The following is a 121896-nucleotide window of genomic DNA, read 5'->3' on the forward strand; positions in this document are numbered from 1 at the left end:
CCCGTATAGCCTTAACAGATTGTTGTTGGTGGCAAGTGCCCCCAACAATCCTGGCCTTCGTTAGCACCGAATGAAGGCCGGGACGGCACACGGGGTGGCCAGCACCACGGCCGGCCGCCTTTGTCTCCCCGGTGGCGATATTTACACACCGCACGAGGTTCTTTTATTTGAGGCCGAGTCGACTTAGGGGAGGCTCAGAGCCGGTTCAGATAATCGTTCACTGGTGTTGGCCGTGAGCGGAAATCGAACTCGGCTCGCCAACATCACTACCGCTCCCCACGCTTTGGTTAGGACACTGAACACAACATCCAGAGGTCACCTGTTCGATTCGATCTCCTGGCGCGGCAGTTAAAACATTTCTACACGTTCCTTGAAATGCCCCTCCGCTCTGGGTGCAGCACAGTGAATTGATGATTGTTTAATAAACTATTCAACATTTTTTTACAATTTTACCAGCTCGGGCCCACTGAGCTACATAGCTCTTTTTTTTTCAGATGTGACCTGGCCGCAAATGACAGCTCAACGAAGTGGCTTATCACGTGGAAATGTATAGCGGCCAAATCCTCTAAACGCGTGTTGTCGATTCTAAACGCGGAGTGAAAACCCCGAAGAGCCGGAGAAAATTGCACGCGACCACAGAGAGAGCGAGAGAGAGAACGCGCCACGCTCCAAATATACAGCAGCAGGCATCAGAGGGGTCGGGTTCGAGCCCACGATCTCCTTGCACAGCGGGCGAGGGAGCTAACATTTCGCAGCCGCGGGACCCTGCACCAACGTTGGGGCGCGTGTTGTACGGATGATCGCCCTTCGAGCTCGTTCATCATCATCATCTCGCCCGCCGGCGCTCGACGGCCCGAGAAGGTCGGAAACTGAAGGAGGGGAGGAGATGGGGTGGGGTGGGGGGGGAAGCGGAGATTGAGTCCCCGGACTCAACCCCAGACTTTCTCAGCGTCCCTGAACCTTCGAGCCCCACTTCCTACCCCTCTCACATCTTCACAGCCCACAGTTCTCACCGCCGCTGCCGTCGATGGTGTTGCTACGATGGGGGGGGGGGGGGGAGAGGGGGGGGGGGAAGAGCAGGCTGGGAGGGGGGGGAGAACGCAAAAGCCTCCTCCGTGTCAGCGATCCATTTGTGTTTGAGGGTAAACAGCCAGGAGGGACACACAACCCCTGGGATCAAGTGTAGGGGAGCGCGCGCGGGTTCCATCGCTCTGGGCGAGTCGTGCCGTGTCCCGGTGCTTGCGTGTCGCCGCTGCCATTCTTAGAAGAAGTCGTTGTAAATAAACACCGGGAGCCCCACGCGGGGACCCCGGCTATAGGGGAGGCGGTGAGGGTGGGGTGGGGGTCCCTGTCGCTCTCGCCGCGTGTCTGGCTCGTACAGGGAAACAATCGCAGCGCCAACGCTCGATCGATGCCACAAAGTTGAGAAGTTATTGCAAGGAATGAGAAGCGGAGATTTGGCCGCGTCGATAAACATCGTCGATTATTCCACAATCACGGGGGGGGGGGGGGGGGGGGTTGGGGGAGGTAATCTTCGTCATGAAGATTTCTGCGTAGGTGCCAGTTCGTAATCAGGCTCCCTTCCTAGCACGTGGAGCAACACGGCACGGTAAGATCAGAGGCAATCATCGCAGAACAATCACTAGGACCGTTCGCATTCACACAGCATCTGAATACGCACTGCAACTCAGGTTGGTGCACGAGGCGACCGTGTCGAATGACACGTCCTGTGTTTATTCAAGGGCAGAAACGCCTTGCGTACGTGGCCCATGCCACGACGTGACGGAGAGATTTCGTGCTGAGAATGATCACACCGAGAGAGAGAGAGAGACGTGGATCGTGAAATCGTCCTCGAGCTAAAGGCCAACACGAGTTCGCGTGCTTGGAGTGCACTCCGATCCCGGCGACCTGAATTCGATTCCTAGCCACGGCTCAAAATCAATTCCTGCATCCCGCCCAGCACTCGTCATAAGAAAGCACACAGGGCTTTCTCGTTTATAGACCCACACTTCTAGAAGCAGTCCAAATACTCGCCTCCATCACCACCACCACATCCAATGGCGGAGCCAGGATTTTGAGATAGGGGGGGGGGCAACCCCTCCAGCAATGAGAAATTATAGAAGAGTTGTTAGTGAGTAAGGAGTTGTTAGTGAGTAAGGAGTTGTTAGTGAGTAAGGAGTTGTTAGTGAGTAAGGAGTTGTTAGTTAGTAAGGAGTTGTTAGTAAGTAAGGAGTTGTCCCTCGCTTGTTATTCGACGCGTGTGCGGCGATGGCGCAGCCATCGATCGAGGGTCGAATTCGAACCGCGTCGTGTGATCGGCATCGCGCTCGCTGAAGGTGAATGCCTTCAGGGAAGTCGTGTCCTGTATACGCAACTGCGCACAATTCTGTGAGTCACTTATAACTGCTTTGCCGCTACTTATTGCCAATTATGGACTCAGACTATTGTCCTTTCATCTCATCGAGTCCCTGGCACGTCATAATATACTACACAGTGGCGGTGGGGGTCGGACAAAATGCCGATTTATTACGAAAAAAACCCAATGATCCGATCGAAATTAGGGATTTCGATCGGATCATTGGGGGGGGGGGCACGTGCCACCCCCCCCCCCACACTTCAGCCAGTGACCACAACTCTTCCTCCCGACATTAGGAAGCCAGTGGAGCCGTGCACCTTTTTTTCTTGCAAATCTAGATTTAAATCTCATTTCTTCAGAACGACTCTCTCTCTGTGTGTGTGTGTGTTTCTCGGTTCTCCGTTGTCACCCCCCTCCCGCCCCGCCCGCACCTCCCACGAGCACGGCTGGTGGCTCCGCACGGCGACGCGAAGAGAGTTCATCGTGCGCACCGCTCACACGCAGCAACGCGATGAGAACAGCGCCGCCTCCTCCGTGTGGCCACCAAATCGTCTCCGCCCGGTCGGTGAGTTACGAGGTGGGGGGGGGGCTCACCTCCCTCTGGTTTGTCTCAATCGCCTAGGGGGGGGGGGCTCCCTCCTGTTTGTCTCAACCGCCGCGAAAGCCTCGGGGCTCAAGCCCCCCCCCCTCCCCCTTGGCCCGGACTCTCCGCCGTTCGCCTGCCTCGGTCTGTCGCCCCAGGCGAGTGGCTTCAGCCGCTCCACTCCGCACGTGCCCCCACCCACCCAACCACCCCCCCACCCGCCCAACTCCGCCTCCCGTCGCTACTCCTCTAGGTCAGTGGTGTTCTCAACCCGGGGGTGTTACGCGGAATCCCTGGGAGTCGAGGGGGGGAGGTAACGTGGCAATGTTTTTTGGGGGGGGGGGGGGGGTAATGTGGCAATGTCCTGGGGGGGGGGGTACGTGGAGGTGACGATTATCCGGTCCTGGGCCTCCCTAGGTCGACTCAGCCTCATGCTATGTGTAAACATCGACACTAGGGAGACAAAGGCGGCCGGGCATGGTTGTTGGCCACCCACGCCCTCGTGTGCCGTTCCGGCCTTCATAGATGCGCGCGCTCACAGCACTTGCCCCCCCCCCCGTAACCCCCCCCCCCTTACTCGAGTGAATTCCCCCCCCCCTCTCCATCCCACACCCCACACACCCATTACCAGCTCGCTATAATTAAAGGATTACAAGGTCCTGATTATTGGATTATGGGATTCGCCTGGTCTCGGGCTTCAGTGACGACAAGGCACGCACACACACGGGTATGCGTGTACGTGACAAGGTAGTTAGTGCCAAGCTAGGTGCACTTTGAGGCCACGTGAAGTGCCGATGATTCACCGGAAGAAGGTCGCGGGACAGACCGAGGTGTTATGGGGGTTGAGAGTAGCCGAGATGACTGCGAGGTGCATCGACCTCTGCTCCGCTACATCAGCCGCACGTTGGTTCGCCCTGCGTCGCTCCCCGGGCAACAAAAACCACCGCGCTAACCGCTGCGCCACAGCTCCCCACCACCGCCGACACCACAAATCAGCTAGGCCAAACATTTCCCGGACTTGTTTTGTTTGCGTGTTTTTTTTTTAAATTAAACTAACGACCGCGTGAGTCGGCCGTAATGAAAATCCCATTACAGTCACTGGCACTGCGTGGCAGAGGAAGAAGGGGGGAACGGAATGCCAACACTAGGGGCGCCGCGGTGACGAGATGTACCTCGCCTGGTATGCAGGAAGCACGTGGGTTCGATCCCGAACCCTGACGCCTGGAGACTTGGGCCAAACATTTAAATGCCGTGCATAGACTGGCCACGGCATCTCAAAGAAACTACATTTTTTTAGGTATCCCGAGCCAACATAAGCCGACGTAAGTGGAAACAAATTGTATAAATCTATTTTTATTATATTCTTGGGTCTTTCGGTAAAGTCACGTAGATAAGTTGACACAAAAAAAACTACGACGTTTCGATCGCAACACAAGCGGTCATCTTCAGGAAAAGAGGGGGTTAGCTTCCGAGGCAAACTGTTTAATTTTCTACCTTTTATTATTTCTACCTACGTGACTTTACCGAAAGAACCAAAGAGTATGGGATTCCTGCAGTCACGAAAGCTTCAAATCAAGATTGTCTATCAGGGTTTCAAATGGACGTAGCCCAAATGTCAACAGCCAATGACAATGTCAGTGGTGGGCAGCCAACCCGACGGTGGTTGGCTTTCCACCAATCAGAGGGCTGCCAGGTGAAAATTAGCATATTGAAGAGAGATTAGCATGTTAATGAGAGGTTGGCGCGCGAAGTGACTGTGAAAGTGCAAGTTAGAAATGGGCGTAAAGCACAACTAACATCGGAAGGTGGTAGGATGGGAACATCACAGCCAGTTATGACTTAAGCTGGTTGATAACGTCCTTACAATGATTGCTCAGTTTGTACCCATCTTCTCGGTTGAAATTGTGTCTGTGTCTATATACATGGATGGCTTTATGAACGAATCTTTGTTGATAGCCAGTGTGCTTGCAAAGTACCTTCGTCCTAAAGAAATAAATTTCGTGTGAGCCCACCGCATTAAGACAATGATCAGCCACGGCTGAGGTATTGGTCCTACCGTGTCTCAGATCTGCCTTATGTTCACGAACACGGTCCGAGACATGCCGCTTAGTTTCCCCAATGTAACTGCTGCCGCAGACACAGCTTAGTTTGTAGACGCCGTGGTATTGCATGTCAGGGATTATATCCTTCACAGATAGGATCAGATCACGAATTTTATGTACTGTGTTAAATCGAACCTGGATCTTGTGGTTGCTCATGATTTGGGAAATATTTTAATTGACCTCTGCTATGTATGGCAAGGTGATGGTTTTGATTGGGTCATCAGATGGTTCTTTCCCAACGGTTGGGGTGATAGCTTTACGGATTGTGTCGTCTGAATATCCATTCATCTTGAGAGCTTGGTGTACGTGCTCCAGTTCACTGGCTATCTTTATTGTGTTTTTGTTTGTTTGTTTGTGTGTGTGGTGCCATTGGTGACCAAGCCGAGAACAATAACAACTCGAGAACACCTCGAGAACGCAGTTCGATCTTCGATTACCGTGTTCTACGAAGCACTACGGAGTGGACGAAGAGATGGCCCAGGGCAGGAATGAGTGCAGGGAGAAGACACAGAAATGCAGACACACACCCCCCACCCCCCCACCGCCGCCTCCATCCCCACACGAGTTAGAAACAACGCCGGGAAGACGACGATTCACTGGGCATGGAGTGGGGGGGGCAGCGTCTGTGCTGAAAGAACACGAAGGGAAGTGTGCACTGCACCCCCATCTGTTGTTGGCCCCCTTTATTGCTTATTGACCTTGTAAAGTAAAAAAAAACTAAAAAGCCAACCCTCCGAAAATCACATGGCAGACCCACCCTTAAGGTCGGCGCATCCCAGAGGTTAATGAGGTCCCTAACAGCGGCCACAGTAACGGCCCCGGCGGACGATGATCCAAACGACAAATCGTTAAGAACGGCTCGCTGGCGAGTGGGAAATAAACACCTCCAATAAAAACCTCGCGCAAAAGAAAAAAAAATTAGACTTTAATGTTTTAGTTTTGTTTTACCAGGTAAGGGCTCACTGGGCTATGTAGCTCTTCGTTTTTTTTAAAGAAGCGACCTGGTCAGAAATGATAGCTCAAACGAAGTGGCTTATCATCATGTACAAAATATATAGCAGCCAAAGACTTTACACGCATGTTGATTATATTATGATGATGATGACTGGTACAGCATTGCCGAAGGACTAACGACAAGAGTTCGAAGAGATGGGTTCAGGAATTAAGAAATAACGGGGAGGGTGGTCGTTTAAAGAATTCAAAGATAGGTGGGGGGGGGGGGGCAGATCGCATCGTAAGGACGACCCGCCGAGAGACGGAATGTAACTCGGGAGGGAAGAAGGCAACCCACCAGTGGCAGAAGAAGAGAGCGGTGGGAGAGAATCGGGCAGCCTCGGGAAGGTAGCTTCCCAGAGTTCGGAGTTCACCGCTGGACGGGAGCAGCTGGGAGAAGGGAGGGAATTGGTGGCAGACATCGCGGGAGGCCGTTTTTGCCAAGCGGTGGATGGTGGGTGGGTGGGTTAACAGGCGCAGGGCAACTGGGTTTATACCACCACCACTCGTGGCCTGATTGACAAATACCTGATGGTTATTTACGCTCGGTTATTCCACTTGTTCTCGATTTTCAAAATGTGAAAAACACGATTTGTTTCTCGAGAAAGGCAAAATCAACGATGAGATGAACGGCAATTGGTCATGTCGGCACTAAAAATGGCTTAACCGGCCCACGGGAGCGAATCCTGGTCGGCGGTCCACTCAGCCCACGTTCCCTCCAAGGTCGATAAAATCAGTACCAACTTAGCGGGGAAGTAACCAGTGGTTCCGTCCTATGGATAAACCCACCCCTGGCATAACATCGTGGACTTTCCGACAATTGACTGCGGGGCTGTAAACAGAGATGAGTGCGGGGTCCTTGTTTGAGCGTGACCTTTTGACCTAACCGGTAGTGATACGCGCAGCATTTACGCGGCTTGAATCACCCACTTAGCTGTAGAGCAGTGGTGGTTCTTCTTAACCTGGGGTGCACGCTGCACCCCCTGGGGGTGGCGAGACGTGGTCAGATTTTCTTTGAAGGTAAATAATCGAAGCGCACATTAAGCACAACTAATTAAGTAGAACTAATTAGTTTCATCAAACCCTCCGTATGTATTAACATTGCACATGTTTTTGACGATTGAGAACCAAAGGAGTGCAAAGGCTGCAGTGAAGATTGAGAACCGCTGCCGTCGAGGATTGACCACAGAGCTTCAGCACCTGCTGTTCTCTGCGTGTTAATTTGTTGACCTTCCCCCCCCCGCACTTACAATTAGCGCGGTTGCCTACGTACGGTGCGAAAGAAGTCCAACGCACGCGTACATACATGCAGCGCTGCATTACAACCAGCGTCGTGCAGACACTCTCCACTTAATTATTTGGAGGTCCTCCAAAATCCACGAGGCCCTGGGCTACAGTAGCAGCAGCAGCAGCCACCGACGCGCTTTGAATCCGGCTCGAGGCGGTCGCGAGCGTCGTTAACGATCGAGCGAGGGCGGCTCACAGCAAGCGAATCTCCCCAGCGCAAGGGGAAGGGGGACGGTCGACGTCTGGGACCTCCGTGGGAGACGGAGCAGACAAAACAACGGCATCAGGGAGACCACAGCCGCCACCCCCCCCACCCCCACCCCCGGGTTAATATTCCACGAGAGTCAACACCTGCCGGCGTTGTTTTGGATGCGGCCCGCGCGGTATTGCACTTGGTTCATGAATGTGGTGAATGGGGTTGGCACAGCGGGGTCTAAGGTAGGAAGGGGAGGGAGAAATGGCGATGGTCGAGTTGGGGGGGGGGGGTTGGTGATTCTGGGGCGGGAAGGTGGAGTGGGTGGGTGGCTTCTTCTTAATGGCTGTGTTTGTTGTGACCCTAAGGAAGTTGCCAGAGAATCATTATTCTCTTTGTCACCGTCATCGTCATTTATTACGTAGCGTCACGGTGGCGAGGAGATGTTAACTACCTCGCCTCGTATACCGGAGGTCGTCGGTTCGATCCCGACCCTGACGCCTGCTGCTGTATATTTGGAGTTTGCGTGTCTCTCTCGCTGTGGTCGAGTGCATTTTTCTCCGGGTCTTCCGCTTTTCCCCACCATATTTACAGTCAACATCGCGCGTTGATTGCATTTGGCTGATATAAAGCCACTTCGTTGAGCTATTATCTGTGGCCAGTTCGCTTCTGAAAAAAGAGCTGTATAGTTCGGTGGGCCCTTTACCTGCTGAAATAAAATTAGATATGGAGAGTGTCTGCACTCCGACTTCCACGAAGTGCATCTTGCAACGCCTGAACAAAGAGGCATTTCCGACAATTCCTCGTCATGAAAGAGATCGCAGAACAAATACAATGTTTAAAAAAACAATGCGGTACAGACACTATAAAAGACAAAGATCCCCCCGTATTGCCTTAACAGATTGTTGGGGCAAGTGCTGTTAGTGAGCACCCATGAAGGCCGGAAGGGCACACGAGGGGGGTGGGTGACCAGCACCCACGCCCGGTCGCCTTTGTCTCACCGGTGGCGATATTTACACTTTCTAATACAATTTACTTCATCGATACATTGTCCTAATCATATTATTCATCTTTCCTGGCTAGCAAGCAAGTAACCCCAAACTCCACGCTCTAATGCTAAAATGTGCACCTGGTGGAAACAAAGATTAATTTCACTTCACCGTACAGATCCTCCAAATATTTTTCATCACAATCAATCAATATTTTCACCGGCACCACTGTCTCGTATTGAAGTGGAATATGGGGGTTTTCAGATTCCGCGAGTGGACCGAGCCCGCGATTGAACCGGGTCCTCAAGTGCAATCAGGTAATGGTCTCCTCCCGGTCACCAATGGCTGCACACAAAAACTTGGGTTTAAACAAATACAAATGTAGCTACACTTGGAGAAATGTCAGCCCTGGAGAATTTGATCATTGGCGCTGCCACGAGCAGAACGTTTTTCTCCGTGGCCAAGTGAATGTGGGGGGGGGGGGGCAGTGCCCCCTAATGCACGGTGAAAGGAGGTCACTTGAAGGGAGCTCAGAAGAAGCCCTTTGAAATGAAGTCGTCCGCTAATGTTCCTGACAATGAACGAACTAATTAATCAAGAGACAAGGGGACAAAAATGCAACAACAATCATTTGTAGTGCGGGCTGCACTTGATTGAGATTATACACTGGTCAACACACTTTTTCTGGCATAAGGTATTCCAACGGTTTTAAGGTAATTTTGGGGTGCTGATTCCAAATCTGGCATCAGTTTTTGAGATATCAAATATTGCATTTTCAATAAAAACTGCAGAAGAAAAATATTAAATAAATGTGGATATCTACATAAAATGATATTATAAACACACTATCCTAAAAATACAGCACCATATTTTAACACTAAAGCAGTCACTGACTCGCAACAACTTGCAATCATAAGTGACAGAGTTAATTTCGGGTAAAATCAATGAAAATGGGGTATGCCGATAGCATAAAATGAGATGTGATAGAGCAAATCTGAGATCAGATTTGGAATCAGCACCTTGAAATTAGTCTAAAACAGCTGCAAAAGTCCAGGCCAGAATTTTTTTTTTTGTTGACCAGTGTTATGATTGTTCTTGATCAAAAGGCTTCTGCTCATGCTTTGTTACCCAGGAATCGCCATACTTTTACAACTTCACGCAATTCTGGATTTTGATGTTCACAGCGCGTGACCTCCATCGCGTTCCGCTAGAATTGACCGACAATACATTTTTTGTGACTTAAAAAAAAACGCAGTTTAGCAACGCAAACTTTACGCATCAACACCAGTGCTGGAACTGTCCCCGGCTCACCCCGAGATTTCCGAAGGGATTCTTCGTTGCGATCAGCACGGTTGGCTACGTACGGTGCGAAAGAAGTTCAACATACATGCATGCAACGGCTGTGCCGATGGCTCCGGTTGATGCCAAAAATCGCGGTTTTGCAAAATAAAATAACAAAAAATAAAACGAAACTATTTCAACATTCAGATATAAAACAAATTAACGATTACGTTTTTCGTGCCGAGCGAGCAATTAGCATCACACAGGGGCCACCTGCGGCAAACAGCTTCGGCTGAATCCCAGACGACATGAGCCCCCAGCATTGTGCTGGTCCCGGGGCCGTAATCTCGTTACGCTGATGATCCCCCCCCCCCGCCCCCCCGCCCCCCCGCCCCCCCCCGCCCCCCCGCCCCCCCCCGCCCCCCCCGCCCCCCCCCCCCGCCCGACCACCTTCGCCGTTTAAGCGATCGGCAAACACGGGGGGGAGGGAGGGGACAAATAACAAAAAGTCTCCACCCCTCCTCCCGCTAAATTAAATCGGCGCATTTACAAGACTCCGGCCCGTTTCCACAGCGTTACCGTGCCGGGATGACGCGAACCCCCACGGCTCGTTGGGTGGGACAGCGAGACGGGGGGGGGGGGAGAAGAGAGAATGAGAGAGGAAGAGAGGAAGAGAGTGAGAATCACTGAGCGGCCGCTGTGTGTTCGGTCCCTGCTGCTCGTCGTCTTCATTGGTGGCCAGTCGGCGTCACGAGCACTGGGGGGGGGGGGGCAGGGGGGGGAAGGGGGTGCCTCGCCCCCCCCTCCTCCTCCCCCCACTCCCCCCCCGCTCCTCCTCCTCCCCCCCACTCCCCCCCCCTCCCACTCCCCCCCTTCTCCCCCCACTCTCCCCCTCCTCCCCCCCACTCCCCCCACCACTCCTCCTCCTTCCCGCTGGTGGCCAAAGCTACGAGTCGGGACCCCCCCTTGACAACCACCGTGATGTTTTCAAAAACAGTGTAAAGCAACAACACACTTATTAAAAGCGCAGTTTTATTGTTTTTAATGAGAAATGCTTTCATTCACGTTTGCACGCTTCGTTTGACTTTCATTAAAGCAGTAACGTAATGTTGCAAAGATGTGCTAAGGAGCTGTGTAGTGGGGATGCATTTCGCGACGACGGGAGCGTGCCCCTGCAGCGTTAAATGTTCGAGACCGTGAGCGTAACGACGACGACACGATTAGGGCAACAGGAGGCGCGATGTACAAACAGCCTCGAGTTGCGACCGTGCGAGACAAAGCAAACATCGGGGGCCCACACCTGACCGATTATCCGCTCAGGAAGATGCGGCAATGTCGTACACACATACACACACACACACAATGTTGTCCCACGTCCGACCGCATATCCGCATACGAGTGAATTCGAACCGCATGTAGCGAATTTTTGGGGGGAGAAATATGTTCGCATGATATACAGCGCGAAATCGCACATAGCGAACCCGCACGAAGCGAGGGAAACCTGTATCACCGTCGTCGTTGTGCAGTGGCTTGGTGGTTAACTTGGCCGGTACCCTGCTGAAACAAGAGAGTTGAGGACTCGGTGAGAGGATTTTTCTGAGTAAACCAACACAATACAACAACAACAACAGGAGTATTTATTTCGATTTAAAGCTTTCGTGACTGCAGGGATTCATCTTCTTGGTTCTTTCGGTAAAGTCACGTAAAAGGGAAATAATAAAATAATAATAAAAAATCTCTCACGACGTTTCGGCCACAACGCAAGCAGCCGTCCTCAGGTGAAGAACAGGTCTGTCGGAAAGACAGCGTCTGAGGACGGCTGCTTGCGTTGTGGCCGAAACGTCGTGAGAAATATTTTATTATTTTGATTTGTATTATTTTATTACTTCCCTTCTACGTGACTTTACCGAAAGAACCAAGAAGAACAGGAGTATTATTTCTCATTGTTTCACGCAACGCCTCTTGTGCCGTGGCCACTTCTCCAGCCACCTTCCCTCCCTGTCCCTGCATGTGTCTTGGCCCCGACCTTGCGAAACGGCTCTCTGTGCGTTCACCGCAGGTATCGAAATGTTTCTCGCCATCAAAAGGGGGCGATTGCGAATCCGATTGCGCTTGAACGCAGGTGTGATAACAACGGCGGTCATTGTTCAATTGATTGTTTAACTGATTGTTCAATCGATTTGGTCGATCGGTCAATGGATTGATGACTCACGCCTGTGATGCAAGTGCTCTGGAAGGAAAGTTCGCTTGGACGATGCCGGGATTTTTATTTTAAGTGCCAAACAGGCTGCGCTGTGGCGTTGTACATCGGCAAGTGCCGCAAGTTGGTTCAGGAACCTGTCTGTGTGCTCCCTTTTGTCAAGGCGCTCTTCCCCCCCCCAACCCAGCTTAAATATACGCTCCAAGCCTGGGGTGTTTCATTCAGACGCTGTCTTCCCGACAGACCTGTTCTTCACCTGAGGACGGCTGCTTGCGTTGTGGCCGAAACGTCGTGAGAATTATTGTATTATGTTTTTTTTTATTTCATTATTTCCCTTCTACGTGACTTTACCGAAAGAACCAAGAAGATGTGTGCTCCTTGTTTAATGTAATCCCCAATGTCGTGAATGGCAGCATATTTCTGTGCGTACTCTACTCCGATGTTCCCTCCCGCATGCTGAAAACATCTCAACGCAGGACTTCTCTTGGAGAAAATCCCCAAAACCCCCCAACACGTCTTGAGACTCCGTGAGGCTTTCCTCGGACAATTTAAAAGGCATCGCTATTTTTTCTGCTCTTGAAAGCTATTCAGATGCGACACCGGGCACATTTTTTCACACTCAACCACCACCATCACCGCAACCACCTCCAAAAGACATCAGAACAAAGAGGCATTTCCGACAATTCCTCGTCATGGAAGAGATCGCAGAACAAATACAATGTTAAAAAAACAATGCGGTACAGACACTATAAAAGACAAAGACTCCCCGTATAGCCTGTAACAGACTGTTGGGGCAAGTGCTGTAAGCGAGCACCTATAAAGGCCGGCACAGCACACGAGGGGGTGTGGGTGACCAACACCGCGCCCGGCCGCCTTCGTCTCCCTCGTGGCGATGTTTACACACCGCACCGGTGATTAATTTGAGGCTGAGCCGACCCAGTGGAGTCCCAGGACCGGTTCAGATAACCGCACTCGGGTCGCCGGGCTCGTAGCGCGGTGCGCTTACTGCTACGCTACGTATGCACGTTGAACTTATTTTGCACCGTGCGTAGCCGACCGCGCTAATCGGAGGTGCCGGGGAAGAACGACAAACTGGACACAAAAAACAGCTCGAAAATAAATGAGTTTTCAATCTGGATTTGAAAATGTGCGCAACTCCAGTGGCTTCCTACCTGCAACACACACAAAAGACAAAGATCCCCCGTATAGCCTGACCAGACTGTGGGGGCAAGTGCTGTTAGTGAGCACCTATAAAGGTCGGCACGGCACACGAGGGGGTGGGTGAGCAACACCACGCCCGGCCGCCGTTGTCTCCCCAGTGGTGATGTTTACACACAACACCGGGTACTCACTAACGGCTGAGTCGACCTAGGGGAGGCCCATGACCGGTTCAGACAATCGTCACCGGTGTTGGCCGTGAGCGGGAATCGAACTCGGGTCGCCGGGTTTGTAGCGTAGCGCACTAACCACTACACTACCGTCACCCACACACACCACCACCACCACCGTCACCCACACACACCACCACCACCACCGTCACCCACACACACCACCACCACCACCGTCACCCACACACACCACCACCACCACCGTCACCCACACACACCACCACCACCACCGTCACCCACACACACCACCACCACCGTCACTCACACACACCACCACCGTCACCCACATACACCACCACCACCGTCACTCACACACACCACCACCGTCACCCACACACACCACCACCACCGTCACTCACACACACCACCACCGTCACCCACATACACCACCACCACCGTCACCCACACACACCACCACCACCGTCACCCACACACACCACCACCACCACCGTCACCCACACACACCACCACCACCGTCACTCACACACACCACCACCGTCACCCACATACACCACCACCGTCACCCACACACACCACCACCACCACCGTCACTCACACACACCACCACCGTCACCCACGTACACCACCACCACCGTCACCCACACACACCACCACCACCACCGTCACTCACACACACCACCACCGTCACCCACATACACCACCACCACCGTCACCCACACACACCACCACCGTCACTCACACACACCACCACCGTCACCCACATACACCACCACCACCGTCACCCACACACACCACCACCACCGTCACTCACACACACCACCACCGTCACCCACATACACCACCACCACCGTCACCCACACACACCACCACCACCACCGTCACTCACACACACCACCACCATCACCCACACCCCCACCACACCCCCCCACCCCCACCACCCCCCCCCACACACACACCCCCCCCCCCACACACACCACCTCCCCCCCCAGTGTGTCCGCCCCGTGCAGGATTACGGTTTTAGCCATCGTCTCATTATCTGTTCGCGGCCCGGGCGGTTCTTTAAAAACGCGCCGCCTCTCTCCCTCTCTTTCTCTCTCTCGCTCCCCCCGTTGCGATTGCGTCCGTGGGACTTAAGCGTCTTCCCTCTGGGACATGCGATCTGGGGAGAACTCCCTTTCTCTTCCCACCAACCCCCCCCCCGCCCCCCCTCCTCCCCCCCCCCCAAATGCTCCCTCACCCCCCCCCCCCAACATGCTCCCCCCCACATCCCCTCCCATCTACCCCGACTCGATCCTTATCACTCCCGGCAGTGGCTGCAAAGTTTGGTCGTACATGTTATATATATATGTATGTCGTTTATTGTTACATTTAAATCACAGTTCCTATGATTACTGTTGTTACATTGTTTTTATAGCGTTATTTTGGTGATTTCGTGACTGCAGGGATTCATATTCTTGGTTCTTTCGGTAAAGTCACGTAGAAGGGAAATAATAAAATAATATAAATATAAAACAATACAAATTCTCACGACGTTTCGACTGCAACACAAGCAATCATCATCATCGAATCAGCCTCAAATGAGTACCTGGTGCGGTGTGTAAACATGGCCACTGGGGAGACAAAGGCGGTCGGGCGTGGTGCTGGACACCCACCCCCTCGTGTGCCGTTCCGGCCTTCATTAGGTGCTCGTTAACAGCACTTGCCCCAACAGTCTGTTAAGGCTATACGGGGGATCTTTGTCTTTGTGTGAAAAAAGAGCTTCATGGTTCATCGGATTCCTCACAGTATAAATAAATATTCCTATTGCAATTCTGAAGGCGGGCCGACGTGGATCGCCTCTGTTTTATTAAAAACCCCGCAGCATTGGCCGGCCACGTGACTCAGCAGGCAAAGCGAGCCGCTCACAATCGGAAAGTTGACTCGGCCCATCATCCTTCCGGGGGGTGGGTCGATAAAACGAGTACTTTCTTGGAGAAGTCAACAGTTGGTTTGTTCTATTGTCACGATATTCTCGACCGCTCATCCGAGCAGTAAATCACGTTGACATTTTCTTGACTATTAACCAGGGCGGGCCGCTGGACTCGGACTGCGAACCTCTGCAACGAGGGGTTAACGCTCGGTCCTGTCACCGTGTGGAGGTGGGGGGGCGATGGGGTGGACAGAGTGCACCGGGATTCAAGCGGCGCTCGGTATCGGCATGAGAGCCCTCGCACCCGCCCAGGTTAATTGAGGCGGAGGCAGCCTCGCCCTTCCCGGGGTGGGGGAGCACTCGTCTTCTTTATCGCACAAAACGGGGCCCCTCATCCCCCCCCCCTCTCCGCCCTCCCTCGCTCTGTCGGTCCGTGCGTCCGCGGCGAGCATCCTTCCCGTCACCGCGCAGACACTCGCCACTCCATCTTCTTCTCGGCGAGCTCGCGAGTGGCTCTCTCCCCTCCCTCCCTCTTTCTCTCTGGGTGGTGGTGGTGATGGTGACGCGTGGCCTCCTTCCCACAGGAACAGCACAATAGCTGTTCCTCCGTCTTATCACGCGCCGTGCGACAGACGCGAAGACAAGACAAATTTCCACCCCCGGCCCCCCCCCCCCGTATCGCATGAACATACATGATGGGGCAAGTGCTGGTGAGCGAGCAATGCCTATGAATGCCGGCGCGGCACGCCAGAGGGTGGGTGGCCAGAACTCCATGCCCAGCCGCCTTTGTCTCCCCCAGTGTCGATGTTCACGCACCGCGCCGGCTACTCATTTGAGGCCGAGTAGACCTAGTGGAGGCCCACGACCGGTTCAGATAATCGTCACACTGGTGTTGGTGGTCGTGAGCGGCAATCGAACCCCTGGTCGCCACGACACTGCCACTCCCCATATGTGCACATCCACACACATTACACGCACAAAGCTCCCCCGTATATCCCAAACACACACACACACTATGGTTACTGTCGGCTATTCTACACAAGGTCGTGGATTTACTTTCACTTATCTCAAGCAAAGGCTCGACCATTTCCCCTGTCTCCAGCCATATCTAAACACACTTCCTGCAATTTGTTCACACGCACGGACGCGCAAACAAGCCCAAAGACAAAGGTCCCCCGTATAGCCTTCGCGTACTTTTGGGGCAAGTGCTGTTAAGCATACATACACATTAACTAATTCTAAACTATTTTTTATTTTATCGGTTAAGGCTCACCGAGCTACGTAGCCCTTTTTCAGAAGAGACCGGGCCACAAATTATGACTCAACAAAGTGGATTATCACGTGGAAATGTATTGCAGCGAAATACTCTGAACGCGTGACGTTGTTTCTACATGTGGAAGAAAAAACCGGAGGACCCGGAGAAAAAATAGCGCGATACGGGGAGAGAGAGAGAAAGACACGCGAACTCCAAATATACAGCAGCAGGCGTCAGGGTCGGGATCGAACCCACGACCTCCTGCATACCAGGCGAGGTAGTTAACATTTCCAAGCCACCGTGATGATGATGATGAGAGGGAGGGATTCGCAAACTCCAAATATACAGCAGGCGTCAGGGTCGGGATCTAACCCACGACCTCCTGCATACCAGGCGAGGTAGTTAACATGTCCAAGCCACCGTGGTGATGATGATGATGAAGAGGGAGGGATACGCAAACTCCAAATATACAGCAGCAGGCGTCAGGGTCGGGATCTAACCCACGACCTCCTGCATACCAGGCGAGGTAGTTAACATCTCCTAGCCGCCGCGGCGCCCCCACGCACAACGAGCGCATGAACACCCACCACGCACAAGGCCGTGTCCCAACAGGGCTACCTCGGGGAGGGTGGGGGGGTCATACATGACGTCCCTGTCAGAGACATGAAGCTGGCGATGCTGAGAGTCCGAGTTCGAATCCGAGGTCTCAACCGCCTGTGCCTCGACTGGGTGTTGCCAGTGTCGAGTTCAAGGTCACCAGTGACGGCACACAGACACACACACACAAATGTAATAAATTACAACTGATTTTTTTTTACGAAAATATACGAAACTTCAGTGTGGCACAGCACACAACACTCTCTGAAGAGCCTATCAAAAGGCCAGCCATCGTGTAGATAGACCAGTGAAGTGACTTCAGGAGTGGTTCTGTGATAATCAACTTTCAGGGCCAATCGATAACACAGGCGTGGTCTCACTACTCACTCAAATATTTCAGAATTAGAAACTTACTCGTCTCACGATATTACATTTCAACTAAAGAAAAGATTAAAATGAAACGGCATAAAAATCATAAAATTATATTATTAATCATAACTGTTAACTTGTAACACACAACAGTTTCCACTCGGAGGTAGAAGAAAGCTCAAGCCATCAGTGCCTTCCTACTAAATGAGCTTTTCGATGCGAGAGGAAACTGTAGCACCCGAAAAAAAAACCCCGCCACGCGTGCGAAGGAGCAGCACTCGATCCCCAGATGGAACAGGTGGTGGGGAGTGGCAGGGGGGGGGGTCCAGATTTGCTGTACAGCCTTCTCCTGGTGAGTCAGGGTATAGCACCACCTCGAAAATTCACGGGTAAGGAAGTTGCACAACATTTGTGCGGTGATCCACTCAACCATAACCCTCCATGGGAGTGTAGTGACATAGAATTGGTCACGTGGCAGCACAGCGCTGGCTGCTGGCAGGGAAGGGGATCTACAGCTCCAGCAGCCCTGACAGCAGCAGGCCACGTGATAAACCAGAGAGGGATCTAGGGGAAGGGTCACGGAAGGGACACGTCGAGAACCCGCTAGTAGGTTCCAGAAGGGGGGCGTGGCCGGGGGCGTGGCCAGGCCAGGCTGGCAGTATAAGAGGGGCCCCGGGAGGGGAGCTCGGGGCTGTCGTGTGGAGTGGGGCTCCCCTCGTGGTGCTGCTGGAGTCTTCGTCACCGTCTCCGTCTCCACCATCTCGGCGTCGTCAGTCGGGCAGTCTGCCGGCTGTCCTGACTGGGAAGCGTAGTTACTAAAGTGTGAACTTATAAAGCTCTTAATAAACAGAGTGCCTCCTACTCTTAGCGTCTCTGAGTCAGTCACTGCAGGAGTACAGCAGCCGGCAAGTATTCGTCACACACTCACGGAGCGACTCTGCGCGTTGAGTCTGCCGCTGGCTCTGAGGCCGCTGGCTCTGCCGCTGCTCGCGTTCGGCCACGGCGGGGCGCGGCTCTGTGAGCCCACGGCCTCGGCTCCACTGTTCCACGGCTCCACCCTGCCGCGTTTCACGCTCCCTCACCCCCCAGTCGCCGGCTCTAAGTTTGTTCCTCTCTCCCCGGCTCGAGATTTCGCGGCAAATCGCGAGCAGGTCCTTCAAGTGTGCTGGCATCACTTTAAACGCTTCTTGACTCGCAACAAAATAAATAATTAAACGCGTACGACGGGCCACACATCAATTTCAAAATATATATTTTTTTCAAAACTTAACTGTTTTGTTTTTAAGAAATTGGATCTGTAATAAAAAAATAAATTCAGGTTTGGCTCGCCGATGTGTTTTTTTATTGGGTTGTCACCCGCGCGTTGTTCCGGCACGATTTGTCTGACGGTTCGCGCCACGTGCTGGTCTAGCGTCTTCCACGAGAGGCTGCCGGCACGTGGAGCGAAACGTCGGACAACACACACCGAACAAGCAAACGCGCGGTAACATCCCAACACCAACAAAACAGCCACGACGCGCAACCGCAAAAAAAAAACCCAACTCAGAATTACTCATTGGGGGCTTTATTTTTTTTTGTAACCTCTAAGGTTTGGGGCGGTGGTGGCGGTGCAAAAACAAATACACGCGCGCTTGGGCGTTATGGAGCGTTATCAGCGCGAGTTTGTTTGGGAGATAAAAAAAAAGAATTTGGGTTTAAACGTTCGGTCGGGGAAGGGTTTGGCGAAGGGGGGGGGGGGGTACAGCAGCAGCGACAAGAAACGCCACTATCTCGCTCGCCCATTTGATGGCGGGCACTTGAATAGCGGGCGGGCAACAGAAATTGTTAGGCGACTTGTTGAGAAATATCTCGCGCTCACTCAAAGCCTCGCTGGGCACACACGGTCCAGAGCACCCCCCCCCCCCTGACCCTCTCCCTGACCCCTCCCTCCCTCACCCCCCCTCGCCCCCACCGCCCTGTCCCACACCCACCATTGCAGGCCCTTATCTGCACCTGGTTGCTGAAATCTCTTTGAATTCTTTAAAGCAGCCACGGTTAATAAAGCGACAGCGTCCTTTTATAAATACAGCCGAGATCTATGTATGTATGTTGAACTTCTTTCGCACCGTACGTAGCCACCAACCGTCTTAAATCGGAGGTGCGGGAGCAGGAAAACACATTAAACACAGACATGCGTTCTAAATAAATACGTCTTCAATCCAGATGATTTAAAAGTGCCATAGCTCAAAGTGGCTTCCCAATATCGGAAGGAAGAGAGCGTTCCAGACGGCCGCAGAAGCGCATCCGAAAGCGCCGCGCGATGCGGTGACCGCCGTTTTTGTTCGATGGCTCAGCCAAAAACGCCGCTGCGACACACGGGTTCATGTGCGTGGCATAACACCAACGGAGCGCTCAAGTGTGCCACGTTATACGATGGAATCGCAGGATACTGAGAGTGGTGGCCGGTGACTTTGGGGCAACCTTCATCCAGCAGCGGATCGTAACTGGCTGATCTGCCCCCACCCCCCTCCTGAACAACTGTGAAAATAAGCTCTTTCTTCCCCACGGATGTCCAGTGGAGAGTTGTATCGCTCATGAGATTCCTTCAGTCGAAATAAACAATCCGATTCTGGATTGACGCGTGGGGCTGATGGTGTTGAGTGTCCCATGTCACTCTAGTGGCGTGTTGGAGCCATCGGGAGCTATGCAGCACCTTTACATCCAGATCTAAAACTCATTGCTTTAGAGCCGCTTCTTGTGTTTAGTTTGTTATTCTTCCCCCGCGCACCTGAGATTATCACGGTTGGCTACGTACGGTGCTAAAGAAGTTCGTCATACACACGTAATAATATACAAACGTTATAAAAATGCCATTTGTGCGTGAAAGCATCCCACATCTGTGATGGTCCTGGGTGTTGTTTGAACATACTTCACCACACTGGTCATTGCGGGTTGGTGCGGGGCAGGAGGTGCAGGGCAAGACCGCTTCAGACGTCACTCGCCACGGATGTTCGACGTTGCAGGACTCGAACCCGAGTCGCCGGGTTCATAGTGCAGTGCGCTAACCGCCGAGCCACCACCACCACCACCATTGCGTGGAGACGCCTTCATCCAGCAGCGGACGTCACAAAGCACTGCACATTCTGCTTCTAAATATTATAAGCACGAGTGCATTTGAATACACGACGACTCAATTAATCATAACATGCCTCGTGTATCGTGCCATCATGCCTAGTGTATCATGCCACGCGTGGTGCGTGGTGCCTCGCCTGGTGTGTGGTGCCACGCGTGGTGTGTGGAGTGAATCGTGCCATTAGTTTGTCGCGGCAAGGCCCCGTGTTGTGCATTCCTCGCGTGCCTGCGTCTCGGTGGAAGTGCCCCAGGGCAACAGCAAACCGCACCGCGAGATCGCTTGACAACACCCCGCATTTGTCTGATATTATTTCATTGATTATTAGTGTCTGTAATTTTATATATGTATATTTTTCATTCATGCAATTTCTCGCCCACATCTCCCCCCCCCGCTCCCCTCGATTAGAGAACATTCGCCGGCTAACGACTACGTCATTTCACAGCGTTAACCTCATATCCTTGGTTCTTTCGGTAAAGTCACGTAGAAGGGAAACAATAAAATAATAAAAATATAAAACAATAAAATTATCACGACGTTTCGATTGCAACACAAGCAATCATAATCAGGTGTGAAAAGCACAGCAAATGTTTTTGCTGTGCGTTAAACCCGCCACCACCCGACACAGCCAACGAAACCTCACGGTCCTCGAATTGTAACGAGTGTGGGGGGTTCACTCTGCAACACAACCGGTGTGCTGAACTAGTAACGAATTGGCACGTCTTGTTTACGCGACAAACCTTTACTAATTGGCCGTGTCGGGTGGTGGTAGCGGCGGGTTTAACGACACACATTTATATTTACGCGATCTAACCCAACAAGAACAACAGCCAACTAGTCAGGGTTGTCACGTAAACAGAACGTGGCCAATTCGTCACTAGCACAGCAACACCGGTGCGTTGTAGAGTCAAGCCACAACATTTACATTCCGAGTACTGTACGACGTTTCGCCAGCAATTACAACCGGCCAGATTTGTGGAGAAGTCCACATTTGTCATGGACACATTTTCGTGAATCGTCGTCTCGCGCCTTGTTGGCTGGGGGCCCTCTCGTTCCAACATCTCCCGGGGCCCGTTGCCTGTGCTACCGACGAGCAGAGGCGTCACGGAGCGCAGCAGCAGCCGCAGCCGCCGCACATCTGAGCCCCAAAGCCTCGCAAAGCTGATAAACGCCGACCGCCCTTCTTTTAATGAATCGGCGCAAGCTCCCGAAGGTCCTTTCATCGCTAATCTCTCTCGCGCCCTTCCACCACCCTCCTCCCCCCCCCCTTCAGCCATGCAAACACACGCACGTACACAAAACACGTACACACTTACACACGCACGCACGCGCACGCACGCAACGTAATCTCGCGCACACAAACTTTGCACAGTTACACACGCGCGCGCGGATGCACGCACGTGGATACCAGCACTCACACACACACAAGACAAAGCTCTCCCATATAGCTTTTAACGAACTATTGGGGGGCGGGGGGCAAGTGCCGTCCGCGAGCACCTTCGATTGTCCAAACCACTGCCCATTAGGGGGGGGGGGGTGTGGGGGTTTGGCGGGATACACGGCCGCCTTTGTCTCCCCGGTGTTGATGTTCACATTTCACACGCGGCGCCGGGTGCAGTCCTCGCTCGAGGCGGAGTCGCCATCGAGGAGGTGAGAGAGGAACGTGGCCAGGCATCGGCAGGGTGACCAACTCGACGAAACTAAACCGACTACGAACTAAATCTTCTTGGTTCTTTCGGTAAAGTACCGTAGAAGAGAAATAATAAAATAATAACAAAAAACTTTATATATAAATATATTACATATTATTTTATTATATTGTTTTATTATATTATTTAATTGTGTAATATTTTTATTATTTTATTATTTCCCTTCTACGTGACTTTACCGAAAGAACCAAGAAGATTAATCACTGCAGTCACGAAAGCTTTAAATCGATATGAACTACATTTTGATTTAAAGCTTTCGTGACTGCAGGGATTCAAATTCTTGGTTCTTTCGGTAAAGTCACGTAGAAGGGAAATAATAAAATAATAAAAATAATACAATAATGCATTTATTTTATTGTTTTATATTTTTTATTTTATTATTTCCCTTCTACGTGACTTTACCGAAAGAACCAAAAATATAACTACTAACTAGTTTGTGTTGTGCCAGGTAAGGCCCACGCACCGAACTCGGTAGAGCTCTTTCTCAGAAGCGAGCTGGCCACAAGAGAGAGCTCACACGAAGCGGCTTCATCGCGTCGATTTCTAAAATGTGGAGGCAAACACTGGAGGACCACGGGAGGAGAGAGACACGCAAACTCCAAATATACAGCAGCAGGCGTCAGGGTCTGTATCGAACCCACGACCTCCTGCGCATCAGGCGAGGTAGTTAACATCTCCTAGCCACCGTGATCATGATGAGAGAGAGACACGCAAACTCGAATTATACCGCAGGCGTCAGGGTCTGTATCGAACTCACGACCTCCTGCATACCAGGCGAGGTAGTTAACATATCCTAGCCACCGTGATGATGATGAGCGAGAGAGACGCGGCAAACTCCAAATATACAGCAGCAGGCGTCAGGGTCTGTATCGAACCCACGACCCCCTGCATACCAGGCGAGGTAGTTAACATCTCCTAGCCATCGTGATGATGATGATGATGAGAGAGAGACACGCAAACTCCAAATATACAGCAGGCGTCAGGGTCAGTATCGAACCCACGAGCTCCTGCATACCAGGCGAGGTAGTTAACATCTCCTAGCCATCGTGATGATGATGATGATGAGAGAGAGACACACAAACTCCAAATATACAGCAGGCGTCAGGGTCAGTATCGAACCCACGACCTCCTGCATACCAGGCGAGGTAGTTAACATCTCTTAAATTTACCAACTGGCGAGGTATATATTCGATTGAACTTACAGCGTTATCGAATCTATAAACATTACACACACATCTTCTTGGTTCTTTCGGTAAAGTCACGTAGAAGTGAAGTAATAAAATAATAAAAATAAAACATAATAAAATAATTCTCACGACGTTTCGGCCACAACGCAAGCAGCCGTCCTCAGGTGGAGAACAGGTCCGTCAAGTAGACAGAGTCTGAATGGCACGCTCCAGGCTTGGAGCGACTATTTATGCTGCTGGGATGGAGGGGCGAAGAGCGTCTTGACAAAATAATTTGCATATCACGAGGAATTTAGCATATTTATGGGAAATGCAGATATGCGATTAGCACTACTTGTGAAATGCGTAGGAGGTTTGGCGAGGGGTTTAAAGTCATTATGCCCGTGCATTATGCAGGATTAGCAGCATCAAAGGGAGGGAGTAAGGTCAGAATTAATAAAGAGAAGGAATGTTAAAAATATGGCGCCGCAGCAACTAATATGCTTATTGACTATACCTCGTCATATTACACTATGTTTTATTCTACCCACTCAACTGTATAGCACACTGCTATATATTCACTATAAAATTACGATACTATATATTACCTTATACATTATATTAAACATTACACTTCAATACTATTTATTATTATATATAAAATTACACACACATACAACAAGGCTCTTAACGCCGAACGAGTGAGCGAGGGAGGCCGGGCAACACGACTCGGAGCTAGCGAGAGGCACCGCCTTCTCCCTCCCTGCCTGCCTTGGCCTTTGTTGAGTTTCGTTTCAACCGGAGTGCAAAGACCTGTGGACACCCACCCTGTACAGGGCCTGTGTATTTGTTTGTTATTGTGATGGTTGTTTATTTTTGGTTGCCAAGCTTAAGTATTTGAATATTGCGTTTTTTTGGGCTTTCGCGGAAACTTTCCGAGAAACGTAACCGCCCCCCACCCCCCGCCCCGTAATGAAAGCAGCCATATAAAATGACTGTGATTCTCACCCTTTCGCTGGCTACCCTGCCCCCTTGTTGAATTGTTTCAATCGAGCCGCTCTGCACACGTGACGTCGTTTATTCGCGCTCGTTGGGGGCCGTCCATAAATGACGTCACGCACCGAGGGGGGGGGGGGGGGTCAGACATTTGTGACGATGTGTGACGAGGGGGGGGGGTGTTGAGAAATGTGATGTCACGTAAAAATGCGCAACTTTAAATAAATATGTAATTGTTATAACAACACTCCTACAACATCAGAGTGCAGCGCCACATTAAATACGCACTACAATATGGTTTTGGGGGGGGGGGGGGCAGAGCTTTGTGACGTCATAGTTGAGGGGGGGGGGTCTGACTGTGACGCCGTGTGACGAGGGGGGGGGGGTAAAAATCGTTCAAAATCGCGTGACGTCATTTATGGACGACCCCTTGGTTACTCTTGGCAACCAACATTGTTAACGATCAGCGAGTTTATAAAAAGGTATTTTATATTGATCTAATGTACCATGTGGATTACAATGTTATCGTCGTTATTTTATATTGACAGATTCATACGTGATTATTCACCGAATGATTCTCGTGCATGATATAATTTCACACACACACATTTATAAATCACCTCACGTACCCACAGGGGGTCCGAGTGACCCCCCCCCCCCCGATTGAGAACCACGAAAGCTTAAAACGGCTCGCGTCGGAATGTTCCCTTGGAGGCTTTGATCGTCAGCCGTGTCTCTCTCGATGGCGAGATGTTAATTCCCTCGCCTGGTACACAGGAGGTCGTGGGTTCGATCCCGACCCTGACGCCTGCTGCTGTGTATTTGGAGTTTGCGTGTCTCTCACTCATCATCATCACGGTGGCTAGGAGATGTTAACTCCCTCGCCTGGTCTACAGGAGGTCGTGGGCTCGATCCAGACCCTGACGCCTGCTGCTGTATATTTGGAGTTTGCGTGTCTCTCTCATCATCATCATCACGGTGGCTAGGAGATGTTAACTCCCTCGCCTGGTCTACAGGAGGTCGTGGGCTCGATCCCGACGCCTGCTGTTGTATATTTGGAGCTTGCGGTGTCTCTCTCTCTCCCCGCTGCCGCGTGGATGTTTCTCCAAGTCCTCCTCGTTTGATCCCTCCACATTTAGAAACGCGCGCGAGACATTTCCAACACACCGATGAGCCCACTCCGTTGAGCCATCACGCGTGGCCTGGTTGCTTCCGTCGGCCTTACCTGGTTCAATAAACACAAGTTTAAGTTTCATATTCTTAGGTTTTTTCGGTAAAGTCACGTAGGTAAAACATTAAAATAAATAAAAGTAAAATAAAATAAAAATCACGACGTTTCGGAGGCAACACAAGCTTCCGTCTTCAGGTGGAACCGTCACAGCACGATAGCTGTATCAAGTAAATGAGAGATTGCAGGAGCTACCACTACTTGATACAGCTGTCGTGGCTGTGACGGTTCCACCTGAAGACGGAAGCTTGTGTTGCCTCCGAAACGTCGTGATTTTTATTTTATTTTACTTTTATTAATTTTAATGTTTTACCTACGTGACTTTACCGAAAAAACCTAAGAATATGAATCCTTGCAGTCACGAAAGCTTCAAATCTAGAAGTTTAAGTTTCGTTTCACGTGACCTGTCGGGGCTTTTGTTTCCTCTTCGTCTTTGCCGCCGGGAGCCTCTCTCTGCGATGCCTCCCCCGTCAAGATGCCAGCACCCAGCCGAGGTGTAGAGAAGACGGGGGGTACCTCGTGGGAATAAAAAAAAAAACACAGGGTCACCCCCCCCCCCTTCGATTTATGCGGGTTCGGTTCGTGCGATTTGGCGCTGTATATGCGGCTAACGTTATTCGCTATATGCGGTTTGAATTCACTCGGCTATGCGGTTGAACGTGGAACAACATTGTGTGTACTGTGTGTGTACTGTGTGCTCTGCCATTTCTCCTACAGATCTCACCATCCCCTACAGATCTCACCATTCCCCTACAGCTCTCGCCATCTCCTACAGATCTCACCATCCCCCTACAGATCTCACCATTCCCCTACAGATCTCGCCATCCCCCTACAGATCTCACCATTCACCCCGCTCCGCTTTGCCACCAGGCGCTTACCTCGGATTGGCACCGTCACCACATTCGCAAAGGGAAAAGCTGTCCCACGGTGAGACGCCGAGCGGATATCGAGGGATCCCCATTACCCGCGTGCACGCGCGCCTACACACAGACGCGCGAACACGCGCGCAGATGAACTTACGTCCGCGTGCACACACGTGTGAACGCGAGAAAGAACGCGTGAACACGCGTACACTCACTCCTCCGCCCGAACAAAAAGGTCCCCTCCCCAAAAATAGCCTCGAGCACACGGTTGGGGCAAGTGCTGTTAGCGAGCACCTCAGAATCAGAATTACGTATTTATATTGGAAGAATCCGATGAGCTATGAAGCTATTTTTTCACAGATGTCTATTAAATTTGACACGGCACATGACGGGCTAAGGGTGGACAGCGCCACGCCCGGTCGCCTTTGTCTCCCCAACGCTGGACCGAGTTAGATATTCGTGACTGGGAGCGGTAATCAAAACTCGGGTCACGGGGTTCGTTGCGCTGTGCGCTAACCACTGCGCCACCGCTCGCCTCGTGTTAGCGATACACACACAGGCGCGCGCACGCACGCACGCTGGCACGCGCAGCTATGCAGCCCTTGTGGCCTCCCTGCGATTTATGTGCCGCGACTGTCAGACGGCGCGCAGACTGCCCCCGGGGCTAGGGGACAGGGCGAGAGGGTGGGTGAGTGAGTGGGTGAATTGGTGAGCGAGTGGGTACGTGAGCGAGTGAATTGGTTAGCGAGTGGGTATTTGAGCGAGTTGGTTGGTGAGCGAGTGGGTTGGTGAGTGAGTGAATTGGTTAGCGAGTGGGTATGTGAGCAAGTGAATTGGTGAGCGAGAGAATTGGTGAGCGAGTGAATTGGTTAGCGAGTGGGTATGTGAGCGAGTGAATTGGTTAGCGAGTGGGTATGTAAGCAAGTGAATTGGTGAGCAAGTGAATTGGTGAGCGAGAGAATTGGTGAGCGAGTGGGTACGTGAGCGAGTGGGCAAGCGACCGAGCGGGCGACTGAATTCGTGAACGAGTGGGTGAGTGCGAGGGCGGGTGCGTGAGCGAATGAGTGGGTAAGTGGGTGAGCGATTGAGTGGGTGCGAGTGAACGAGTGGGTAAGTGGGTGAGTGAATGAGTGGGTAAGTGGGCGAGTAAGCGAGGGAGTGGTTAAGTGACCGAGCGAGTGGGTGACTGAATTAGAGAACGCGTGGGTGAGTGCGAGGGTTGAGTGAGCGAGTGGGTAAGTGGGTGAGTGAATGAGTGGGTGAGTAAACGAAACGTCCTCTCGGCAGTGGCGTTGGTTGTAAGGGTGGCACGATACAGGAAGATAAACACGAACAAAGATTCTCCCTTGTAGCCCCTTAACAGATTTTTTTGGTGCAAGTGCCGTGTGTGTGTGTACATGCACACAGTTTCAAATTGTGTTTTAAACCAGGCGAGAGCTCAAGAGATCAGGATGGGAGACGTCTCGCCGACACTTATATATACACAGTGCATTGAAGGCCGAGACGACCTGGGGGGGAGGAGGGAGGGGAGAGGGGGGGAAGCCCAAGAACGGTTCACGCATTCAACGCGCACGCGGACTGCCCAAGCCAAAACCGCACAGTGTGGAGCAGGAACCCCTCCCGGACAAAGAAGGAGGTCTTCTGCATTTGAAGCTTTCGTGAATGCAATGGTTCATGTTCTTAGGTTTTTTTCGGTAAAGTCACGTAGGTAAAAACATTAAAAAGTATTAAATAAAATAAAAATCACGACGTTTCGGAGGCAACACAAGCTTCCGTCTTCAGGTGGTACCGTCACAGCCACGACAGCTGTATCAAGTTAATGAGAGATTGCAAGAGCTACGTGACTTTACAGAAAAAACCTAAGAATATGAGGTCTTCTGCGTTTGTTTTTTGGTCCTTCCTTAAGTCAAAGGACGACACGACACGACTGTAGCGGATAAGGCATTATTGTTATTATTACTCCGCTGTCAAAAGATCCCCCCACACCAGAGGAGAGGGCCAAGTTGGATGAGAGCGAAGGTCCCACCTGGGACACCTCTGGCAAGCCGAGGGGGGGGGGGGAGTGGTTGGGGGCTTGATGGGCCTCGACTAGCGGAGTGAGTTTTACTTCGACATCCCCTCCACGCACCCCCCCCCCCACCGCCTCCTCCAACTCGCCCGAAGCGGTGAGGCGGGTGTGGGGTTTTTTTGTTGTTTGTAGAAAAAGCCACGTGGAGTTATGAGATTTTTTTTTTTGGAAAGTCAAAAAATTGCCCGCAGCTTTTACCGCAACGAACATATCGGTCATCGCGAAAGAATTGTCACAAAAGTGGCGCTATATATATACACAACATTCAGACGTGGAACTTGTGACCGTGTCACCCTGTAGCTCCATCTCTTCCCTTCGGTCTCGTGTGCTTCACGCGTGTTGAGCCGAACCGGGAACTGGCATTGAATTTAAGCGAAAGCTTTGGCGGTGCAGTTTGTTGCTGGCCGCATGGCGAGGTGGCTCTTTGCCAGTGGGCTCAGCAAACTGTAGGCATCTACTGTACAGGGTGGCCCCAAAAGTCAGAAGGCATCGAGTTATTTTATTATTTTAACATATCACATTAGGGTCGTTTAATTGAATGTAAATGTTTCAAACCGACTCCCATTACAACATTAATGCACGAATTCTCTTTTGAAATGAATATCCGACATTTAGTTAAGCTTGCAGGTGTAATCTTTGAACATCGTTAATTACGTTTTTGTCTCCATTCATTCTATTTAATTTGTAATTTGAAAAAAAAATCAAAATAATATATATTATTAAAGCTTTAAATCAAAATAATATATGTTAATACAAATGGTAAGAGGTGAAATATTAACTTTAAAAAAAAACTATTTAAAACATGTTTAAATTCCAGCGTTAAAATATTTCCCGTGTTGATGAAGGTCTCTGGGGACTCGCTTGAGGATGCCCTGGGGGACATTGGAGCGGCCTGGACAGCCCCAGCAGTGCCCCCAGGGCTCGCCTGCTGCTGCTGCTCCTGCCGTGGTATTGCTCTCTCCTCCGCTACCGTTCGCTGGCTGTGTGTACTGTGTGTATGTTGAACCTCTTTCGCACCGCACGTAGCAAACCGTGCCGTCCTCTGCTGCCCTAATATAGCGGGCGCTGCGGTGGCGAGATGTCAACTACCTCGCCTGGTATACAGGAGGTCGTGGGTTCGATCCTGATCCTGATGCCTGTTGTACATTTGGAGTTTGCGTGTCTCTCTCTCTCATCATCATCATCACGGTGGCTACGAGATGTTAACTACCTCGCCTGGTATGCAGGAGGTCGTGGGTTCGATCCCGACTCTGACACCTGCTGCTGTATATTTGGAGTGTGCAGGTCTCTCTCCCCGTGGTCGCGTGGATTTTTCTCTGGGTCCTCCGGTTTTCCCCTCCACATTTAGAATCAACAACAATCACGCGTTTAGAGTATTTGGCCGATACACATTTCCACGTGATAAGCCACTTTCGTACGAGCCATCTTTTGTGGCCAGGTCGCTTCTGAAAAAGGAGCTTTATTACTCAGTGAGCCTTAACTGGTAGAATATAAAAAAAATGTTTATAGCGTATAGACTAGCCGGGCGGCGGCGGTTGTGCATGCTATGCACGCCTGCAATCCTGCGGAGGGTTTGCGGATCGCGCAAATGTTGCGAGGTGCGCGCGCGCGTGGGGTGCGCGCGCCGGCGTGCTCCGAACGCGTCACTTAACCTGGAAGTGGGGAACGCAAATGAGGTCACGGGAGGTCAACGGAAGATCACCGTTGTCACTCTACGAGTGCCAAGACGTGGAAGGTGAAATTAGCCCAAAAAGGTTGCTTATTTATAATAATGTGCTCCCCTCCCCACGCCTCCCATCGCGATGAAAATTAGTATCGGCAGATTGCCGATACAACAAAACAAATAACAAATTTCAGTAATTTTTCGATTTAAAGCTTTCGTGACTGCAGGGATTCATCTTCTTGGTTCTTTCGGTAAAGTCACGTAGAAGGGAAATAATAAAATAATAAAAATAAAACATAATAGACGCTGTCTTTCCGACAGACCTGTTCTTCACCTGAGGACGGCTGCTTGCGTTGTGGCCGAAACGTCGTGAGAATTATTTTATTATGTTTTATTTTTATTATTTTATTATTTCCCTTCTACGTGACTTTACCGAAAGAACCAAGAAGATAAATTTCCGTAACTCTTGTTCCCACATCTCTGATGGCAAACAACGGGAAAGTGTTTACCAAAAGAAAATCAGAAACGACAGACTTGGCCAAGGGTGAATCTTCAGGCCCACAACGCTTGGCCGTTCGATTGACCGATTTGTCTCTACGCCGCCCCCCCCCCCCCCCCCAATGTTATCCCGAATGTGCCATCGGTGTCATGTCGCGAGCCGCAAAGTCCATTCGGATCCACCGCAGAGCAAGTTACCACAGTGCTGTACCATCCGCAACTTCCACGGTTGGCTACGTACGGTGCGAAAGAAGTTCAGCATGCCTAGACCCGCTGTGCCACCGAAAGTAATGTCCATCGTACGACGCTTAAACTGATTTTTTTTTCACTATGAGATCTCTTTTACCAGTGGCAAAATATAGTAGTAGGTTTTTACCCTTTTAAACTGGTACAAAACTGACACCTTTATTCAAGGCATCATGTTTGCAATAACCACAACACAAGTAGTCAAAAAAGCAAACAAAAAGAAGCAACTCTGATAATGATAATACTATGCACTGTCCTTGAAGTTGATTGGTCCACACCCGAGACGGCTTTCTTTAGAGCCTAGTCCCCATTGGTGTTGGACCAGATGACACCAGAAGGCGTACAACTCATACTACTACTTGATTTTTTTTTAATCTCAAAGCTGGGATCAGCCAAGTAAAATGCAAAACCTAATCTAACAAAGTTGATGTGCGTTGATTGGTAACTGGGATAAGACCATCAACTTAATTATCTCGAGAGCCCGGTTTAAAATTACGGGTGGCTATCAAGATTCATAATCGTATCGATGCAGGGTTAGCGTTGTGACCTATTGATCCACGTGGGGTTCACGTTGACCACCGTGATGAACATTTATAGAATGCGTTCACTCCATCTACCAGGTCAACGAGCGGAGCACACGTTTTGCGCAGTCCGTGGGCGTGTGTGAGACTGTCTGTGTGTGTCTGTGTGTGTGTGTGCGTGACTGTGTCTGTGTGTGTGTCTGTGTGTGTGCGTGACTGTGTCTGTGTGTGTGCGTGACTGTGTCTGTGTGTGTGCGTGACTGTGTCTGTGTGTGTGTCTGTGTGTGTGACTGTGTCTGTGTGTCTGTGTGTGTGCGTGACTGTGTCTGTGTGTCTGTGTGTGTGAGAGTCTGTGTCTGTGTGTGTGCGTGACTGTGTCTGTGTGTGTGCGTGACTGTGTCTGTGTGTGTGTCTGTGTGTGTGCGTGACTGTGTCTGTGTGTGTGCGTGACTGTGTCTGTGTGTGTGTCTGTGTGTATGACTGTGTCTGTGTGTCTGTGTGTGTGCGTGACTGTGTCTGTGTGTGTGCGTGACTGTGTCTGTGTGTGTGTGTCTGTGTGTGCGTGACTGTGTCTGTGTGTGCGTGACTGTGTATGTGTGTGTGTGTGTGTGAGACTGTGTGTAGTGTGTGTGTCTGTGTGTGTGTGTGTCTCTGTGTGTGTGTGTGTGTGTCTGTGTGTGTGTGTCTGTGTGTGTGTGTCTGTGTGTGTGTCTGTCTGTGTGTGTGCGTGACTGTGTCTGTGTGTGTCTGTGTGTGTGCGTGACTGTGTCTGTGTGTGCGTGACTGTGTGTGTGTGTCTGTGTGTGTGCGTGACTGTGTCTGTGTGTGTGTGTGTGTGCATGACTGTGTCTGTGTGTCTGTGTGTGTGAGACTGTGTCTGTGTGTGACTGTGTGTGTGTGTGAGGCTGTGTCTGTGTGTGTGTGTGACTGTGTGTGTGTGTGTCTGGGTGTGTGTGTGTGCGTGACTGTGTCTGTGTGTCTGTGTGTGTGAGACTGTGTCTGTGTGTGTGTGTGACTGTGTGTGTGTGAGACTGTGACTGTCTGTGTGTGTGTGTCTGTGTGTGTGCGTGACTGTGTCTGTGTGTGTCTGTGTGTGTGTGTGCGTGAGATTGTGTCTGTGTCTGTGTGTGTCTGTGTGTGTCTGTGTGTGTGTGTGCGTGAGATTGTGTCTGTGTGTGTGTGTGTCTGTGTGTGTGTTTGTGTGTGTGTGTGTGCGTGAGACTGTCTGTGTGTGTGTCTGTATGTGTGCGTGACTGTGTCTGTGTGTGTGCGTGTAGGGAGCGGCAGGGTAGCGGTTAGCGCGCTGCGCTACGAACTCGGCGACCCGAGTTCGATTCCCGCTCACGGCCAACACTGGTGACGATTATTTTAATCGGTCCTGGACCTCCCCTAGGTCGACTCAGCATGAAATGAGTACCTGGTGCGCTGTGTAAACATCGCCACTGGGGAGACAAAGGCGGCCGGGCGTGGTGCTGGCCACCCACCCCCTCGTGTGCCGTGCCGGCCTTTATTAGGTGCTCGCTAACAGCACTTGCCCCTACAGTCTGTTAAGGCTACACGGGGGATCTTTGTGGGTGTGTGTCTGTGTGCGAACGCGTGATTCATTCGTCTGCGATGAATGCCATCGCCCACCCACCTCTCTAAATGTTTTTTACAAAATCCGTGGGCAAACGATCCCTTTCGTTCACCACCAACTCCCCTCCCCCGAGCAGGGCTTTAGAGGCAGTTTCCTTTGCTCAATCCCACTTTTCGGACGCGTCAACAGTCCACTCTTGTCTCTACCCTCCCCGTTCGGTCTGCGCTCGGAGGGAGCGGAGCTGAGTGGGTGCCGTGGGTGTCGTGGGTGGGAGGTTGGCGGCGGGGGGGGGGGGGTCGTGGGATGGGGGGCGAAAGAGGTAAAAAAAACAATTTGCGTGCATCAGGAATACCGGCGGGATTACCAATGAAAATAAATACTGCAGGAATGCGCACCGCTCCGTGAGAGTCCACAAAACACACTCGTTGCACGGATAACCACGTGGTGATCTTATATGCGAGCACGTGTCAACGCGGTACGGGCCTTGGTAGATCCGCTGCTGGATGAAGGTGGTGGCTGGATGTTTGAATATATTTCACCGAACACGCTGGTGAGGGTGCGGGAAGGGAGAGGGGTGGGGAGGCCGAGGACTCGCAGCGAAATGTTGGCCGTGGCTGGGAATCAAACCCTGGTGGGTGAGTGGGTGAGTGGGTGGTGGGTGAGTGGGTGGTGGGTGAGTGGGTGGTGGGTGAGTGGGTGGTGGGTGAGTGGGAAGGGGCGGGGGAGCTCTGGGTTCAACGCGCGGTGCGCAAACCACTCGGCCCACCGCTCCATCTCGGTTCAATGTATAGACGGGAACGCCCGAGCGAGTCACCGAGATCGCTTCTCAGGAGGGTGCTGCATTGAGGAGGCGTTGCGTCGACAAAGCGAATCGCTCAGTGAGCTTTACCTGGTTAAAGTAAACATTGTTGTTGTTGTTGTTGTGTGATTTTCTTACCTTTCCTATTACTACTTTTCACTCCGATCGTGTTTTGTTTGTTGTTGTAACTTTCTGACCCTCCCCTACTGGACATCTGTAAAAAAAATCAAGAGCTTTATAGCTCTTCGGATTCCTCCAATCCAACAATAAAGATTCCGAGGATTCAGATTAGTTTGAGCAAAGCTCTCTCAAGGTCGGTAGTGGCGAGATGTTAACTACTTCGCCAGGTATACACGAAGTCGAGGGGTCCCATCCCAGACCCTGACACCTGTTGTATAGTTTGAGTTTGCATGTTCTCTCTTTCCCCGTCGTCGCGTGGATGTTTCTCAGGGTCCATCGGTTTTCTCCCCCTCCACAGTTCGAATCAACATCACGCGTTCAGAGCATTGGCTACTATAAATGTCCACGTGGTGATGAAAAGCCACTTCGTTGGGCTATTATTGGTGATGACCAGGTCGCTTCTGAAAAATAGCTCCATAGCTCAGTGGGCCTTACTTGGTAAAACAAAAAGCAATAGTTTTGTTTTAGTTTAGTTTAGCAGGTAGGGAGGTCCTGTCCTGACTCACCAACTACTGCCAGAGGCTGATCTCACCACAAAATCGTTCCGCACAACTAAAACAAAAAACATGAAATAGGATTTACCCTCTCTGCCCATCTTAGCACCGTCTGTTTTATTGCCAAACACCAAAGAGATACATTTTGTAAGGAATCAATCAGTTTCAAAGACAATGCATACATTATATTATCAGAGCGTGTTTGTGTCCATGGTTTTGCCACAAAGGAAGTGTCGGTGATCCCTTGCAAAAAAGGTTTCTATTTGGTGTTCGAACATCTTAACACCTCCGGTTTTATTGCCAGAAAGGGTAAAAAAAATAAACCCATTCTTACTGTTTGCAATGCTTAGACGCTCGCTAAAAAATGTCCCATTAGATACCAAAAAAAAACTCCCCACAAATCATGCGGAGCACCTTTGGACACCCCCCCACGCCCCCCGCCCGTGTCTCACGGGGGCAGTGACACTCGCGGCGCGTCGGACCCCCCCCCCCACACACCCCACACCCCCCCCCACACACACCCCCACACACACCCCCACACACACCCCCCCCACACACCCCCCCACACACACCACCCCCCACACACACCCCCCCACACACACACCCCCCCCACACACACCCCCCCCCACACACACCCCCCCAAACACACCACCCCCCCACACACCCCACCCCCCCTCACACACCCCCCCACACACACCCCCCCCACACACACCACCCCCCCCACACACCCCACCCCCCCCCACACACCCCACCCCCCCCCCCCACACACCCCACCCCCCCACACACCCCACCCCCCCCCCACACACCCCACCCCCCCACACACACCCCACCCCCCCACACACACCCCCCCACACACACCCCCCACACACCCACCCACACCACGCACACCCCCCCCCCCACACACCCCCCACCCCCACACACCCCCCACCCACACACACCCCCACCCCCCCACCCTCCCACACACCCACACCCCCCCCCCACCCCCACCCCCCCACACACACACACACTCCCCCACCCCTTCCCCGCGCGGCCACGGTCGATAAGGCGCTGCAGGGAGATATCGCACTGCAGCGCCTTTGTGCTGCTGCTGCTGCAGAGGCGATCAAACGGGAGAAGGGGGGAGCCGTGGAACGCGCGGGGGGGGGGTGACAAAGGGCACGGCCCGCGCGCACCTGGGGACACAAACCCCCCTCCTCTCCCCCCCCCCTTAACCCCCCTCACCCCCCCGCCCCCCCGTGAGGTCATTCTGTAAAAATAAAAAGTTGCCCAAATTTCGTGGCGTGCGTTTTTATTTTAATCGATTCGAACGGACATATTTTAATCCCCTACCTACCCACCCACCCACCCACCGATGTTTTATCGTTAACGAATCGTGGGGGGCTCTGTGGGGTTTGCGGAGGCGCCGTTTTCAAAAGAAGCGACGGGGAATGCGTCGACTGCTCTTCGTTCTGTCTCTGTGTGGCGCTGCGCTACGAACCTGGCCGCCCCCCCGAGTTCGATTCCCGCTCACGGCCAACACCGGTGACGATTATTCTGAACGGGTACTGGACCTCCCCTAGGAAGACTCGGCCTCAACCGAGTACCCAGTGAGTGTGTGTAGTAAACATCGCCACTGGGGAGACAAAGGCGGCCGGGCGTGGTTGCTGGCCAACCACCTGCTCGTGTACCGTGCCGGCTTTCATGAAGGTGCTCGCTAACAGCACTTGATCCAATCAGCCTGTTAAAGGCTATACGGGGGATCTTTGTATTTGCGTGCAATTCACCCGTTACTTAATGTAGTGTTAAACAAATTGGTTTGGTGATGCTGTTGCGTTGAAATTGGTGCACAAGGACAACAACAACAACACACATTCGTCAACAGCACTGTGGCCCCTAAAAAAGGGGGAAAAATGCGTAACAGCCAACGTTTTGGGCAATGACCCTTGGCTCATGACACAGCTACACATTACACCTGTAACGATAACTTCTTATATTTGCCTAGATTGATCAAATATTATGATAATGCATGCGCAGAGGTTGTTATTATCCAAGAGGGTAATTAGCAATCAGCGGGGTATATCTAGACATCGATCACCCTCCGAATAGCACGGTTGGCTACGTACGGTGCAAAAGAAGTTCAACATACATTCTACAAAAACGCATAAGACCGCTAGGTCATTCCTCTCCGAATTCCTGTTAAGCTGATCACTTAGTCACCGGTCATTTTCAAACATTTGTAACGAGCTTGAGGTGCTGTCTGTTGACATTATCGTCGCACTCATGTGGCAGGCAAATGAGCAGATTCGCCAAAGTCAAATGTTTGTGAAGAGAGGTCACCACGAGAGTGGACGCAATGTGTGTGCGTTTCGGCACAATCGTGCCCAATCAGGATACGCAGCTCTGCCTCCAAGCGCAAAATATTTAGCACACGGCACACCAAAATTAGAAAAAATAATGTTTTAATCGTCACAAATTAAAGGAATGTTCCCGATTCCATCTGCACGTTGAACTTCTTTCGCACCGCACGTAGCCAATCGCGCTAATCGGGAGGTGCGAGGGATGGACAAACAAACTAAACACACAAGGCAGTTGTAACGAAATGAGTTTTCAATTTAGGTTTTAAAAGTGCGTAGCTCCAGTGGCTTCCTAATATCGAAAGGAAGAACTTCCAGACGGCCGTCTTTGTTCGATGGCCAGCAGCCAAAAGCCACTGCTGCTGCTGCTACGAGGATGACCGGAGCTAACGTGATGATTTATGTTCTTAGATTCTAGATTTGAAGCTTTCGTGACTGCAAGGATTCATACTCTTAGGTTTTTTTTTCGGTAAAGTCACGTAGGTAAAAAATTTTTTTTTGAAAGTTAACAAAAGTAATAATGGAAATAAAATAACATAATAAATCACGACGTTTCGGAGGCAACACAAGTCTCCGTCATCAGGTGGAACCATCACAGCTAAAATTACTGCAGTAATTTTATTAACTTTAATTTTTTTTTACCTACGTGACTTTACCGAAAAAACCTAAGATTATGTTCTTAGACTCCATCCGTCCCAAATATCCAGGTCTCCGACCCTTCTAGAACACCATTAGTGTCATGGACACGAGTTACTCACACCGCCGCTATCATTTATGTGGCTTAGATAAGCCACCGTCAATGACCTAGACCTGTAGGGTGTGAGAGCGTGTTTACCTTTTATATCTCTCTCTTATTCTTAGGTTTTTTCCAGTCTGAGTCACAACATTGCAAAAGGTGTCTCCCGCGCACAAGTCGCACTCGTAACTTCCTCTCCCTCCCCTCTCTTCTTGTACAGGGTCATTGATTTAAAAATAACACACGTTACCTCATTCTATATTGTGCACTATAATTGTGAAATACGTAGAGTGTTTGTTAAATAAATGTTGATTTGGAATGAGTTTCGCACCGAACATTTTTTTCCGGGTCGCTCCTAGGCACAAAATACGCCACGGTGGCTAGGAGATGTTAACTACCTCGCCTGGTATGCAGGTGGTCGTGGGTTCAACTCCGACCCTGACGCCTGCTGCTGTATATTTGAAGTTTCCATGTCTCTCTTCCCATGGTGGTGTCGATTTTTCTCCGGGTCCTCCGGTTTTTCCCTCCACATTTAGAATCAACATCACGCGTTTATAGAATTTGGCTGCTATACATTTCCACGTGAAAAGCCACTTCGTTGAGCTATCATTTTTGATAGCCAGGTGGCTTCTGAAAAAGAGCTACATAGCTCAATGGGCCTTACCTGGTAAAAACAAAGTTTAGTTTAAGTAGGTGGCACGTGACTAGTGCTCGCCACAGCCATCGCGAGACGTGTACAGGACATGGGGTGCCGGGTACGTAAACATATTATAGGGTGGATGGGAAGCTGCCTGGGATTTCCAAGTATTGTAGGCTTAGCCTGCGAGACGGATGGAAAGACAGCCAATGGATTATTGAATCCAAGTATTGTCTCCTCCCTCCCCTTCTGCTGAAGCTTCCTTTTAGTTACTCAATAAACTCTGAAGCACGTGGAACGAAACGTCGGACTTGATGCCCAACAACGAGCACCACAAAAAAAAACCACATCGGACGACCACGTGAGGTTTGACAAAGAACAAAAAAATTCCCACAAGCCAATGAATCCACTATCTCAGAGTCAATTCTCCCAAATCCTTGTATAAACGGAAGAGCTTGCTCCCACCCATACCCACACCCATACTCGCTCTCTCTCTCACACACACACAGAGCTCTCACACCCAGCGAGTCACGGTCAGGCGGGACTTGCGACAAGGGCGGGTTGCTTGGGGTGTGTGTCGTGGGGGGGGGGGGGCAGCTTGAGATGATGGGGGGGGGGGTAAAATCCCACCTCCCTCCATAACCCCCAACCACGGCCTAATTGCCAGGGTCAGGATTACAGCACAAAAGCTCATAAGCCGCGGTTAAACAACGCGGAGCCCCCAGCACTAAGCCTGCTCCTCCTAAAGGCGCGGTGGGGGGGGGAGCCGGGACAATGAGACGCAGTTTGCACGCACAGCCCCGCTTTGCTGCCCTGCTACAGGTGCCGTAGCAGGAGCCATCCCCGTGGCTTGCTGCTGTTGCTGCTGCTGTTGCTGCTGTTGCTGCTGCTGCTGTTGCTGCTGCTGTTGCTGCTGCTGCTGCTGTTGCTGCTGCTGCTGTTGCTGCTGCTGCTGTTGCTGCTGCTGCTGTTGCTGCTGCTGCTGTTGCTGCTGCTGCTGTTGCTGCTGCTGTTGCCCCCCCCCCCCCGCGCTCAGCCCGTACGTCCGTCCGTCCACACGCAGGCACGCGCGCGCGCGTTCTCACGCGCCACGTTTGTTATTCGAAACGGTTCTAAATCAACTTTTTTTTTCTCTCCATCTCGCCCCGCTCTCCTAATCGTTTATGTGAGCGAGAGTGTGTGTGAGCGAGTGTGTGTGTGTGCGAGAGTGTGTGCGAGTGTGTGTGCGAGTTTGTGTGTGCGAGAGTGTGTTTGTGTGTACAAGTGCGTGTGCGTGCGAGTGTGAGCGCGTGTGGGTAGCAGTAGTGCAGCGGTTAGCGCGCTGCGCTATGAACCCGGCGACCCGGGTTCGATTCGCGCTCACGGCCAACACCAGTGACGATTATCTGAACCGGTCCTGGGCCTCCCCTAGGTCGACTCAGCCTCAAATGAGTACCTGGTGCGGTGTATAAACATCGCCACTGGGGAGACAAAGGCGGTCGGGCGTGGTGCTAGCCACCCATCCCCTCGTGTACCGTTCTGACCTTCATAGGTGCTCGCTAACAGAACTTGCCCCTACAGTCTGTTAAGGCCATACGGGGTTCTTTGTCTTTGAGGTGTAGGTATGCAACGGATTGCTATGCGTGTGGATGGATTTGGGCTGTCCATGTATACTGGCAGTACGAGTAAATTACGTAAATGGAGTAATGCAGGTAGCTCACGCGTGTATCAGGTGTGTTCATTGTGTGTGTGAAGTACATTGGAGGGTGGGTGTGTGTGCATTCAGTGTGTGTATGAAGTACATTGCGATTTGAGTGTGTGTATTGTGTGTGTATATTCAGTGTGTGTATGAAGTACATTGCAATTGGAGTGTGTATTCCGTGTGTGTGAAGTGCATTGGGGTGTTTGTGTGATGCCCAGGACAGGGGAGGAAGGAGTAGCGGGAGATGGATGCTGGTATTTTGACAACTCACAGCGCAGAGACGCATGCTGTTTCCGCACACACACACAGAGACTCTCAGTGAAACACAGACTCTCAGTGACACGTTACCTCCCCACAACAATCCCCCCCCCCAAACCGCCACAACCAACCACAGCCACCGCAACCACCATCCGCAACTCAACGAAGGGGGTTTCGCTCAAGAGTTTGTGGTCAATTGGGAGAATTGAGAGGGGTGGTTTATTTTGTCTATCCCACTGCTAGATGAAGGCCGGTCGTGGTTGGTTGTATGACCATACTTCACCACGCTGGTCGATGCGGGTCTGTGAAAGGGCAGCGGGGTAAGGACATCAAACTAAAAACAAAAATAAGTTATAAAGAAATTAGTTTTCAATCCAGCGTTAGTTTTCAATCTAGATACAGCAATAACGCGAATTACGTATCTCCATTTTACGTCGTTTTGCAAACCCCGGTTTACATCCGGGATGCAGTGTCTCATCAGCGGCGAGGCTTTGCTTGAATCAATGCTAGTGGACTGCCCGATTCTTAAGGCTAGTATTTTACCAGGTAAGGCCCACTTTGCTGAAAAGATATCTTTCAGAAGCGACCTAGCCACATGTGATAGCTCAACGAAATGGCTAATCATGTGGAAATTTATAGCAGTTAAAACCTCGAAATGTATGTTGATTCTAAATGTGGAGGTAAAAACCAGACGGAGAAAAATACACGCAACCACGGAGAGAGAGCGAGACACGCAAACTCCAAATATACAGTAGCAGGCGTCAGGGTCGGGATCGAGAACACGACCTCCTGCATACCAGGCGAGGTAGTTAACATCGCACCACTGTGGCGCCCTGATCATTATTTTGAGTTGTGTATTATTATCCAGGCAAGTACTCTCTATTCACTTTATGGGACCAAGTTCGATGCTAAATTATTCATAATAGACAACTCAAAATAACCATCAACGTCAAGACAATATTCTCCACAATGACGCGAACGACTTTACTGTCGTCCCGAGGCAATCTCCAATCCATATACTTACCAGGCTCTAACCTGCTTAGCCACATTCCCGATAGGTGGCTTGCCGTATAAAACATCTCAAGTGTATATTTGTCGTAAGTTAGGGCCACGTTATGTCCCCCCAGTATCTTTTGCAAGAAAGACCACCGTCTCAATACCTGGCTATATTTATACGGCCGCTGGCTGCCCTCTACTGGATTAAAAGGCAAGCAGCATTCTTAATAACACTGACCAGTTTATAAAAAAATATATAAAGCGGCATTCATGTAAACTACACCTCAGAACGTTGCGTAATCAGCAACAGTATATATAATATTCTTAGGTTTTTTTCGGTAAAGTCACGTAGGTAAAAAAATTAAATTAATAAAAGTAAAATAAAAATCACGACGTTTCGGAGGCAACACAAGCTTCCGTCTTCAGGTGGAACCGTCACAGCACGATAGCTGTATCTTACTTGATACAGCTGTCACTTGATACAGCTATCGTGCTGTGACGGTTCCACCTGAAGACGGAAGCTTGTGTTGCCTCCGAAACGTCGTGATTTTTATTTTATTTTTATTTTACTTTTATTAATTCATTTTTTTTACCTACGTGACTTTACCGAAAAAACCTAAGAATATGAATCCTTGCAGTCACGAAAGCTTCAAATCTAGAAGTATATATAATGTTCAGATGTTTTCAGTCAATTAATGTGCCTTGTTTTTTTACGTGCGGTAGGAAAACCGCAGCACCTGGCAAAAAAACCCCCACGCGCGTGAGGGAGCAACGCTCTATCCCAGTGGTTCTCAACCTTTATTGGGCTACTGTTGACCCGCTCGTTGAATTTTATTTCCACCGAGCACCCCCCCCCCCCTCCTTGCCTGACACAACCACGGTTCTGAGAATAATGATCGTCATTTCGTGAGGTACATCCCAACTTAGCCGGTAACAGCAAAAACAAATTTAAACTAATTCCACGTCACGCTCTGCACGCGTGGCGTCGTCTGTTCGCGCTCGTTGGTTACTCTTGGCAACCAACATTGTTAACGATCAGTGAGTTTATAAAGGTTTTTTATATCGTTCTAATGTACCATGTGGATTACAATGTTATCGTAGTTATTTTATATTAGCATATTCATACATGATGATTCACCAATCACTCTCGTGTATGACATAATTTCACACACACACACACATTTGTAAATCACCTCACATACCCCCAGGGGGTCCGAGCAACCCCCCCCCCCCCCCCATTGAGAACCATTGCCCTGTCCCATACAGATGTTGGAACAGATGACGTCTACATTTGCTGTACCGAATTCTCCTGGCACGTCAGGCTGTGATGCTACCTCTTCGACGCCGACTACAGGGAGTGTCACATTTGTCTGATCCACTAACCCCCGCTGCGTCCACAGTGCTGAATTGCAGGCGACGTGACGACGCGGTGGCTAGGATATGTTAACTACCTCGCCTGGTCTACAGGAGGTCGTAGATTCGATGCCGACCCCGACGCCTGCTGCTGTATATTTGGAGTTTGCGTGTCTCTCTCTCTCTCATCATGATCACGGTGGCTAGGATATGTTAACTACCTCGCCTAGTATGCAGGAGGTCGTAGATTCGATGCCGACCCTGACGCCTGCTGCTGTATATTTGGAGTTTGCTTGTCTCTCGCTCTCTCTCTCATCATGATCACGGTGGTTAGGAGATGTTAACTACCTCGCCTGGTATGCAGGAGGTCGTAGGTTCGATGCTGACCCTGACGCCTGCTGTATATTTGGACATTGCGTGTCTCTCTCTCTCATCATGATCACGGTGGCTATGAGATGTTAACTACCTCGCCTGGCATACAGGAGGTCGTAGGTTCGATGCCGACTCTGACGCCTGCTGTATATTTGGACATTGCGTGTCTCTCTCTCTCATCATGATCACGGTGGCTATGAGATGTTAACTACCTCGCCTGGCATACAGGAGGTCGTAGGTTCGATGCCGACTCTGACGCCTGCTGTATATTTGGACATTGCGTGTCTCTCTCTCTCATCATGATCACGGTGGCTATGAGATGTTAACTACCTCGCCTGGCATACAGGAGGTCGTAGGTTCGATGCCGACTCTGACGCCTGCTGTATATTTGGACATTGCGTGTCTCTCTCTCTCATCATGATCACGGTGGCTATGAGATGTTAACTACCTCGCCTGGCATACAGGAGGTCGTAGGTTCGATGCCGACTCTGACGCCTGCTGTATATTTGGACATTGCGTGTCTCTCTCTCTCATCATGATCACGGTGGCTATGAGATGTTAACTACCTCGCCTGGCATACAGGAGGTCGTAGGTTCGATGCCGACTCTGACGCCTGCTGTATATTTGGACATTGCGTGTCTCTCTCTCTCATCATGATCACGGTGGCTATGAGATGTTAACTACCTCGCCTGGCATACAGGAGGTCGTAGGTTCGATGCCGACTCTGACGCCTGCTGCCGTATATTTGGAGTTTGCGTGTCTCTCTGCCCGTGGTCGCGATGATTTTTCTCCGTGTCTGCTTTTTACTCCCACGTCTAGTTTCGTCGTGCATTAGGAGGCTCTGGCTGCTATACATTTCCAAACGATAAGCCGCTTCTCTGGATTACCATTTGTGACCAGGTCACTTCTGAAACAGCTATATATAGCCCAGTGGGCCTTACCCGGTAATATAAAATGTTAGTTATCCTTAAATGTGTTGAGGTTTTGGTTATTTGTCTAACGCACCGAGTCGTAAGAATCTTATTTGAGGAGAGTCCTGCAACGTCTTCGCTGTTGAAAGAGGTGGGGGGGGGGGGGGATGTGATGATTCTGCGTGCGTATTTTGCCCACCGAGAGAAGTTTGCCAAAGCAAAACATTTTCAAGCGTCAACATTTTTGAACCACGATGGCCGGCCACACAACGGCCTTCCGACTCCTTCGAACGACATCCACGTCGAAGCGAAGCTCACTGTGGATATATAATAAAGGGCAAAGGACATCTGCGACAACTCATCTGGCTTCCAATGATACGTTGCTCCATCAAGACTCAGATCGATTGATTCACTTCGTGTAAGTGTCGGAAAAGAATCCGGGGGATTGATAGATTGTGTGTGTTTGGAGCGAAATTTTTGACCAAAAATATAAAAGTAAAAATCATCAACGAATGCGTGCAGAGTTATGTTATAATTAACGAACTCCCACAGTATTGAACCTTTAAACCACGTCACATATTTCTTCGGATTATAAACAAACGTTAAGCGGGTGGCGTATTATGCTGTACAACGGGTTACTCTGCCACACTCGGAAACAAAGACAACGTCCCCCCATATATATAGCCTTTAACGGGCTGTTGGGGGAAATTGCTGTATGTATGGTGTGTGTGTGCCCCTGTCAAAACCCTTTAGTCATCCTCGCAGCAGCTTTTGGCGAACCCATCAAACAAAGGCAGTCACCGCATCGCGCACTTTCAGATGCGTTTCTGCGGCCGTCTGGAACGCTCTTCCTTCCGATATTAGGAAGCCACTGGAGCTGTCATCTAGACTGAAAACGACTTTCTTTATAACTGATTTTTGTTTAGTTTGTTGTCATTCTGCCGCACCTCCGATGAACACGATTTGCTACGTACGGTGTGAATGAAATCCAACAAACATACATAGCTAAATGCTTGGTTATGACTGTTCTTTGACCATACTTCACCACGCTTGCCAGTGCGGATTGGTCAAGGCGGGGAGCAGAGCCAACGAAAGGACTGCACATTGCAGCAATGCATTTTGCTGCGCTGCCCCTCTGCTGCCCACAATGTAGCCCCCCCCCGCAGCCGCCTGCAACACCTTTGATGCATGTGCAGAGGTGTTACGGGAGGGCGAACAAACACACCAGGGGTGGTTATGCCCGCACGCGGAAGGATGCTTACATCCACGTCCGCACCGTTTAGCCTGGGGGGCTGAAACGGCGCTGTGATCCCCCACGGCCCCACCCCTCGGGGGGGGAGTTGCTATACGAGGCGGTGAGGCGGTGGGCTCGGGGTTCAGTGTTTAGCTTAAACCAGTGAAGAAGGAAGACCGGCTAGATAGGCCCTGGGACTCCCCTGGATCGCTGTCCTTCTCAGGACCGACCAGGGCAAGCCAGTGGCGTGGCCCCGAGAGCCCAGAGCCGATGCTCTTGTAAGAGCCGGTCTGGTGACTCAGGGTGCCGTGATCCCAGCTTGGCCAGAGCTGGGTCAGCTAGCCTCCCCGAGCTCTCGAGTGGAGGACCTGGGAGCAGGCTAGCCGGGCTAGTGCTAGTGGGGTCTCCCTGTTAGACGGGTGAAGGGGCCGATACCCCTTCGAGTGTTGTATACCTTGGCCTGTATTGAGTGAAACGGTTAATAAATAAGTGTGCCTCCGACTACGTCGTCCAAGTCTCATTGAACCTACTACACATGGTCGGCCATCCATGCGTCATCCACGCTCAACCCCCTGTTCAACCCAGGTGTACACGAACGTGTGTAAGTTGGTCAATGCACGGTCCGATTTCCCACTTGGTAAAACGACGATTACTATACGTTTATTTGACGCCATTGTACAAATCACATTACATGGAATGGCTTCAATCGACTAAACACGGCAAATTGGAACAGGGTGTTGAGTATGAATACACTTACTAAGTAGCATCACACGTGCACATCACCAATCTATGCCGACACCTCAGGGGCACCGACTTAAGCAGGAAAAAAAGAGCCACATAATTACGGAGGGACCAATAGGACTAACTGGTGGGAGATAGATGGGGCGTAGGCAAAGACAAAGACCCCCCCCTCCCCCGTATAGCCTCAACAAACTGTTGGGGCAAGTGCTGTGAGCGATGCACCTATGCAGGCCGGCACAGCGCACGAGGGGGTGGGGTGGGTGGGCAGCACCACGCGTGGCCTCCTTTACCTCACGAGTGACGACGTTTCCACACCGCACCAGGTAACCCATTTGAGGCCGAGTCAACCTAGCGGAGGCCCAAGACCGGTTCAGATAATCGTCACTGGTGTTGGCCGCCGTGAGCGGGGGGGGGGGGGTCGCCAGGTTCGTAGCGTAGCGCGTTAACCTAATATACAAACCTATAGCCCATATTTTCAACCTGTCCATCAAAGAAGCATCAGTTCCTCTAGAATGGAAACATTCCTATGTTCGTCCACTTCACAAAGGGGGCCCTAAAGATGATCCAAATAACTACCGACCTATCTCAATTTTGTCCCCGTTGATGAAAATTTTTGAAAAATTATTGAACTACCAAATTATCAGTTTCCTGTCCGCCAACAATCTATTACATCTAAAACAATCTGGGTTCCGAAAAAAATACAGCACCACATCTGCTGCATTAGACTCTATGAATCACATTTACAGTAGCCTTGATAATAAGCAGTACTGCGCCTGTCTTATTCATGACTTGTCCAAAGCTTTTGATACAGTAGACCACAACATCCTGCTTAGTAAAATAAGTTGCCTCGGTTTTTCCGAAAACACAGTAAAATGGTTAAAAAATTGCCTCTTTTCTCGCACCCAAACTGTATTCACAGATGGTTGGAGGTCAAACAGTGTTAAGATAACAAAAGGGGTTCCACAGGGTTCCATTCTCGGCCCCCTCTTGTTCTCTCTTTATGTAAATGACTTGGGCACTGAACTGGATTATTCCAGGGTAAATCTTTTTGCAGATGACACGGTACTAATTACTGCTGGCCGCTCTCCGGATGACGTGATTGCTAAGCTCCAGAGTGATTTCAACAAACTACAACATCAGCTAGTTGCTCTTAAACTAGTCCTAAATCCTGCCAAAACCAAGGTGCTATGCTTCTCACCAGGACTAAAGCGGGAAGTTATTTTCCCCAAATTACATTCCTTAAATAATGATCAAATAGAGCAAGTTAAGATCTATAAGTATCTTGGGATCATCCTGGATTCAAAACTGAATTTTGAAGATCACATTGATTATATTGGGAAAAAGACAAAAATTAAAATTGGTTTTCTATATCGACACAAGCACTGCTTCCCCCCTATGTTCCGTTTGGAATTGATTAAAGCTACCATACTGCCTCTACTTGATTACTGTGACATTGTTTATAAATCAGCCCCAAGTACTGTACTGAAGAAGCTTGACTCAATGTATCACTCGGCCTTAAGATTTGCATTGAACTGCCCATATAGGACTCACCACTGTGACCTCTACATTGGGTCAAACTTAACATCTCTGAATGTTCGACGGCTTGTGCACCAGATCTTATTTATTCATGATGTACTTGCAAAATAATCTGCAGATTACCTGCTGGATCTCATCTCTGTTTCAAAGAACAAATTTGACCTAAGGTCTACACTCATTTACCAGCTTAATATTCCCTATTGCCGTACATATACTGGAGGAAGGGCCTTTGCTATTGATGCCCCCAGGGTCTGGAATGCTGTTGCCAATAAATTGAAACTTGAGTCACTACCTATGAGATCTTCACTCAAAACTGCTCTAGAGGAGTTGTACACCCCTAGCTGCCAGTGCTATTCAGTGACCTAAAATAAAATGTTTCGCTCCGGATGATCGCTACAAAGTATGACCTGTGTTTTGATTTAGTGTGCTGATCTTAAAGGTGGAGTGACTCATGCAGCCAGCTATGGCTGCAGGGTTTTGGTAGTACATGTTGTTTATGCCATTTATTGTGAAAATTCTGTCACAGTTCCTATGATTGCTTTTTCATTGCTTTCATGGCTTTATTTTGGTGATTTCGAAAAGTGTATTGGTTTAGCCATGTTTGTTTGTTGTAGTACAGAGTTAGACTGATGGCCTTAATCTAAGCTGTCGTGTGGTTGTTGTTGTTGTTGTTTGACTTGATTTTTGCACACAGCGTTGGTGTACGGTGTTTTTTCTGCAATATTTTGCTGTCTTTTCTTGGATTTTCTGTTTGCACTTAGTCACATATTCACTTTAAGATGTTTTTTGTTCATGTTTTTTGTTTGTTGCGGTTGCACCCGATTCAAGAGCTGAATGGCTCACAGGGCTATACCTAATAAATGAACTTGAACTTGAACCGCTACGCAACCACTCCAAAGATAAAGACCCCCCCCGTAATGCCTGGGAAACCGCTGACATTGCCGTTCACCAAGGTAAGAGGGAGGGGGGGGTCACATAACACCTCGATCACTTGCTATCGTTACCAACAGGCCCTCCTTACAGTGAGGGAAAGCAGCGACTCGGTGCGTTAAAATTATTTTATTTAAAGAGAGGTGTTGTTTCCAGCACCAAAATATCCCCCCCTCTAGTACAAAGTTGCTCGCAAGTCACGGACAGATGTCGTGGTGGGTTGGTGGGTGGGTGGATGGGTGGATGGATGGGTGGGCGTCGCGTGACCGTGCATAAACTGAAGTCGCGGGTCCGATCCGGGCCCGCGGGCTCAGCCAGGAGGTTGCCCACCGCCGCTGGGCGCACAGAATGTTGTCGTCGCTGTAACATTGAGTATTTGGCTACGCCGTACGCGTTTAAATAGATATTCCAATAAAATACCGTACGTATATACGGGGGGTGGCCCAAAGTACAGAACACGTACGGGTTATTATTATAATACTTATTTTAATATATCACACAGAGTTGTTTAATTTATTTCATTAAATGTTCAAGCCGTCTTCCCCTTGCCATTAATGCACGCACGAATTATCTGTTGAAATTAATGTAGCACTTTGAAAATGTGTTCATGTCAGTATTAAGATAAATTAAATAGCCCTATGTGTGTCCTGTCTTTTGGGCCACCCTGTAAAACACAAGCGCACCAATCAAGCAAGCAGCGGGACAGCATAAATGTACACACACCACAAGAGGCATCGGCTGAATACGTATGTCGATTAGCTGCACAAAGACAGGCAGCTTTAAAAGCACTACATTTAATTGCTGATGAAAGAACTGAATTAGCTTCCCGAAGAAACCTCCGGCACGTGGAGCGGAACGTCGGACATCATGGCGGGCAGACCCTGAAGACCCCATCGGAGCGCCGTACAGCGCAACCATGAACACACACACACTACCAAGTGGCTTTAAAAGCGATGCAACTTATGACCTGGGCACTAAATATTCAGTTAAGCAGGCTTACATTTATTTATACCACAGGACATACATACACACGCACGCGCAACGAAAAATATATAACTTTGGCATAAAATAATAAGTCGTAATTAAAGTACCGTAGTGGTGACGCACTGGTAATAATAGGCACGATACGAGTTTCTTCTATTGTAAGATATAAACAGAGTGTTGAGACTAAACAGTATTTCCTGCAGTTATACATCCTCTAAAGTCATAATGGAAAGTCCTGTCGTAATGCTAATTATTGCATTCGTATACTCTTGTTGTAAATAGATAATTTTAACTCAAGACTACTGTACTACTATAAAATAACCATACTTGCCATTTGTCTTATCCTCAATGTTCTACCCAGTTTGTAGTTTGTGCTGTCGGTGCGGTGCCATTTAACGAGGCGAACCGCCCATGCGGAGTTCCCACAGAGCAGTGGATCTCCCCCCCCTGCCCTGCCCCGTGAAGGAGACATCACAGAACTGCTTCTGAATTGCCTTCATCCACACTTTGTTCAAAACATGCCAGTCAAAGCAATACACACATATATTTTTAATCTCAGAGCTGCAACATTTCGGTAATTGAAGTTGGGGGGGGAACCCCATTAATTTGGTGTTTTTTTGTTGTGTATGCAGTCATTCGGGGTGTCACGGGGGCCAGATGTTAACTACCTCGCCTGGTATCCAGGAGGTCGTGGGTTTAATTAGCCAATGAGCCAAGGCCATCACCTCGCTTACACTTAAGAACCCAGTTTAACAAAGTGGCCGAAACCTGGATTTCAAACCGGGTTCTCAGGAGTACCGGGCTCAACGCTGTGCCCTATTGGGCCATCTCCAACTCAAAAAAGGGCCATCCATTGAGTAGGTACGCAAACATCTGTCGAAACTTGACCCCTCACCTCACCTGCGTACGTTCGCTTGACGCACCCCCCCCCCGAATCCTATAGAACGGCCGATATTTAATCCACGCAGAAACAATCAAGGATTAATAATATTAACGTGTTTAAGCAAACATAGTCCACTACCGGCTGCATTAAATAAAGTTTTGTACCTTGGCCACTTATTTTGCTGAGCTGCGTAATAGCTGCAGTCAGGGGTACGGTGGCATCCAAGTGACGCCTCTCCCAGTCCCACACCTCCCGGTAGTATTTGTCTGACAGCTAAAGAAACTCAACTGTAGCTCATTTGAAGGTCAATGTCCACACATTTTTTATCGAGGCTTCACCCCCCCCCCGTTTCCTATGCGTACGTACATTGTCAGTAGACCCCCCTATACGCAAGCGTACGCATTTGGGTTAACCCCCCTCCATGAGTACGTACTAAATGGATGGCCCCAAATGCCATGTAACATTTCTAATTTTGTGTAGGATGGAATAAAAAAAATCCACCAAAAACATTACGGGAAAAAAAGTTAACAGAGTTTCGGTTGTTTAAATACAACTTGTACCACCGCAGACATGGACGTTACTCGATATTTTTGCCAAAGAGTTAAAAGTTTTCCGCTGCTCCCCGATCTGTCAGTCTCGTGTACTCGGAACAGAAGCCCCTTTTTTTGAAGGCGTGGAAAGTAAAAATCCCGCGCGACGCCGCCGGTGGCCAAAGCCAAAATAAATTCTGACCCTTGGCTTGATGCTCCTTTTCAATCCCACGCCCCAGGCTGGCATTTCAATGTGGTCATCGCGCAATTGCCGAACGGCGTTGCATGAACCCTTACATGCCGGCCCTTGGCTAAAAGCAGGAACATCGCGGAGATAAAATAAGCAGTGGAGGGGGGGGGGGGGGGTACCTAATTAACAGCGTTTAAACTAAAAGTCTCATTAAAAATGTGCTATTGGCATTATAATGTATATGTACAGCCACACTCTCAGTGACGTTCCCCCCCCCCGCCCCCTCCATAGCAAACCACCCCATCCTAACCACCACAACCACCACCAACCACACCCCACAACTCAATGCAGGGATCTCGTTCACCTGTTCGTGGTCAACTGGCAGAGGGAAGGGGGATTTGTATATCCACTGCTGGATGAGGGCCTCCCCACAACAAGCAGGTAGTGTGAGTTATCTGACCATAATGCATCACGCTGGTCAGTAAGGGTTAGTGAAGCTGGGGAGGAGATATGTGGGAGCAGAGAAGTACAATACAGCAATTGGATTTTGCATCGTCCTGCATCGTGTCACACGACAAATCCATTTTCAGTTTGAAATTTTCCCATATAGTAGTGGTCTACCCTGTGTCAGAGAGTGGCCTCTGGAAAATGGCATCAGAGAACTACATCTGAGGTCCCTTCAATTGCCTCTTTTTCCACAATCGGTGGGCCTTCCCACAATGCCTTGCACAGCGATCGTCGCATGGCAGACAAGAGAGCGCAAATGTGGATCTCGTCAACTGTGGAACCCACTGTAGGTTTCGCTGACTTGGAGAGACCATGAAAAAAGACGTGTTATATTATCACAATCAAGATGCATAATTATCAATCACGTGAACTCCGGTCAACCTCGTACCGTACACGTAGCCAACCGTGCTTTCAGATGCCCTTCTGCGGCCGTCTGGAACGCTCTTCCTTCCGATATTAGGAAGCCACTGGAGCTATGCACATTGAAATCTTCTAGAATGAAAATTCATCTCTTTAGAACTGCGTTTAGTTTGTCGTACTTCCCCCGCACGTCCGATTAGCACAATTGGCTACGTACGGTGCGAAAGTTCAACATACAATCAGCCATGATCTATCCACTCGTTGATCTCGACATCCGGCCACCAACGCTCCCCTCCGAACGACGGCGTCTTGCCCATGATCCACTCCAATCTCCTAAACGGCCAAAAGGAGATTTGGCCCCTTGCGAGCTCGTTCCCCAAACGTGCGTTGTCCTCTTCCCGTGTCTCAGCGGAACTCGATCCATGCACGCTTCGTTGCGCACTTCTCAGCCTTTGTTTCAGCTTCTACGAGAAAAAACTTTTTTGTGCTTTTTTCGTTTTGGTGCCATTTCTTAATTTGTAAAAAAAAAAGCTTGGTAGGATGGGTTTTATTTGCGTGGTATGTGTGTTGGGCTTCTTTCACGCTGTACTTAGGCAACCACTTATATGGGATTTGGTCCTTATATATAATTAACGTACAGCGTTGTGGGCTGCTGTTAGCATGAATGCCGCTATATAAAATGAATGTATTATTAATGTCTGTTTGTCTGATCCACGTTCTCGCAGATGATGTATGCTGATTAAATACGTTTTTCTTCAGGACCCCAAACTCAAACCACCTGTTATGATATACAAAGATAAAATGTATACGATACCTTAATACACACACACACACAATGTATGATATGCCGCAGTGGTGTTTAAAAAAGTTCAGCGATCGTGCTACTATTTGCTAAATGTTTACCATTTCACAGAATTATTCCTTATCACGTTTGTTCTGAAACGGATCACCCCCACAAACTAATTCAGCACTTCTTTGTTGGAAGTTTGAAAAGCTTCGAAATCAGGGATTAATTTTAGCCGGGTCTGTCTGACGCAGAATATATTCTCCCGCGATTGGCACCACCACATCACCGACACCTCTCGCTTTGGCTGTGGCCATTCGCCACGTACCACCAACTCCAGTTCTACGGGCGACCCTAAAAATAAGTGATAAATTCATCCTTGTTTCGAACTGACATGGAAACTATATACTGTGTATATATGTAAAAAAAATTCCGCGCATTACACAGCGAGTGGCAACCGGGGGTGATTTGTGACTCCTGTTGGAGACAGCGGTGAACGTTTCCTAGCTGCCTCGAAAATACAAACCGCGATCCCAGCTGCAAAATTATGAATTGACCTTGCAAGGCCACGCGCGGCGCAGACATGAAGCGTGACCTTTGGAATCTCGCCATCACTCGCAGGACTTGACACCTGGTGAAGGGCAGTGGGGGTAACGAACGAAGGAGACTTCGATTCCTCAGCGCTCGCGTGTTCTTCCCCTCTTAACAACCACGGACAAACGAGTGGCACGGTAACACAGAAACAAACTTAAGTGTGTGCGCTGCCTGCTGCTGCGTGCATCTCCGCCAAGGGCACTAGTCCGCTTGGTGACGAGATGTTAACTCCCCGGCCTGGTATGCAGGAGGTCGCGGGTTCGATCCCGACCTTGACGCCTGTTGTATATTTAGAGTTTGCATGTTCTATCTCCCAGCAGTCGCGTGATTTTTTTCTCCGGGTCTTCCCTCCACATTTAGAAACATGCATTTAGAGTATTTGACTGCGATAAATTTACACGTGATAAGCCACTTCGTTGAGCTATCATTTGTGGCCAGATCGCTTCTGAAAAATAGCTACATAGCTCAGTGGGCCTTACCTGGTAAATTACAAAATAGTTTGTAGAGTGCCAGAGATAATTTGATGTCGTAGGCCTATGCTTGCAATGACGTATCTTAGGAGATGCTCATCATTATCATCAGCCAGGATCTATCCACTGCTGAACGAAGGCTTCCACGAGCCGTCACAATCTCTCCCCGGGCTGGAGATGCAACAACTCATTCAGCTGCTAGCACACGAGTCCATTTACAGGATGTCCAAAACAATTGCAGTGGTTATGCATTCTTACTTGAGGGGACCTGTTTCCTTTTAGACATCGTCAACGGGTATCGAATCAAAAGTTTCCAAACAACAAAGACGTCTATGATGTACTTTGAGATTCCCACAATAGCAAAAAGTTGGTGAACAGTGGTCATTCCCATCGCACTCGTCACACTTTTAGTCCCGTTTATCCGGCCAAACGTATCGGATGAAGGCTCGGTAATGGGAAAAAGAAAAAAAATGCGGCCTTAGATAATTTCTCCACGGTTTTCCGGGCAACAGACCAGACAAGCTAAAACCAAAACAGCACAATCTGAAACGCTTGCCGTGGTACCAACCATCCCTTCCTCCTCAACCACCATCACCGCCACCCGCCCACACAAGTCCCGCACGCACGCACATGTGCCCCCCCCCACCCCCGCTCTCTCAGAAGTCCTCAGAAGTGATGAAGGCGTAGATCTTGGCGAGGAACGTCGTGAACGTGCCCTGGCGGAAGAGCCGCATCTCCACGTTGAGCAGCAGGTCCCGGGGGCTGTCGGGCGCGCGCTGCATGTACACGACGCCCGTGTACGCGTTCATCTTGCGCGTGGCGAACAGCCCCTCGTGGTTGCCCGCCGTGAGGCCTAGCGTGATGGTGTCGCCCGCGTATGCGGGCGACGGGCCGATGCGGAAGATGTTGGCGGGCAGCGGCACGGTGCGTGGGAAGCTCAGCTGGTAGTAGGTGATGCGAACGGGCGAGCTGGCGCAGTCCTGCGGGTCGGCGCACGACATTCGTTCACAGCGACTGGCAGAGAGACACGGGAGAGACACGGGAGAGACAGACAGTCATAGACGGGGGCGAGGGAGTGATATCACCGAGAGCAGTGGATGGTGAAGTTTGGCTGAATAACCCCTCCCCCCTCCCTCCACCCATGACCAACGTAGTGTATGGAGGCCTTCATCCAGCAGTGGATTGACTCGGAGGAGAATTATGTCGGAGACAGCAGTGTTGGTGGCAGGAGGAGAGTGAAGTATGGTCATTCAACCAACATGAGGCCTTCATGCAGCAGTGGATTTACAAACAGCTGTAAATTATTACTTGTTCCATCATCTTTCTTATGATTATGAACAATTAAGCCTATGACTAAATAAACCCGGAATGTACCCCATTCTCTATAAATCTCGGACACTAAGGAGGGATGAACCTGGATAACGCTTGCATTGGGCAACCGCCATGCATAACAGGTGCTATAGACTTTGGGGCTACAGTGGGCAGCAGAGGGCAGGGCAACAAAATCCATTATTATCCTGTGCTTCCATGCCCCCACATCTTTGCTATCACAACTTCACCAACCCCGCGCTGACCGGCGTGGTGAAATGTGGTTCAAATAACCCTCCCTGCCTGCGCGGCACAGGGCAGGAAGTCCTCATCCGCCAATGGATTGACAAGATCCCGTATGCATGCGCACGCACGTGCAAGCGAAAGGTCAACAAACAAACAAAAAATTACTCCGCACACCCGCCTTAAACGGACACAAGCGGAATACGAGGTCTGTGCACGACAGGCGGTGGCAAATGTCACGCCGGTAACGTCGGGCGGACGTCGGATCGCCTACTTCTCTGCCGAGCGACGGTAGTTGGACGGACATTGGTAGGAGAGGCAGCGGAATCCGCCCTGCATGTTGAAGCAGTTCTCAGACGACGAGCAGTTGTGAGTGCCGGTGCCGCACTCGTCCAGGTCTGCACGCGCACAAAGAAAAGAGTGGCGGTGCAGCGGTTAGCGCGTTGTGCTACGAACCCGGCGACCCGAGTTCGATTCCCGCTTATGGCGGTCAACACCAGTGACGATTATCGGAGCCGGTCCTGGGCCTCCTCTCGGTCGACTCGGCCTCAAATGAGTACCTGCTGCGGTGTGCAAACATTGTCACTGGTAAGACAAAGACGGCTTGGCGTGGTGCTGGCCACCCACTCCCCTCGTGTGCCACAGTTTATAGGTGCTACTCGCAAAAAGTGTTTGTCCCAAAAGTCTGTTAAAGGCTATACGAGGGATATTTGTCTTGCGTGTGTGCGTGCGTGTGTGCATGTGTGTGCGTGTGTGTGCGTGCGTGTGTGTGCGTGCTCACCCAGGCAGGAGCGCCCGTTGGGCGACATGGTGTAGCCGTACGCGGGGCAGTAGCACTCGAAGCTGCCCGGCACATTGGCACAGCGGTACGCGCAGAGCCCACCATTACTCCCGGGCAGCGAGCACTCGTCAACGTCTGCGGGACACAGGCACGTGCACGCATGCACAGGACGGTACACGCACGCACAACGATTGTGTAATGACAGCGTGTACATACACGGTGTATGTTTGTGAGAGCATTAACATGCCCGCACGTGCTACTGCTACTCCCTGCTCCCGCCCCCCAGCTATGAACAGACTGACGCCAAACCACTATAACTACCCTTATCACTACCCATAACCCTACCCCAAACCCCTATCACTACCCTTACCGCAACCCCTCTTCAACTACACCCACCCGTCCTCCTAACCATCACCATAACTACACACAAACAATAATAACCCTCCTCTTGATTGCAACCGCTGTCATCTTACATACAATTTTGTCGTAAAGCGCGTCGGATTATGGCGCTATTTCAACTCAACTAAATTATTTTTTATTTTACCAGGTAAGGCCCACTGAGCTATATAACTCTTTTCAGAAACGACCTGGCCACAAATGATAGCCCAATGAAGAGGCTTATCATGTGGAAATGTACGGCAGCCAGATACTCTAAACACGTGTTCATTCTAAACGTGGAGGGAAAAACTGGAGGACCCGGAGAAAAATCTACGTGACCACGGAGATAACATGCAAATATACAGGCGTCGAAGTCAGGGTCAAACCCAGGACCTGGTACATACCAGACGAGGTAGTTAACATCTCGCCAGCGTGGCACCACAACTTTACCAAAATGTTGCATAACTGCCACCTAACAAGAAAAATCCATGTGACCATGGGTATACAGACACGCAAACTCGAAACATAAAGCAGACGTCAGGGTCTGGACCGAACCCACAACCTCCTGAATTCCAGGCGAGGTAGTTAACATCTCTCCATCCTGGCATCAATCAGGGCAGGCAGCAGCGCCGCGATTTCCCGTGACGAGCGGCTCATGCACGTCGTCGCACCGTACACGATGGGACCGCACGTCGCCCTCCCATGGGGGTGTCAGGGGGCCAGCGGGCCGGGTGGGCCAGCGCTGACCTTCGCAGGTGACCCCATCGACCTCGCTGGGCTGAAAGCCGCGGCGGCAGTAGCACTGGTAGGAGCCGATGACGTTGGCGCACTCCTGGCTGCAGGGACTCGACTCGCACTCGTTTGTGTCTGCGAGCGAGAGCGGCAGAATCGCGACGACGGCAGCGACATCGAGGACAGAGTTAAAGTTTCAAGGTTTTTTCTGTTCGTGGCCAAGTGAGAGAGGTCGAAAGGAACGGGGTGAAAGTCTCATTCACAAGAGTGACCCCACCCCCCCCCCCGGGGACGGTCGCAACGTTGACGAAAGGAAAACAAGGAAAGAGATATGAGGACGTAAAACACAAACTGCATCACACGAGGAATAGAAGGGCCAGTGATGCCCCAATTTACGTCTCCCCCTTTAAGGTCGTTCTGCGAATACGCGGTCACTTTATAATTAGCCGTGACCGAGAATCGAACATGGCTAGCTGGTTTCGCAGCAAATTGCGCTTACCTCAATACCATCGCTCCCCAAAATGAACACACACACAAATCCCTCATATAGACTTAACAGACTGTTTGGGTAAGTGCTGTTAGCGAGCACCTATGAAGGCCGGCATGGCACACGAGAGGGTGGTTGGCTAGCAACACGCCCAGCCGCAATTGTCTCCCTAGTGGCGATGTTTACACACCGCACCGGGTGGTCATTTGAGGCTGAATCAACCTAGGGGAGGGAGGCCCAGGACCGGTTCATATAATCGTTATCGGTGTTAGCTGTGAGCGGGAATCTAACTCAGGCCGCCAGGTTCGTAACACAGTGCACTAACCGCTACGCTACTGCTCCCCTCACACACAAACGCACACACACACACAGACCCACACACGCATGCACGCACACACACACGTGTATAGAGGCGTGTCACAGTATCATCTCCGCGTGTGGCCGTGTCTCCCGGCAGTGGGAATCTCTCTCTCTCTCTCACCTTCGCAGGTCTTGCCGTCGGTGCCCAGCTGGAACCCCCTGCTGCAGCTGCAGTGGTAGGAGCCCGGCACATTCTCGCACGTGTGGCTGCATAGCCGCCCTGGGTACTGCCTGCACTCGTTGATGTCTGCGCAGAGACGAGACGGGGCGGAGGAGGAGAGGCAGAGGAGAGACCTCGTCGATCACCACGACTCTACGGATGGACTGACCCTCACGTGTGAGAATAATCGTTGTCTCCCAGGAAAGGTCAAATTAATAAGCTATTCAACTATAAACGAATTTTTATTTTACCAGGTAAGGCCCACTGAGCAATGTCGCTATTTTTGAGAAACGACCTGGCCACAAATGTTAGCTCAACGAAGCGGCTTATCACGTGGAAATTTAAAGCAGCCAAATGCTTCAAACGCACGTTTATAAATGTGGAGGGAAAAGCCGGAGGAGAAAAATCCACGCGCCACAGGGAGAGAGACATGCAAACTCCAAATCTACAGCAGCAGACGTCAAGGTTGAGGTCGAACCCACGACCTCCTGCATACCATGCGAGATAGTTAACATCTCGCCAAAGCCGTATGTTAATAATGGGGAGTGCGGGGGAGGGGGGGAAGACAGGGGAGGGTGGAGGGGGACCTACCTCCCATATTAATAAGGGGGTCCCACCACATAGGCGGCTGCTGCAGCTGCGTGGACACGGGCGGCGCGACGTAAATAACCTGCTCCGTCGTCTCGACCTTCCCCGCGCCAGGTAAAGGTGCCCCACCCGATGTGGAATATCACAGCGATGGCGAGGAGCGCAACACGTACCCACGCAGGTGCGTCCCAGAGTGTCGTAGTAGTAGCCGCTGGCGCAGTTGCAGCGGTAGCTGCCCGGAGTGTTTTGGCACTGCTGGCCATCGCCACACTGGTGCGCACCCGTTTGGCACTCATCCACGTCTGTTACGCACGCGCACACAACGACAAACATCCCCTGTGACAAAGATCCCCCGTATAGTCTTAACAGACTGTTGGGGGCAAGTGTCGTTAGCGAGCAGCAATCAATGAAGGCCGCCACGGCACATGGCGGGGGGGGGGGGGTGACCAGCACCAAACTTGGCCGCCTTTGTCTCCCAAATGGCGATGTTTTAACACACCGCACCAGGTTCTTATTTGAGGCTAAGTCGACCGAGGGGAGCTCGAGTTTCAAATGTATTTTTTTTAACCAGGTGAGAACTCAGAGACCAGGAGAGAGTTTCATTTGCAAGAGTGAGTGCCCCGGGTCACCACAAATGTACAAAAGCAAGACAAACAATTAACATACACAGCACTGAAAGCAAATAGAAATCGGCGCAAAAGCAAATATAAATCAGCGCAAAAACAACTGCGCAATAGGAGAAATCGGAAATATTGCATGTAAAAATATGAAGCAATGTTGAATTATTAGTTGCGTGTAGCCGTCATGAGTAAACTCGGGCCAGATTACCACTCCACACAATGCGCGTTCAATCCCGATGAAGCGTGCAGAGCTGAATGGAGTTCAAAAGAACTCGCAAACAAACACTTTGTCAAAGACTCCACGCAGAAGACCCCTGGGTGTTGATCTTAAACGAAGCTCATGGTCCACCCTGAACCGCATCTGCACAAACCATGGCAGATACTGATACCCAATGCACAAATGTCAACATACAAACTCTGCAGTGTGCGACTGGTCAACCAGAACAGACCGTGCAACGTATAACGACGCAATGCCCGACCCACAAATACGAAGGAGACATCGCGGCGATGCACTCCGCTGCTCCTGACGCAGTTATTCTGGCTTGACCAGCTGAATGTGATATCGTAGTCATTGCTCTGCATCTACATCAGCAGCCGAACAAAAGAAGATCTTTCCGCACCGGATCACGCCGACCGGTGTACTCACCGACACAGCGGCCTCCGTCAGGGCTGGCGTGGTACCCTCGCCCGCAGTTGATGATGTGCCTCTGGCAGGTGAAGGACCCCACGGTGTTGATGCAATTATAGCCCAGCTGGCAGATGTCCAACTGCGTCGTGCACTCGTTGATGTCTGCCGGGAGTGAAAGGTCGTTAAAAAAAAACTTCAACTAAAAAATAATGTTTTTACCTAACAGAAAATTCAAGATAAAGATCCCCCGTGTAGCCTTTACTGGACTATTGAGCCAAGTGCTGTTAGCAACACAGTCTGGGATTGCTCTAATGGTCGTGGAAATGCAGAGCTTTCACTTGTTTGAGATGGCCGAGTTGCGCAGAGATCACCGCTGAAATCCTGGGTTTGAATCCAGGAAGCTGTCTGCGATTGAATCGGGTTCACAGGTGCAGTGGAGTTGATGGTGTCAGCTCAGTCGCCAATGAGTGTACGAAAAAAAGCCCTCGCGTGAAATTTGGTTCCGCACATGAATTGCATCGATTCCAGCTTTGAAGAATTAAACATCGGTTTGACTGTCAAACAAGGAACACATTACTCTCGGTGACACAGTGGGTGGGAAAGTTGTTCCCTCGACTTTGTCGACTAGAGGTCACTTAAATGGATCTCAGAGGTAGCTCTGCAGTATCCACTTCCGTGGGCCGTTCCTCCAACACACGAGACCTGCGCTGCTTTGCGCGCGATCCGAAACGGATCCTTCGTCGCGAGGCGCTTATACCGTAAGTCAATTGCAATTGACTTTATATGTATGCTGAACTTCTTTTGCACCGTACGTAGCCAACCGTGCTGATCAGATGTTCAGAGAGTGGGGTGGGGGGCGAGGAGGGCTAGTGGGGTGTGGGAAGGGGGGCGCCGCGTCTCACCGATGCAGCTGCCCAGCGCATCCTGCAGGAAGCCGGCGCCGCACTGCTCGCGCGGGCGGCAGCGGAACGAGCCCAGCGTGTTCTGGCACTTCAGCTCCTCGCCGCAGTTGTGCGTGCCCGTCTCGCACTCATCAATGTCTGCAGGCGCCCGCGCGTAACGACAACGAGGGCAATGACGACGATCGTGATGACGATCGTGACGACGGTCGTGACGACGGTCGTGACGACGATCGCGACGACGGTCGCGACGATGGTCGCGACGACGGTCGCGACGATGGTCGCGACGACGATCGCGACGACGGTCGTGGCGACGGTCGTGACGACGGTCGTGACGACGATCGTGACGACGATCGTGACGACGCGCGGCAATGGCACAGCCCTGCAATTGCTTTGCTCGCGCCACTGCTAGCGGAACGGGCCTCCACCAGAGGAAGCTGTAGAGAGCCCCTCCAGAGGGTAATTGGCTTGGAAGATCAGAATCAGAGTCTTTGTTTACACTGGAGGAATCCGATGAGCTTTGAAGCTCTTTTCACAGATGTCCACTAGGGGCGAGTTATATGTATGTATATTGAACTTTTGTAGCGCCATACGTAGCCAACCGTGTTAATCAGAGGTGCGATTAGCACGGTTAGCTACGTGTCAGCCTACACTTGACCCCACTGCAGGTGACCTGACGATAGACTAACTGTGGTGTATCCGTTTAAAATGCTGGGTGGGGAGAGACGGAGCTGGGATTTAAGAATCATGCAACATCGTTTCAACTGCCATGCCAGGAGAGGAAACGAACCGGCGACCTCTGGATTGCAAGTTCAGTGCGCTGCTGCTCACCGTTACACCACGAGGGCATCTAAGACTAATACTAATCATAACAACGATTTATAATTATAATCTACCAGAATTGTGTAAAGATTTTTTTTTTTTAATCTATGACATACGGATCAGAAACATGGACACTGACAAAGAAAACGCAATTTAAAGCGGATAGGTGTACAAAAAAGCACGGAGGGATGCACATTTGAAACTACACCGAGGCCGGAAGAGGAACACATGGATTTGAAAACATAAGCAAGTCGGAGACATCACGATGACTGTCAAGAAACATCAGCGGGTTTGGGCATGACGCGTCGCTGGAAGGGACGACAACGACGACCGGTGGTCGAGACTAACGACGGAGTGGGAACGCGGTTCGAGAGGTCGTCGTCCGCGGAGATGGATCGAAGCTCGTGCTTGAGCTGCCCCACTGGCATTCGAAGGCCCGTTCACACCAATCTCCAGGTAGACCGATGTGCAATCTGACAGTTGCGTCGAACCAATGACAATGGTGACAACAACGACGACGACAATGATGACAACGATGCCTGGAGAACACCCCCACACGCACAAGGGGACATCAGCGGACGTCGTCGGTGGCAGCTGCCTGTGTGGAGGGTGGGGGGGGTAGGGGAGGTAACTTGCCCTGGCAGTGGTTGAGCTCGGTGAGCTCGTAGCCCGTGCCGCAGCTGATCTCGCGCTGGCAGCGGAAAGAGCCGACCGTGTTGATGCAGCGCTGTCCCTCCTGGCAGTGGTGCTCGTCCGTCAGGCACTCGTTCACGTCTGGGCTCCGCCCGTCCGAGAGGGGGCGGGGATGGAACGGAAATTATTTCAACCTCGCAGCAAAATCCATTTGCATTCCGCGCTTCTGATAATCTATGAAGCTCTTTTTCACATCAGTCAAGGGTCAAACCCGTTGGAGGTGGCAAACCTAACAGGCGCCCATCCACCAATAGACTGGCCATCGTGTTATACGTTTAATATTTATATGTTTGTATTACATTCCCTGATAAACCTGGCGAGTGTTTGCATGGGTGACCACCAGCAAAAACAGCATGTGGGGCTATCTATGGTGCAGACAGCACAGGGCAGTGCGAAACAAAACCCTGTGCTGTACGGGGTCTGTGCGAGTTGCACGTATGTTGAACTTGTTTTGCACCGTACGTAGCCGACCGTGCTAATCGGAGGTGTGGGGAATCGGAGGTGCACCCAGCAACAGAGCCACACATCTGCCCAACGATTAAATGGGATAAATCTTGATTGCCATGAGTGCTGTATCGCTGTGATGATGCCTCCCTTCTTATATATATATATCTCGGTGAGAAGTTGCTGAAGGCGGGAAGCGTAGACGCGGGGGGCACAAAAGTACTGCAACGCTGTGATGCGCGCAAGCCGCCCACCTTCACAGGTCACTGCGTCGCTCCGGAGCCGGTAGCCGATGTGACACGCGCACTGCACCCCCGTGCCGGCTTCAACGCACTTGTGGGCACACGTTTTTCCCAACGCTGAAAGAAAGAGAGAGAGACATTCACCAGCATCATTGTCAGTAACGGTCTATGCACTGCTGGATGAAGGCCTCCCTGATTCGTCGTTATCTCTTACGGCAATGACAATCTTCGTGACGGATTCAATCCTGATATTAAAACACAAGTTAACTCGTTCCACGCTGCATGCGCCTGATGATTGTTGAAGACATCCCAACGTGACGCACTGAGCAATTAGCGCCGTCTGCGTTAATAGAGCTGATTCATGTGAAGATCTCAGTGTGCGTGTGTGCGAGTGTGCGCAGGGGTTAGCGCGCTGCACTATCAACCCGGCGACACGAGTTCGATTCCCGCTCACGGCTACCAACACCAGTGATGATTATCTGAACAGGTTCCTGGGTCTACCCTAGGTCGACTCGGCCTCAAATTAGAACCTCGAGTTGTGTGTAAACATCGCCACTAGGGAGACAAAGGCGGGCAGGCGTGGTGCTGGCCACCCACCTACTAGTGTGCCGTGCCAGGCTTCATAGGTGTTCACTAACAGCACTTGCCCCAACATTCTGTTAAGGCTATACAGAGGATCGTTGATCTTTGTCCTCGTATGCGCACGTGTTTAATGTGATGCAGAGAGCGTTAGCCGTTGTATTTTCGTGTCAACGTCTAAGTTTCGGATCCATATATCATCGCAGGGAATGTGCACTCATTAAACCCTTTCATCGTCGAGGCACGCCGGTATACGTTGCTTTTTCACTTGAGCGATGTTTTTTAAAGTCCGTCTTACTCACAATATTGACAATTCAATCTCACGTTGGACAGCCCCGAGGACACACAGCAGCCTGGGTACGCGGCGACGAGATTCGTGGTTTTAACTTTCGTGTTGTGGCTTCGAGTAATGATGATGGGAAAACATCTATGAAAGTCTGGGGTGGGGGGGGGTGCTCGCACGCACCGCGACACTTGTCCACTTGCTGTTGGCTGGCCGGCACGTCGGGGTCATCCCTCCATTCGTTCTGCTTCTGGAACTGATCTCCTCCTTAACAAAAAAAACACAAATGCTCTCATAATCAGGGCACCCCCAATTAGGTACAGTTGGCTACGTACGGTGCAAAAGAAGTTCAACATACGGACGTAAAACGACACCAGGACAGGGTGACACCACAGCAGCCAACAAAGGCAAAGATAACCACCCCCACCCCCCTGTATAGCCATCGCAGGCTGTTGGGGAAGGTGGTGTTAGTGAGCACCTATGGAGGCCGAAACAGCACACGAGGGATTGCGTAGCCAGCACCATGCCTGGCCGCCTTTGTCTCCCCAGTGGCAATGTTTTACACACCTGCAACAGGTACTCGTTTTGAAGCTGAGTCGACCTAAGGGAGGCCCAGGACCGGTTCAAATAACCGTCACTGGCATTGACCATGAGCAGGAATCGAACTCGTGTCGCCGGGTTCATAATGCAGCGCGCCAACCATTACACTACTGCTCCCTTAGCAGACAACAGGACCACACCACAGACAACCCCAACTTCACAATCAAAATAATAATAAATGCAAATTCTCATCTGTGATTGTTGCGAGTCGGAGTTGATTATGGTGTCAATTGGGAGGTGCGATTCCTGTGCGTTAGAATAGATGCCAAGTGCGACTGAGGATTTGTAAACCCATCATGAGTACGGATTTGCGTGCGGTCGTCAATTTCCTGACAGGGTCTTGCGAGACATGGACCTCAGCTCACACCAATCACGAGACTTTATAAAGAAGATAAATCAATAGATGTTGAACTTCTTTCGCGCTGGACGTAGTCACCCACGCTAATCGGAGGTTCGGGGAAAGAACAACAAGCTAAACACATAAAGCAGTTCTAAAGAAATGAGTTTTCAATCGAGAATGAGTTTTCAATCTATACACACACACATGCGACGCAAACTAAACAATGGTTGCACAATTCGGCAAGTCGCCACCAAATCGTGGAAAACAATCACACAACGGTCGGCACCCGACACTCAGATCTCTGAAGTTAACCGTTTCCAGTTCTGAGATTCGATGCGATTCAGTTCGGAATCGGAATAACTGATGACGTACAGTGTATGCCATCGGAACGGGTTCAGCAAGTTTGAGGCAATGGTCCTGTTTCATATAGCACATTGTGAATGAATCGGAATCAGAATATTTATCTATACTGGAGGAATCCGATGAGCTATGAAGCTCTTTGTCACAGATGTTCAGTAGGGGCGGCTAAGAACCACTACAAATAACTCAAACACATTCAAATAAAACTAAACCATTCCCATCCTACCAGGATGAAGCAGCGCCATTGCCCAAAACGTTGCCTATTATATATATATTTTCATTTAAAGCTACAGTGTTCATATTCTTGGTTCTTTTGGTAAAGTCACGTAGAAGGGAAATAATAAAATAATAAAAATAAAACATAATAAAATAAAATTCTCACGACGAAAGAACCAAGAATATGAATCCCTGCAGTCACGAAAGCTTTAAATCGAAAAAGCCACAGTGTTATTGCCGAATGTGTTGAGTTTATTTTCGTTGTAAGTGTGAATTGCGAGATTGCAATCGTAGAGCTGTTGGTCACGCACGTTCCGCCGTGCTGTTCTGTCCGCTGGCGCAGCAGGTGCGGTACACGAGGCTGCACAGCTGCCCCAGGCCCTGCAGATCTGTGCAGGCGAGGCCCTGGCTCTGGGTCTTCAAGCCCAGCAGGCAGCAGTCGCAGCACGGCTGTTTGTGTACAAAGAGGTGAGCACAAATACAACGATTCCCCCCGTATAGCCTTAACAAGCTGTTGAGGCAAGTGCTGTTATAGTGAACCTATGAAGACCGACATGGCACATGAGGGGGTGGGTGGCCAGCACCATGTCTGGCCGCCTTTATCTCCCCAGTGGCGATGTTTTTACACACCGCTCCAGCTACTCATTTGAGGCTGAGTCGACCCCAAGGAAGGCTCAAGACCGGTTCGGATAATCGTCACCGGTGTTGGCCGTCAGCGGGAATCGAGCCCGGGTCGCCAGGTCTGTAGTGCAGCACGCTAACCGCTACACTACCGCTCCCCACACAGAGAGTTGCACACACACACACACGCGCACCAAACAAAACCAACCGCAAATCAAGTTGTCAACTGCACAATCGTTATCGCCACTGTGCCAAAGAAATTGTCACGGCGGACTCAAGTAAAGGCTTTCATAGATACTGTCTGAGCAACAAAGCGTTGTTCAGTTTAACACGGAGTAGGCTTTCGCGACCAATATTATCCATGACAGAGGTTTTTTTTGGGTTAGATCGCGTAAATATAAATGTGTCGTTAAACCCACCACCACCCAACACAGCCAATTAGTAAGGTTTGTTACTAGTTCAGCACACCGGTGTGTTGGAGAGTAAACCCACAACAATTACAATTCTATTACCGCGACGTTTCCCCGGTAATTACAAAGCGTGCAATTGGGTAAAGTGTCCGTTACTCCAACCTCTTCCACGTCTGGCCGGCGTGGAAAAAGTAGGCCAGGTAATCCCTCCTCGACAAGATGGGGGCTCTCTACAGCTCCCTCGAGTGGAGGCCCCTTCAGCCAGCAGTGGCACGAGCGAAGACATTGCAGGGCTGCACCTTTACCTCGTCTTTTACACGGGTGCCTCGTATATAATGTAACACAAACACTTTGTGGAACTGCCCTTTGACAGTCCAAATGAGTCACCAAAGTACACGCAAATTCTGACCTATAATCGGACTCGCAAGAAAAGATTTAAAAAGACATATTTTAAAAAAATACATAAAACCTGTCCGCCAACATTTCGGCTGACTTTCTGGAATCGGCGCAGTTTATCTCGATTCCATCAGTTGGCACAACAACAAAAAAAACTAAATAAAAGTCCATCGGCCAGAAACGAACAAAGCCCACACGTAGATTCGGTCTGGTACACGTCCAGTCCAACTCGCACGCAGCGAACCCCCCCACCACTCGAGTGGCCGATAAGGGACAACTCCAGTTGTAGCTGCAGAACAAAGTCACAATCTTCGTGGAGCCATCTCCGCCCTCTCTGCGCTTTCCTCAAGTCTGGCGCGTCACCTCATTCCATCCTCACTCTTTATTTCTGACACCACCACCACCACACGCTAGGTCATGGAGGGTTTAGAAGTAATTTCCTTAGTGTGTGTGTACCTGGTACATGGGGTGCGTATGAGTGTGTGTACCTCGTACATGGGGTGTATATGATTCATAATTAACGTTTTTGGGGTTAGATCGTGTAAGTATGAATGTGTGCGAGTGTGTATACCTGGTACATGGGTTGTGTGTGTACCTTGTACATGGGGTGTGTGTGTGTACTTGGTATATGTTCGGCCGGATAGAGGGGGCTAAACGGGCGCTGCACGGGCTAGAGAAGAGATGGAGTGATGTGGTACAAGAGGACGTGGAGCTGAGTAGACTTGCCGATGACCGGTACCAGCGGTGTCAAGATCGGCCTCAGTGGAGGAGGCTCGTGAAAGATGCTACTGGGCAGTTGGAGGCAGTCGCTCTCCAACAATAACAGAGGGCAGAGGAGCGACGCTCACAACAACGAGCGGAGCGCCGGGTGGCTAAAGCACAGCAAGTTGGCACATTAGGGGGCACAGGTGGTGCGCATCAGCCAGTCATCTCAGTCAGTCGACCCGTGGCACCTGGGTCTGTCCCGTGACCTCTTGCCAGCGGGCGTTCGACACTTCACGTGGCCTCAAGGTGCACATGGCCTGGCACAAGCGTCGTGGTGACGTCACCGCCACTTAGTGGCGAATGGCGGTTGTTGTTGTTGGTATATGGGGTGCGAGTGTGTGTACCTGGTACATGCTTCCGGAGCAGCTGTCGATGTGAGATCCGCACCCCAACACCTGCCGTGCGGTCGTCATGCCGGCCTGGCACGAGGCATCCTCCAGCGAGGCTAGGCAGCATCGCTTCTGTGCCATCCTGAGCACACCAACCGCAGTGACAAAGATCCCACATAGAGCCTTGACAAGTAGAAAAAAATGGCTCTTCTTGTTAATTTGGTTGTCCAGTTCACCATCGAAGTCCAGTGTTTACCATGAAAGTCCAGTTTACCATTGGAGTCCAGTTTACCATGGCCCATGGGAATCCAGTTCACCATGAGCAGGATTTGGCAACCTGCGGCTCTTTAAGGGACCACCATCTCGTAATCACCACAGTGCCTTGCGGTTCGTAAAATAAAACATTTTTAACAGAATTCGTAATTTTTTTTATCTCCTTGATATTTTGCTTGACGACCCCTGACCCTGGATGAATAATTTGCATTATTAAAACTCGACACATTAGGATTCTACGCACGACAAAACCCCAGGGCTCAATTTCAGCCAGGTGTGTCTGGCTCAGCGACCCGAGACAATGTCTCCATACCTGGCACACACCACATCCACCTCCCCCCGCGAGGACAGCGCCTAACCCCCGGGTTTGCCAAGCGCGCCCGGAAAAACATTCAGAGACAAACGAAACACTCGGTAAAACCTACGAAGAGAAAATTCACACGGTAGTAACACATTCCTGCGGAGGGAGCTGGTAGGAACGTTGGGTTGCTCGGTCAATGGCCAGGGTCAACGGCGGCGTGGTGTATTCCGCAAATATGGCCGACTGTGAGGGTGGGCACAAGCCGGCGTGAGTAGGTTAAACGTTGAGTTTTATAAGGGCACCACGGGGTGACCAGCCCCTCCCCACCCAGCCCCACCCCTCCCACCCCCCACCCAGCCCCACCCCTCCGACCCCCCACCCAGCCCCACCCTCCCCACCCGGCCCCTCCCCACCCCACCCAGCCCCTCCCTCCCCACCCAGCCCCACCCAGCCCCTCCCCACCCCACCCAGCCCCTCCCTCCCCACCCAGCCCCTCCCTCCCCACCCAGCCCCTCCCTGCACGATGGACACAATAATCCCCTGTGGGCTGGTGTAACCAGGAGGTTCCTACCAGTATTAATGAAGAGGGGTGGGTAGGGGGGGGACCGGCCTCGCGGCCGTGATGGGGCAAAGCGCCGGTACCTGCACGCCTCCAAGTCGTTGGCGGGTCGCGGTAGGTCGGAGCACTGCTGGCGCTTGGCAGCCCAGCGCTGGCCGCTCGTGCAGCATTCCTGCAGCTGGTCCGCCCTAGGCAGCGCTGGGGACACCCGCCAACCGATATGCGCAGTGAGACACACAGACAGGACAGAGACCGGGGGGGGGGGGGGGGGGGGGCGCGCGCTGCGATTTTAGATTCGTAAATTGCGATTGTGTGTGCGTGTGTGTGCATGTTTGGCTTCTTTTGTGCCGTACGTAGCCTATCTAGCGAACCAGAGGTGCGGGGGAAGGACAAGAAACTAAACACAAAAAGCAGTTCTCATGAAATTAGATTTCAATGGAGATGATTTAAAAGAGCATTGATCCAGTGGCTTCGGAATATCGGAAGGAAGAGCGCTCCAGACAGCCTCAGAAGCGCATCTGAAACCGAGCGATACAGAATAAACCGCGTGAGGATGGTTTATGGCCCTTGACAAGACCAGCAAGGTATTGTGGTTAATTAGTGAAAAGGTGTGCGCACGCGCGCTCAGCGAACATTCCCGTTCAGGTGTGCGCCGGCTCAACTCCGGCATCGCGCTGCAGAAATATAAAAGCCGGGGTTATTGTTGAACTCGAGCTCTCGTTTGCCTCCCCACATCTACTGGAAATGTGTGAAAGAGAGCTTCATACCTCATCGGATTTCTCCAGGATGAAAAAAGATTCTGATTCTTTCAGCTCCCATCTCCAGCTGCGTGACGTTTCCCACATCCACTGTTTTCTCACCCCAGCAGCCGCTAAGACCCTACGCTCCCCCCCCCCAAACACATCCCTCGCCTTTAAAGCTCCAAATAACCCAGAACGCCACTATCATACTTCTCACCCGCGTCCATAAATGAGATCACATCAGCCCAGTACTCCGATCCCTCCACTGGCTCCCAATGTCCGGATCGCACTCAGTCTGCAAGCTCCTCCATGGAGTTGCCCTTTGCCTACCTCTCCCCTGCCATCTCTCTCCACTCCTCGCCACGTAACTCTCTGCTCAGTCTCTCTTCATTTGATGGGAGGTGACTCCTTCTCTGCCGCTGTTACCACTGATGATGTTTCTTGTAGTGATGATGTTGTTGATGGTGATGATGATGGTTGTAGTGGTACTGTAGCTGTTGTTGATAATGGTTATGATGGTGGTGATGTCGTTTAGCGGTGGTGCAGTGGTGAGCGAGCTGCGCTACAAACCCGGAGACTCGAGTACGATTTCCGCTCTCGGCTAACACCAGTGACAATTATCTGAACAGGTCCTGGACCTCCCCTAGGTTGACTCAGCCTCAAATGAGTGCCTAATGCAGTGTGTAAACATCGCCACTGGGGAGACAAAGGCAGCCGGGTGTGGGGTTGACCACCCACCCCCTCGTGCGCTCTGCCAGGTTTCATAGGTGTTCGCTAACAGCAATAGGGGGATCTTTGTCTTTGATTATGTTGTTGATTATGACAATGATGGCCAGCCTTTCTACAAGCATCACGAGGGAAGATTTTAAACAAAACTAAAAGTAACTTTAACATCTCGCTTGCTTGCTTTGTTCAGCTGTCAGTTTTGTTTTTTTAGAGAAACGCAGAAATGGTTCCACGAATGTCTGTGGGGAGCCAGGTATGTGCTCGTGGGCGAGTGTGTCTGTGATTTTAATTTGCAGTAATTGCGGTGCGTGCAGTTGCAACAATCCACCCATCGCTCCATTTAATTAAATTCACTGCTCGGGAGAGAAGCACGATTCAATCTTGAATCTCATTAGACTGCAGTGGGCCAAACATGTTTAAAGCACATTCTAAATTACAATAAATCCAAAGCTTTACATACAGGGTGGCCCAAATGTCAGGACATATTGGGTTATTATGTTTATATTAACAAATCACATAGGGCAATTTAATTTATTTTTACAAATGTGCAAACCGACTTGCATTAATGCATGCATGAATTATCTTCAGAAATTAATTTAGAACGTTTTAAACATTACAGCTGACTTATTTACCATACAATAAAAACAAATTTAACTTGTTTGTCTTTCTTCAATCATCTTTCCATTTTTAAACGTCATCTGCATGTATGTGTTGAACTGCTTTCACACCGTACGTAGCCAACCGTACTTATCGGAAGTGTGGGGGAAGGACAAGAAACTAAACAGAAAGTATAAAAATCTCTATCAATAATGCTAACAGATAAAATATTAACTTAAAGAATAAGCAATTATTTTTTTTAATGGAATTCAGCAAAGCAACCCCGATGACCTTAACGCCGTGGGGCTCCCCCCACGCCCTTTCAACCAAGCAGAGGATTTGACAAAGTGGTTTCGAATCGGCATTGAGTAACGTATTGAACAACGACAGCTTGGGCTTTGACATCGCTGCAGTTGTTTTGCCTCCGTCCCGTCCGTTTGGATTTACGCACAGAGTGTTGATATCTATCGTTCTTCCCAAGCATGACCACGGAACCGCCCCTCCCCGCCACGTCCCCCAGAATTCCCCAAGAGAAGCTGGCTTAACGTCCCCCTTACGGGGTGGCACGGGGCGGCGCTGTGATGTCTCCGATAAGCCGAGGCACGGACGGGGGTGACTTGCTCCTGACAAGTGCCTACGTTGTTCCGCCGGAGGCTTACAGGCCCACCTACTGCGCGCGCATCAACAATCATATTATGACGGCTCACTGTGAAGAACAACATGACAAAGATCCCCCCGCGTAGCGAAATGTACACTGTTATAGGGAGAGAACTATGAGCGAGCACCTATTAAGGTGTGCACAGTGCGAGGCAGGTGTGGTATGGTCAGCACAATGCACGGCCACCTTTATATTTACAGTGTCGAGGTTCACACACCGAATCAGAATCACAATATTTATTTGTACTGGAGGAATCCGATGAGCTATAAAGCTCTATTTAACAGATGTCCAGTAGGGGCGGCTAAGAACGGTACAAGAACAAACAATGCAAAAACACGAAAGGAGTGCAAAGTATAGGAAAGGTAAACATATCACTTTAAAAAAGTATACAGATAAAGCTTAACTATTTTATCTTACCAGGAAAAGCCCACTGAGCTATTAGCTTATTTTTAGAAGCGACCTGGCCACACACAATAACAAAAAACCATTAGTCATTACGTGGCAATTGATAGCAAAATCATCTAAATGCAAGGCACAGCTGAGTGGCATTTCTCATTGGAAGATGAGTCAACCTCTGAGCGGTGACCCAGGACCGGGTCCGGATGTCACTGACGTTAGCCATGGCTGGGCATCGAATTCAGGTGGCAAGGATTGCAGAGCAGTGCCCTAACCGTTACCAAGTATTCAGACACAATCTAGTATTCAAGACATTTTAAAATGGGGACCTTTAAGAAGCACAGATTATAAAACTTTGGCAAGCAAGCCATCAAGTAAATGTAAGTGTAGAATTTGAGTTTACGTGGAAGATGATCCCGTGTAGCCAATTGCCCGGCTATTTTACACGGGAGATATGTGGTGCTGTGTGAGCACAACAGCAAGAACAACAATGTCAACGTTGCAGAGGATCCTTGAGGGATATTGCTCAACAAACAAAGTATTTCATGGTCGTAAACTAAACAACACGCGAGTTGAACACAGTGCACGCATAATGAGACCCGTTATAGCAGCTGGGCGAGCGTAAGAAAATAAGACGAGAAATATTTTGCCAAAAACTCAACCATTTACCTGTTAGCGGAGAGATCAGAAGAGAAGTGCACACGATCAGCCAGGCGTTAACGAGACTCCACATTGTCGCCCACGCGAGCCCCCGACGCTGGCTTCGATTGCTCGGCGGAAGGAAATGAAGAGCCACAAAAAAGGGCCAGTACACACCAAAGCCAAGCCCGGTGTCACCCCGAGGCGCTGCGAGGTGCGGGTGGTACCGGTGGGGTGTCACCCTCCTTATGTAGGGGGCGAGCGGCGACGGCCAATAACGAGTGGGCGATCGTAATTGCACAAGGCACCCCCCCTTCGCTGCCAAGGAGCTTTCCAATCACACGCCAGAGTCGCACTGCGGCTTCTAAATCAAATACACACGGCGGCGTTCCTCCCCCACACGAAGCAAAACAAACAAAAATAAGACAAAATACAACGGGAAAAAAAAAATCTCAATCCCCCCAAGTGATATTTTCTGAAAAACTAAAATTTATCTATTGCGGTCACAATAGATTGGAGAGATTGGATTGGGAGGGGGGAGGTGGGAGGGGTTGTAATTATTCTCGGCTGGATAATTTCTGGTTGGGTCGCGGTTTGTTTAGTTTGTCTTGTTTTTGTTGACCTGTTCTTTTTTGAGTGCGGTTAAAACGGGAGGGGGCCCTCCGCCCCAATTTCGCTGCCGGATTGGAAACGCGTCGTCGCCGTCGCCAGCGACTGTGCCGAGCCAGCGCAAGCGCCACGAGAAACGCTGCTCTTGGGTTTCTGTTTATTGGCCGGAGGAGATTTTCTTTCCGAGCAGAGAACGAATTTGGGGAGGAGAAGAGAAGGGAGCAGGGGGGAGGAGGAGGCGGTAAGAAAAATGTTCTCGAAGCATCATCGTGCTTCGGCTCTCACAGAGCCACTTTGTTGACGCGACGGTAAACACGCCGGTCATGTCTCGGGCCAAGCCAGGCTAAATGTTATATAGATTTGTTTGCGAATGTATTTGAACGTATTGGCGGTACACTGGTGTGCGGCATAAAAATAAAAAAATCAAATTTTTCTACAATTCGCAACCCCGGTCAGAAAATCTTGTGGGGTGCGTCAAAATCAGTTCTCGTGATGTCGAAGCGGTCGAAAACGAATGCCAGTTAAAATTTAGATCTTAAGACTGTGTTGTGCTGCACCAGTGTTCCGCCAATACGTCCATTTGTCTTTTTTCACAATGTTATCCCGATTTTACTATCAGCGTTGCGTCATGAGAAAAGGAATACATTTGGAATCTCCCGGTATAGCAGAGATACCCTTCGTGTTAGAGAACGGCGCACGGTAGCTGAGGAAGAGCTACCTCTGAGACCTCTTCAAGTGACCTCTGATCGACAGAGCAGGGGACAGCATTTTCACCTGCCCTACTACAGAGTAATGTTTGTCTCATGGAAATCACTCAATTGCAGAGCCGACTTTAATGTTTTTTTGTGTGCGCTGTCATTGATTACTGGGCTGAGACCATCAAAACAACTAAATTAAATCACGACGTTAGTTGTTTTCACTTTTTTATTTTATTATTATTTTCACCTACGTGACTTTACCGAAAGAACCAAAGAGTATGGATCCTTGCAGTCACGAAAACTTCAAATCTAGATCTGAGACCATCAACTCAAGACCACTTGACAATTCAGTTTCTTCACAGGCAGCTGCCTAGATTCGAACCCAGGGTCTACGCCAGAGGTTGACAACCACAATAACAAAAGCTATCTTTTTCGAATTCGGTAAAAAAAACTCAATATTTCAAGAGCCGCAATGCACATGGATACAAGACGCGGGCCTTAATAAATAACGTCACGTGCTGTTCCAGAGCTGCAGGTTGGTGACTCCTGCCCATGGTGAACTGGACTCCCATGGTAAACTGAACTCCCATGGTAAACTGGACTCCCACGGTAAACTGGACTCCCATGGTAAACTGAACTCCCATGGTAAACTGGACCCTCATGGTAAACTGAACTCCCATGGTAAACTGGACTTCCATGGTAAACTGAACTCCTACGGTAAACTGAACTCCCATGGTAAACTGGACTTCCATGGTAAACTGGACTCCAATGGTAAACTGGACTTCTATGGTAAACTGGACTCCCATGGTAAACTGAACTCCCACGGTAAACTGGACTCCCATGGTAAACTGAACTCCCATGGTAAACTGGACCCTCATTTTAAACTGGACTCCAATGGTGAACTGGATAACCAAATTCACAAGAAGAACCTTTTTTTGCGAATTCGGTAAAAAAAAAACGTAAGAGCCGCATTGCAGTCCTTAAAGGGCCACGTGTGGCTCCACAGCTGCAGGTTGCCGGCCCCCTGATGTACGCGATGCCAGCTGAGCCAACTGGGGTACCACCACCTCGTGTGTTACTTTCTTTCAAGGAGTGTTTTATGAGTAAGGCAGGATTGTGGTCTCAGTGGGAGGGGCAAAGACACACGGGTTCATTATACGAGAGTCTGTAGCGTACGTGTTACACCGACTGTGACGGGGACGCGCTGACCAACCACACGGACGGCTCGAATGCCACACGAAAACACTGCCATGGTTATTCCTCGTCTCTTTCGTTCCCTTCGTTAGGCCGACACATTATAAACGTGCAACTTTTGTCGGGAGGAGACAAAAAACTGAGGAGAAAAGGCGCTTCACCTGAAAATCAATCTTGAGAAACAGTTTGGAGGCCATGCCAATGTGAATCTGTGGGACTACAACTCCTGTCTCCCTGCACTACAGCTCCTTTCACCAGAGGTGTGGACTCGAGTCATGTGACTTGGACTCGAGTCAGACTCGAGTCATGAATTTGATGACTTGCGACTCGACTTGGACTTGCATAACAATGACTTTGTCCCACCTATGAGATGTGGACTCGAGTCATGTGACTTGGACTCGAGTCAGACTCGAGTCATGAATTTGATGACTTGCGACTCGACTTGGACTTGCATAACAATGACTTTGTCCCACCTCTGCCTTTCACCCTTCACTACAACTGCTGTCGCCCTGCTCTACAGCTTACGGTGGAACTCTTAGCAGCAGCAGCGCAACTCACAACTTCCTCCTCCTCCTCTCTACAGCGACGAGCAGGACCATGGCCACCACTGGGCGTCGTTTCTCTGTGGCAACCTCTGCCGTCTGGAACGTGACCATCATCGTCATCACGGTGTACTTATGCAATTTGAACGTATATACTTGATCTATTTTACGGATTTATTTTAAGTGATTTGCTTCCATTTCATATTTATATACTTTGCACTGCTGTCGTTTTTTTATTGTTTGTTGTTGTAACTTTCTGACCCAACCTTACTGGAAATGTGTGAAAAAAGAGCTTCATAGCTTATCGGATTTCTCCAGGATAAATAAAGATTCTGATAATCCCTCTGCACATTCGCAGCATCAGTATCGTTCAATCTACGCCGGCAATTAAAGGCCCCAACTATTTTTCCCTGGCTTTCAAGCAACACTGAGCTCCACGCCTTATTAATGCCTGCGAACTATCACGCGCGTTATACATTGCATTACTGCAATCATTATAATGTGGAGAGTAGTGGAACAGCGGTTGGCGCATTGAGGTACGAACCCGGCCAGACGAGTTGAGTTACCTGCCACGGCGTACATCAGTGGGGAGCGGTATCTGAATCGGTTCTTGGGTCCCCTCTTCACCAACCCACACTGCACCTACAATTAGTATGGTTGGCTACGCATGGTGCGAAAGAAGTTCAACATACATGCATACTGTCCAGCGTAGGGCACGAGGTATGATCAAAACAACTTCGCGCTCAAGTCCTATTTACAGCCCTGAGCCAGTGATGGACATTCCACATTTCTCTGGCAGGTGTGAGTCTGTTCGGAGGACAACCACTGCAGGGTGCCGTGGTGGCTAGGAGATGTTATCTACCTCGTCTGGTATGCAGGAGGTCGTGGGTTCGATCCCAACTCTAACGATGCCTATATATAGAGTTTGCATATCTCTCTCCTGGTGATCACGTGGATTTTCATCCGGGTCCTCACGACCTATCACTGCGTCACCCCGGTCGGCCTGCAGAGCCAAGACATTTAATCAGGGCTCTCATCCAAACGCAAATATCCTTAAACAGGCAAGAGAAATTTAAGTAAACAATGAAAGAAAAAAGAATTAATCATTTCCTCGTCGGTCACGAGATTACGTTCTTTTGCATAATCCAGAATTAAGTGGAAATCCTGGAAAAATAAAGAAAAGGCACATATATAAACTGCGTTTACATTGCGATTAACACGGTCGGCTACGTACGGTGTGAAAGAAGTTCAACATACATACCTACTTAAAGATCTTCTACCCACCTGCCAATCTAAAATCAGCAATGCCATCAGTTTGACAAAAATATTTTCCTTGGCCTCACCTTCTAAATAATTATAACGATGATAATTATTGAAGCATATGTCTGCATACATTAGCTTTAATTGCGATTACTGACCTGTATTGTTACAGGAAAGCCTCACTGTTTATCAAGACACTCTTTCAAGAGGGTCCTGCACTGGGATGTTTGACCAATTCCTTTTGGAAGAGTATTTTTCACGTGGGAGGAGACCGGATCACCCAGGAGAAAATCCACGCGATCACGGGGAGAACATGCAAACTCAAAATATACAGGTGTCAGGGTCAGGATTGAACCCAAGACTTCCTGTATACAAGGAGAGGTCGTAAACATCTTGCCACCGCGGCGCTGTTTGCTGTACTGCCTTTTTCCAGTCAGCCATGGTATGGTACCACCTCGATGCCCATAGGAAGGAAATTTCAACAGGTTTGTGTGCGATTCACCTTCTCTCACCTCCACAGTGCTGGATTACAGGTCACTTGCATAGCCGCCACCGACGGCCCCAAGTTCAAGTCCTTTTATCCTTTACCCCCCTAGAATAAATTAACTATTGCCCACTGTTTCTGTGCAGCATCTGGAAACGCGGGTTGGCTTTCCACGAAATATAAATCCAAATTGGATGTGGTCTCGATGCCTGGGTATGGGTTTGTCTACGCGAGTCTTGCATCACCATCTAAAGCCTACACATGCCAAGAAGACTCAAGGGCTCTTCCCTTTTCCCCTCCGGATACGACTGATCGCCTTCATTATTTCTCAATCGTATATATAACGAGACGTGCCCGCTGTTTTCCGTGCAGTCGCGTTCCCCAGAAGCGGCACGAAATCCGCGCATATTGTACTGCTTTCACGACGACACATTTATACTGTTCTCGCTGCGAGATCGCAATCTGCAGGCTGCCCACGAACGCAAAGCCGTAAACAAAACTCCTTTGTGTCGATTCGCTGCTTTCTGGCCAGGATATTTCACTGGAAGGGGTCTTGATCGCTGCAGATTAAACTAATTTCCAAATGAGCCCAGCCCACGCGTTTTAATTTCCATGCGATCTCCTCTAAGTGCACGTATAAACAAGTTCGAGTTTGTTTATTAAGTCCATGAGTGTTTTTGTTGTAATAGCTTTACCACAAGACTTGCATCGGGCAATTGTGCCATGGCAAAAAATAAAGCCACGTAAAATCGTGGCAAAAAAATTAACATGATTTATGTGCTTCGAAGGGCCATCGTCCGAAACGTCACCTATTACATGTTTCTTTTATGGCCACGTGTTATTGACAAATGTGTCGAGTTTTGTGTTTGTTAATTGTACTTAACTGCCAACGCAGCATCAGCAGCAGCAATCAATTAATGTAAAACCATTCCGTCTGTTATTCCGTGAAGGCAATCTGTGGTAAAGGCGTAGCCCTGCAATTGCTCTTTCACGCCACTGCTGATGGGGGGGGGGACCTCTACTAAAATGAGCCGCTCAAGATGGTATTTTTTTGCCATACTGGTCACACATCTTAGAAGAGAGGTGGGAGAAGCCACACTTTACCCCACCAAACTCGATCGACCATGGTGTAACGATTTATACTGCTGTGTGGACAGAGGTGGGGGGTGGGGGATTTTAAAAAAATTGCACCGTTGTTTGAACTGCTGCGTCGGGAGAATGAGCCGGTGACCTCTGGATTGAACGTCCAGTGTGTTAACTACTTCACCACAGCCACATGCCTGTTATTCAGTACTATAATAATGGTTTACAGCCCTTTGTCACTCCACTGCTGGATGAGGGCCTTCCTATGCCGTGTCGGTCAGGGGCTAGTTGTTTGACCATGCTAAAACCAGAGGATTGGTAAAAGGGTCCAGTGCTTGACCGGATCAGACATCATTAGGCGCTGATATTAGCGGTCGCCAGGAATCAAACTAAGGCCACCAACTGTGACTCACAGCCCATAATCCTTAATGAGCGCCACTCTGTAGGGGGAGAGTCAACAGTGGTTGTCATGTGAAGAGAATCGTCCCCCGTCACAGGAATGTGGAATTTTCACCACTGACTCGTGGCTGTAAACGGGAAATGAGCGCCAAGGCCTCACCGTTCATTTGGTGCCACCGCAGTGGCGAGATGTTAACTACCTCGCCTAGTATACAGGAGGTCGTGGGTTCCATCTCGACCATGATGCCTGCTGTATATTTGGAGTTTGCGCGTCTCTCTCCCCCGTGGTTGCGTGGATTGTTCTCCAGGTCCTCCGGTTTTCCCCTCCACGTTAAGAAACATGCGTTTAAGAGTATTTGGCTGATAAACATTTACACGTGACGATAAGCCACTTCATTGGGCTATCACTTGTGATAGCCAGGTCGTGTCTGAAAAAGAGCTAGAGAGCTCAGTGGGCCTTCCGTGGCTAAATAAAAATAGTTGAGTTTCAGTTTATAGAACAGAAAATCACTTCAGCTTGTTTTCGTTACTTTGAAACATACAATGGGGGTAAATGCAGACGACTGGCTAACAACAAACGCCTCATCGGTTTACGCGTATTGATACATGACGAGTCCTCACCACTCCGTCTCCTTTGAGCTCGGGCAACGGGCATGGAAACCCGACGGGCAAACAAACGCGTTCGCCACTTAACACACATCACAGCAACATCTGCTCGCAAGGTGAGATTGTGGGGCGATAGCCACCGGCATTTCAAAGGCACTCTTAAAACCGAAGCAACGCAACACCTGTCCGAGTGCTCTTTCGTTTATTTTTATTTTTACCACCGCCCGTGGAACCCGGCGAACTCCCCCCCCCCCCGCCCCCCCCGTTTTTAATCCACAAAGCGCTCGTTCATGAAATCCCCCCGAAGGCAATCGGAGGGGCTTTTGAAGGAAGACACCGGCAAGACGGTCAGATGTCGCTGGAGCGCGTTGCGCAACAAAATAACCTCAAGGAAGAAGCATTCTCACGACCGTCGTTATTGAATAAGCCATCGGCGTCAATTCACGAGACGAAGAATCCATTCGCAACCCTCGGTATGTACGTACGTTGAGCTTCTTTCGCACCGTACATAGCCAACCGTGCTAATCGTAGGTGCGGGGGGAAGGTATAGCATTGTAACCCTTCGCGCTAGAGAATGACCCACAGAAGCGGATGCTAATGAGCTACCTCTGAGATTCCTACAAGTGACCTCTGGTCCGCAGAGTTTATTGCATGACAGCCAATCTCATCTTCTTGGTTTTTTCGGTAAAGTCACGTAGAAGGGAAATAATAAAATAAAAAAACATTTTACATAAGAAGATAAAATTCTCACGACGTTTCGGCCACAACGCAAGCAGCCGTCCTCAGGTGAAGAACAGGGCTGTCCCTTCTACGTGACTTTACCGAAAGAACCAAGAATATGAATCCATGCAGTCATGAAAGCTTTAAATCGAAAGCCAATCTGACATTAACATTTTTTTAGAGCTGGAAAATTATCCAAATTCAGTGCAGAAGCAGATCTGATCTCGAGGGTTTAAAGTGCAGTGTGCTAGTACAGAACTATGAATGTAGCCAAAGTAAATGCAGAACCAAATTTAAGACATGGAGGGGGGTTTGTTGTGCAACCAATTAATGGCCAGGCCGAGAGCATCAACTCCCTACACTTGAGATCCCAATTGAATTACAGGCGGCTGCCTGGATTTGAACCCAACGTTTTAGTGTTGTCAGCTCAGCACTCTGACCCACCTAGTAAAATGTTAGGGGTGGGAGACTAGGTGGGTGGCAATATCATTTTATGTGTTCTCAGGATAGAATCGACGTTTTATTTATTATAAACGTGTGCACATAATAAACAAGACTGAAACCACATGCCTTTACACCTTCATAAGATGTCTCCGTTATTTTCCCAAATCACAAATCTGTTACGATTGGCAGGTCATGCGACTCGTCAATTGATAATGGTTTGAATAAAACAGATGTCGCTCGAGAAAGGAAACCAGAATGCCCAAGAGAAACCCTACGCCAATGAGGCGAGCACTCAAACTTCACAAAGATAGTTCGTAAAAATGTACCACCGCGGCAGAGAGTGGTACAGCCATGAAGTGTGCAGGCGGTGCAACCGCACATGGGCCGCAGGCGAACAAGTTTTGGGCTACAAAGAGGTGATGTGGAAAATGAACAGGGCCTCCACCCCAGTTTCATTCCTTGAACCAGGACCCCATGCAAACCGAGATACACCACCCAGCAGACAAAAATCAACAAAGTGGCCTTTACCTGCGTAGGTCTGGCTGGTGAGAGGAACCGGTTCAGAGCCATTTCGTCCAACGCCACCGGCCTCTCCTCCCGCACCAGCCAGTGGCGGCTGCACGCGCCCCACCGCCTCCTCACCCGCCTGCTGCAGCCCGTCTCTCTCGACGGCCTTTCCCATGGCCGCCCCTGCCGGCTGCCCCTCTCCGTGCATCGCCATCGCCACCGCAGTCTCATTTTCGTTAGCCTCCACCACCTCGTCGGACTCGCCGGTTCTCTCTGCTGGTCCCGGCACCACCTCCGGCGCACCGTTCCACTGCGACGGTCGCACCTCGTACTGCAGCTGCCTGACGTCACCGCGCTTGCCGGCGTCATCGCCCCCATCCCCGTCTCCTTCTCCATTCCCGGTTGCTCTCCGCTGCTGCTGCTCTGACAAGCTGGCACCGGTGGCGCCGGCGGTGTCCCACAGCGCCGGCTCGCAGTCGGGCAGCGGGTAGCACAGCAGCTCCCCGCCCGACGCGGGACAGTGGCACAGGCGGCACCCGGGCGCTTGCACCGTGTGTCCGGCGGCGTAGGCACGCCCGTCACCCAGGCAGCCCAGGTGCAGGCACTGCGGGCAGCCGTCAGCGCCCTGCACCGTCTCCACGCAGTGGGGCGGCAGTTCGGGGCAGGGCGCCGACAGCGCCACGCAGCCCAGCGCGCCGCCGCCAAGCGGGCACAGGCACTCCTCGCCCGCCGGCGCGATGACGTCGGCGCCGCCGCCCGCGCCGCCCGGGACGCCGCCGATGAAGACCGAGACGCCCTCGGGGACGGAGCCGGCGCTGTAGCCGGCGTCGATGCACCGCCGGCGCCGGTGGCCCTCGCAGGGGCAGCCGCGGAGGAGGCACGTCGGGCAGCACTGGCCGTGCTCCAGCACGTCCTTCAGGCAGTTGGCGAGCTCGGGGCAGGCGACCCCCGAGCAGTCGGAGGTCGGCTGAGCGAGGGACGGGAGCGTGGGCAGCGACAGGCACAACAGCAGCGGCAGCAGCAGCAGCGCCAGCGCCGTTCTGCGCGCGAGGAGGTGGGACGAGCTTGCGCTGGAATTGGCAGCGGTCATGGTGTCGAGAGAAATTGTGGGGTTGTTGTTTGTGAAGTGTGGATCAGGCACCTGCTGGAAAACAGTGGGCGAGTCACAATGAAACGGTTACATTTGGTTAAAGTGCATATATGTTGAACTTCTTTTGCACCGTATGTAGTCAAACGTGCTAATTGGAGATGCTGATGATACACGAGTTGAGATGCGGGTGTGAGAATCGAATGCTTACAACTCATGTAAATTATAAACAAATGTCGCAACTTATTTCGCGGGGAGCTGACACATTTTTTGGCAAATGAGGTTAAAGGAATAAACAATTCTATTTGAACAAGACAGTCGGTGATCTCATGCTCGAAATGTTTCACAGCCCTGAGCCAGTGGTGGAAACTCCATATTCCTATGGCGGGGGTTAGTCTAATATTAGGACAACCACTCTAGACTTTCCAAAAAAAATCAGTGCTCGTTTTTTTATACCCCAGATGCAAGACAGGCCGAGTCAACCCACAACCAGGATTTCAATTCGCAAACCTTTCCGCTCACTCCTAGCGCGGAGCCATCTGGCCTGAAACAAGACAAAAAAATCTTCTTGGTTCTTTCGGTAAAGTCACGTAGAAGGGAAATAATAAAATTATAAAAATAAAACATAATACAATAATTCTCACGACGTTTCAGCCACAACGCGTCTGACGCAGTCTTTCCGACAGACCTGTTCTTCACCTGAGGACGGCTGCTTGAGTTGTGGCCGAAACGTCGTGAGAATTATTTTATTATGTTTTATTTTTATTATATTATTATTTCCCTTCTACGTGACTTTACCGAAAGAACCAAGAAGATGAATCCCTGCAGTCACGAAAGCTTTAAATCGAAAGACAAAAAAACTAATGTAAAAAAAAATACGAACGAGTCAATAAATTGAGGGGTAATTTTTCTATTTATTAGACTCGGTCAGGTCGGCCAAACCTCTTCCCGTAGAGTTCGTCGTTTTTTCTTTTCTTTTAAACTACCCCCTCACACGGTAATATCATACACACACACGTGCATCGATGTAAACGTTTGAAGCTCTTCGCAGTTTATATATCTATAAAAAAAAAGAACTGTGTCATCCGGGAGAGCAGTAAAACTACAAAGACCCCATGGCCGTGCTATTAGTTATACAGACGGATGTGAATCGACGCTAAGTGAAAACAGCCGTCACATGTGGGACAGCGTTCCTTGATCCTTTCGGAAGTTTTGCAGCTTATAGCAGTGGCATATATACATATACCGTACGTGTGTGTGTATAATTTAGGGGAGTGGTAGTGCAGCGGTTAGCGAGCGGTGCTTAGAACCTGGCGACCAGAATTCCATTCCCGCTCATGGCCAACACCAGTGACGATTATCTGAACCGGTCTTGGGCCACCCCTAGGTCGACTCGGCCTCAAATGAGTACCTGGTGCGGTGTGTAAACATCGCCACTGGGGAGACAAAGGCAGTCAGGCGTGGTTGTTGGCCACCCACCCCCTTGTGTGCCGTGCCGGCCTTCATAGGGGCTACTCGCTAACAGCACTTGCCCCAACAGTCTGTTAAAGGCTATACGGGGGATCTTTGACATTCGTCTTTGTACAATCGAGTGTGGTTTGTTCCATTGGGCAGTAGGACCGCAGGAAAAAAACGAATCGACGCTCAAGAAAACGTGTTCAATAAGTGCCGTTCAGCAACCATGGATTGAATGCATTCTTAAGAAAAGGCATTCGATTTATTTAGCGCATGCGCGCAAAGCACCGGTCCAATGCGTGACCCAGCGCCAAAGGCATTTGTCTGAGGGTCTTCAGGCTGTTAGGCAACGTAGCCTGCCCTGTTTACAAGTTCATACAGAATTGTGGCTACGCTGCAGTACTAAAGAAAAAGTCAACAGCACTCCATACTGCACAGATATCGATCGATATTCACGTCCACGACTTGGACACTGGGGTCACACGGCTGTCAGTGTGTCCTGCATCCACATCCAAAGCCATCTTTGCAAGTGCAACACACACAAGACACGCAGGGGGCCCAAGAGCCGGGCAACGAAGAGCAGGGGATATTGAACGGCAAGGCCCCAATTTAATTCCTTGCACACCAGGGGCCACACCAATCGCGCCACTCCACTGCTTAGACACCAAAAGTGTCAGTCTCTGGGGTGTATCTGTGTCTCTTGACATGTTCATCTCTCAGTGTCTCCGTCTTTATTTTGTCTCCCTCCATGATTATTTTCCATGCCTGTGACCATCTCTGTGGTGTCCCTATCTCTATTCGCCGATCGTCACATCTGTAGCTATCTCTGTGTCCCTATGTCCCTTAGTGTGACTCTCCATGACTCCGTGTAGTTTTTCTCCACGCCCGTGTCCGTCTTCATGCCCCTTTCTGCCCGTTGCTCTCGGCATCAACGTCTCCGTGTCCCGCCGTCTCTCCCCATTCTCTCTGTTCGTCTTTAGGATCGCTCTTCCCCCAGTTTGCACAGGGCCCCCATTTAGTGTAGAGGGCTCTCCCCACATCAACCAAGATTCAAACACAGCCACCCATCTGAATCCTTAAGAGACTCTCATGCAAATATACCTCGTGTCCTTGGGCAGACAACTCAAGTCGGCTAGTGCATTCGAGTTGTCCTGAGCTTCAGATATCATTGTTGGTAAACGACGATAACCAGTTAACTGCCATTAACCCTCTGCAGAAACATCGTAGCATAGGGATAGAAACCGTTGTGAATAGTGCCGACACAAACACTAAGTGTTCTGACAACTGCCGGTAAGAAGTACCGTCTTATACCAGCACTTATGTACCACCGATTGCTACTATGAAACTTTTTAGATTATGCTTTTTCAAAGAAGCATTTGTAAATGCCAAACAAAAACATCCGAAAAAACGTGCTCACGTGGGTTGCGGTTGACAAATTGCCGAGACCAAAGAGTCACTTGTAATGTATGTTGAACTTCTTTCGCACCGTAAGTAGCCAACCATGCAAATCGGAGGTGCGGGGAAACGATAAACACAAAAAGCAGTTCTAAATGAGTTTTCAATCTAATTCTAGATTGAAGTTTTCGTGACTGCAAGGATCCATACACTCTTTGGTTTTTTCGGTAAAGTCACGTAGGTAAAAAATAATACAAACTAAACTAAATTAAATCACAAATTAAATAAGTAAAATAAAAAATGAAAACTAAATTAAATCACGTTTCGGAAGCAACACAGCTGCGGTTAACAGCTCTCTTTATTGACTACAGTAATTTTGCTGTGGCGGTTCCACCTGAAGACGGAGGCTTGTGTTGCTTCCGAAACGTCGTGATTTAATTGTTGTTTTCAATTTTGATTTATTTAATTGGTGATTTAATTTAGTTGTTTTCATTTTTTGTATTTTTTACCTACGTGACTTTACCGAAAAAAACAAAAGAGTATAGTTTTCAATCTTATTTAAAAAAAGATATCAAAATGTGTTGACTGAACATGCGTGGCCTCAACTTGGGATGGAGGACAGATCGGGTTGGTAAACACAAAGTGGCGTTTCCATGATGTGTCAAGTCGTCATCACAACAGGCTTGGGTTGGTCTTTCCCAGAAACACTTCCGAGAAAAGCTTTCCCCGAAAAGCTTGCGAGTAAAAGGTAAAGGTTGCAATTGCGGACGAAATTATGCATTTAATGTCCAATGGCAAGTTCAATAATTCCCACCACCAACAGCAGCCTCGATCGTAACATGTTTGGTGACGTATTTATACTCGGCTCCAATTCGGACATTGGGAATTCAGGACAAACACGCGTGAAGCAAAATTGGACAAGAGAATTGGGGTTTCTGCCCGAATTGTCAACCAATTAGAGTTGGAAAAATCGAGCGACTCCAGTAAGTTCCCAAGCCGTGTAGCCGTGGCTCACAGGAACGCGGCAATAGACTGTCATTAAATAGTGCCCCACACGTGCCACCTTTAGGTCAGCTCAGCTAGAAGTGAATGCCCAGTGTTGCAAATGATCGCAAGCCAGTGTTGTCAGAATGTTTAGAATTTGGCACAGTCTTAAATTATTCAATGACAATCTGTGAAATGTTAAAGTCTGTGTGTGAATTTCATTGTCATTCTCTTTAGTCTAGTCAACCAAAGAAGTCAAAATGTTGTCCATGCTTAGTTGTTAAATGTATGAGGGATATATTTCAGTTCCCCTATATTATCAGGTCAGCCAATCAGTGAGCTCATAAAATCTTTGTATTCATATGAATAGGCCAATTCAAATTTTTGGTATTTTTTTATGTGTTGCTGCCTCTAATACCGTAACTAAACCTTGGTCTGCGTCTTCATTTTAATCTCGTCAGTTATGGTTTGGCCTTTGGCAGGTAGCCAGTCACCATCACGCTGGATGGATTTCGTCCAGTCATATGAATGGTTGACTTTAAAAAAAGCTTTGTTGATAATATATTTTGTTAACTAATTTCACGAGCGAAATTAACAGTGCTGTCCAAAGGGTGGAAAGCAGCGATGACCAGGAGACCAGTGGCCACTTACCCCTTTCCTCCAGATGAGCGAGAAGCCTGCTCACCCACTAAGACAGCTCGCTTCTCTAGGACCTGCAAGGAAATTAAGATATTTATATACAGATTTGTTGTACAGCAACACTCCAATTTACATCTCATTTTACAGCGTTTCGCAAATACGTCGTCGTTTTATTAACAGCACTACCTGATTTGCATCGCCTCAACCCACCCACACGTCGCCGACAGAATCGTCTGTCCTTTGTCGTATCCGTCGCTTCTCAGCATTCGCCTCCACCTACCCAGTAAATCGCTCCGATTTACGTCATCTCGATATTTGTCGTCGCACCTTTCATGAACACATCCCCGACGTAAACTGTGATATTACTGTACCGTATTTCTAAACTCCCATGTCAACGCTCACCGCCTTCACCAAACGGCACGACCAGCCTGAAGTATGGTCAAATAACCCTCAAGACTCACACAGCCTGGGGGAGGCCCCCATCCAGCAATGGATTGACAAGAAGGGGCTGTGCAGCTAATCTGGCTGTGACGGTCCCACCTGATGACGGAGACTTGTGTTGCCTCCGAAACGTCGTGATTTTTATTTTATTTTTTATTAATTTTGATGTTTTATCTACAACCGTGATGATGGGTACAAACTCAGTAATCACTGGAAAGATGTTATTAACCACGCAAAAAAGACTTAATTACACTTTTTGGACCATCTTATCTGACAGGCACTATTTTAATTTACTTCACCGAGTGTTAACATCCCCAGTTATTTTTTAACAGTACTCTCTTCATTTTTCAGCCTGCATTGGTATAAACATGGGCATTTTCGTTCCTTTGTTCTATCATGTGTATCAGACCTCCCCTCCCCCCTTTCTGCCCATTGTGTTGGCGTGCGCAGCAGCCGCGTCCAAGCCGTCGCCAAATGTTTTGTTGGCTCCCTCCCCCTCCCACCCCCCTCCCTCCCGATACGTTCCATTCATTGGCTACCACATTCTGATGAACTCCCCCCCCCTCTCCTCCCCCCCTTCAACTTGCTTATAAGGGATTACATTTTGAATCATTGCTTCACTTGATGCAGCTAATCTGGCTGTGACGGTCCCACCTGATGACGGAGACTTGTGTTGCCTCCGAAACGTCGTGAATTTTTTTTTTACTTTCATTACTTTTAATGTTTTACCTACGTGACTTTACCGAAAAAACCTGAGAATATGAATCATTGCAGTCACGAAAGCTTCAAATCTAGAATTATCTACGTGACTTTACCGAAAAAACCTAAGAATATGAATCCTTGCAGTCACGAAAGCTTCAAATCTAGAATTCATGTCAATGCGGTTCTATTACAGTCTTTGGGCCCATCACGTTGTCAGCCGAAACCCACGTCAGTTGTTTAGATGTTAACATTTCTTCGGCAATTAAAAATGCTGCTTCGTCAAAGTCTGCCAGACTTTAGTTAGCACCGCTTAACAAGATGGTCAATGCAATTAGGACTTAAATATGGTTGCGCTTAACATTTACATGGCCTGCAGATTTATATTGTACAAGATGGCTTTTAAAATTGCAATATAAATCCGTCCGGCCAGGTAGCTCATTGGGCAGGCGAGAGGCTTGCAAGCGGAAGGTTGCGAGTTCAAATCCAGGTTTGGGGTTGGACTCAGCCCATCATCACTCCGGATCGATAAAGTAACACTTTGTGGGGAAGTCAACAGCAGGTGGTCTAAAATAGACTTGCTCCTCCTGCCATAGGAATGCGGAATTTCCACCACCAGTTCAGGCCTGTATCAAATCACTGTAATATATATTTTCACGGTCTTGTAATTTGCTTGAAATGTGGGTCACCTTGCCAAAGTACAATTTCCTGGGTAATCATTATCACATGAAAGTAACTTTGACATGTGCCATTCAGCACTCTTCTATTTAGCTAATCTCATCGTGGGGGGCAGAGGTGGGGGCAATTTGAACGTTCGGTCGTTTGAAGCCAAACCACATGAACCAAGCAAATCCCTTTTGGCCGCTCGGCCAAAAGGTTAACTGCGTCAGATAAGTAGATAACACATGGGCCGCAAAGAAAATTACAGCGTTCAACATTCCATGCAGTACAGCTTGCAGCGGTGCAAATAGTCGCAACCCTGCATTGCATTTAAATAAATAAAAACACACAATGTAAAAAAATACTAAAAAAGCCCAAAGTATAAGATTCCAAACTATATTTACGGTACTTATTCAATAAAAAAGCACATTACCGTTTCGTAAAAAATTATTGCGAAAAGTTGGGGCAACGAGACATTTTGATTAAAAGTAGATTACAGTGCATAAATTCAGTAGTGTGATCAAGTAGATCTTACTTTGCCTTTTACTATATCTCTCCTCTTAAGGCCAGTGTGCACCATTGCCAATGCATCACCAATTTATCAACTTGCTCTTAGGTGAAACAGTTAATGTTAAATAGAAAGGCTGGTTTTGCCCAAACTTGTTGGCATGGAGTTCAGATTACCATCCACCTTATGCGCATTAATTCACACAAATTTACAGCACCAACATATTCCGTCCTGTTTCCGTACGCGCTCTTACCTGTGGAATCCCAACGGCAAAAACAACTCACGGCTTCCCTGATTTAAAGAAAAAAAATCATAAACAAGAAATGCTTGTGAAAAATATTAATCGCTTACAAATCCAGATGAGCAGCGTGCATGGCACACTACACGCAGTGCTTAACGGCAATGCTGCCAAGGCAAGCAGGCAGGCGGTCCCAGTCCAAACCGAGCAGAGGTTGCCTCCCTTTGTTTGCTCTGCCCGTGGCCACATGTGTGTGTGAATTGGGAGGGTCGGGGGCGGAAAACCGATTGGGAGAAAGTTGGGAAGAGGGGCGGGAAGGGGAGGAGAGAAGGGAGGAGGGGGGACCCCGTTTCCCCATTGCTCCAGGATCCGCATACAGTAACGTCTTTGTGCCAATGTGCAGCAGTCACACTTCCTACAGCTATAGAAAAAAAATTTCTCCGTGGATCACACTGCCAACTTTGCGGTTGGATTGCCAAAAGTGATGAAAGCTCTATGCGCTTTTTAGCATAAACGTAAAAATGTATTCCAGCTCGGTATGACATTTTAACAATGGTGCTTTGCAATACATGAGTGGTGAATTGACATATCTTGACCAGAATATACGTAACATGATGTTTAGATGAGCTTCAGGGGATAGTTATGAAAAATATTTTTCAGTGATTAGCATACAATGTGAACACATCATCACTGCAAGTTAAATCGCTGCGTATAATACATGAACAAAGTCGTGGAAATTTTTCAAAATGAGCAGCTAATGCAATGCACTCGTGGTTATTTTAGTTGCCAGCGATTGGCAGTGACACCAATGCTATCAACATAACTCCATTCACGAGCCCTCTCCCAACGTGGTTAGAAGACAAGAGTGTCAAGCTGGTACACCACAGTGAGATTCTGGTTTAAAATCCCGGCAGCCGCCTGTAATTAAGCTGGGTTCTCAAGTGGCGAGTTGATAATCTTAGCCTGGTCACTAATGACCGTGTAAACCCACCTCCCCTTAGCTTAAATTTGGTTCTGCACTTACTGCGGCTATACTTCAGCTCTGTAATAGTTAGCACATTTCACGATAAACACAGCGGCTCGGGTTCGATTTCCAGTCATGGTTAATATCAGCGGTGAATGATAACGGCCTTGAGCCCCCCCCGCCACATCGCCAACCACCACTGAAAGTGGTGACATTTGGCAAAACAAACCCCATGACACGGCAGTGGATTGACAAAGGGGCCAAGTTTGTAAATAGGACATTCCTGAAAAGCATTACAGTATAAGCTCATAAAAAACACACAGGGACCCACACAATTACAAATAAAAGCCAATTCTCCTGTCATTTCCTCAATGCTGCATTGGTACAATGTACAATGCGCCCCTTTTCATCCCAAACTCCTCTGTGGGCCCCATTAACAACGCCCTGCAGGGGTGAGCCATACGCAGCCAAGCCTAATTACAAGGTGGAGACGGAGGTAGGAATGTTAAGTTAGAACAGTCTAACAGCTATACCACTGTTGGCAAAAAAATTATCCAAATTACACCTCTGTTAGTCCATCCAGAGCAGTGGCATAGCCATGCAAGTGTGTGTGTCGGCGGTGCAACTACACCAGGGACAGTGGGTCGAAAGGGCCCAGGTGCCGAGGAGGGGGAAATCTGACAAGGCCCGCCCTCCCACATTTAATTCCGTGCACCAGGGCCCGTGTCAACCACACAATGTCACCAGAGGATGGAAAAGCTGAAGTGAAGATTGTTTATCTGATTCAGGTTGTGTCATAGCAAATCGAATTCACAAAGTTACCAATCTACAAAGGTATATTCATAGTGTGCTTTGGAGATGTAACCAGGGCTGAATTTAAGCAACCCAGAATTCCCACACCCGGCATACCAAATAAAGTATACATCTCACTCAGGACGTGGCTACGAGTCACCTGCCACCTATTTCAGTTTACCAGCGACCACATTTTTTTTTGTAATGAATTAAACCATGAGCGTCTCAATCCAAACGCCTCTCACAATGCCACAAGGGATAATTATTACAATTCAGGATCACGATTTGAGTCAATAACTTATTCTTTTTAAGTGTGGTGAATGGCAGTGGCTGTTTGAGTCATGTAAACTATTTTAAGATTACAAACCGACATTAATCAATGCATTGATGCATTGTTAGACTCACAGGGTAAACACATTGCATGTATAAAGCTCAATCTTTACATTTAGCAAACAATGATGGAAACAATTGTCAGTGCTCTCAAAACTTTTGATGGCACCTCACAAATGTAAACCATTAATTTTAAACTGTTGGTGTCCACTGGCATACAGCTGTGCACGTCATCTTGTGCTGCAGCATTTACTGCATAGAAAAGTTATAAGTGACAAGTTAATTTCCTTGTAAAATCAATGTAAGGAAACAGTAGATTGAAATCGCACAGCCATAGGCACAGTAAATGAAGCCATATAATTTAGCTGCAAACCCCTTCAATTATAAACTCTGATTAACAAAACTCACCCGAGGCTCAACATTTTCAACTGTCAACAGTTCATATATCGTGCAACAAGGGTTCTCTTAATGACGGTACCAATAATATCAAATTGGAAATGTAAAACAAATGTGATTTAGGAAGAGGTAAATATGCTTAAATTATACCCTAAAAAGTCCTGTTGCCATCTCCCAGTGTTAGCTACGTGTACCTGACTCGGGCAAGTCGTACACACCGGTTAATGATGTAAGATTCCGAAAGTTTTCACCGTCGCTTGTAATCCAAGCTAGGGATGAGCGTCGGGCATTTATTCTCAAAACGCTTTTGCCACGTCCTGCTGCGGGCATCCAACGGTCCTGAAGATGCTCACAGCAGCGCATGACGCAAAGCTTGAGGGGGAACGCTCAACACGTAGCCCGACCGGGAAAAAAAACACTTGCAGAGTAGGGGATGTAAAATACCATTTCACATCCACTTTAAACAGAAGAGAGGTGGTGCATAAAGTGCAACGCGCTATGAACGCCACAAGTTCAATTCATGGTTATGGTTAACATCATCAGCGAGTGAAATGATCGTGGTGGTTCACCTACCCCTTCACCAGTCTGCACTGATCAGCATGGTTAAACATCCCCTTGACTGAAAGGCATGGGAAGGACTTCACCATGCATTGGATTGATAAAGGGATGCACATTTTGTATCAATATTATAATTGTTAAACAAAGCATTTGTCAGTCCACAAATACAATACATGAGCTTCAAAACGTTTATTCTGCTTTATAAAACAATTAGCAGTAAACACTTTGAAACATTAAATCTGTAACAATAATTAGCAGTTAATACAACAGCTAACATTAAGAGTTTTCATTTAGTAAACTTTCCCACCCCCCCATTTAGCAAACATTTTTGTTTTCAAATAACATTCTCAACCACATGTTGGGTTGGTATTAACTGCAAATGGCAGAAGTTTCATCAAACAGCCCACTGATGGTAACACCAACAAGTTAAAAGTCTAAAGTGCAACATGAATGGAATATGCAATTAAATGCAAAGCCCTGTGGCGGCCTAAATGCTCCGCAACACGTCCTGCAGATGTAGCTTCGAGACGAGGCTCAGATTTACAGAAAGGTCAAACAGATGATTTCTGGGTTTCTCAGTGTGGAAATAATCAACGACAGGACCAATGCATTTGGAGCTGACTATTGGAACAAAAACTAAACGGAGTTTTTCCCCCTAAAAACGATGTTTAGTTGCAATTAGTATGATCTCAATGTCCTACCAAATTAACGAGTCAACTCTCGATTATTTGGGGTAATGGATGAACGGGTGGCCTGGATAAATTAAAATATGCCAAACGTATGTTAATTAGGATTTAAATGCAATAATTATCGCTTATTTACATGGTGAGAGGATGAAGAAATAGAATATCTTATGTTATTAACAACCCAGAGGCGAATACACATGAAATACGTATGAACATAAAATGCGTTGATTTGCTGCAAATCTGGCTGTGACGGTCCCACCTGATGACGGAGACTTGTGTTGCCTCCGAAACGTCGTGATTTAATTGTTTTATTTTTATTAATTTTGATTTCATTTTTTTACCTACGTGACTTTACCAAAAGAACTAAGAGTATGAATCCTTGCAGTCACGAAAGCTTCAAATCTAGAAATAATATAATTTAGTTGCGAGGAATATTGCATTCATGTTACACTCTGCAAAAAGTATCATGTGACTGTACATTTCTAATTACTGTAGTTATGTAAAAACTAGAAATTCGCTTGTGGAGGCCCTCATGCAGCAGTGGATTAATTGAGGGCTGTCCATGTACACATTCACCGACGATCACTGTTCTGTGTACCTCTTGTTCAGTGTTTCATTCTAATCGTTTCAATATATCAGTGCCTCGACATCACCAGAGCACATTGACAAAACCTTTTTTTTACTTTAACAAAGCTTCAAATTCACGAAGGACAGCCCAGGACGCACTGCCTTGGTGCATATTTACAAGAGCTGTCTGGTTACTGGTTACAGACGCCTTCATTTAAGGCAGCGGTGAGGAATCTTTTTTCTCGAGCGGCGAGTAAGACTTTCAAATATCTTTGGCGGGTAATGACACAACAATACACACCTCAATCATTTCTGTCACTGAAAGAGACCTTTGCACTACAAGACTGAATATGCTAGCATCACAAACAGTGTTGTTGCCTGGTGGGAAAAAATCCCCTCTAGTATCCGCCTACTACAGCGAAGCTGCTTGCAGTAATGCATAATTATCATTTGCGGGCCTTTTCAAAGCTATGGACCACATTAAATGAAGGGGCTGGTGGCAAGATGTTAACTACCTCACCTGGTATACAGGAGGTCATGGGTTCGATCCTGACCCTGACGCCTTTATATTTGGAGTTTCCGTTTTCTCCCTGTGGTCAAGTGGATTTTTATCCAGGCTCCCAAGTTTAATTTACTCCCCTTTTAGAAATGTGCATTTCGAGTATTTGGCTGCTATAAATTTACACGTGATAAGCCACATCATTAGGCTATCACATGTGTCCAGGTTGTTTCTGAAAAAGGGTTACATAGCTCAGTGGGCCTTACCTGTAAAATAAAGTTAGTTAGTTAATTGGTTCCCCACCTCTATACTCTTTGGTTTTTTCGGTAAAGTCACGTAGGTACAAAATCAAATCAAATAAATGAAAACAAATAAATTAAATCACACACTTAAGCGGTTGTGCTTTCGCTACGTTGTCCTCACCTGAAGGACGCTTGTGTTGCGCCCGAAACGTCGTGATTTAATTTATTTTTTTCATTTATTTGATTTGATTTTGTACCTACGTGACTTTACCGAAAAAAACAAAGAGTACGAATCCTTACAGTCACGAAAGCTTCAAATCCCCACCTCGACTTTAAGGACTGCAGACAGACGTGGCCATAGGCAGCGAGGAGTAGTGGAGGAACACTACGCTAGAGAGGAATTCGGAGTGAACGTATTATCTGATAAAGCGGAGTGCACAGAGGCGCTGTCGTGTTCGCGGCGCTGATGGGACCTGTCGGCCGACAGCTCGTCGGGGAAGCGCGACAGATCCATCGTCACCACATGACTGATCAAGCAGTCCCCTTGCTGCAAATGCACACACACAAAGAATGGGCAAACATTTGGTGACAACAATACAATGCAAAATGGATTCGTATAGCATCTAAATCTGACTTCACCTCAAGATCATGCACAGAAACTGTGGGAAGTTATTTTGTAGAGAGAGGCAGTTATAGGCAGAGGATACAGGCTGCTGCAGGACTATGTGGTGAGCAGCAGAGCAGTGCAGCAAAATCCACAGGCAAAGGAAAAAGTAAACTTCTTAAGCTTGGAATTGAAGAGGGGTGGGAAGTCAACATGATGGAAGGCAGGGGGGAGGGAGTTGGATTTTACAAGGGCAGCAAAAATCCTATTTTTTTTGTAATGTGTTAAAAAATCAATTCTGTTACTCCACATACATTTGTATTTATTGCCGGAAGTAGGGCTTCAACGGTTAGTACACCGATTTACGATCCTGGCAACCTGGGTTCTATTCCCAGAGTCATAACTGTGTAAATTAAAATTATTATGAGCGGTAAGTGGCATCTAAATGTTTCCTAGACCTTCTCAGGTCGTCTCACCCACAATTTAGTGGGGTATTGAAACATTAGCATGAGCAAAAATGGTCAGTCATGGTACTGGCATTAACAGGTTCTCGCAATCAGCACTTGCCCCTACACTCTTCCAGTCTAATTCAGGAAACAGCCCATGTTTTGTAATAATGCTGATGCAGCATGGAAATGTAATATAAGAGATGTGTAGATGAACTGAATGATTTGAATTGATTTGTAATGATATACTGCTACAGGAAAAGTATAAAGTAACCTTTTAACAGCAGACTGCACATCAGACAATAACTTTTGGCAATAGGAAAATACACCTGGATCTATATACACACACAATCTGCTCAAATCTAGTGATACATACTCTTTGGGCCTTTCAGTAAAATCACATAGATAGAAAAATAATAATAAATCACGACGTTTCGATTGCAACACAAGGAGAAATAATTCACATATAGATTTCTCCTGCCTCAGCAGTTCTCCTACTGTATTTTTTCACCTGAATACGATTGCTTGTGTTGCGATGGTAAGGTCGTGATTTATTATTTATTATTTTTCTATCTACGTGACTTTACCGAAAGACCCAAAGAGGATGAATTCCTGCAGTCACGAAAGCTTTAAGTCAAGATTCTAGTGATACAATTTTTATTTAAATATATCCTGTTTTAATCTAATGCTTCTGCCTATGCAGGAACTTACACAAAAAAATACATTTTTTATTAATACTCTGCAATAATTAAATAGAGCAGTTAGGGATGTAACATTCTAACAGTCACAAAGGCATCTGGTGAAACTAAAAAGTGTCATTTTGCATTGTCCTTACAAGCAAATTGCACGAACAGTACGTTTTTAATTTTAGAATTTCTCTGGTTTTATCCACAATTTTAATAAAATGTATTTATTGGCATCAAGTCTTGAGGCGAAAAATATATATATTTTGAACTATAGCAGAGCAGCAAATAACCCCTTGCTAGAACACACGGCCTGTAGAAAAGCTTATTCTAAGCATCATTCAAGTGTCTATTCTTTAGCCTTCACACCCTGCTAGAAATGTTCATCCCGTCGCAGTCAAACCAATGTTTTTTTTAATATTCAGAGCTGGGTTTTATCCAAATTAAATCCAAAAAAAATTAACCCATTAAACAAAGTTTTTCACTATAAATCCTTTATATGCGTGGCATCGGTTTTATATTATTATTCATTTCTGTTTTTCTTGAGTAAGAGTTTCATTTTTATCACATTGGTATTTTAAATTAAATATGACATTTTTTTTTCCCTAAAAAGTGGAACATTTTGGAAAAAAATTTTCACGAACATTAATTGTCACGCACAACGAGTCTGTGTGCAAAATGTCAGCTCGATTGGATCACGGGAAGTGGGTTAAAAAACGACCGAAAGATTTGCACGGTCCTAAGCAAGCAAGCGAACTTAATATAAAGGATTTAAAAATGCTATGCAATATTTTGTTTGCAGTCTCTGATGACCAGGCTCAAACCATGAACTCACTGCAATTGAGAACCTGGCTTAACCATGGGGGCGACAGAAAACCAGATTTGAACCGTTGACTTCAGGGGAGCCCTGATCATTCAGCCACCCGGACCACATCTCATGATTGATATGTTTAAGATTGAAACAACTATATTTCAGTTGCCCTCTCTACCTATTGCTATCCACTGTTTGCTTCATACTACAACGGTAATTTACGTAATTTCTTTGGCCCGGGAAATTGGAATTTTTCCAAAAAAAATCCAAGAAGCGAGAAACAAAATACCTCGGGGTATACACCAATGAGTGCGTCGGCACGTGCAAACAATTCTTCTTTGAGGGAGATGATTATAACCTGGAAGTTCTCCACAGACTGCTCTTTGATGTAGTTTGCCACCTTAGAAAAGAGAGAAATTGTTTCAAAGAAATTAGTAGCCAAAACGTAGTCACATTGGCCCTTTTAACGGTTCACAGTTGAGGGGTAAAACTAATTAAATGGGGAATGTTGTTGAACATCATAAATCTGCTCGTTACAGTTAAAGCTGGACATGAGCACACCCCACAAGAACAATGCCAGGTATACTTACATCTGAAGTTGCATGCTTTTATCAGAAATTGCATTGTGCCTCCGCCCATCAGTGTAATGCAAGGATGTGTTGCTTACATCAAAACTGTGCTTATATAAGGTGTGCTTATACCCATCTTCATCTGTATTTGTTTTACTTACAGCACTTCACAACACTGCTTAAAGTTGAAATGAAAAATAAAGGAACTGCACGAAAATGTTTTTATGTAAATGCCAACTGCTGAAAAATCTGAAAAAAACTGTATATACAATGGGTACTAAAACCTCATCATGTGAGCTCGGGGCTGATACGTTTGCAAGCCAGCGCAGTGGCACGAGATTCAAAGCCAGCGCCAGTACAGCTCAATACACAGTCCAAGCTGACGTCACTGGAAATGATTAAACGCAGTGACTTGCCAATTTCACTCCAGTCTCTCGAGCGCCAGCGTGCATTGGAAAGTGAACCAGTTGCAGACGTCACACACAATCAACGCATAATTGAATTCGCATGTGTTCGACAGTGAAGGTAAACTCTGGTGCCCTGGGACGACCACTGACACACAAAAGGGAGGCTTCTGACACAAAATGGGGGCTCCATATACATACATGTTTGTGTCCCCGTCTTTCAGGAGATCAGACAAGTCAGCAACAATGCTTTGTAAGGCTCTTGCACACGAAACAAACCCTTTGTTTGGTAAACTGGGAGGAACATGGTCTCCCCACGTTCTCCCGTGGGGTTAATGCAGCTTGATTGCAAGACTAAACGTTGACCCCACTTGTGTAAGTGTTGCCCCGCCGGGCAGTACACAAGAGACTTGGGTCACGCTAAAAGTTTGGCGATAATCGGCCTGTCAACTGCACAAGGTGGATGGGCATCAAGGCCCCATGTCCTGTGATCAAGAAAAAAAACTCAAGAGCCCTCTGTTGAGCAAATGCCAGATGAAGGCCTTGACATGCCGACCGTGGAGATTATTTGACGATAATTCACCATGCTGGTCAGTGCGGGGTTGGTGAAGTGGGAGGAAGAGCTCAGGTCCTGTTCAGATATCACTCGGCAGCGATGTCAGCTGTGGCTGGTACTTAAACTCGGGTTGTCAAATTCATAGCTCAATACTGTGTTGAAGGTTTGTCAAGTTCAGAAACATAATCTTGTAAATCAATCACAAGGAGTTGTATTACATTTCTATAACCAGCATAATCAGCTGGAAATGCAAAGGCTGGACCTTGGTGTAAAACTGACTGAATATTTCTGCTGGAAAAAAAGAAGCTGGTTCAAAAGTGGGTTCAGAAGGTTTAAAAAAAACATGCATTGTCTTTCAATTATTGCTTTATTTTTTACAAAATAGCGTAAAGTCATCTAACACTTACCTTTCCAATGTTTGTGTTATCCAGGGCTGCGTCAATTTCATCCAGGACAAAAAAAGGTGAAGGTCTGTAGCTGAAATTTAAACATTGTGGGAGGACACAAATTAATGAGTAGACCGACATGCATACAACAATGGCTCTATACAACATCCCTCCAAACACTGTAAATGGTTTGCAATGCAGAGCTCTTTTGCCAATCCACTAATGGATGAGGGCCACCCCATGCTTGACTGTGGACACATTCAATTAAAGCTTAGCGAGGACACAATCAATTCCTCGTGACAAACCTGTGAATGGCGAAGAGCAGAGCGAGAGCAGCCACGGTTTTCTCCCCACCGGACAGGTTGTCCATGGGTTGGTAGCGCTTCCCAGGTGCCACACAGTTATAGTTGATGCCGTCCAAGTACGGCTCCTCCGCATTCTCCGGTCCCAGAAATGCCTACAATAAAACGTTAGCAAGGGTTGTTATTATAGATGCCTATGCTGTGCTGTCTACACTGCAGGCAGCAGATGGCAGTGCAGCAAAATCCACTGTTGAACTATGTGATGCTCCTGTGTCAACAGTGCCAGACTTCACCAACACACCTCGAGCAGGCATGATAAAAACGTATGGTCGAATAACCCCCCATGTACCCGCACGGCATGGGGAGGCCCTCGTTCAGCAGGGGATTGACCATTAGGGCTGTACATGTACAAACTGTATGCAAAGGGATGGGCATGAATTTAAATCTACTGTATACTTTTTAAAGAGTAAGAGAGTTAATGCCCATGTTGTATATGCTTTTGAAAACAGTCATTTTGAATGATACCTTACCAGATGGTTTATGCTTACGGGATTAATGTCAATGCTAAGATGTATATGTACAGCCCTTTTGTCAATACACCGCTTATTTGACCATGTTATCGTGCTGGCAGTGCGGGTTCGCGAAGGCAGGGGAGCAAATAACCAAAATTGTGTTGTCTTGAACTCTTTACTACAGAGTTGTACACTGATGAATACTGCAGCATTTACTAGGCATGCAATTATTTAATCCCCCATACCTTTGCAATTGTATTTGATAGAATGTATATAAATCTGAAAGGTTCCTACCTGTGCACTATTGTTCTGCGCCAGCTTCTTATAGATGTCATCGATTGCGATGGACAGGTGCTCCAGGCACCCATTAAAACGGTCGAATCTCAGCCGTTGCACCTTGTTGAATGCCATTTGCGCTTGCTTTGATCTTTTCCTGCTCTCTTCAAGCGCTGTACACAATATTATCGATTTTTCAAATCATTGCCTGATTTCAATCTTCATTTACTCCTTTTGCATGCATGTCCAACAAGTTAAATTTAATCCTGAAAAAGCTCCCAAGCATGCAGAGCGAAACATTGGGGCGTGATGCTGAACAAGGGGTAATACACAAGAACTCAGCGGAGAGTTCAATAAACAAATGGAGATGCAGCAATACTCTGGTTTACGTCGGGGATGTGTTCCTGAAAGTTGTGAACAATATCGAAACGACGTAAATCAAAGCAAATTACAGCGACAGTAGAGGCGAAGGCAACGGATTTGAGAAAGGACGAATGATGCTATAAGCAAAATGTGGGTTGAGGCGACGCAAATCAGGTAGTGGTATTAATAAACAACGTTTTTGCGAAACGAGATAAAAGGTGGAGACGTAAATCAGGGTATTACTGGATCTATTGAAGGAACACAGCAAAGTACATATACCTGGGACAGTCATTGAAGATAAACCAATATCACATTGATTAAATAAAAGGCATAGAGAAGCATATTGAAAGCATTTTCTACAACTGAAGTTAATCATGAAAAGCAAAATACCAATGTGCCTGCCTAAGAGAAAGCTTTTAATCATTGTATATTACCTGCTATGAAATATGGATCAGGAATGGACGCTAACAAATAAAAAACGGAAAAGTGTGCAAAGAAGCAGGAAGTGATTCGTGCTTGGAATTATACTAAGAGATGGAAAGAACACATTGATCAGAGTATATACACAAGTTATTGACTTCATATTAAGAAATACAAGTGGTATCATGTGGGACATGTCACAATAATAGCTGGTGGTCAAGGCTCATAACGGAATGGGAAGCAAAGGCGAGAACACAGCTTACGGGATATCCAGTTATGAAATCAGCTTGTGTTCAGGTACGAGTTGTATTGTGAAAACCCAAGACTGTGAGAGATAGAAACTGCTTGGGCAGGCCTTCATCCAGCAGTGGACTGATCATATATGTTTAAGATGACCATTTTTACAGCATAACTCAAAGCATAGCAACATTTTCAACTGTTGTAGTCGATTGGGGAGCTAGATCTCAAGAGATCATGTGACACAACACGATAGTACAGCAAAGCAAAGCCACAGACCAAATCATTACAATACCTTCGGCAGTCTCCAGGAACTTGCCACGCACATTTTCAAACTTCTCTGTGGCTTTCATGTTGGGAGCAACGATGCGCTGCATACCAGTTTGCAGGTTTGTCACCTGCTTATTCAGCTCATCTGTGGCATGATTGATTTCATCCTCCCTGTTAATGTCCTACGCAAGGAGACGTACACCTGAGTTTAAGCGAAAGCAAGGATTAAGTGGTCTTAAATATTCTTATAATTCTATTGCCCCCCCCCCCAACTTCATTCAAATTGTGCCATCACATGAGATCAACGAGCAGGGCAATGCAACCCTTCAGGCTAGTAAACAGCTAATGGAATCGTCTTATCACGGATATTTGCCTCAACCAGAAGGCTCGACTGGGTATACACCTGAACTATGAGAGAACACAACCACCGTTCCTCTAATTAGATGTACGTAGCTCAAATCAAATCCTGAACATTTTGTATGGCGTATTTCTGATTAAACTCTATTTTTCAAGGTTTAATTGTAAGTATGGAAATAGCACTGGGGAAAAAACAAAGCAGACGATGGTTGGTGCAGCCAACGGCAATTTTACCAGTACAGGGCACATACCTTATACTGGCGGCTGAGCTTGCGGTAGTCCACCTCAATGGCGGCTTCACGCGCGTAAACGGAGTTGGTGTGCTCCGAGCTCGTCCCGGTCTCTGTTGTACTTTCTGGCTGTGTAGCCCCCAGCTGCCAGGACACAGAGCCACATGCACAATATCCATTCATTCACCTACAGCAGTGGTTAGGCAACTTTCCTGAGGGTGGAATAGGAATTATCAAATATTTTTGGTGGAGTGCCACACACCTTTAATACACACTGCTAGAGGACCTTGCAAAGACCGTAGTGATTGAATATGCTAAACGTGTTGCCATACCATATATACATATCACGGCAAAAGACCCCTCGTGACAGATATTACTGCGAATGATAAAATTAGAAAGTGTAGCCAGATCTAAACATCATGTAGGCCATGTTATAGTGTAGGCATCATGTGGTTGGGGGCTGCATGAAATAAAGGGTCGTATGTTCTTGAGGTTTAAGGAAAAGCAACCCAAGACAAGACCACGTATTTTATAGGTATGTGCCTAGGATGTGTGGCTGACTGACATGAGATTGAAGACTTGATGGTTAAAACAAATAATACAAAGTCAAGGTAACTTTTTGGAGAGGCGCAATAGCATGCCCTAGTATTGTCACGGCAGAATGACTGCTTCATTTATTTATTTAACTTTGTCACGACATGCAACGCATGGTGGGGACTGGCTACATTAAGCCAACGAATGCGGGTTGTGCACTAGGAAAATGTCATATCCGTGATAGCAACGCTCAATGCAAGTGCCAAGAGGACACGATTTCACGAGCATTTTTTCTTTAAAATGTCACCGATTTATACTGCAATGGAATGAGGCCAAACAAACCACAAACAAGAAGCTCCATGGTTGTCCGAGGTACCACTTGGCTGTGACATTCAGGATCGACTTGGTCTTGAGCTCTAGGTCGCATAGGGTGCTGCGCTTGCTAGGCTGTTTTAGAGGTCGCTATGACCCACCAAAGGTCAAACGTATTAGTATTGTTATTGCCAATTATGTTTTTATAGTAATATAAACATACAACCTAATCTCTCTTTGGGTGTCATCTTCCTTTAACCAAAATAACACGAGTTACAATTTTTCATTAATGTCATCTGCAGCCATATGGTGTGTGTGTACGGGCCTCCTGGCTGATGGAGTCCATGTTGCCGTTGCGCAGAGGCAGCTTGATATCCTGCAACTTGCACGTCAGCAGCAGGTTGTGCCGTGTGCTGCGCTGCTGCTCCAGCTTTGTCTCCAGCGCTGTCACTTCGTTCTGCAGCTGCACTGCTTGTCTGGGGTGGACAGAGCACAGGTGAAAAAGAAAGATGACCAGGATAATGTGAAGGCAGTGCTGAGTCATTGATTTAAATAGATTGTTTCAAGTGATTCTTAGGCTCATGGAAAGTATATATTCAGATCTCTCCCAGGGCAGTGCATTCTACATGTTATTGAATTGTTCTGGCAGCAGCTATCCAATAACTTCTCAGATCCTTTCAAAGTGACCTCTGTTCCACACAGTAGAGGGTCGCACTTTCCCACCCACTACCACTGAGGAATGTCTATACATGGAAATCACAAAGATATTCAATTCTAAGGTGGAATTTATCCATATTAAGCACAAAATCCAATTTATTGCGATAGTTTTTTTGTGTGCTGTCATTTGTAACCAGGCTGAGATCACCAACTCGCTACACTTGAGAACACAGTTCAACAAAGGCAGCCAGTTGGGTTCGGGGTCTCAGTGGTGCCAGCTCAGCACTGGCCTCTAAGCTGCCTCCATGGACAAAAGGTGAACAAAGACGGAACAAATTAGTTTGGAGCCCCCTGCCGACAAGACACCAACCTGTTGAAGGCTAACAGCTTCCTCCGAACCTCCTCGGCCGCTTGTGCTTTATTGGTGACCTCGCCTTGTTTGGCCAAAAGTTGATTCTTTAAGGTGTGCATCTCGGATATAAGATGCTCGACCCCATCCCGACTCCTCTGCTCATCCTGTAAAAAAATTAACCCGTAAAAACAAAGTTTTTCACTATAAATCCTTTATATGCGTGGCGGCTAGAGTCCTCTCGTCCTCTGGCTTGAGATGCCACCTATGGGTCAGATGATTGCCTGCCACCATTAAGCAATTGGTAATTAAATATATATATTTTTTTCCTAAAAAGTGTAAAGTTATGGAAAAAAATTTTCACGAAAATAAATTGTCACGCACAACGAGTCTGTGTGCAAAATGTCAGCTCGATTGGATCACGGGAAGTGGGTTAAAAAACGACCGAAAGATTTGCACGGTCGTAAGCGCGCAAGCAGGTGAACTTAATATAAAGGATTTAAAAATGCCACGGTGTGAGCAGGCGGTACAAATTAATGTTTTGACCCACGGAACCATAGCGACTGATAATACACAGAGAGAGATATTTGGAAAAAAATCTGAAATAAATCTCCCCTGTGTAAGTGTATGAGATATTGTTCCACAATTTACAGGTAAAAAGGGTTGTTTTAATAGAAAATAACAACTACAAATAAGTTCAATACCGAATATAATAAAAATACAAGGGTTTGTTTTACCACGTAAAAGTTTAATTCAGTAAGAAAACCAAATTAACGCACCTTACACAAATGCTGCTAAACATTAATTTCAAAGGCCCATAGGTTGATAGACCAAAGTTTATTTTAATCTAAGTTGGTCGAAACGGGCCAATGCGCTTCTTTAATATTTAACCCATAATCCACCATGGCAGCATGTAAGACTTCGCACATTAACTGTTTGGATGATTGTATAAGTGTTGAAATTGAACAAACCAAAAATTACCAACATATTCCAAGACATGCAAATGACGCAACATCTGACCCACAGGCCACTTGAGACTGAAGCAGTGAGCGCAGCGTTACCTTTTTCACGCAATCTATCTCGGCCTCGTCCTTGGCAATTGCCGCATCCCACATCTTCACTTTGCTCTGCTCCTGCTTCAGCTGCATTCTCTCGTAATCCAGCTGTATGCCCAGTCGCGTCTTCTGGTTGTCAAACTCCGAACTGAGATGGGTATCCAGAAAAAAATATATAAATCTCAGTTATAGCGGCTTTTGGTTAGCCATCGAACAAAGATGGTCACTGCATCGCGCGCTTTCAGAGGTGCATGTGCGGCCGTCTGGAACGCTCTACATTCTGATATTAGGAAGCCACTGGAGCTATGGACTTTTAAATCAAGATTCAAAACTAATTTCTTTAAAACTGATTTTGAGCTTAGTTTGTTGTGCTACCCCCACACCTCCGATGAGCATGGTAGGCTACATACAGCACGAAAGAAGTTTAAGTTTAACATACGTACGTACATTCATAAGCTTGGGTAGAATGGTGAAAACAGTAACTAGGACAATGTGCTATGAATCCGGCAACCTGAGTGATTCCTGGCCACGGCTATCGTAAAGCCAGTGCCTGTGTTTTAAATATAGAACTGAAGCAGTGGATGCATCTGTAACGGGACAGCTAATAAGGAAAACATGAGATGGTGTCAACAAGTGCCAACATAATTTTTCGCAGTGGATTGAGTAGGTCCGATGACTGGTGTGATGGACAGGTTGTCGGAACTCACCCCTTCTTTGTGACTTCCTCACGCCACTTGAGCTTTACCTCTTCAAACTCTCTGATGTTGGCGACTCCAGCTTCAACGCAGAAATCCTTAAACACCTCATCCTCCAACTAAACGTCAGGAAGCAAGTCCATGGCATTAAACTTACACTGAGAAATGTAACATAAACAAAAGAACACCATTTCCAGTACTAAAATCAGCCTGTCCTGCTAACAGCCTTCTAATATCTCTGCTTTATAAATAAACATTGCAAATTCCGAGGTTCCTCATGGTTGACCTCCAAGGTATGTTCTTAAAATATCCAACCATCTACCTTCGAAATATTTGTCTTGGTTTTCGACCTCTGAATGCCACCCAAATGCTTGTCTTGGTAACCTTCCCTCCTCCCATCTTGCATATTGTCTCCACCTATTGTAACGTATTTCTGTACAGGTAGTCCCCGAGTTACGATGGTCCGCCTTATGATATTTCGATCTTACGATGGCGATAGCGATACGACAAAATGCATGTTAAAAGTTTTTTTATAGCAGATAGGATTGTTTCCTGAAAAAAACTTTCTATTAAATTGCAATTCATATAGGTAGGCTAAGAATTTACCTTATTTTTTTACTTTACATTTTACTGTGCAATACAGTATTGTAATTAATAAATACATACAGTATATAGTTTATACAATACGTTACTGTAAATTGCTGTTTTGCTAAATTATCACCATTCTTTAAAACTCCTGGATAGGCTAGGCCATCTTCGACTTACGATATTTTTGACATATTCTTAGGTTTTTTCGGTAAAGTCACGTAGGTAAAAATTTTAAATTAATAAAAGTTAAATAAAAATAAAATAAAAATCACGACGAGATATTTTTGACTTACGATGGGGTCGTCGTAACGCATCTCCATCGTAAGTAGAGGACTACCTGTATACATATAAATTCATTTCTACATTCTCTAATAAACAGTCAAGTTTGTTAGCCTATTCCTTTCATTAAATCCCTATCATCCTTGTAATGCATTGCTTCTCCAAACCAAGATACTTTTCTATTTACTTTGTTAAAATTCACCAATCTGACCTGTTACAGTAACAGACATTACTCTTGGCTCCATCACCTGTCTTAACTATAAATGTGAACAACAGCTACAGCCATAACAATACCTTATTCATCTTTTCGGTGACTTCCTCAGCTTCATTGTCTCGTGCGGCCATGCCCTCTCGCACCTCGTCCATATGCGGCTCCAAGTTTGCGAGCTGAGACTCCAGTTTTGACTTTTCCTGGATGGAGCAACGCGCAAAATCCAGGTCAAGATACATCTCTCAGGACTCATCACCGTCTACCTATCCCCTCTCATTCTACTCCCCTCAATGCATTTTACTCTCATCTCCTCTAGAAACCCCAAAAGTCTCCACTATATAGCAACCAAGTCATTATACAAGCCCCAGTGGACCATCCCTTAGTGGGAGGTCACTCATTCTCCTCTGATACTCCTCTAGTTTGGAACTAATTTCCCTCAGCTATCCATGCTGTCAGCACCATGCCCCTGTTCAAGTCCAGGCACAAAGGCTCAAGACCCACCTTTTATCCTTTTTCCTCTGCCTGTAACTGAGTGCCTCTCTCTATAAAATAAAATTATTCTAAACAGCGTCTTAAGATGCAGTGACATAAAGATGATATATAATCGTTTCATTTAAATCAAATTTTAAATGTGCTAGGTACAAAGGTTTCTAATTTGGAGCTCTTGCAACTGTCAGAGAACAGCCTCAACAGACTATGTCAGAGAGCAATAGTTTCATTGTCAACACTTGGGGCAAATTTTTACATGTTCTGCAAAGAATGTTTGTCACATGCCAAAACATACTTGTAATTATCAGAGCTAGATTAAGTTGAATTAAGATTAAAAAAACATTTAACATTCATCCAAATTGCATTGTATTAGGCGTTTGAGCCACCCGGCCACCTCCAGGAACATCTTTTTTGTCTGGCTACTGCTCTGTTATTTAACCTCTCACCCTCGCTTTACCAACCACAGGACAACTGCGCACCTGCAGACTGGCTTGCAGCTTGACGCGTGTTTGCTCCATGTCGCTCTGAGAGTACTTGAGCCTGGTCTGCATGCCGTGTAGCTGCGACTGAATCTGCCGCAGATCGGCTTCCTTGCGTCTTATGCTTAAATTTACCTGCACATGTTGGTGGGGAGACAGGGAAATACCCTTTATGAATAAATGCGAACAGTTTTTACAACCTTCCTGTTGAAACATAACTAAACACATGTTTGATGAGTTGTCATTTCCAAAAACATTCATTGTTTTTTCTAACAAGACAATAAGGAAAAACTGAGGGTTGAACTAATTCTTGAAACAACTTAACGGTTCGTGTGTTGTTGAGTTTTATTCGGCCACAAGAAGAAATGTCAAGACAGTATAATATGAGTGTTTTTCATAAATTTTAAAACGAGGCCAGCTCTCCAGTGTCACATTCTGTCCGTATAAATCAACGCCAAGTAAAACGCACGCGAAGCTCCTCCAAAAGCTGCTCCTTCTTCTCCCTGAGCTTGTCCACCAGCTTGTCATCCCAGCGCCGAGCCTTGGCTTTCAGGTCGCTAGAGCCACCTGACACCACACCAGACTTGGAGAAGAGGGTGCCGTCCAGCGACACACACTGCCGGGGACACACCCAAGATGGGATTGAGACAACAAAAGCCGTTATTTTACAACCAGGTGGAAGACTAGCAAACGGTAAAGTTGCATCCCTGCACTTACTTTCTCATGCCGCTGCTTGGAGAAAAGCTTCCAATAGAAGCAGCTCTATAAAGTCCTTGTAGAGGATATTGGTCTATTGCCAATACGCCTTGAACAACGTGGGAGCGGCTATTCTTTATTCCAACATACCAAAATCCCGATTGATTAACCGTGGCATACATATTCATACTGTGGCATAATTTTAAAAATATGCTCTCGTTTCAAATACTGCATCGGGGGATCGAACTGGCGAACTCTTGACTACAATCAAGTGTTCTATTACACCATGGTAAATCACCCAGAATGCACATCATATCATCGAATCTTGCAAGCTAAGCAGAGTTGAGAATACATGTTTTTATGGGTGAACACCATTAACAAACCAGTTGTCAGAAGGGTGCAGGGTTATATTGTGAGCAGCAGAGGGCATTGCAGAAGAATACATTGTTCTAACCAGACTTCTATGCTTGCAGATTTAAGCTCTTCACCTTCACCAATCCACACTGGCCATTGGCGACATCGTCAAGTAACCTTCACGACCCTCATAGCATGGTGAGGCCCCCATCCAGCAGTGCATTAACAAAAGGGCTGTACATGTACACATTTGGGACATGATTTATCTTCACGAATATGGTCACAGGCTAACCTAGTCCATGGAACACTAAATGCTGTTGGTTGCAGATTACATTATTCATTACCTATGCACAATGCTTAAGTAGGTCAAGACAAAACGCACATTCATGTTTCATTCATGGGCCCTAGGGGATGGTTAAAGCAGCATTTAAGAAGACAACACTGGTAATAACGAGTCAATCAATGAACAGAAAAGTACGAAAATAGAGAAAATACTCGCGTGGTGTATTGAGATATGCAAGTGAAACATGGTCAATGGGCAAGGATGAGATGAAAAGACTGAATGCATTTAGGATGTGGTGTTACAGAAGAATGGAAACAAAAAGACAGATGTATTAATAGAAAATAATAAACAACTGAGGAATCTCATGAGAACAGAGGCAGAATATGCGGGACACATAATTATCGTTTCAAAAGGAGGTGATCCTACAAGAAAAACTGAAGGGAAAACAGGAAGAAAATGTATCAGTAGATTGGATAATGCTGAGCAATTGGACTGTACTATGCCTGAAATACTATAAAGATGGTCAATGGTGGTCAGCATCTGTCATGCACATCAACCCGCAGTTATGAGGATGGCACTTGATGATGATTTGGCTGCACCGTAATCACAAACAATTAAATAATAGAATACGACGTTTCCATTGCAACACAAGCAATCGTCATCAGGTAGAAAACAAACCTAGTAAACTTAGAAATACAATGCAATACAACACAGAGTCGGCTAACACAACAGTCAACACCCTACCTGGTTGATTACGTTCTTCCAAAGATTGCTAAATTTGAGAGACAAAACACAGACACGGAGACACAGACAGACACACAAGCAGAGAGAGACAACACAGAGACACTCTGTCTACGTGACTTTACCGAAAGAACCAAAGAGCAATTCCTGCAGTCACGAAAGCTTCAAATCAAGTTTAATCACAAACAAGTTAACAAAAAGCACACCATTTGCCAATAAGCTTGGTCTCTCGAAGCAGGTTGGGTGCTACGAATCGCACCTTCTGGCGGACGTGGCCACCGAAGGCGATGTGGCGTGCGTCCTCCAGCGTCTCGCACACGAGAGCGTTGCTGCAGGCAAACTGCAGCGCGCGCGACACCTGCGGCGGGTCAAACTTGATGACGTCCATGAGGAGCTTGGCGCCCCTCAGCTCCCGCAGACGCTCGTTGATCGGCCTCACCTGCAGAGGACCAAAAATGGTGGATGAATTGAGTCAGGATCGTGTAATGGCTAGCACACTAGACTTCTAGCGGTCGCCAGTTTGATATTATTTCCTGGCACAGCAGTTGAAACAATGGGCAGGATTTCTTCAATTCACCCGCCTGTCCATCCAGCAGTATTAACAGGTAGACCAGTCAGTTGGTAGGTCCATGTGTGGGTGGGGTAATATACAGATACTCCAATATCTTCCAAGATGTCTGGGCAACGTGAAAGAGTAAGCCAAATATTCTTAAAATGACCTCTCTAGAGCTCCCTACTGTGAAGGCATTTCTGCCAGCAGTGGTGTGAACAAGCAATTGAAGGGCTGTACTTAAAATTCCTCAGCAACTCAAAAGTGCCTCATATCACATCTCATCTCAGTCATTCCAGTGCCCTGCTGCAGCCTAGCAAAGTGGACCACTAGTGGCACTAGGTATACACAGCACCGACCTGCAAATAGGCATGAACCTGGCAGTTAAGAATGAGAAGAGGAATGGCTGAAGGAAATTGGCCTGCACGTACACAAGTGTAGTGACATAGAAATGGTCACGTAGCAGCATAGCGCTGGCTGCTGGCAGGGAAGGGGATCTGCAGCTACAGCAGCCCTGACTGACAGCAGGTCACGTGATAGACCAGAGAGGAATGTAGGGGAAAGGTTACGGAAGGGACACGTCGAGAACCCGCTAGTAGGTTCCAGAAGGGGGGTGTGGCCAGGGCGGAGCCAGGCCACGCTGACAGTATAAGAGGGGCCTCGGGAGGGGACCTCGGGGCTGTCGTTTGGAGTGGGATCCTCATCGTCGTTGCAGTTGAAGATCGTCACACCATCGTCGCTGTTGTCTCGTCGCCTTCGTCTTTACCTGATATTGTGCTGCTAGACGGTAGTTGGCCGTCTCGTTTCAGCACCGTCAGTGTCAGACGCCTAGTGTTGTGAATAGGCTCGCAACTTACGTAGAGTTGTGTATAAACGAGCGGGAGAAGGGTGTGTACCAGCATAGGGTGTGTATTGTGCAAAGGGTGCTCGATTTAATTAAAGAACTGCCCTCAAAGAACTTGCGTCTCCCAGTCGGTCACTACACAACTAAATCGCAACTATGGATTATTGTTATACTGCCCTTTGTTACACACAATGTGGCCACACATCAGCCAAATAACACCTGTTTTATGCATGGTGGTTGCCCAACCAAGCACTAAAATGGATTTCTTTTTACTATCCGACAGGATCGGGCACTGAAATTTTTAGAGCATACTTTTGTAAAATAACTGCAGTATTAAAGCCATTCACCGACAATTCCATGGGTGATTTGGTTACAAGGTCTGAATCGGCTAGTGGTTCTGCATTGCGACAATTAAGTTAATCACGGAGAGAATTGTTACATCCTCAGCAACGAGCGTGCAGGCACACAATCTATTGTATGCTCAAAAAAATAACAAAAGCGGGTCAAGGGTCACCTGCAGGTAGTCGAGAGGGAGGAACATCTCAGCCTCACAGCGCTGCTCCTTGAGGTAGCGGATGCAGTCTCGCGCCGTGCTGTCCGTGTCCACAATGATGGCCTCCATGTTGCGGCCTAGCACCTTGGTGACGGCCAGCTGGTACTTCCTGTGCGTGGGTTGGCACAGGTTCACCAGTCGCCCAAACTGCACGTGACGACAGGGGCACAAATGGGGAGAGACAGCAACCCCGTCGTCAGTTGTGCACGTTTTGTGGGCCAGGTTGCAGTGTCCTGTATGAAACGTGATAAGCCATGAAGTGTCAATGTACATAAAGCAGGATTATGTTGAGAGTTGGAAGCAGGCTTTTGTTTTGAGGTGGATCAAGTGGATGAAATAGTGATTAAGTTCATGTGCCAACATACAACGAAATTATACTCTGTGAAGTGTCAAATTTTCAAATGAAGGGAGCATAGGTTAGCTTAAAAAAGTGGATATATCTGGGTTACTAGGTTTTTACAGGATATCCCTCAATTCCAAACGGATGCTGCTGACAAGTTACTTCAATGTCATTTGCACTGTTTAATTTGTAGTCTCCTTTGTTACGTCTCATTTGTCCGCTATCAGCTGCTGTCTACAGCACCGTCGCAGTTGTCCTGTCTTGTTCATTTTAACGACTGGTGGTAAAAAAAACGTTTGAATGGATTACGTGGGATTGTATGCATGTATTGTGACGTCAGAAATGCTGAGCCGGCACCACTAATAACCTGTGTTTGAATCCAGGGAGCCACCTACATTAAAACTGGGATGTCAAGCGTAGCAAGTTAATAGTTTCAGCCCACAGCCCAGTCACCAAATGACTGAACAAAACATCATCACATTGAATTTGGTTCTGTAGTTAAAGTGGCTAAATTCAAGCTCTGAGGTAGGTGGGAAAGTGCAATCTCCAACTATGTGAACCAGAGTAAACTTTAAGAGATGGGATCTCACATTTTGTTGTGATGTTAGATTCTGTGGGCCGCTCTCCAACACTGTTGGTTGCATTGGTCTGTGAGAGATGTGAATGCATACTTCGACTAATGGAATGATGCTGACAGCACAATCTGGGTAAATTATGGGGAAAAATATTGATTTGAAGCTTTCGTGACTGCAGGAATCCATACTCTTTGGTTCTTCTACCTATGTGACTTTACCAAAAAAACCAAAGAGTATGGGAAAAAAACCAAACTTTCCTTAAATTCTAATCAATCAATTAGTTACATGCCTCATAACACAATTAACTCGAGTATAAACCCATAATACAAACAGTATAAAGGCTCATTTCAGCACCGTTATCATGGAGCACTCACGATGGCGCCGGCGAAAAGCCTCAAAAGGCTGTCGAGGGCCTCAGCGCGGCGCTTGAAGCGTTTGTCCTCGTGTTGCTCGGTGCGTGCGTCGCCCAGCTGGGCCGTGAGCGACACCACCTCGTCGTTAATCTCCAGGGCACGACGCCGCGCGCCCTCCACCTGCTCCGTCAGACTCACCTGCTCGACGTCCAACTCCTCTATCGCCGATCTACATACACGTGGCAGGCACGTCAACGACATCTTCCCTCGGGTGATTCAATGGACATTTCACAATTCGGGGGTCGCGATTCGATAACTTAAATGTACGTCGTGTCTAAATGCAAGCGCGTCTCAATAAGTTTTACAAAACGACAAAAAAACAACACACTACATAAGGTTAGAGAGTGGGTCAAGGGCAGTAAAACATGGCAGAAAAGAGAAAGAGGAACACGAAAAAACAGCTCGGTATAAAGCAATTGGAGTCAAACACTAACAAGCCTCACATACAGTCAGACAAACCAGGACAGCACCAATAATTTTGCGGGCATCATCAGTTTCATTCATACCATTAGCCTAAATGTAATATTAGCTTATAGCTTGCATGTGATGTAGGAATGCGTATATTATTGAGATACCATGTATATTTCAGCCATTTGGCTTCAGCGCGAGATACACACACCTGGTTTTTTCAATATATTGTTTAATTTTTTCAATTCTGTTCTGTTGGTCTTCAAACTCTTGCTGTTTTTGCTTCACTTTGCTCTAAAAATAACACAAGCACACACAACACTGGCATGCACATTCCCACAGTCTAATTAAAATGTATAGTCTCATATTTATTCAAATGTATACCCAAAGTATGTGTTCAAGATATCATCAGCCCTGTAACATAATCAGATATGCAAGTTAAGTTAGAGCCATAATTTCATGTATGGCTCAGCAGACAAGGAAACAGTTTCACGTCTGTATGACGCTAACAAGAATCCAAATCAACAAGGTAGTCCCGTTGCTTGTTAAGGAATCTGTAAAAAGTAACTAATAGCTCAGATTAATAAAATTAGTCGATTTCATATTAATCTCTTTCAGTTGTTGATTTTGTGCATAGGTAATGAGTGAATTAAATCTGCAGCAAACAGCAATTAAGTGTTCCATAGAGTAGACCACGTGTGAGGAACCTACAGCCCATGACTTCATTTCATACGGCTCTTGGCTACGTGAGGCCCTACCGTATAACACGAATCTTAGCCAGAGCACTCTGGAACTAGAGGGGAATATTTTCCACCTGGCAACACCGTTGATAATTTTAGTGCGCCCGGTCACTTTTTGTCAATGCAAAGGCCTATTGCAAAAACAGGTGTGTTAATGTGTGGTTCCTCCTAAGCTCCTTGGAAATCCTGTTCTACTCTAAGAAGGCAATACTGTATCTTTTCCATCACTGTACAGTAAAACCTTGGATTGCGAGCAGAATTCATTCCGGAAACGTGTTCGTAATCCAAAGCACTCGTATATCAAAGCGAATTTCCCCATAAGAAATAATGGAAACTCAGATGATTTGTTGCACAACCCAAAAATACTGTATCCATATAAAAATGATTAATACAAAATACCTATTTATATTTTTATTATTTAAATTTAATATAAAGTAATCAAATTGATTAATTAAATTTAATCGTGGCTGGTGTGAGGGAGACGAGAGAGGGGAGGAGGGTTATTCTGTAGGACGACTTTCACTTGCAGTACAGCTACTAAAGAACAGTCACTACACTTGGACACAAAATAAAAAAATGCTTTACGCACACACACGTGGCACAACACTATAGTAAACAGTATACGCTCGCACGGATGTAGACTATACGAGTGAGGCACGCCGACTGAGACCGAGCATGGGAGACGATTACCCACAATCCCGCAGCGAGAGAGAAAAACCATCGGCTCAGTTGTGATCACGTGATGCTCAGCAGACAAAGCGTATACTGTACGTACTACAGTACTCGTATTGCAAGACCTCGCTTGTTAATCAAATTAATATTTTTTTTTTTAATTTGCTCGTCTTGCAAAACACTCGCAGACCAAGGTACTCGCAATCCAAGGTTTTACTGTACCTCTTGCGCCCTGAGAACAACTGTTTAAGAGCACTTCATGAATTTAAATTATGATATCATGCCTCACAAAGTCATGCCCTCACTGACCTGTGTTTCCTTCATCTTACGAGTTTCAAGCTCCAGATGTTCTTGGTCGGCCTTCTGTGCCCTCTTGAAAGTCTCCAGCTCTTGTGTCATTCCCCCCGCTCTCCTGCCAGCCTCCTCCTTCAGACAGTAGTACTCCTGCACCTGTCGTGACGTTAACACGAGGGAGCGTTCAGGAATTAGTTTGTCAACTACCCAAACTTTGGTCTCGTGGCAGTCTGGCCAAGCAGGAACCTTTCAAAGAAAGACAGCGATGTATGACTGGAAAGTGAATATTGAAAATATTGTTCCTGTCAACCGTTTGTGTGAGTTTCAAAATCCGTGCTATGACATCAATAGGCAATAACCAACTCCAGCAGACATTGTCACATACTCTTCAATCACAATTTAACGAATAATTAACTTGCCTCTATAATCCAATAAAATTGTCGCCACCCAGACCAAAAAAGACTGCCTTGGAACATGTTGAAAAGTTCCCCTGGTCCCCCAAAAGATGCCTTGAGACTCATTGGTGCTCTCCCTGGCTGCCGTCTCAATGAGTGGCTCATTGTTGTTGGCTCTGGGCCACGGCACCTACCTGGCTCTCGTCTATTTCGAAGTCCTCGCTCTGGCTCTGAGTGCCCACAAGCTGCTCAAAGTCCTGCCGAGCTCTCTCCACGGCCACCAGCTCCCGCTCCAGCTCATCGATGTCCTTTTTGCGTCGTACCCACTCAGTGCGCGCATTCTGCAGCGACTGGCGGGCCGACTCCATCCTGCGCAACCGGTGACTGATGTTCTCCTTCACCTTGATGTACTGTGGCCTCGACTGCCCGAGATCCATCTCTTTTGCTCTGTGAAATAAACGCGTAGCGTGCAAACACAGGGACAAGCTGCCATTGTGGGGTCCCCCCTCGGCTTAAAAACAACTGCGCTATGAATTGTTTTGTTAAGTTACAGATGCACTAAAAATGCAAGTATATATTTTTAACTTTTGTTCTTTATGTCAATCTGAATAAAGGCTTCTCCACCTTTGTTGGTTTTGGGGGTGAACCAAATTACGTCTCAAAAGGTAATGGTTGACGAAGAGCTGATATCGCACTTGCCACAGTTGTTAGGCATGGCCAAGAAATTAAGTAGGTGATTAGAAACTTAGAAGTCTGTGTCGATAGGAAATTTCTTCAGTTTACATGCAGTCGACCTCTTCAATGCTTCTGTATAATTTTCTGAGTTCACAGTGATTCGCTATGTTGTTGGTGTGGTCGGTAATTCCGCCATTGCACGCTGGGCTGTCTTTGAATTTGCACTTATATAGCAAGTTGGCTGATCTGCCATGGGATGTGGAAATTCGTTGTGATGTGGACCGTTTGGTATCAGATAGTGATGTTTAACTACGTGTTAACTTTGACACATGCAGTCAACTATTTTTTTTTCTACTTGACAGCCACTGGAGGATTAAAACCTCAAAGTGGTTCCCAAACTGTGAAAAGTATTACAGGTGGGCAAGATCAGTTTGCCAATAATACACCAAATAAGTCAATTCACATGTAAGTTCTGTATTAGCTCATGCACTCATATAGGCCTGTGAACATTACCACAGCGATGACTGTGCGTCAGCAAATATATCTTTTCAACCACCGGAGGGAAAAACTGTAAAGCAACACAAAACCAACGACGTCACAGGGCAAGGAAAGTCAGTGTGCGTCATTGGTGACGGCCACCCACTTGATAGCCTTCTCCACTTGCTGTAGCTCACGACCCAGGCGGCCTATCTCCTGCTTGCGCACGCGCAGCTCATCATCCGTGGTGGATATGAGCGCACACTGCTGGTTAAGCTGGTCACCGACACCGGCGAGTTCGTTTTCCAGAAGATTCATTTGCTGCTCGTTTTGGTAGAGGAGGAAGAGGTACAGTTGCGTGTGGGCCGAGGCCAGCTCATCGCGCAGATGACGGTAATTCTCTGCCTGTGCGGAACACAAAGGAGTGCTGAACATTAGGTAAGATTAATATTATAGTAGCATATACACGCTTTTACCATAACCATCACCAGCCATGACCTATCCACTGCCAGATGAAGTAAGAAACTTTGATATTGCACACTCTTATTAGTCCAGTCCATCACGAATGCACATTGATCACACGTTGAAGTAGGCTCACTGGAACACTGTTTTGAGTCTGTTGCGGAAATGGCTCAGACTCAGGGATGGATCCCGAACATGAGCCGGTACCATGTTCTAGGACTTTGGGCCAGAGACCCCGAAACTGTGCTGGCCGTATCGCACAAGGCTTACATGTGGGTACAGCAGGTCGCCGCGAGACGCGGATCATAGTCGGAGTCGATTTGGGTCTGTTGAAGCTGGTACACACTGATCGGCAAGATAGGATGGAGCAGATTGATGGAGACTCTTGAAGACGAGTAGACATAATATACGTGATCCTGTATTTAATAGGTAGCCAGTGCAGGACATCACCAAGGGCTCCCAAACGTGCCGACTTCCTTTATTTTTCCTCCGATCAAACAATTCCATCTAGCACCTGCATACGAGTTGGTGTCATCGCTCCACCTCTGCGGGTGAGTTCCCGACTGGGGCTGCCACTGTCTTAGGCTCGACCAGCAGCCATCATCCCTTGTATCTATGTATGTTGAACTACTTTCACGCCGTACGTAGACAACCCTGCTAATCGGAGGTGCAGGGAAGGACAACAAACGAAAAAAAAAGCAGTTATAAAGAAATTCGTTTTCATGGTGTCCTGCGAAAGGTCACTTTCTCTCTGACCCATACTTTAATTCCTCTTTCTGTCTCCTAAGCATGTGTATATCCATGCTCTTTTGTCAACTTTTCAGTGTCTGTTCTATTTTCTCTGCGAATGGCCATGTGTCTGATTCATGGCACAGCAAGCACTAAAAAGATTTACTTTTAAATACTTTATGAATCCAAATTGTATATTACCTCCTCTTTTTCTAGCCGTGCCTCCTTGCGCTCGGCCGTGATGTTGCGCTTGCAGTGGTAGTTGAACTGCGTGTCCTCGTTGGCCTTGAGCATAGCGGTCTTGCACTGCTCATACTCCGCAGCCAACTCCCCCGACTGGCTGATCTGCTCAAAGAGCCAGGTGCGCTCCTTCGGGGTCTTCATCGCGATAGACTCCACCGCGCCCTAGGACGCGCGGTCAGCAACACCTCCACGTTCATTTTCACACAATGTCCAACGTACAGAGTGCAAACTTACAAGTAGAGTTGGACAATTAATCAACAAAAAATTGTAATCGACTAATTTTTGGGGGCCGGAAATTCCCCACAAGCATCACCCCACGCAATGGAACCTTATGATCCTGATGAAGTCACCAAACCCTGCATATGGCCTCCAATCCAGTGGCACATTTGAAAACACGTGACTTTCCCCCCCTGAACAATTTTCATGTTATATGATTACTTGCACATTGGAACTGATAAATGGGCGAGTAATCAATCATTTAATAAAATGGATAGCCCATATCTAGAAGTATATCTGGCTGTAATGGCCGGAGATCAAGAGGAGATGCGCAGATAAAATAGGTGCCGTGCTCTCACCTGGAACACTAAGAAGTTCCTCGCTTTCGTTAGGATTCCACGTTTGGCAAGCTGTGCACTATATTCATTGAAATTCAAGACCCGTTTGTCAACACGATATTCCGATGTAGAACCTGCATAATAAAAAATATATATATATAAATTCACCTGTCATGTACAATGTCATACAATTGTAATGTATCGTTTCTAAATGAAATTGATCATGCGTCAGAACAGGAATAAGGGACACTCTGTGTAATAAGTATTAAATTGGAATATCAGCTTTACACAATGTACTTGGTTTGCAATTTTGGACAATAAAAAGTAAAAAGCTCTCAATCTGGTGTTGTACCCATAATCCCATGTTTTTTTTATTTAAGACAATTTCAGTAAACATATAAATAATGAACAATGAATTGCTCGGATACAGGAAATAATACATTTCCCCATTTGGCATTGGGATTAATGAATCTCATTGTATTTTTGCTATCATGATATTTGCATCAAATTGTTATAATCGATGTTCCATGTAGCGTTTTTAGTGACTGAAATACTATAAATTTTCACTACAATGGCTAAATATTGATTCTCGAATGTAATTGCGAGTCATGACAATTAATCAAATAAGGAGTGGGTGCAACAATCAAATGCCTACTTTACAAAAGAACATACCACTTTAAATTATATATTGTTTAAAACCCCACCAAGCTACAGAGATGAAAACTGATATAGAATCTGAGCTCAAAACAATACAATGACAAAATAAGAGCGAGAACTATCAAACAACTGTCCAAAATGACCCAACAATACTTCAACCAATCCCACACAAACGCAAAGGTATCAAAGTCCGAAGCAAAAAAAGCTAGCGCTAAATTTCTGTCACACACTGGTGCCCTCCCCGACTGAAAACCATCACGCAACTTCCAGACGAAGGAGTTAGACGATGAAGAGACATTCCAGACGGACCGATGATGGTGCGCGTGAAGACGGTGTGGGAGCCGCCCTCCTCGGCGTATATCATGCTGACATGTGTACGGTTCGCCACGGGTCGCCCGACGGGCGCGCCGTAGACCAGGTCGCGCAGAGATCGAACGCGCAGATTCCTTTTCTGCTCGCCAAGCACGAAACTGATGGCGTCCATCAGGTTGGACTTTCCTTCACGAGGAAAGACGAACGGACATGTTACGATTTGTACAATTAAAAGCAATTGGTGAAGCGGCAATACGATAAAGGCCTCGGTATTCCCGACGGTTTCGTTCTTGAACATCTGCGCGAATGTAGAACTTGCGAATTTTGACACTGTTTATGTGCCCATAATAGAGGTTTTTGGGTTAGATAGCGTAAAATGTGTCGTTTAAACCCGCCACCATCCGACACAGCCAACTAGTAAGGGTTGTCACGTAAACAGAACATGCCAATTCGTCACTAGTACAGCACTAGTGTGTAGTGTATAGTGTCGTGTATAGTGTAGTGTATAGTGTCGTGTATAGTGTAGTGTATAGTGTCGTGTATAGTGTAGTGTGTAGTACAACACTAACCGGTGCGTTGGAGAGCCAAGCCACAACATTTGCAAACTGAGTACGACATTTCGTCAGTAATTACAACTAGCTTCATCAGGCGACTGACAGATTTGTGGAGAAGTCTTACAGTTTCGTTCCTGAATGCAGAGGTTTTAACGACACATTTATATATTTACGCGATCTAAATTAAAAACCTCTATTATGGATATTGGTCGCGATAGCCTAAGTGTTAAACTGACTGTTTATGCGGTGACAATGGAAGGGAGTGAGGAAATGTAACACATTAATCCTGCACTATTTCCAGTATTTGTTATTGATTATTATTTATTTTATTTCTACAATTTTATTATTTATTTTTACCTACGTGACTTTACCGAAAAAACCTAAGAGTATGAATACGAGGTAAACCCGCATGGTCGATGTGAAGTTTGATATGAGGGACCTCATCCAGCAGTGGATTGACAAGAGCTGTACAAGTATAAAGTAATAACGATTGTTTCACATCGCTTAACACTTTGCATACAAATTAACATATATGATCGATAATGAACTAACACATCTTCCCGATAAATAATGCAATCAAAGTTTCCCGGACTGAATGTTCATCTATTTACCACCGCCCGCAGCCAGTGGTAACTCCACATTAACGTGGCCGAGGCCAGTCCATTCAAAACTCAAAACCTTTATTATAAAAATACACAATTACACCGATGGGCTGTTCGAGCTATCGTACCAAAATATAACTACAATGTACATAACAAACGAATTTAGTGCGTTTAAAAATATATATAAAACTTTAATCCGTTTATAAGAATTACCTGAGCCATTTGGACCGATGACTGCGCTGAACCGCGTGAAGGGGCCGATTATCTGCTTCCCTTGGTAAGATTTGAAGTTTTCTACCTCTATAAGTTGAAGGTAGCCCATTTTCACGCCGATTAAACGTTTTTTGTATCGATTCGTGAGGTAAATTTACCTCAAGTGAGTTAGGAACGTGGCCTGACTTTGGCGCCAAAACTGAGGGAGGGAGGGCGGGGCGCGAAAGACCACGTGACCTGCGCGTGACGTAACCACTATGGAGTTACGGTAACTCCTCGCTTAACGCACGTTCATGCAGGGCCTTTTCGCTATAACGCGGTTCTGCCACGGGGGAACACTTTTGACACAACGCGGAACGCGCCCGTTATAACGCGGTGCTATACAGTAACGCGGAATGATGCAGCAAAGCGGTAGAGTACCCTCATTTCAGTTCTTTGTACCGCCATGGCATAACTGCAAAGGCTGATTTTATTGCAATTGACGTCACGCGATTTTGGACGATTTTTGACCACCCCCCCCCGCGTCACACGACGTCACAAAAAGTCAGACCCCCCTCAAATATGACTTCACAAAGCTCTGCCCACCCCTCCCCCCAAAATAAAACATACTTCAAATCGCTTTAAACTATTGTCATTGTAGTGCGTATTTAATGTGGCGCTGCACTCTGATGTTGTAGGAGAAAACATTGATTTAAAAGTCTATTTAATTAAGTAGAACGTGTTGTCTATATTTATTTAAAGTTGCGCATTTTGATGGGACGTCACATTTCTACACCCCCCCCTTCTCGTCATACATCGTCACAAATGTCTGCCCCCCCCCCCCCCCCAGGTGCCTGACGTCATTTATGGACGGCCCCTGTATACACTGGAGGTAAATCCTCGCTAACGGTTGCATTTTTCAGGAACACATCTATAACGTTAAACGAGCAATGACTCGTACATGCTCTTATTATTTGTTAACCAGACCACCCCTTTACCCCCATAGTATGAAGCGCTAACTGGACAGCAATATCCATTTTCCACTGGCT

General features: G+C 48.0%; 2 protein-coding genes across 3 annotated transcripts; both read right to left on the bottom strand.

Annotated features, from left to right (window-relative positions):
• Positions 1-49278: 49278 nt before the first annotated feature.
• On the bottom strand, positions 49279-89676 carry LOC144729385 (fibulin-1-like). 2 transcript variants are annotated; one of them, XM_078609629.1, is made up of 17 exons: positions 89440-89676; positions 86891-86952; positions 81340-82459; positions 69100-69214; positions 67899-68025; positions 65674-65812; positions 64030-64113; positions 62997-63101; positions 62242-62379; positions 60787-60924; positions 59903-60046; positions 58810-58938; positions 58010-58135; positions 57057-57176; positions 55932-56066; positions 55425-55548; positions 49279-54613 (listed from the first exon to the last, which is right to left on the bottom strand). In XM_078609629.1, the coding sequence occupies exons 3-17, from the start codon at positions 82406-82408 to the stop codon at positions 54256-54258; spliced, it is 3051 nt and encodes a 1016-aa protein (XP_078465755.1). In that variant the 5' UTR covers positions 82409-82459; positions 86891-86952; positions 89440-89676; the 3' UTR covers positions 49279-54255. The 2 variants fall into 2 exon arrangements, with proteins under 2 accessions (XP_078465755.1, XP_078465756.1); XM_078609630.1 differs by having other exon boundaries at positions 81340-82462.
• Positions 89677-92638: 2962 nt separating this feature from the next.
• LOC144729386 (structural maintenance of chromosomes protein 1A-like) lies at positions 92639-121078 on the bottom strand. The gene is made up of 25 exons (XM_078609631.1): positions 120869-121078; positions 119497-119685; positions 118552-118664; positions 117935-118138; positions 116709-116947; positions 115585-115837; positions 115011-115151; positions 113501-113583; positions 112843-113050; positions 111515-111700; positions 109866-110045; positions 108002-108148; positions 107533-107667; positions 106648-106764; positions 105499-105605; positions 104798-104939; positions 103758-103903; positions 103056-103206; positions 101906-102028; positions 101323-101479; positions 100026-100180; positions 99223-99374; positions 98939-99008; positions 97292-97402; positions 92639-95005 (listed from the first exon to the last, which is right to left on the bottom strand). The coding sequence occupies exons 1-25, from the start codon at positions 120975-120977 to the stop codon at positions 94844-94846; spliced, it is 3780 nt and encodes a 1259-aa protein (XP_078465757.1). The 5' UTR covers positions 120978-121078; the 3' UTR covers positions 92639-94843.
• Positions 121079-121896: the final 818 nt, after the last annotated feature.

The sequence above is a fragment of the Lampetra planeri genome, chromosome 32, assembly GCF_965212315.1.
Source record: "Lampetra planeri chromosome 32, kcLamPlan1.2.h2, whole genome shotgun sequence".
Lineage (NCBI taxonomy): Eukaryota > Metazoa > Chordata > Hyperoartia > Petromyzontiformes > Petromyzontidae > Lampetra > Lampetra planeri.

Excerpts from the sequence above, each read along its gene's own strand:
- LOC144729385 (XM_078609629.1), bottom strand. The coding sequence starts at position 82,408 with ATGACCGCTGCCAATTCCAGCGCAAGCTCGTCCCACCTCCTCGCGCGC. Across the intron at positions 65,813-67,898 it reads GCTCCGGAAGCATGTACCAG|CCGTGCTGCGACTGCTGCCT; the intron begins GTACACACACTC and ends GTACACAAACAG. Across the intron at positions 57,177-58,009 it reads CGACGGCAAGACCTGCGAAG|ACACAAACGAGTGCGAGTCG; the intron begins GTGAGAGAGAGA and ends TCTCGCTCGCAG.
- LOC144729386 (XM_078609631.1), bottom strand. The coding sequence starts at position 120,977 with ATGGGCTACCTTCAACTTATAGAGGTAGAAAACTTCAAATCTTACCAA. Across the intron at positions 113,584-115,010 it reads GTAAGATGAAGGAAACACAG|AGCAAAGTGAAGCAAAAACA; the intron begins GTCAGTGAGGGC and ends TGTTATTTTTAG. Across the intron at positions 102,029-103,055 it reads TGGACTCCATCAGCCAGGAG|CTGGGGGCTACACAGCCAGA; the intron begins GCCCGTACACAC and ends GTGTCCTGGCAG.